The sequence below is a fragment of the Pongo abelii genome, chromosome 9, assembly GCF_028885655.2.
Source record: "Pongo abelii isolate AG06213 chromosome 9, NHGRI_mPonAbe1-v2.0_pri, whole genome shotgun sequence".
In the NCBI taxonomy this organism is placed as follows: Eukaryota; Metazoa; Chordata; class Mammalia; order Primates; family Hominidae; genus Pongo; species Pongo abelii.
Window position 1 is genome coordinate 30,550,744 of NC_071994.2, and position 144,179 is coordinate 30,694,922.

At 37.8% G+C, this 144,179-nt stretch overlaps 3 protein-coding genes across 20 annotated transcripts in view; 1 reads left to right on the top strand and 2 right to left on the bottom strand.

The window, feature by feature from the left end:
- Positions 1 to 14,533: 14,533 nt before the first annotated feature.
- IFTAP (intraflagellar transport associated protein) lies at positions 14,534 to 78,081 on the bottom strand. Of its 14 annotated transcripts, none has more exons than XM_054524484.2 (8): positions 77,783 to 77,992; positions 77,173 to 77,223; positions 74,695 to 74,781; positions 62,095 to 62,253; positions 40,957 to 41,111; positions 38,275 to 38,341; positions 25,631 to 25,770; positions 14,534 to 14,784 (listed from the first exon to the last, which is right to left on the bottom strand). In XM_054524484.2, the coding sequence occupies exons 4-8, from the start codon at positions 62,228 to 62,230 to the stop codon at positions 14,620 to 14,622; spliced, it is 663 nt and encodes a 220-aa protein (XP_054380459.1). In that variant the 5' UTR covers positions 62,231 to 62,253; positions 74,695 to 74,781; positions 77,173 to 77,223; positions 77,783 to 77,992; the 3' UTR covers positions 14,534 to 14,619. The 14 variants fall into 14 exon arrangements, with proteins under 14 accessions (XP_054380459.1, XP_054380456.1, XP_054380461.1 ...); XM_054524481.2 differs by having other exon boundaries at positions 77,509 to 77,992; XM_054524486.2 differs by lacking the exon at positions 77,173 to 77,223 and having other exon boundaries at positions 77,832 to 77,992.
- On the top strand, positions 77,843 to 80,475 carry RAG2 (recombination activating 2). Its single transcript, XM_002821867.3, has one exon. The coding sequence runs from the start codon at positions 78,254 to 78,256 to the stop codon at positions 79,835 to 79,837; it is 1,584 nt and encodes a 527-aa protein (XP_002821913.1). The 5' UTR covers positions 77,843 to 78,253; the 3' UTR covers positions 79,838 to 80,475.
- Positions 80,476 to 92,631: 12,156 nt separating this feature from the next.
- The window catches only part of RAG1 (recombination activating 1), a 64,152-nt gene continuing 12,604 nt past the window's right edge, over positions 92,632 to 144,179 (bottom strand). The window contains exons 1-4 of one of the 5 annotated variants that reach the window (XM_054524488.2): positions 130,302 to 130,413; positions 106,550 to 106,653; positions 105,877 to 105,980; positions 92,632 to 99,112 (exon numbers count right to left, since the gene is read on the bottom strand). In XM_054524488.2, the coding sequence (XP_054380463.1) occupies positions 95,967 to 99,112; positions 105,877 to 105,973 (3,243 nt within the window). In that variant the 5' untranslated portion in view covers positions 105,974 to 105,980; positions 106,550 to 106,653; positions 130,302 to 130,413 and the 3' untranslated portion in view covers positions 92,632 to 95,966. Of the gene's footprint in view, positions 99,113 to 99,243; positions 99,315 to 105,876; positions 106,654 to 130,301; positions 130,414 to 144,179 lie in introns of those variants that run through there. The other 4 variants (XM_054524489.2, XM_054524487.2, XM_054524490.2 and 1 more) reach the window with 4 other exon arrangements.

A 144,179-nucleotide genomic window follows, 5' to 3' on the forward strand; every position in this document is an offset into this window, starting at 1 on the left:
GGGATATAATCTCCCAGTGTGCCATCTGCTAAGACCATTGGAAAAGCCCAGTATTAGGGTGGAAGTGTCCCAGTTGTCCGGGTACTGTCTGTCATGGCTTCCCTTGGCTAGGAAAGGGAATTCCCCAACCCTTTGCACTTCCTGGGTGAGGCAGTGTCCCACCCTGCTTCAGCTCACACTCCGTGGGCTGCACCCACTGTCCGACAAGCCCCAGTGAGATGAACCCAATACCTGAGTTGGAAATGCAGAAATCACCCATCTTCTGTGTCGCTCACGCTGGGAGCTGTAGACTGGAGCTGTTCCTATTCAGCCATCTTGGAACCTCTAGAAATAATTTCTTAATAATTCCTGTATTATTTCCCCCCTCTACAGACATAAACTTAACTGCTGTTAGGGGGTGTTGGATGATGATTCTTTCTGGCTACTTACTGCTAAAAAGGGGCATCTTGTTGAGGGACAGTGTTTGGGCCTCCTCTTGAGGTTGATCTAAGTGTTCTTGGAAGAATGATGTGTCCATGTGTGGCTCTATCTGCAGCACCATTTGGGGTTTGATTGCTTCTAGGTGAAAAGAGATAAATTTTACAAGGAGGTTTAAAATATAGGATTAGAATATGAGTATTGAGATTACCGCTGTTAATGGAGGTCGTATGATACCTGTTAGTTACACCAATGGATTGTAATACCGACTTGCCTCCATTAGATGTCGCTGTACATAATCAGAAACATTCATATAAAAGCAACATTCCTTTTAGGAAGAGTGGCATTGGATTGGGTGGCTAGAATAACTTTAGTGTTAACCTTGGCTACATTTTTCCTGCAATTATCAATCCTTTCATGACTTCCACAGAATATCTCTTTCCTTTATAACCTTTGCATAATCAGGATGTGACATATTACCAAACCCAATAAGAAGTTCTAGCAAACTCAGTGATAGTAAAACTTTCATGCTTCCCTTTTATTGGCAGCTATCATCCTTGCTATAAGGATAATAATTAAGCAAAATATTACAGCAATGGAAACTCTCTGTCCAATATTTCAATTAAAAGGTGCTACCAGCCGGGTGCGGTGGCTCATGCCTGTAATCCCAGCACTTTAGGAGGCTGAGGTGGGCTGATCACCTGAGGTTGGGAGTTTGAGACCAGCCTGACCAACATGGGGAAACCTCGTCTCTACTAAAAATAAAAAAATAGTCGGGTGTGATGGCGCATGCCTGTAATCCCAGCTACCAGGGAGGCTGTGGCAAGAGAGAATCGCTTCAACCCGGGAGGTGGAGGTTGCAGTGAGCCGAGATCGCACCATTGCACTCCAGCCTGGGCAACAAGAGCGAAACTAGCCTCAAAAAAACCAAAACAAAACAAAACAAAAAACAGTGCTACCGTGTATAGCTCTACTACAAATAGTAGAGTGAGTAGAGCAATTCCTGCAAGTGTGGTTGGTGTAAGTAGATAATTTCCATCTAAAATTTTACTTGCTAAGATATAGAATTTCCCTTTGGGGATCTATGAAGTTCCTTGGTTCTATTTCCCTAAACAAAGAAACCTCTGGGTTATGGGCACCGTATTCACTCTCATTACCTGGCAGAATTTACAGGATAATTGCCAAGAAGTAGCATATTGATCTAGATTTTCACATTACCTATCCCTTTTTGTTTCTTCCAAGCTGCAGGAGATCACCACTTGATTCACAGGAATAAGCAGGGTTAGTCTAAAATGTAGGCAAAAAGCTGAAAAACAATTAATGAGACTATGATTTAATGACAAATGTATGATAAGCTTTGGAGCATAATGATAAGCTTTAGAGCATAGTTTCTCTCTCTAGTCCTCATTTTTGGTAAAAGCAAATTATGATAGTATTGTGTTGTTTGTAGAATAAACTTTAGTTTTATATTTTGCCTGATTATTTGCATAAAGTACAGTAAGAATAATTATTTCTATATAAGCCTTTTGGATTGGCTTTGATGGCACTCTGTTTCAAAAGGAATCTCTGATAAGACCTCTTAAAGCCAAGCCCAGCCATGAGTTTGTATCCTGTGAGTCCCAAGATAAACTTGGAGCTCCTGGACCTGTTAGAAAGTGACAGTCTTTACTGACCACAGATTAGGAACCCTGTGCGGGGACTGTGTAGACAAGGGATGAGGCTAGTTCTCCCCAAGAGGCTTTTATCGGCGCTGCACGTAAAGATAGACTCTTAAAGGGAAGCATACCCTTTTGGTCAAAGCCTTGGTAAAATAACTAGCTTTTCCAGTTGTGTGCCGTTGAAAAAGAAAAATGGATTCTTATTGCACTGATGCAAACAACCATATTTCCATAAGTTAAGAGTACTCACAGGCAGTTTCCAACTTCTAGAGGAACCAGGCAGACAGAAACAAACATGCTCCAAATTTTGTTTGCAGGAGTATACTTTGCTCAATTATTAAACGCCATAAATAGTTTAAAATAAGTTTTCTTAACTCTGAAAAACAAAACAAGGATCAGCAATATTCCAAGTAAAAGTCAAAAAGGTTGCTTTAACTTTCTCAGTGCAGTCCATTTAGTTAACTCTGGTACTGCTTCACATTAGTGAACATTTCAGTTCTTCATGAGTCCCACACATTCTTTCTCTATTCCAATGTTACAATCTTCAAGGCTATTAAAAACTCACATTTGAGAACACCTGTTCAAGTTTTATAGCTTGATTATAATCCATCTTTTAAGAAGGAACAAAGCAAGACAAAATGGTCTTTGAATGACAAAATTTCCAGGATAGTTACAGTTAAAAACATGACTGACAGTCTGGGCATGGTGGCTTATGCCTGTAATCCCAGCACTTTTGGAGGCCAAGGCAGGCTAATCACGAGGTGAGGAGATCGAGACCATCCTGGCTAACACGATGAAACCCCGTCTCTACCAAAAATACAAAAAATTAGCCAGGCACGGTGGTGGGTGCTGGTAGTCTCAGCTACTCAGGAGGCTGAGACAGCAGAATGGCGTGAACACGGGAGGCGGAGCTTGCAGTGAGCCAAGATCGCGACACTGCACTCCAGCCTGGGCGACAGTGTGAGACTCCATCTCAAAAAAAAAAAAAAATGAGTGACAAAGAAATTTAGTTATCTCCATGGCTTATAAATTTACCCTTAATTACTATTGATAGCATATATTTAGACATTAAAATTTTAGAAATCCCATACAATTTTGTAACATATATTAGTATTATTCATCAAAATATAACTTAAAGAAGATTGGACGTCGTTTTGGCAATTTCATGTGACAAAACATGTCAAATAATCCTGTTCACCTCTTTTCTGAATGTTTCGGGGGCCCTCTGAACCATCCAGAAAGCCAGGCATCAGGAAAGACAATTTTGAAACTTAAAGTTTGATTTTAGGGTGCCTGTTAAATGTTAGAGGTTTAAAACACTTGATGTTACGAAATAGAATTCCAAATTGCCATAAATTATTTATTTTGCCAAAATGATGACTCAAAAAGCAAAAATTTTTATTAGTCTTTACTATTACATGAAAATCCTGTTCAAAGCCAAATTTTACCCTTGCATTAATTTATTAATATCAATCCCAATTTCTTTAAATGAAAGCTTATAGACAATTCCATCTAATCTTAACCAATTTGACCATGACGTGAAATCTTCACAAGCCCTTTATAACCTCTTTTACTAAAGGGCAGATTAGTGTCTTAAGACACCCTTGTTGTGCTTTTATTTCAATGCTCAATTTATGAAAAGACCATGTAATATGCTTTTGAATTTAGTTAGGTTTACACATTTTTGCAAGATCAATTTTTACAATCTTTCCACAACTTACTTAAACATTTAGCTTTATCTTATTAAATGTAAGATAACCTCTTATCCCTGGGCAAAATTTGCATTTCCATGCTTTCTTATAATCTTTTACTAAAGAACACATTTCACTGTTTTTATATGCCTTGAATGTGAAACTGTTTAATGATCTCAAATACATGTTGCACTCTTAACTCTTAGCAACTTTTATTTTTGGTGAAAAACCTGGTTAGTAAGTGTTTTTATTTGTTGTTGTGTTTCTTGAGACAGAGTCTTGCTCTGTCGCCCAGGCTGGAGCACAGTGGCATGATCTCCACTCACTGCAACCTCCACCTCCTGGGTTCAAGCAATTCTCCTGCCTCAGCCTCCCTAGTAGCTGGGATCACAAGCACCCACTACCATGCCCAGCTAATTTTTGTATTTTAGTAGAGACAGAAACCTCACCACGTTGGCCAGGCTGGTCTCGAACTCCTGACCTCAAGCAATCCACCCCCCCTAGGCCTCCCAAGTGCTGGAATTACAGTCATGAGCCACTGCGCCCAGCCAGTAAGTGATTTTAGTTATGTACCAGCTTAAATATTAAAGTCACATGAACTAAAAAATATTTAAGTGCTTATTTTTTCTTTAAGCCAATTAATCTGAGCTCTTTTTATAGACATCACACAAAACACATACACAGTGACACAGACAGAAGATTCAGCACTTATAAGATTTTTATTTGACACTTTCATAACTGGATTACTGGCTTCAGGGTGGAGCCCTTGGAGGAATAGGGTCAGGATGGCATGCATCTTTAGGGACTAATAAGCAAGCACAGCTAAAGGTAAAGACAGATCCAGAAAATTAAGGATGCCTTTTTATGCTGGATTTTGGATCTGGATTTAAAGCCATCTTTTAAAGTGTGTATTTCTTACCTAATTATTACACACCAAAGCTCTCTCCTAATGTGAAGTAATTTGATACCCCCAAAACTCAAAATGGCCAGATAACACATGGCAAAACAGAACAGAGCCTTTGATTTTGAGAGGGAACTGTCTGCTTTTAATTCCTGGGGTTTCATGAGGAAAACAGAGGTTTTTTTCCCCAAAACAATGTCTGTGGCACCTCCTCTGTTTTCCCACAGAGTCCCACGCTACTAGAAGTTATCTTAGGGCCTCTCATGTATGCATTAAGAGTGGCAAGACAAAAAATAGAGAAAAATAATTCAGTAGACTGAGAAGAAAAAAACCTTTTTCCAGAAAAACAAGATCCAAGAAGAGAAAACCATAAAGACCTTTTAAATATACCTATAACTTGAATATCCACTTTTAATTAAGCTGAGTGCTCTTTAAGAAAATCCTTTTAAATCCCTTGTTACTCTACTTTAGCCACGCCAAGCAGTTAAGATTTTTCAGCTTTTGAACTTTACAAAAAGTGACCTCACAGGTGAAACCAACAAACCTTAATTAGGTTATGATTAACCACAGGTGTACAAGATATTTTCAAAGTGGGTGATAGGCAATTTTTGAAACCATCATTGCAAAATTGTCACTGAGACAGTGAAAGAGATTCAACCCAACCAACTCCATTTTGTTTCCAGCCCCTAAGTCGTCCTTGCCCATCCCTGGGCGTGGGCTGAACCAATTTTGGGAGGAGCCTGACTTACAGTTTATAGTCTAAAACAAAGATGATAACAGCCACTTCATCAGATATACTTCCTTCTTGCCTGGGGACCAGACCAAGAAACTAGCCACAAGATTAAAAACCATGGCCCAGGAGCCAAGCAGCTGGAGGCTACAAAACTCCAATCCTCCCTCAGCTGCTCTCAAGATCAGTGCTTAAGATATTTTGTAAGCCCTACCCTTGAGCTGGCACCACCCAAATCGATAAAGTGGCTTATCGGATTTTGTGGCCTTAACCCAAGAACTGACTTAGCACAAGAAGACAGCCACCATTTAAAATGGCAGAGGGTAAAACAAAGAATTCCTATGTGGTTACAGGTCATGTTCCAAAGGACTTGAAACAAGATGGAGGCCTGTAGCCAAGTTAGTTACTATTTTGTTGAGCTGGCATGAACAGCAGCAGCCTTATGGGGTCCTGGGCCTGCATCCTAACCTAAGATACCCTTTCTTTTGACAGAACCATACAGAAAGACACACAAAGCACACCAGATTGGCTACAGCTTAAGACCAACCTCACAAATCCTTTTTCATTATTTTTATGATCTTTTTTACCAGTTTGCACAGGAGAGGGAAGCCAAAAGCTCGACTGGTAAATTTTTTTTTTTTTTTTTTTTTGAGACAGTCTCGCTCTGTCGCCAAGGCTGGAGTGCAATGGTGCGATCTCGGCTCACTGCAACCTCTGCCTCCCGGATTAAAACGATACTCCTGCCTCAGCCTCCTGAGTAGCTGGAATTACAGGTGCCTGCTACCACACCCAGCTAATTTTTGTATTTTTAGTAGAGATGGGGTTTCACCATGTTAGTCAGGCTGGTCTCAGACTCCTGACCTCGTGATCCACCAGACTCAGCCTCCCAAAGTGCTGGGATTACGGGTGTGAGCCACTGTGCTCAGCCTCGACTCGTAAATTTTTACTCTTTTTCCAGTATGTCAGGCTTCTGGATTCAATTCCCCCCAGCTCAACTCTAAGCCAAGTGTTTTAAGGTTTGGAAAATTAACATTTCTCAGGTTGGAAGAACACTATAAAAAATCCATTTTAAACTGTGAAAGAAGGAAAAACACCATAGACCTGAGTTAAATTGTGGAAAGTTTCTATATACTTAACAGGGTCATCAGAAAACTGGCCTAAGTTTCCTTTTATTTGCCTTAGGTCCTGTAATGAGAAGGGAACTTGAAGGGGTCCCAAATAAGGGGGATCCTCAGATGGTTCCCCTGGAACTTGCTTCTCTAATTTTGGGGAATTATTCTCATTGGGCCTGCCTGATATGATTGCTAAAAGAGCTGGGTTGATTCTGCAGTGCTTGCAAAGGTCTAGTAAAAGGGCCATGCCCTTATGCAAAAGAAAATGAGCTGCTTTTTCTTTAAAGTCTCAGGGTGAAAGATGCCCCCAGCACTTCAGAATGCACTTCAGGGGATTGCAGGCTGAAGATAGTACCCATCTAGAAAGAGAAGCAAGAATAAAAGCATCCTTTTAGTCTCCTTCCTTTCTTTGTGACCCAGGATGGAGGGGAAGACGGTGGGAGCATCCCCACGACTGTTTTCTCTTTTCGGTTCCCAAGTCCGGGCACCACAATAAATGTGCCACCCATGATTGCAGGCATGACCCTCCAAGCCACGGCACCAGAGGAACTAAGCTTTTGGGCCTAGTTGTGCTCCTCCAAGCATCTGTAGTCCTCTGCCTATGATTTCCCCTTGACTTCCTAGACCTGTGCAACCTGTGTGCCTCCCTAAAAAAAAATGAATCTCAAGAAAAACTAAGTAATTGGGCAAGGCCCCTTTAATGGGGGGTGTGCTAGATTGAACTCTATATTCTGCTATTATGGCCCATGCTAAAGCATTTACTCTTAGAAAAATGGTTCCGTTAACCTCTGAACCTAAAATCCTCTTATTAATTAAGTACTGTTCTAATTGGAAACAGACTAGGTTTCTTAAAAGAAGGTAGGGACTGAATGGCCATTTTCCTGCTGTTGGGACAGCATCAGAACTAAAATTTGGCTGTGGAGTACATTTTACTCCTAACTGCTGAAGGCAGAACTTTCCTGTTCACAGAGGGGGCTTAGAGCCTGATTTCTGGTGGCGCAAAAGGAAGGTGCACTGTAAGGCAAAAGAAGGACCCGCAACATGCCTCATGAAGAGGATTTCTATTTCCACTAGGAGGAGCTTTTGTCTTAGAAATACCATGTGCTCACCAGAGAAATGGTAGAGAGAGATGCTTACTAAGTTACTGCCTGCCACGTTTGCCGATCTTTTCTAACAGACCTGTTTCCCTGAACTGTAAAAATTTCCACACATCACATACACAGAGAATAGATGTAGCAACCACGGATAGAAAAGAAAGGAAAATTTAGCAACAGGATAGCTGGAAGAGAGCCTTGAGATTAAAGGATGGATTTGAGGTTCGTTCCATATTCACCACTCCAATGTGTCTATCTTCTGTTCTGATCCAGATCCTGGGCAAGAACTCAAAATGAAACAGCTTCATTGTCTGGGGTATATACCCTGGCTCTTGGTCTCAGTCAAGAAAGAATTCAGGACACAGACACACATGAGGATTGGGTTCAGGAGTGGCAAGTTTAATAGAAAAACAAAAGAGAGAGAAAATGCTTCCTCATGTTGAGAAAGCAGGTGGAAGAGGGCCTCCTTTGTGGCAGAACGCAACTGGTTTGTACAGAAAGTTGAGGGGGCGGTGACTGATTTACATAGGCCTCAGGGGATTGGGTTGACCAGGTGTGCCATTTACATAGCCCGTGAAAAGACTGGCCTTCCCACCCTAGTCTTTTATTATACAAATGCAGCCTCCATCTGGTGGCGGCCATGATGCCAGTATACATGGTTTTATCTGGAGGCTGCCATGACACCTGGCACACATGGTAACAAGGAAAAGAGGGTAGGAGATGCCATATTGGGTGGACCTGGCGTTCAGCTGCTGGCATTGGCATATCAATGCTTGTAGGTCTGGTTTTTCAAGCCACTTTTTGTTAGAAAATAAATGTTTTGGGGGTCACTTTTTATTAAAAAAAAAAATCCACTGAGAACTTTCACCCTTTCTAGCTGCCTAAAAATAATTTCTTAATAATGCCTGCATTAATATCAGTATTACATCACAGGAATTGCTCCTGAATAGGATTTTCAATTTAAGACATCATAACAAAGTTTCAAAAGAGCAATTGAGGAGTGGGTAAAGTTCCCATGAGAACGAACTTTCTCTCAATTCTCTATGGGATTCTGATGAATAAAAGAAAGAAACTTGTTGAACATGGAACAGTTCTGTACAACAGGCCAGGCTTCCCAAATTTGCATTGGCCATCAGATTTTTATCAGTCTAGGAAGTAAAAAACTTAGGTATGCCTTGAATACAAAAAGTGCTCAATATACATCTAACCAAATTGAATTGTGAAATGGACCTCCAAGTTCTTCAAGCTACTAAGCTTATATTTTTAGGTTTGATTCATTTAGTAAATATTTATTGAACTCCTACTTTACTGCAGGGCCTTTTCAGGGGTTGGGGCAGCTGCAATGTAAAGGCAGGCTGGGTTCATGCCTTCTTGTAGCTCATGTTCTAAAGGGAGAGTCAGATAATAAACAAAAGGGTGCACAGTGATAGGGATGGAGGCTTGTGGGAAAAAGATTAAACAGGGCTGTCGGAGAGAGATTCTGGGAAGATATATTTCACCTAAGGCCTGAATAATAACAAGGATCCAGCCAAATGAAGACCAGGGAAGACCAATGAGAAGGAAAAACAACAATGAAAGCCCTAAGGTGGAAAAAAGGCAGAGTGTTTGAAAAACAAAACAAAAAAAAATACGAACTGGCCAGAACACAGTAAAAAATGAGGAAGATGGTGCTAGATGAGATTGGAGAGTCATGTAAGGGCCATATTACATAAAGCTGGGTAAGCCATGGTGAGGAGGATGGATTGCTTTTTTACATATGGAGAAATATTTTTCTAGAAAATTCTCAGTAAGATTGTCTCTTTCACATCATTTCACATGCTACTGTGTTCACTTACCATCAACTTCCAAGAAGCAAGCAAATGAAATGAAAATTTGTTTTTCCTTAAATTTTTTTGTAGGTTAATTCAACCACAGTAACTTAACACATAGGGAAAAGTTCTTTTTTAAAAAGAACTTCAAAGAACTTTTAAAAAAAGAGGATATTGTCCAGGAGCAGTAGCTTACACCTATAATCCCAGTGCTCTGGGGGGGCCAAAGTGGGAGGATCACTTGAGCCCAGGAGTTCAAGACCAGTCTGGGCAACATAGTGAGACCCCATCTCTATAAAAACATTAAAAATTAGCTCGATATGGTGGCATGAACCTGTGGTACCACCTACTCAGGAGCCTGAAATGGGAGGATCGCTTGAGGCCAGAAGTTCAAGGCTACAGTGAGTTATAATCATGCCACTGCAGTCTAATCTGGGTGACAGAGGGAGATTTGTGTCTAAATAAATAAATAAACAAAATGAGAATATAGTTGTATGTGTTTGGAGGAAAATAAAAGAGAATTCTTGACAAAGGGAGTAGAGGAAATTCAATATTGGAGCAGAATTTTTCTTCTTCTTCTTGTGCTATGCCACACAAGATGGATCCTGAAAGTAGTAAGATCTCTCAGTGTGTCACCATGCTGAACAAGCCAGGACTGGTGCTACAGGCTTGAAGTGATATTTACTCTCCTTCGATTTAGTTCATGTTGCAATGGTCACATTATTTAAAGGTACTTTTAAAATTTTCGTGTTCTTCCCTCCCATTTTGGTGTATACACCCAGATGCTTCTCCTTATATTCTACTCTTTATTAATCTTATTTTCGTTGCCACAGCCTAATCCAGGTAAACATTTTCCATCCTTACAAGTGCAGGATTACTTGGTTAGGGTTTGCCAACCAGTGTAAAACATACCATTTCCATCAATTTAAGGGACTGCTAAGACTGAATGGCAGTCATGAAGAAGTATTTGCTAGTTAGGGCAAGGGTAATGGTACAATGGAGACAAAACAATTTCATTTGAAGGCTTTAAGGGACTCATTTTCCACTGTCACTTTTGCCATAATACACAATTTCTTCTCAAATAATTCAGGGATCAAAAATTGTCAAGAGGAATGAAGCCAAGATATAGTATACCAACCCTACAGATAGAAATGTTCCACCTGCCATCTTCTCTGCCTAGTTGAGTAATGAAATACTTCACTGAAATGTAGTTCTTTGTAAACACTTAAAAAGGTGGTTTTATTTCTTCTATTATAAAACTATTTAAGTCCATAAAATGGAGATATTGTAAAAATGATGAAGTCTTGGCCGGGTGCAGTGGTTCAAGCCTGTAATCCCAGCACTTTGGGAGGCCAAAACAGGAGGATCACTTGAGGCCAGGAGTTAGAGACTAGCCTGGGAAACATAGGGAGACCCTGTCTCTATGAAAAAAAAAAAAAAATTTTAAAAAATAGCCAGACATGATGGCTCACACCTGTAGTCCTAGCTATTCAGCAGGCTGAGGTGGGAAGATTGCTTGAGGTCAGGAGTTCGAGGCTGCTATGATTGTGCCACGGCACACCAGCCTGAGTGACAGAACTTTTGTCTCTTAAAAAAAAGTAAAGTCTTTTTATTGAAACTACCAAAATGCTATATATAGAGAGCCAAAAGAGTATCCAATCCTGTGAACAATTATATAACAAGGTTATCTCAAGTCAAAGAGTACATAGATTGCACACTAAAATCTTGTCTTAACCCCACAATTGCTCTTTCATTTCCACAATGCACTAGTCAAAAATCCTCGCTGCTTCTGCTCCCAAATCTCATCCAATCTATGCCCTCCACTTTTACCCACACAGATTATCCTTCGAACTTGTCTCCCTGATTGACCTATATTCATTTTACCTCTCACATTGATGCTGAAGTTATCTTTCTGAAATACATTTTTGATCGTGTTATTCCTCTGCATGAAAACATTAAATAGTTCCCTATCAACTAGAGAATAAAGTCTACAGCACACAAGTCCTGCAGAATCTGGCCCCAAGCTACATTTCCAACTTCCTCTCCTGCAGTTATCCCGTTTATCCCATACACTAGAAAACTATGGTTTTACTTTAACCAAGCAATAGTTTGTCACACTCCATTACACCTCTGTGCATTATTCCCTTGGACTGTAATGTTTTTCCCCCTTTTCTGTCTCAAAAACTCCTACTAATTTTTTACAGCCAAGCTTAAACATCAGTTTCTCTGTGAGGAGTCCCTAGTTCTCCAAAGCATAATTTAAAAACTCCAATGTGCTTTGTCCCAGTAGCTTCTGGTATACACCAGTCTCACAACTAAGGTTATCCTCGACTAAAGTGCTGTCAAATACAAATATGCATGCCACATGTGTAATTTCAAATTTCCTAGTAGTCTCACGAAAAAGGCAAAGAGAAATTGGTGGATTTTAATAATATATTTTAACTATTTAATCAAAAATAGTACCATTTCAACATATACTAATACAAAAATATAACAAGAAATTCACATTTTCTCACTACTAATTCTTTGAAATCCAATACATATTTTATACTTGCAGCATATTTTAAATTCAGACACTAAGCTGTGATGGTTAATATTGTCAACTTGATTGAAGGATGCAAAGTATCGTTCCTGGGTGTGTCTGTGAGGGTGTCGCCAAAGGAGATTCACATTTGAGTCAGTGAACTGGGAGAGACAGACCCATCCTCAATCTAAATGGGCACCATCTAATCAGCTGCCAGCGTGGCTAGAATAAAGCAGGCAAGAGATGGACGAGCAGACTTGCTGAGTCATCTGGCCTTCATCTTTCTCCTGTGCTGGATGCTTCCTGCCCTCAAACGCTGGACTCCAAGTTCTTCAGCTTTTGGACTCTTGGACTTACACTAGTGATTTGCCAAGGGCTCTCAGGCCTTCAGCCACAGACTGAAGGCTGTACTGCCGGCTTCCCTACTTTTGAGGTACTGGGACTCTGACTGGCTTCCTTTCTCCTCAGCTTGCAGACGGCCTATTGTGGGACTTCACCTTGTGATCGTAAGAGTCAATGCTCCTAATAAGCTTCCCTTCATATATATATATGTATATATATATATGTATATACATATATATATATGTGTATATATATATATATATATGTATCTTATTAGTTCTGTCCCTCTAGAGAATCCTAATACACTAAGCTGTTTTCCAAAATAACTGATCTGCATTTACATTTCATAAAATGTGTAATTGAAAAAGTAGATTCACATACCCAAATTGTTCTAAATGTACTTGAAAGTTTTCTAATAACTGAATCAAATATCAGTTTTCTATTTTAAATTGAAATAAAAATTAAATAACAGCTGAAACTTTCTCAGTCACTATATTTCAAGTACTATAGTATACTAGAATGCAGCTAGTGGCTATTATATTGGACAATATAGCTCTATTGTAATTATTTGTGTATACATCTCTGTTCCCTACTTAATTGGACCATGTCTAACTTGCCTGTATCCTCCCCACTGCCTAGCATAAAGCTTGAACACACAAATGGAGCTTTATGAAAGTTTGTTGAATAAGTGAAAATAAATGTGGCAGTCACTTGACTCTACAGCGACATGAAATCAAGAGCATTCTTTTGTAAAAAATATAAATGGCGTTTTTATGAATACATATACACACTCAAACACACACACACACAATTCCTCACACACACACAAGCACAAGTACGTGCATACAAGCAGAGGCCTGCAGCATTATTCGCAATACCCAAGATATGGAAACAACCTAAAGCTCATTGAGAGATGGATAAAGAAAGTGTAGTATATACATAAAATGGAATACTACTCAGTCTTAAAAAAAGCAGGAAATCCTGCTATATTCGACAACATGGGCAAACCTGAAGGGCATTATGCTAAGTGAAATAAGCCAATCACAGAAGGACAAATACCGCATGTCCACTTATATGAGTTATCTATAAAAGTCAAACTCCTAGAAGCAGAAAGTAGGATGGAGGTTGCCAGGGTTTAGGGGAAGGGGGAAATGGAGAGTTGCTGTTCAGTGGGTATAGTTTCAGTTATACATGAATACATTCCAGAGATCTGCTGCACAACACGGGGCATATAGGTAACAAGATTGTATTGTACACTTAAACATTTAAGAGAATAGAGCTCATGTGAAGTTCTTACCACACATACACACACACACAAAGAAAACTAATCGTGAAAAACAAAACAACAAAAAAGAGAACTCTGGTGTGGGATATTGATAGTAAGGGAGTCTATGTCAGGGAGACGCAGGGGGTGCATAAAAATGATGCTGTCTTCCTCAATTTTTCTGTGAACATAAAACTGCTCTGAAAAACAAAGTGTACTTAAAAGAAAGAGAAAAGAAAATCACTTAAGTTTAAGTACATTCAATTTGTTACTAATTCCTTCAATAATAAAAATTAATTGAAACATATTACTCCCCCTTCCTCCGGGCCTTCTTCCCTCTTTTCTCCTTGCCTTAATGCATGTATGGGTATGCTACATAATTAGCACTTCATCATGTGTTTTTATATTCTCTAGTTGTTTTGCCTTCTCAAGTTGTATTTTAAGCTTCTGGAGATAGAGATCATTCCTTGTATTTTGTAACCGTTATCACACATGGTTTAATGGTAATAATGAAATGCAAGAATTTAATATGTGACATATCATCAATTCTCAGATGACTTTTTTAAGTAAAGCCTTTCCCAATCAATTCCAGAAGCCTAATCTCTCAACAACACTCACATTCATAGCACTATCTCTGGACAGCTAGGACCCAGACCTACTCATATTGGCAATTTTTCTCTAATGTGCTACAATGTGTTTTCATCTGCAATTGTCCTTTACTCTCAAGAAAGTGGGATCATGTTTCTGACCTTTGATACAGCACCCCACATCACTTAGTGCAATGCTTTCATCAAAATGGATCCTTCCATAGATGCTGATTCCTGTTCCCATTTCCCACTCCCATCTCCTCCAACCAGCCACAAGATGCAACAATGACATGGCGAAAGAGAATTCTGTATGGGCAGCAATCTCCTTGGCCTTGTTGCTCTAGATCCCTAGTAACAGGTAACTCTAATAAATAAGTGCACACATGTAAATTTCCACAAAGGGAATTATAGTAGGTTTATCTTTTATTCTAATATTGCTTGAATAAGAACAAGATTAAAATAAGCACACACACACAGAATGCCTCTGTGAATCAGTCACAGGATTCCTCTAAGTCTGGGCTGGTGTCCTTTCTCTTCTGCTTGCATAGCTCTTTGATGGTCTCTATCTCTGCAGGACTAAACTTGGAGGTTAGTGTCACATTGTCATAATCAAATTCTTCATCAAGTGAAAAGGGCTGAACTTCATCTCCAAGTATCTATAAAAGGTAACAAAGGAGGAAAAAACATACACAATCATTGTAAATGAAGATAAAGTTGAAAAATTAACTCCCTATTAATATTTAATTAAACCTTTTTTCAGACTTCAGCACTCTCAGCTGATTAAGCTGTTTTTAAGTAAAGGAATAAATTCAATTATTCAATTTGACCTAATTTAAGCCTCTTAATATGCTCCATTTGTACCATGCTGTATCTGAATGAATATCATTAACTAATGCTGCCCAAGGCAAGACTCAGAAAGTCTCCCTTGCATATACTCATTATACATTTTACTACTTGTAGTGTCAGGACTACAGAAGCATACAGAAAAACCAACAGTTATATTAAAATGTAAGAAAAATATACACTAAGATTTTTTATCAACCTTTAATAGATTTTCACCATTTGCTAAAAAAGATCTATATTAATAAAATTTACTTTTTAAAGATAAAAATACCCTACATTGAATATACTTCTTCAGATAATACCTATAACTCTTGGCTAATAACAGTAAAACTTGAAACATATTTTAAATTTAAAAGTCCAGGATCTCTTTTTTTCTACCAAGAATTTTAAAATATTACAGTTTATCTATAAGTAAAGTAGTTACAAAGAGATGTAATAATTTTGCATCTATTCATAATTTGTGAGTTTTAAAGACTTCCTAAAGGAAGGCAGATAAAAAAGCATATTTTCCAATAAAACAAGAGTATGCCTTAAATCTCTTGTATCGCCCCCTCTAAAGCCTCTCCAAAAACAAATGGTGTGTGATACAATGAAATCATCCAGTACTTCTATGTAGCTCCACAATATGCATAGTGATGCTGAAATAATTGAAAACTACGGTTTATGCAAGAATGAAAAAATGTCCCAAAGCTATAATCAGCTTTAAATATTCTTGCATGGAAGATGATCTCATTGAGTGGCTTATGCAATGTTGGTAAAAATGTAGCATCTAGCTCAGAAACTATCTGCCGTTACTAAAGGTGAAAGAAGAAATAATGAGTAGTTATCTCCTATCTGTTCCACAAGTTATGTTTTGAAGTTAGGTGTGCAGTGCTAATAGCAAACGCTCAGCCATTTATCATCCTTTCTTAGTAAGATCAGCAGGAGAACAACTTCTGGAGATGCGTTCATTGCCTCTTTATTAGAAAGGACCTTAGTGCTTTCCTGGCAAAACTGCCACTGAGTTTCCATGGTGAGTTTGCCGTGGTGAGTTTCCACCATGTGTCAGCCCTGATACTAAGAACCACGTGGCATGAGCAGTGATATTCAAACAACCCTGCTGGTAGTCACTGTTACCCCTACCTTATAAAGCTCTGAAAGGTTAAGTAACTTGCCCAAAATACACAGTTAGTAAGGGAGAGAAGCAATATTTGGATCCAGGGTAATCCGCTTCAAATAAAGCCTCACCTGCTCAACAGAAACACCAGCAAGAATCAACCTTGAAGTTTTCACTAATCCAAGTCATAGCTCTTTGGAGAGAAGACCTTTTCTAAATAAGATGATCCATTCTCACAGCCTACCATTAGAAAACTGTACTCAAGGCTACATGTAATACCATGACTATCTTAAAACCCAGCTGTACACAAAAAGCAAATCAGCCTGCAAGGCTGATCAGTCCATTTTGATCACTTTCTGAGATCAAATTTATCATCAACACAGCCAAAGTGACAGTGGGACAATCTTGCTTAGATGGCAAATGCAGAAACACACACACACAATGACACAAGATGTTCATTTCCTGAATGTTAAGTGTTCTTGCTGTCTCCAGCTCTACTCAGCAGTAAGTACTGAGGCCTGCTGGCTTGGCCACAACCCCATCCGGAGCCAATTCTAGCTGATCCTGGCAAAACATAAGGAGGAGACCCTGTTTCCACCAATATATTCAGTCTGATGGGAATTTTGCTGCCCTTTCATGCCTGGGTAAAGGCCTTTCATCACACGTCTATTAAGCTTCAAGCTGCCTATACCTGCGTGTGTCCCCTATACTAGGTCTTCAAATTCTACCTTCAAGCCTCTAAAACCTGCCTACACCTTACTAGCCATCCTCACTAGATGCAGTCACTTTGTCTTCACCCACCTCTCACTTAGGGGTTAGAATACAATTTCAAATTAGACAAATCAGTTTGCCGTGTTAAAATCTCAGTGACACCATACCATGCCCCCGACTCCCTCTACAGAACACAAATAACCTCAGTCCCCACCTCCCTTCCCTTTACCTGTTCACTCAATAAACATTTATTATATAGCAGATTCTGGGAACATAAAGTGATTATAGCAAAATCTGTGTCTACAAGGTTTCATAACTTCAAGGAGAAGACAGAAGTATAGGAATGATTTCAGTATCACGTACTTTGCTCTCCAATAGAGGAATGCAAAAAAGGGAAACAGAAGCATAGAGAGGAAAGTGCAGAGGCTTCACTTACTCTTCTATTTTTTTTGAGACAGAAATTCCCTCTGTCACCCAGGCAGGAGTGCAGTGGCATGATCTCAGCTCACTGCAACCTCTGCCTCCCAGGTTCAAGCAATTCTCCTGCCTCAGCCTCCTGAGTAGCTGGGACAACTGGTGCATACCACCAGGCCTGGCTAATTTTTGTACTTTTAGTAGAGACAGGGTTTCACCATGTCGGCCAGGCTGGTTTCAAACTCCTGGCCTCAAGTGATCCACCCACTGCAGCCTCCCACAGTGCTGGGATTACAGGCATGAGCCACTGCACCTGGCCTCTTACTCTTGATTGAGTTTTGCCACTCTCCAGAAAATCCTACTAGCCTCCGCACACATCACTTCACTTATTACCTACCTCATCCCAGCAACCCAGATAAAGTAAGGCCTGCATTTCGGACTTACTTCTAAACTCTGATCAGGGCTCCCACGGCCAAGTTGGTTCTAGATACGGCCCAACCCATTGCCTTCCTAAGATTCTCCCTTCCCTGAGGTCTCAAACTACCTTGTGGCTATAATATCCAAACTTATGGTACTAGAGATGTAGAAATTTATTCTTAAATGGAAACATCTTATTTTCCTTTAAGTTTTTTTTTAATACATTTACATTCTTCTGTCATGGAGGATGATTTTCTTCATCAGTCACTTGGTACTAACCATAACAATAACATGGAATAAAGTTTTCAGCAAGTCAGTAAAGATAATGTTAACACAAAGATTATTCATTTATAATATCCTTCAATGTATAAAAATATAATTAAAGATAAAAATTTCTTCACTAAGAAATTAAGGGTTATCAACAGCAGCTATTAGATTTTCTAGGCAATCAGTTAGATACTGAGATATTAAAGCAAGAAATAAAGAATAGTAATAATGTCACATTTGCAATGCCAAAACATGACATTCAGGACACTCTAAACCATTTTGGGGATATACTGTAATGTGGCCAGTACATCCCTGAGTCAAAATGTCAGAGGAATAGCCTCCTGCAGTCATTCAGATATTTTACATTCTTTCCACAAACTCTACATTCCTATTAAATTCTAGTCACTGTGTTAGGTGCTGGGGATACAAAGATGAAGACCTATATGAAATCACAAACAATGAGATAAACACATAAACAAATCATTAGAGTAAAATGTGGTAAGAACAGGGTGATGGGAACACAGAAGGAATACCTGACCCAGACTAAGTTGGAGGGGATTGGGAAGGAATCAGAGGAGGCGTCTTGGAACAGGTGATATCTGAGCTGACTCTTAAAGGGCAAACATTAGTTTACAAGTTGACAAAGGAGAGCTTTGCTGACAGGGGGAGTTTCCATGAGCAGACCATGGAAATAAGATGCAGAATTTCACATTTGTGAGTCTGAAAGTAGGTGAGCATTGTCAGAGCACAAAGTGTAAGTTGGAGAGTAGCAAGAGACAAATATGGTGCCAAATCATTCTAGAGATGATGAAAAGTCACTGAAGAATTTTTTGAAGGCAGGGAAAACACTTGGTCATCTATGCATTTCAGATGAATTCCTTCATCCATTAAATTTTTAAGTACCTACAATGAGACAGGTGCTGGAGTAAAAAAAAAAGGAAAAAAAATGCCCTGCCCTGTTGGAAATTATATGAGACAGATCACTATGAAGGTTAAACAGAAGGTAGATTTGAGTGGGATAAGCCTGGAGCCAGAAGAGTACTCAGGAACCTGCTAAAGCAGTTCAGTAAGAGATCATGAGAACAGGAGACTGGTAGCAGAGATTTGAAAAATCCGTAGAAAGTGAAATTGGCAGCACTCGATAAGTGACTGGATATGGAAATGTATAAAAAGGAAGAATGCAGAAAGGGAAGCAGGTAAAGATAAGCACAGTTCAATTTGAATGTACCCGAAGGAATCTAGATGAATTGAATATACAAACTTGAAACTGAAAAAAAAGGTGTGAAGCTAGAGATACCAATTTGGAGATGAAGATGGATTCAAGTATGTAGGCTGGGAAGAACTATAGGTTAAGCACAGAACGCTAAGGAACACCAACTCATAAGGGATGGGTGGAGAGAAAACCCAAAGGAGTCGGGGAAAACTCAATTTGAGAAATACATAAAGAATCACAGGAGATCATTGATGGACATTTGGGCTCCTGTGCAGCACACCTACATGGCACATGTACACATATGTAACAAACCTGCACGTTGTGCACGTGTACCCTAGAACTTAAAGTATAATAAAAAATAAAATAAATAAAATAAAATAATCACAGGAGAAAAGTGAAGTGAGAACCAATGAAGCAAGAGTGCCAGAGGAAGGTCAATGGTGTCAAACACGGTAGACAGATCCATTAAAAGGAAGACTGGAAAGTGTCCGCTGGATTTGGCAATCATAAAGCAACTGACGCCTTCATTATGAAAACATCCAGGCAGGCAATTGGAGCCAAGGATATTTTACAATATATTGAAGAGTCTAATAGCTTTTCAATTCTGGATGAAAAGAGAGAAATAAGAACAGACAGTAGCCAAAGAGGGGTCCAAGATGAAGGGAAGCTTGTTTTCCTTGTTTTGTTTCATTTTGTTAAGGATAGGAAAGACTTAAACATGTTTACATGTTGATGGGAATGAACAAATAGAAAAGAGAGAATGACCCCAACCACGTTATTACTGTATACCAGAAAATCACTCCCATTTAGTGGTGAGGTTTATTGTTTATTTATGTGTTCATTTAATAAATGTTTACTGTATGCCTACTATATGCATGGCACTGAGCTCGGCACTAGTTCTGACTTTGCATGTTAATTACGTAAGCTTATGATGACATGCATGAGTGAATTTAGTCTTCCAAGACAGGAGACACATAAGTAATTCAAAGTGAGCCCAGGTAGGTGCACACCACAATTCAGAAGATATCACTGCAGTCTTCTAAATGACAGCTTTTCAAATACTGAAAGGTTGCATCTCTATGTATATATTTCAGTTATTGGCTGTTGTGGCATACTTTGGAAATTCTCTTCTTTCAAGCTCAGTTCGTGTTAGAGTTCAAAGCTATAAGATGCCAAGGTTTTTAGATTACAAACTGAAATTATGATTTATTTCAGTAAAGACTTTGTGCAATGGAACACTAAGTCCCCTGCTGCTAAACAAAAACAACCATGAATTAAGTTATTAATTTGTTATTTTTGCCTAAGGAGCTGAAAGAAATATGTGGATTTCAGGTGTCTAATTTCAAATCTAATTGAAATCTTTTTGTAGCCTCTCAGGGAATAAAATTTGTACACTATTGGAAAACTTTGAGTCCCCTTAAAATTGCTCATGTGACTTATTCTAACAGAGACACTGTTGATGGAGAGATTGTTTTCATTCATAGTACCACATAGGCAAATTAAAGAAAATAGAACTAATGCTTAAATCAATAATGGCGGCATTTAGTTGTAGGCTACTATACAAAGTAATATGGTAAATAAACTGTCTTTATAGGTGAAAATTTTTAGAGTCCTATTATGAATTGGAAAAACAGGAGAGCTCCTATTAAAATACCACACAAGTTTCTTCTATGACCTCTTCTACAGTTTTCACGGGGAGACGGTAGATGTCACAATTTTTCATCCTCCTAATAACAACTCTCTTTGTTCTGTCTACAGAACAAAGTAGCTTGAAGCAGCTTCAAACTTCCAAAGTTCATCAAAATAAAGTAACTAAGGCAAGGTAATTCTATACACATTATTCTATACACAATTACGTATGCGTGTGGAACCAGTGGTAAAATCATGATTATCTCAATAGATGCAGAAAAGGCCTTTGACAAAATTCAACAGCCTTTCATGCTAAAAACTCTCAATAAATTAAGTATTGATGGGACGTATCTCAAAATAATAAGAGCTATTTATGACAAACCCATAGCCAATATCATACTGAATGGGCAAAAACTGGAAGCATTCCCTTTGAAAACTGGCACAAGATAGGGATGCCCTCTCTCACCACTCGTATTCAACATAGTGTTGGAAGTTCTGGCCAGGGCAATCGGGCAGGAGAAAGAAATAAAAGGTCCTCAATTAGGAAAAGAGGAAGTCAAATTGTCCCTGTTTGCAGATGATGTGACTGTCTATCTAGAAAACCCCATCGTCTCAGCCCAAAATCTCCTTAAGCTGATAAGCAACTTCAGCAAAGTCTCAGGATACAAAATCAATGTGCAAAAATCACAAGCATTCTTATACACCAATAACAGACAAACAGAGAGCAAAATCGTGAGTGAACTCCCATTCACAATTGCTTCAAAGAGAATAAAATACCTAGGAATCCAACTTACAAGGGATGTGAAGGACCTCTTCAAGGAGAACTACAAACCACTGCTCAATGAAATAAAAGAGAACACAAACAAATGGAAGAACATTCCATGCTCACAGATAGGAAGAATCAATATCGTGAAAATGGCCATACTGCCCAAGGTAACTTATAGATTCAATGCCATCCCCATCAAGCTACCAATAACTTTCTTCATATAATTGGAAGAAACTACTTTAAAGTTCATATGGAACCAAAAAAGACCCCGCATTGCCAAGACAATCCTAAGCCAAAGAACAAATCTGGAGGCATCACGCTACCTGACTTCAAACTATACTACAAGGCTACAGTAAACAAAACAGCATGGTACTGGTACCAAAACAGAGATATAGACCAATGGAAAAGAACAGAGCCCTCAGAAATAATACCACACATCTACAACCATCTGATCTTTGACAAACCTGACAAAAACAAGAGATGGGGAAAGGATTCCCTATTTAATAAATGGTGCTGGGAAAACTGGCTAGCTATAGGTAGAAAGCTGAAACTGGATCCCTTCCTTACACCTTATACAAAAATTAAGTCAAGATGGATTAAAGACTTAAATATTAGACTTAAAACCATAAAAACCCCAGAAGAAAACCTAGGCAATACCATTCAGAACATAGGCATGGGCAAGGACTTCATGACTAAAACACCAAAAGCAATGGCAACAAAAGCCAAAACTGACAAATGGGATCTAATTAAACTAAAGAGCTTCTGCACAGCAAAAGAAACTACCCTCAGAGTGAACAGGCAACCTATAGAATGGGAGAAAATTTTTGCGATCTACTCATCTGACAAAGGGCTAATATCCACAATCTACAAAGAACTTAAACAAATTTACAAGAAAAAAACAACCACATCAACAAGTGGGTGAAGGATATGAACAGACACTTCAGAAAAGAAGACATTTATGCAGCCAACAGACACATGAAAAAATGCTCATCATCACTGGCCATCAGAGAAATGCAAATCAAAACTACAATGAGATACCATCCTACACCAGTTAGAACGGCAATCATTAAGAAGTCAGGAAACAACAGATGCTGGAGAGGATGTGGAAAAATAGGAACACTTTTACACTGTTGGTGGGACTGTAAACTAGTTCAACCATTGCGGAAGACAATGTGGCGACTCCTCAGTGATCTAGAACTAGAAATACCATTTGACCCAGCCATCCCATTACTGGGTATATACCCAAAGGATTATAAATCATGCTGCTATAAAGACACATGCACATGTATGTTTATTGCGGCATTATTCACAATAGCAAAGAGTTGGAACCAGTCCAAATGTCCATCAATGATAGACTGGATTAAGAAATGAGGCACATATACACCATGCAATTCTATGCAGCCATAAAAAAGGATGAGTTCATGTCCTTTGTAGGACATGGATGAAGTTGGAAACCATCATTCTCAGCAAACTATCGTAAGGACAAAAAACCAAACACTGCATGTTTTCACTCATACATAGGAATTGAACAATGAGAACACTTGGACACAGGAAGGGGAACATCACACACTGGGGCCTGTTGTGGGGTGGGGAAAGGGGGGAGGGATAGCATTAGGAGATATACCTAATGTAAATGACAAGTTAATGGGTGCAGCACACCAACATGGCACATGTATACATATGTAACAAACCTGCACGTTGTGCACATGTACCCTAGAACTTAAAGTATAATAAAAACATATATATTTAAAAAAAAAAAAAAAAGAACCAGTGGTAAAATTAGGGAAAAAATCTGAACCAAATAAATGTTAAATGTTTGAAGTGATGGATATGCTAATTACCCTGATTTGATTATACACATATATGTACCAAAATGTCACACTATACCCCATAAATATATACAATTATTATATGTTAATTTAAAAATAAACAAAATTAGGTAAAACATTGAGTTGGTCCAATTCATATCAGAAAGTTGATGGATTCTTAATGGGCAATTAAGAGAAAGTTAGGAAGGACATCCAGAATACATTTTCAGCTTTTCAGATTGAAATCACAGAAAGAAACCATCATCTCTAATCCCAAAATGGCCTTTCAGTAAGCCCTTCAGGACCCATTTGCTATAAATTAATGATTATGTTCTTTTACTAGCACTGGGTGCTTTAAAACAAGAATAATGTTATCAAACCAAGGCAGTGTTGGTACAGTACAGGTTGAGTATCTCTTCCCAAAATGCTTGGGATGAAGTGTTTTGGATTCCAGATTTTGGAAGGGTTGCAGAATATATACGAGTTGAGCACCCCTAATCCCCAAATCTGAAATCCATAATGCTCCAATGAGCATTGCCTTTGAGCATCATGTCAGCCCTCAAAAAGTTTCAAATTTTGGAGCATTTTGGATTTTTCCATTAGGAAAGTTCAACCTGTATTGTGATTCTAGACGGTTGTGAAAAGTTACTCTAAAAAATAGTAATTAGAAATAAAAATTCCCAACCAAGATGTTACTTCAGATATTCAAAAAATAGCAAAAGTTGTTAATCTGTGGCTTGTATCATTTTGATTCCAACATTTTAAAATGTCCACATTTCTGGTAAGAAATTTATATTCCTCTTAAATATACCACCATATATGGGGTCTCAACTTGATTTATACTGCTATTTGATAGATTCCAGAAATCATTCAGTTTTTTCAGTCCATTAATTAAAACCACTTTGTAACAATTTCTATAATTGTACTAGATTATATATATTCTCAAATAGTACTGAAATAAAATTGTGTTTCTATAAAAGTACTAGGTGCCATGTCTACTGGCTAGTCCAATAACTTTTATGGCCACAAGTGAAGTCAACAGCATGAACAAATCTTAAAAAAGAAATTGAGTCCTTCTAGAAATAGCCTTATAATTTTAGCTTTTTACAACTCAGAGAAAGCAATCTATAATTCAAAAAGCATATTAAAAAGTGGCTGTCCCTACCAGTTTAGCCGGTAATCAATTTGGGAGTTTAATATAAGTCTGCACGCATCCTGGATATACTTTCATGATGTCAGTGAACAAAAGTACTTATTAGAAAGTGGCAATTTAAAACTGAAATGTGTGGATTATTTCTGACTGAATGGCTAATTCTATAACAGAATATCTTTTAGTAACAAGACTAGTACCTCATGATTAAATAATCCAGAAAGACCCTAAGGATTTTGTTAGAAAGCAATAATAAAGAGCCCTTAACAACTTCTTGTGCCTGATCCTGCTTTGTGTTCCAGTAAGGAGGGTGAGAAAGGTCATTACCAGTGCTAGCAACAGCCTCTATTGATGCATGTTTATTAAGCATATGTAGAAGAGCTGCAAAATGATAGCTAAAGATGACTTTCAAGTTGCACATTTGCAAGAGTAAGTATATGGCATAGATTCCATTTTCATGGCTAGGTGACATTTCTCAGCCTCCCCTGTGGCCAGTATGAACATGTGGCTAAGTGGTCACCAATGGAATGTGAGCCGAAATTAAGGACCCTGAGTCCTAAGCCTTGGGGAAACATGCTGCCCCCATGCTCTTCTCTCCTCCCCTCCAGGTACGATGATGACCTGACCTGGAACACACAGGTGAGGACAATGTCTTAAAATAGAATGGACATCCAGAAAGAAGGAACCTGGGTCCCTGATGACTCCCCAAAAAGGAGCCACCTGCTCATTTTAAGGGCTCTATATAGGCTGTAAATAAGAGAAATAAACATCTATCTCTTTTCAACCATTGAATTATTATTAGGATTCTCTGTTATAGCAGCCTGGCCTTACCTCAACTAATTCAAAAGTTTATAGAACCTTATCAATAATAATAAAAACAGCCAGTTCAGACTAAAAAGGGCAAGAAAACTGTCCATCCTTTCTATTGTGTAGTCCTTGGGTAGCACTGATCTGTAGCATGGCATACACTGTAAAACAAAAATGGTTTCCACATAAAAACATAATTGCTTTATGTGTTTAAAAAGAAATATATGCATTTGAGATAGATGGCTGTGAGAGGGACCAATTAAGCAACTTGAATTTTATATTTTCCCAAATCTTAGAAAAATACAGAAGCATACAGCATTTCTTTGAAGGGATGAATTACAAAATCAAGGCAGTGTGGAGAATGAATTCCCTGTGGAGTACCTCTTCCGTCTGTTTGTCCATTCTTTTTACAGTGGGCTTTGGCTTCACTTCACAGGTAGGAGGCTGGGCCACAAAAGGGATACAGGAAGGAATGCTGGTGCTTACATCCTGCTCCACCTCTCCTGGAAGCAGCAGCAAATCTGTTGGATACGAAACATTTCAATTGAGCCTTTCGCAAAGTTCACAATTTACCTAAATCATTTAAATGCCCAGAAGTCGAAGAAAATGAAGCAAATATGCTCACGTAAAGTAGGTCCATTTCACAATGCCTGTCCTCCTTTGGGAACTGGACTCAAGGGATTGCCCTTTCCTCATAACAGAAGCCATTAGTGCATTTATTTTTATTTTATCCTTGCAAACGTAAGAGTCCCTCCAAAATGTCTGGAGGATTACTGGTTTTGGAGTAACCTGACTGTCCCTTTTATCCTCAACTCAATTTCTACTCTTGTACGAAAATAAGGTGATAAGATGTTACTTTTGCTTCATTTTCCCATATTTTCCTGGAGGGATAAAGAGAAAGAAAATGGAGTACTGATTTCATTCTGTAACAATATGGCAATATTTCAAAAATATATATTAAAAAACAGTAATGCCAGAAGGAAAGTACTTTAACTTTCAGCAGAAAAATGAAATACTCTGTCGTATTCAGAATGCATGGTCTAATTTTCAACACTTGCAAAGAACAACAGCAACGTGTTTCCTGCTTGTTAAGCACAATCTCAAGAATTCAATAACTAATCTTGGTTTTCTGATTGATCCATTATAAGCAGATATGTCTCCTGATTTTTGCATGTATGATAGTACATGGATGAATCAGACAACTGATGATCTTCCACAGCTTTCTTTAAGGAGGACAAAAAAACAAACAGAAGCACAACAGGTTTCCTCCTCAGTCTGTTTTCATAGGACCAGAAGGGCTTGCTAGAGCTAGCCAATAACTTGGAACTGACTCTGGATGATGCTGCCTACTTCTCAAAGATGATCCTAATTAAGGCACTAATTAACTTCTCAGTGGAAGTGATTAATTAATAACAGGCATGACTTGACTGCTGCAAATGGCAGTATGTAAAGGGAGATAATTGAGCAGGTATTGATATTCAAAAACTGAAACTTATTTGTAATGAATCCGTCAACAGTACAGATATCCCCTTCACAAAAAAATATAATTACAAAATTCTTATGACTCCAGCAACAGAGAACACAGACAGCCTGGAAACAGAATTGTGGAGGGGAAATGGCAAAGAAGGTAATTCTGCTATGACTAATTACTGAAATCTTAGACTATGATTTCATTAATTAGCAGAAATAAAAACAGTAATAATAGCCAACACTTACATACTCATCATTTTATATGCTTTAGCTTAGCTAATACTCCCAAAGCTCTATTATTTCTCGTTTTACAGACAATGAGCTAACAGACAGTAGCCTCACTCAATATCCCACAGCTAAAAAGGGCAGAGCTGGGCAGTCTATCTGCAGAGCCCATGCTCTTATCCTACAATGTCACATTACGAACTTTCTTTAAATAAGCATTTTGTTACATATTTTATTTTACTGGATCAAATTAAACACTCAAACTTAGAACCAACAAATGTCACTACTATAACACATTAGCATGGTTAGGCAACATTAAGTACATTTCCCAAACATTTCATACCCAGAGAAACAACATTTTAAAATTCAATGAGGTTGGTGGGAAGACTGGTTTTCTAATGCACCTATTTATGAGTTCAAAGCCAAACTCCCTCACTGAGCGTCCTTGTGTAACAGCCTAGGACTGGTATAAATCTGGTGAGGGACCCACCAACAAGGAAAGCAGCAAGAGACAGGCTTGGGCCTTTCGACATGAAAACTGTTATCTACCTGACCCATTGGCCGACAGCGCAAACGTCAGTTCAAATGTGAAATCAAAATCAATTCTGCTTTCAGGGCTATTTAAAATCATCGTTCTGGCTGACAGTATTGTGCAGTGAGGAGGATAACTCTGCAATTTCTTTACTGAAACTTCACTTCTCTAATCTACTTGCCAAGAAGGTAGGATTTTCAACAAAAATGGTTTCTTTCATAATAATTCTACTGCCATGGGAACAAGTCTTTCAAAATAACAAGACTCAGTATTCTCCACATCTTAAATTCTTGTCATTTGTTTCTTCAGAGTAAAAGTGAAATGCACCAATGCATATCTATTAGTGCCTAACATAGCACCTTATACATAGTGAATTCTCAACAAATACTTGGAGATAGAAAATGAATTTTGTACATCTCAACTTTTAAACTCAACAGCAAGTATCAAGAGTCTGCCTGCCAATAAGATGTTGCGGATTATGTAAAATAACTATAGCCCTTACCCTCAAAAACTAAACGTTACAGGAATAAGACTTTCATATATAAAATCAATCAAAGAATAATCAAGAAAAAGTTGAATGGCTCTAACTCTAAAGATGACAGATTTATAAAAGGGCAAAAACAGTATGAATGAGAAGAGCCTGGCAAGGCATATATTATAAAGAAAACTACTGCAATCATTTAGCCATTTTACAAATGTGGGTGGGTTATATATACTCATATTCTCTCAGGAGAAAAAAAGTACTGTATTCACTCATGGTAGGAAATGAAATTTCTGAAGTTCTCTGTATAACTTTCTGAAACAGAAATGCTTTAAGAGACTTAATCTGATCATGTAGGTGTTGTTTCTAAAACAATCAAAGGCTTTGTTTTCATCTTAATAAAATGCGACCATCTTGGCATTATAGAGTCAGGGCCACTTTCAAGAATGAATCTTGAGGTTGGACGGCAAGACTGGTTGAAGTATTTTAATCTCTTCTTTCTCAACCACATGTTTAGAAATTCTATTATTTAAAAAGTAGCTATTCATGCCATTTGTCTCTGTATTTTGTCAATGATCAGCAAGTCAAAGACTACAGCCATGTAATCTAATACAGTGTTACAAAGTGAGCAATCTACTTGACATCTGAAAATTTATATACAATAATATTTAATCTACCTGGCATATTTATGAAATTAACCAGTCTGTTCATTTGTTACCACATAAAATGGCCAACATTTCCTCAAAGTTTGGGCATCCTAATACAAAAGGGATATAGATAAAAAACACTTCAGCCATCCAGGCCACTTCTTTATTATTATTATTATTATTATTATACTTTAAATTCTAGGGTACATGTGCACAATGTGCAGGTTTGTTACATATGTATACATGTGCCATGTTGTTGTGCTGCACCCATTAACTTGTCATTTACATTAGGTATGTCTCCTAATGCTATCCCTCCCCCTCCCCCGACCCCACGACAGATCCCGGTGTGTGATGTTCCCCTTCCTGTGTCCAAGTGTTCTCATTGTTCAATTCCCACCTATGAGTGAGAACATGCAGTGTTTGGTTTTTTGTCCTTAGGATAGTTTGCTGAGAATGATGGTTTCCAGCTTCATCCATGTCCCTACAAAGGACATGAACTCATCTTTTTTTATGGCTGCATAGTATTCCATGGTGTATATGTGCCACATTTTCTTAATCCAGTCTATCATTGTTGGACATTTGGGTTGGCTCCAAGTCTTTGCTATTGTGAATAGTGCCACAATGAACATACATGTGCATGTGTCTTTATAGCAGCATGATTTATAATCCTTTGGGTATATACCCATGTAATAGGATGGCTGGGTCAAATGGTATTTCTAGTTCTAGATCCTTGAGGAATCGCCACACTGTCTTCCGCAATGACTGAACTAGTTTACAGTCCCACCAGCAGTGTAAAAGCGCTCCTATTTCTCCACATCCTCTCCAGCACCTGTTGTTTCCTGACTTTTTAATGATCACCATTCTAACTGGTGTGAGATGGTATCTCATTGTGGTTTTGATTTGCATTTCTCTGGTGGCCAGTGAGGATGGGCATTTTTTCATGTGTCCATTGGCTGCATAAATGTCTTCTTTTCAGAAGTGTCTGTTCATATCCTTTGCTCACTTTTTGATGGGGTTGTTTGTTTTTTTCTTGTAAATTTGTTTGAGTTCTTTGTAGATTGTGGATATTAGCCCTTTGTCAGATGAGTAGATTGCAAAAATTTTCTCTCATTCTGTAGGTTGCCTGTTCACTCTGATGGTAGTTTCTTTTGCTGTGCAGAAGCTCTTTAGTTTAATTAGATCCCATTTGTCAATTTTGGCTTTGTTGCCATTGCTTTTGGTGTTTTAGACATGAAGTCCTTGCCCATGCCTATGTTCTGAATGGTATTGCCTAGGTTTTCTTCTAGGGTTTTTATGGTTTTAGGTCTAATATTTAAGTCTTTAATCCATCTTGAATTAATTTTTGTATAAGGTGTAAGGAAGGGATCCAGTTTCAGCTTTCTACCTATAGCTAGCCAGTTTTCCCAGCACCATTTATTAAATAGGGAATCCTTTCCCCATCTCTTGTTTTAGTTAAGTTTGTCAAAGATCAGATGGTTGTAGATGTGTGGTATTATTTCTGAGGGCTCTGTTCTTTTCCATCGGTCTATATCTCTGTTTTGGTACCAGTACCATGCTGTTTTGGTTACTGTAGCCTTGTAGTATAGTTTGAAGTCAGGTAGCATGATGCCTCCAGCTTTGTTCTTTTGGCTTAGGATTGTCTTGGCAATGCGGGCTCTTTTTTGGTTCCATATGAACTTTAAAGTAGTTTTTCCAATTATATGAAGAAAGTTATTGGTAGCTTGATGGGGATGGCATTGAATCTATAAATTACCTTGAGCAGTATGGCCATTTTCATGATACTGATTCTTCCTATCTGTGAGCATGGAATGTTCTTCCATTTGTTTGTGTCCTCTTTTATTTCAGTGAGCAGTTGGTTTGTAGTTCTCCTTGAAGAGGTCCTTCACATCCCTTGTAAGTTGGATTCCTAGGTATTTTATTCTCTTTGAAGCAATTGTGAATGGAAGTTCACTCTTGATTTGGCTCTCAGTTTGTCAGTTATTGGTGTATAAGAATGCTTGTGATTTTTGCACATTGATTTTGTATCCTGAGACTTTGCTGTAGTTGCCTATCAGCTTAAGGAGATTTTGGGCTGAGATGATGGGGTTTTCTAAATATACAATCATATCATCTGCAAACAGGGACAATTTGACTTCCTCTTTTCCTAATTGAATACTCTTTATTTCTTCCTCCTGCCTGATTGTCCTGGCCAGAACTTCCAACACTATGTTGAATAGGAGTGGTGAGAAAGGGCATCCTTGTCTTGTGCCAGTTTTCAAAGGGAATGCTTCCAGTTTTTGCCCATTCAGTATGATATTGGCTGTGGGTTTGTCATAAATAGCTCTTATTATTTTGAGATATGTCCCATCAATACCTAATTTATTGAGAGTTTTTAGCACGAATGGCTGTTGAATTTTGCCAAAGGCCTTTTCTGCATCTATTGAGATAACCATGTGGTTTTTGTCTTTGGTTCTGTTCATATGCTGGATTTTGTTTATTGATTTGCATATGTTGAACCAGCCTTGCATCCCAGGGATGAAGCCCACTTGATCATGGTGGATAAGCTTTTTGATGTGCTGCTGGATTTGGTTTGCCAGTATTTTATTGAGGATTTTTGCATCGATGTTCATCAGGGATATTGGTCTAAAATTCTCTTTTTTTGTTGTGTCTCTGCCAGGCTTTGGTATCAGGATGATGCTGGTCTCATAAAATGAGTTAGGGAGGATTCCCTTTTTTTCTGTTGATTGGAATAGTTTCAGAAGGAATGGTACCAGCTCCTCCTTGTACCTCTGGTAGAATTCGGCTGTGAATCCGTCTGGTCTTGGGCTTTTTTTGGTTGGTAGGCTATTAATTATTGCCTCAATTTCAGAGCCTGTTATTGGTCTATTCAGGGATTCAACTTCTTCCTGGTTTAGTCTCGGGAGGGTGTATGTGTCCAGGAATTTATCCATTTCTTCTAGATTTTCTAGTTTATTTACGTAGAGGTGTTTATAGTATTCTCTGATGGTAGTTTGTATTTCTGTGGGATTGGTGGTGATATCCCCTTTATCATTTTTTATTGCATCTATTTGATTCATCTCTCTTTTCTTCTTTATTAGTCTTGCTAGCGGTCTATCAATTTTATCCTAGTCTCTGATAAAACAGACTTTAAACCAACAAGATCAAAAGAGACAAAGAAGGCCATTATATAATGGTAAAGGGATCAATTCAACAACAAGAGCTAACTATCTTAAATATATATGCACCCAATACAGGAGCACCCAGATTCATAAAGCAAGTCCTTAGAGACCTACAAAGAGACTTAGACTCCCACACAATAACAGTGGGAGACTTTAACACTCCACTGTCGACAATAGACAGATCAATGAGACAGGAAGTTAAAAAAGACATCCAGGAATTGAACTCAGCTCTGCACCAAGCGGACCTAATAGACATCTACAGAACTCTCCACCCCAAATCAACAGAGCATACATTCTTCTCAGCACCACACCACACCTATTCCAAAATTGACCACATAGTTGGAAGTAAAGCACTCCTCAGCAAATGTAAAAGAACAGAAATTATAACAAACTGTCTCTCTGACCACAGTGCAATCAAACTACAACTCAGAATTAAGAAACTCACTCAAAACCGCTCAACTACATGGAAACTGAACAACCTGCTCCTGAATGACTACTGGGTAGTTAATGAAATGAAGGCAGAAATAAAGATGTTCTTTCAAACCAATGAGAACAGGCGACTTCTAAATAGAGCTTCCAGCTATGATAGTCTTGTTCAGTAGTTCTGATTCTTAAAAATGATTGAAGATCTCAAAGAGCTTTTGTTTATATGGGTTATGTCTATCAACACTCACCATATCAGGAATTAAAACTGACAAGTGTTCCAATATTTGTATATTGGAATCATTACAAATAATCAAATTACATATTAAAATAAGTATTTTTATTAAAAATCTATTTTCTAAAAACAGAAAATATTGAGAAGCATTATTTTACATTTTTTTGAATCTGTTGTAATATCTGGCTGAACAGAAGAAAGTTGGATTCCCTATTTGTTTCTGCATTCAATTTTTGAAATACGCTGTTTTAGTTGAAGTAAAGAAAATCCAGACTCATACAGATAGGTAGTTGGAAAGGGGAAGAGTATTTTAATAGTCTTTTTATATAGTTGTGGATATTTTTCTTTGATACTACACTACGATCTGAAAAATGATAAAGTTTTTAAAGGTTATTTTCCATGAGCATTCTGAAAACTTGTCAGTGAACTTTTTGTACTGCTACATTAAAATCCATTGGTCTATCTTGCACACTGAATGGATCTTTCCCCTATGTATAATTTTGTACACATTATTAATTGGTCATTTGGAAAATATTGGTTCACTGTGTTATGTAAATCTTCCAAATGTTAACATATTTCATTATGCAGTATAAAAATCACATTAGTTAATATCACCAATTTTGCCAGAAAAGCCTTTAAATATTGAGAAGCTGTCAAGCTCACAGTACTAGATACGAGTTCTCTAAAAATCTAATTTTCGCTTGATCAATTGCCAATTTTATCATTGGCAACGAATACTATTAGTTATTAGCCTTGAAGAGACAGGCTCACTTTATTCATTCTTGAGAAATATAGTCTGTCAGTCACTCTTTCAAATAAAAATGGTGATTCATGAGAGAGAAAAATAAACCAGTTCAGCACACCACTCAATCACCCAAGTGTTTTTCCACAACCACTGTATTTCAGTATGTAATACAAGTGCCTTATGAACACTTACTATTTTGACACAAAAATCATTAAAAAGAGGTATACTTAAGAATCAAGATGTAATAAAATTAATAATTTTTACTACTTCAAGAAATTTTCAGTGGAAACTGGCATTTGTTTTTGATTATAAATTTATGACAGTGAAGATGACAACTGCTAGTATAATTTGGTGCCACAAACTTGATTCATACTAAGGTGCCAGCATCTTCACCCAGCATTGCTTTTCCAACTTCACTGCAAACATCAACACATGACCTGCCAACCTCAGGGTTTCTGAGGGGTTCCTAGACCACATCTTCAGGAGTCTGCTGGTCTAGCTAATGTCAGTCCAACCCTCCCACCATCAACAACTAGAAAAGCTAGATAAATTACAAAAATCAACTATTTAAAGGTGTTGGAGAACTACCAGGGTAGCCTAAGACTTGAGGAACCAGGATTTCAGCCACAGTTCTTAAACATTTGTTGAATAAGAGTCCCTAGTTGTTCAGGGGTGGCCTAAAGCTGCTTAAAAGTGCAAATTAGGGAAGAACTTTTTTTCAAAAAAGAGGTAACCGATGTCATCATTTGTATGCACTTGCTCATTAACGGACTAAAAATGACTGGACATTGCTATGGTTAGGATATGGTTTGTTTGGCCTCAGCAAGTCTTATGTTGAAATTTGATCCCCAGTGTTGGAGGTAGGGACTGGAGGGAGGTGCTTGGTTTGAGAGTGGATCCCTCAGGAATGGCTTGGTGCCATTCTCTCCACAGTGAGTGAGTTTTCGCTGAGTTCTCACTCTTAGTTCCCAAAATAACTGATTGTTGAAAAGAGCCTGGCACCTCTTTCCCTCTCTCTCGGTTCCTCTCTCATCATGCAGTTTCTGCACGTGTGGTTCCCCTTTGGCTTCCCCAGAAGCACACGCTGGCTCCATGCTTCTTGCACAGCCTGCAGAACCACGAGCCAAATAAACCTCTTTTCTTTACCCAGCCTCAGGTATTATTTTACAGCAACATAAATGGACTAAGGCAGAAGTACAGTACTGGAGAACCTGAAAATGAAAATCAAACAAGGCTGCCAACCTTTGAGCAGGAATCAGTACCCATTCTCAGTCAATACAATCAGCCACAGCATAAGTACACCCGCTGACCGAGAGATGTGTGTAAGACAGGATGAATCTCAGAAGTAGATTTAAAAAAAAAAAAAAAAAGTTTCTTGAGCTACTTGCACTAGACCAGAAGAGAGGTTGGGCTGGGCCCACCGAGGAAGCATAAAAATAAAGATGAACAGAAAATCTTCCTATTCTAATGGCCTCAGTACAATAACTAATAACTGATACAAACAATAATTGTGCTGAGTAAAAGTTTGGGCCAGTTTGTCTGAGGCATGACAGTCACCAGGTTAACTACCTTATCTCAAATTCAAAAAAGGAAGAATAGGTTAACTTGATGTCAAATAAACACAGTGCACCAAACTCTGTGGCAGAGGCTACCCTCAGAAAAATGCTTAATACCATTGCTTAATAAAATTGGCTCCACTGAAAAACCATCTCCAATCTTTCCACCTGGGCTGCCAAATGATAAAACAAATATTAGAAAAGAATCATGCTCCTAAATCTTGGAGAATATTTATGAGAGTGAATGGGGTGAACAAATAAAGTCAATGGTAGAAAAACAATATGCAAGCCACTTCCTTGTTGCCCCAGGCAAATCTGTTGCTTAAACAATAACAACAGAATCTAATCAGTAAACCTCCCAGCTGCCAAAATTATATAAGCAACTTTACTATTTAAAATGTCACATTTCCCATCTGATATAAATATTTGCCTTCTGCTCACATTTCTGAAGTGTAAAACAAATTAGACCCAAACTAAAATTCACCTTGGCACAAACTATTTAATTTCTTTTTCATTTAAATGACCCAGATTGTGCATTATGAAAATTGTAAAGCCCTGGTGGCCTTTTCAGTAATTAGAATAGATTGCTGAAGCCTAGGTTGATTTTCAGCATAGGCTTCGCACATCATCCTATGTGTGGGAAGGTCTTGACTAGTTCATTCAAGTCTTGGTTCAGCCTCAGTAATCTTTTATACACAAATACAAGAAGGCTTGTTATCTGATTTCTGGAAAAATCATACTAGTAAGATTTTTTTATCAATATTTTAAAATAAATCTGGTAATTGAAAAATGTAACTTGAAAAACATATTTGAAGGAAACAATGTGAAAATACCGGAGAAGGTAAAAAGGCAATTTTAAAAATTGATGGAAGTCAGTGTGGCGATTCCTCAGGGATCTAGAACTAGAAATACCATTTGACCCAGCCATCCCATTTCTGGGTATATACCCAAAGGACTATAAATCATGCTGCTATAAAGACACATGCACACGTATGTTTATTGCGGCACTATTCACAATAGCAAAGACTTGGAACCAACCCAAATGTCCAACAATGATAGACTGGATTAAGAAAATGTGGCACATATACACCATGGAATACTATGCAGCCATAAAAAATGATGAGTTCCTGTCCTTTGTAGGGACATGGATGAAATTGGAAATCATCATTCTCAGTAAACTATCACAAGGACAAAAAACCAAACACCGCATGTTCTCACTCATAGGTGGGAATTGAACAGTGACAACACATGGACACAGGAAGGGGAACATCCCACTCTGGAGACTGTTGTGGGGTGGGGGGAGGGGGGAGGGATAGCATTAGGAGATACACCTAATGCTAAATTATGAGTTAATGGGTGCAGCACACCAGCATGGCACATGTATACATATGTAACTAACCTGCACATTGTGCATATGTACCCTAAAACTTAAAGTATAATAATAATAAAATTAAATTTAAAAAAAATTGATGGGCTGGGTGAGGGGGCTCACACCTGTAATCCTAGCACTCAGGCGGGGGGTGGGGCGTGGTGTGGCCGAGGCAGGTGGATTGCTTGAGCTCAGGAGTTCGAGACCAGCCTGGGCAACACAGTGAAACCCTGTCTCTACTAAAATACAAAAAAAATTAGCCAGGCGTGGCAGTATGCACCTGTAATCCCAGCTACTTGGGAGGCTGAGGCAGGAGAATTGCTTGAGCCTGAGAGGCAGAGGCTGCAGTGAGCTGAGATCGTGCTATGCACTCCAGCCTGGGCAACAGAGTGAGACTCCATCTCAAAAAAAAAAAAAGATTGACATAACAAAAATCAGAACTGTTGGCTATGTTGGTTTATGTCAATATACAGAGTTCTCATACTGACAAGAAGTGAAAAATTTAAACCATCACAAAAGCACCCAAAACATGTACTTTTGTGCCCTCTTATGAAATTTATTTTATATTGCTTATGTATTACATGCAGACTAGAACCATTTGTCTCCACGTGTTATCCTCAAATTAATTATATTAGAATCGTCTGGGGTGTTGGTTAAAATGCAGATCACCAGATGCCATCAAAGACCTTCTGAATTAGATTCTCTATTGGGAGGGAGATCCAGAAATCTGCATTTTTAACAAGGTTCCCTCCCCCAAATCACCCAAAACCCAAAACAGTGTGCTTCATCTACAAATGTAGCTTCCTGACAAGTCCTTAGCTCTCCCTTCTAATCCAACTGGAGTCCCTATGTTGCTCTCATTATAGAAATTCAGAGCCACTCAGGGTATTAAAGTTAGAGAACCTCTCCCTGGAGGATGTGATCCCTCTAGACCTCTGATCTCACTTAAACCAAATAAGTAATTAAAGAATCTGCAACATCTACTGGTTAATAGTGTGCTCGAGAAGCAATCCCTTCATGGAGTAGTGTGATGTTTGAAAGCAGAATAAAAATGTTCATTTCTTCCAATTACCAAAGCCTCTCAAATTCAAGCAGCTGAAGAAGCTAGAGTAGAGGTTTATACAACCAATGTACAGACAGTCACCATCCCTAAACCAACTTTACCTAGTCACTTTAACTTCTGTCTGATTATAAATAAGCCATCCTCCCCCAACACTAATGACCATAAAACATGTTTATGACTACCTAAAGACAGTAAACAATAGTTAAACATCAACAACCAAACCTCCGTAGAAACTGCCCCTTCTGTAAAACTAGGCATTGACTTTGATATATTCTTGCATGTTAAATCAGGAATGAGTGTTTAAAAAAAAAAAAAAAAAAACCTCCTGATTTTGAACATATTTCAAACATCCTTCGAGAAACAAAGAATACCCATGCCTATCCAGAGATGTTAACTAGAAAGAAAAAAGTTTTCCTCTAAACAAACATCAACAGACTAGCATGAAGCCTTTTTCAATCCAGCCCATGTGGAAAAATGCCTCAGAAGAAACATTTACAATATATCTTTAGTATTAAGGGTTTAATTTACATAATAAATATTTTTAAAAGCAAAAAAATGGATTTTCTTTTATTTTCTTTAGCTCACTGTAGCCTGCGTAGATTTTCAGCCTAGGCTTTGCATGTTATTCTACATGTGGGACGGTCTTGACATTAGTTCACTCAAGTCCACTGAAACTTGGTTCAGCCTCAGTAACCTTTAATACCAGGCAAGACAGCCTTATTTTTGTGATCAATTCTGATATTTTTATGATTTTTATGATTAATAGGTATTTTATGTGTCCCTCAAAAATAATCTCAGTTTACAAGACTGTAGCTCTAGGAAACAAAGGGTTGACTTACAATGGCTCCACTCGAGGCAATTACTTAAGAATCAATCCTGTGATGAATTGTTAAGGGGGAGAGCACACCTTTATTTCATTTAAGACCAAAGGTTTCACAATCTTCAAAAAGCTTTGACCTTTCAGGTGAAATTTTTGTTACTGAAAAAAATAGCTCACAACTTTAGTTTTTCCTATCTTAGGAGAGACAGAGGTAAGAATTGCCAAAAACAGGAAAGCTGTCTAAAGCCTTATTTGTAGTTTCTAGAAAGAGGTCAGGTAGTATGGAAAGGAAATAGCATACCCTCACTCATTTGGGGTTTAATCTCTTCATCCATGTCCAAATCTTCTAAATCTAGGAAATTATCTACCTAGAAAAAAAGAATTAACATAATTTTTAAGCAGAATAGACCTAAAGAAAAACTGCAGTGAAAAGTCAATGAATCCACTTCCACAACACCTAACTGAGCAGCTGAATCCACTTTTCTCATTAACTCTTGAGTCCCAGCTCAAGGCTTTTGTAGTCACTGTGCTTTCCCAAGAGACATCTGAAAGAAGCAGTAAATTTGAAAGCTGGCCTGGATTTTGTAGGCACCATAGTCAGGCCTCTGCACTGAAAGGAAAAAAAGCAGTCTGAGAGTTTTTTAAAAGGGACTTTGTTCCAGATTCTATCCCAGAATATATACCACCACCATGACAGTTGAAAACAGTGTTTCTGGGTTTTGTTTTCATTTTATTGCTTTTGCCTGTCAAGCAAATGGTGGCGGTGGCTCTGGCTACTGTCATAACACCGTGCTTTCTTATAGCACTCTGAGGAGCCAGAGAGAAGAAACCAAAGAAAGCAGGAGAGAAAAGTTCATTCAAAACAAAATCACAAGAGAGGTGAGCAGGGCAAAAACTCAAATGTTCTCTCTTTCAAGCAAATAAAACTGAAAATTACTTCAAAGGTAAAAAGCAGGGCAAACGACCTTTACAGACACAAGAGCAGCATTTCAATGAAAAACTATTCCACATGGAATACTGCTTTCCACTGCAAGCTGACAATGAGGCATTTTAGATTAACAAAATGGTAACATTTAGACATGAACTAATTCATCTCAAGTGAATATCAAAGAGTGTAAATAAGAAAATGATCTCACCACTGGCACAAATAAGACCTAGTAAAGGAATAAGGTTGCAATTCCTTTTGTGCTCATGACCCAAACATGTGCATAACAAAATACCATAAAATTACAAATTTACATTTCATAATTGGAATTCAAAAGACAGGCTGGGTCTTTCTTCCCCCAGCTCCACTTGCAAGACCATAGCTATTACATAGGAATTTTAAATGGTACTGCCATTGCTTTTAAGTACATACCTGCAGTTATTATCTGGCATCCAAGTGAAGGCAAAAATTTATCTTCCACATAATGGTTTCACTACTAAATTTTGAAATTCTCTCATATTATATTGTTATTTACTTAGTGGTGTATGCTAAGGGGGACTAGAGTCATGTTTCTCTATCAAAGCACCCCTTTCATTTATTAAGCTCTAAGGAAAAAAGATCCAGAACCCAGCTGACCAAGAATAGTTTAAGATATTCAAACATCAATTAATAAAAAAAAATTGTAAGGACAAAATCTGCTGAATTCTCCAACTTTGTATAAGGGACAGTAAATGAGTCCTGTGTTTTTAGTTTGTTTGTTGTGTTTTTGGTTTTTGCCAAGAAAATTGAAACATGCCTTACCTTCACCTTTTCTGCCCAATTCAGATCACCTTGAAAAGAACTGCAAATTTTTTGGCCTTCATCCATCATTATCTGAAAAAATACTTTTTGGCCTTCATCCATCACATATTGATGGAAAAATGAAACAACTGAAAATAAAGAAGCTGATCTTGTAGCCCTTCACATGACAAAACTCCCCTTCCCGTTTTTGTTAATTAGCTGAGCATAACAGACCAAATTCAGTAAGCCATAGCGGAGGTCAGGGAATAGGTTTCAGGAGCTCTGATTCTACTTCTGTCCTGTAGACTCATCCACAGTGTAACCTATAATAGACTACTTAACCTCGGTCTTCTCATGAGTAAAATAGGAATACTGCCCACTCCTATCCCATCCCAATGAACCTCTGATGAACAAATCAGAGAATGCTAACACAACATTTTCAAGTTATTAGAAAACAATGTCATTCAACCATTCTTTGTTTCTCAAATGCTGGTTAAAGACTCTCTATGTAATATAATCCCAATGGTCAGTCATCGCCAGTAAAGAGTGAAAAAAGTTCATATCCCACAATTATCTCTCTGGAAGCAAGTTCAGGAAATAAAGAATTATAGGCATCTGCTGTATATAAACATATTTCTAACACAGAGATTTTTGTTCCCTTGTTAAAAAAAAACACAATGTACAATTCTGTCGACAATAATATTGCAAGAAGACATGATGAAGCAGAAATTAGAAACTTAAATGACTTAAAAAGCAGAACAGTTTCCACTATAATTCCTTGATAATTAAAAACCATAGCTGAGGAGAATGTGAGAGTCTATAAAGTCTTCAAGATTAGAAAAAGAGTATCTAACATTTATTGACCAAATCTTAGAGAAAAACAAGATAACCGATTCCACCTTGAGTTTGAAAGAGATGAATCTAGGACAGTTGAAAGAAAGTCCCATTTTACACAGATAATTACAGAAAGGAACTCTTTTGTCCCAAATAGAAGACAAGCTAAAAGAAATAATTTCAATAATTTATAGATGGTAGATCCTTAAGAACTTTTGAACAAAAATTGGGAATAACCAGTTATCATCATAAACAATAGCTGTCAACATTATGAAATACATGTAATGATGACTTTCAATAAAGTGCCCCAATGGCACTCCTTCTAGAATTAGGAATTACAGATGTAATAACTGTCTAGTGTTTAGTAGGATCTCCCTTTTTTTGATTCATGAAGAATTCTTTTCTTCTCAGATTGTTTCTATACATGTACTATGTTGGTATTACCTGTTCTTCCAAACATTGTGATGAAGTACGAAGAAAGATGGTTTTATTTCTAAGATGGTAGTCATTTGCTTCATTTTTATGAGTAACTTTTGCTGAGGTAAAAATGTTTTCTGAAGAATCAGTTCCAAACACTTCCCTTTTGGACACATGATCCTCTGAAATAAGAAGTTATGAACTATTAGAAAACATCCACAACACCAAGTCTGGTTTATTTTGTGTATATTGAGAAAGTTTCTTCCAACGAAAAAGAATACTTTTCAAAGAACTCTACAAACCAAACCCTTGAGGCATTAAGCACTCTGAACTGTTAAAAGTGATTTTTAAAATTGGATAGAAAGATAACATTATGTCACTCAACATATATTTATTGAGTGCCTATTACATATCCAGCACTGTTCTTGGTCGCTGTTAAAAAGTTAATAAAATACAGTATTTGTGAGACTCTTAGACATGACCTATCCCATCTTTTTCTAAATTTGAGGGATTTTTTCTTTATATGAAAGCAATGTATGGATGATTTTAGAAAACTTATGAGGGGAAAAAGTAAAATATGAAAATCACTCATAATCCTACAAGCCAGAAAGGCCACAACAAAGTTTTTCAGTGGCTATCTAATATGTTTTATGTATCCATGCACTTCTAAAAATCCAAATGGAATCATACTGTACATAACTCAACTTGCCAGCAGTATCTCTTTTCAGGTTATTGAATATTCCACGTAATTTTAATAGTTATCAAGAACTCCTTTATATAAATGTAAGATAGTTTATTTAACCAATTCCTTATTCTTGACTTTAAAATTATAAACAATGAATATCTTTGTACTAAATCCATGTACATTCATGATTATCTACTTAAGCTGAGGAAAGCATCTAAGAGTAATCCTAAATTAAGAGACTAAGACAATTATATCATGATGCTATTAAAAGAAATGTGGGGGAAATAAAATGAAATAATTTTGATAAAAGATAATGAATCTAGCTTTGGCCATATTGCATTTGAAGTGCCAGTTGAAATTGTAGTGGAAATGACCCAAAGGCAGCTGCAAATGTAGGTTAAAATCTGGGAGAGATTTCACAGGAGGTAAATATCTGTGTTCATCAATTACACTGAGGTAATAGTTTAAGCCATAACATTATTTTTAATATTAGTAGTAATATTAAAATTAATAATCAGGGTTAACATTCATTGAGTGGCACTCTTTTGTGAGCATCTCATGAATCATTTCATTTAATCCTCAGAATACCACTAAAAGTAGACACTGTTACTATCCTTACTTTACAGATTAGAGAACCAAGGCCTACAGAGAGAGAAAGCAACTTGCTCAAGGCTATACAGATGGTTAAGTAGCAGAGTGGGGATCTGAACACTGCCTTCTGACTCTAGAACCTATCCTCCTAACCACTGTGCCTTGCTTCCTGCATTAATGCAGTAAATGAAAAGAAAAGGTCTTTAGAGAATAGAAGAAAAAAGAAGCAGAAAGGTGGGGGCGGGGAGCCAGAAAGGAGACAAAGAAGAATGGCTTACAATAGTCAAAGAAGAACTAAGGGTGCAGGGTACATTCCAAAACTAAAACTTGCTTCTTCTGACAACAGCAAATAGAGGAACCTACATCAATGATCACTAAAAGAGTGATAAAGGAATTCAAAAAAAGTCAAGTGGCAGAAATCAAGCCATTGTTGGGTTGGAGAATCCTACTGGAGTCTCCCCTTACTAGCCTCTACTATAAAAATGTTCCAGAGACTCAGCAATTGTTTTATCTGTGAGTTCCTTAGGAACATCCCTAACTGAAGGGGTTACAGATAGCCTAACCCAGCACAGTGCCCATGTTTGTTTCTCTTGACCTGTCAGTACATGGCATCAAAATCAGTGAGATTCATGTTGTTGTAATGATCACAGCCTGGTACAAATCCAGTTAACATCATTTGTTTGCTTCTGAATACCCTATCATTGGTAGAAATTAAGACTTGTGAGGGTATCTTTAGGACATAACACAGATACACTGATGGGAAACAGAAATAAGGTGACCTAATCTATAATACATCATTAATAAGCCAGAGAGGGAAAACACAAGTATGAAATGCATCACGTTCTCTTTAAAAACGTCATATCCATAAATAACACCAGCTCAGGCCAGCTCTCTACTACTGCCTACTGCACCAGCACCAGTGACTTCTAACTAGCTACTAGTGGGAGAGGTGGCCGTTGCCTTTTGCCTCAATAAATCCTTGGAAATTCTGGTGCAAAGCACCCAACCTTGGCTTCTGTGGGTGGAGGGCTGGAGGGTGCTGGGCAAAGTGTGAGGAGGGTTGCTAAGAATATGCTAGAGTAGCCAGCCCTATACAAGATGAGATAAATGAGGAAGAAATGGTCTTAGGACTTAGTCTCCCTGATTTCTTCCACTTTTACAGCCACAGAGATGTCCTGAATCAGTCCTAGGGCAAAAAGCATCGGTAGCAGAGTAGAACAAGATAGGCATGGAGACACTTGGAAATAGGAGTTAACTGAAGGATGAAAGGGTTCCTCAAACTTCATCAATGTTCAAAGGAAAGCAGACTTCCTGTGGCTACTGCCATGCCTCAGTGCTCTATTCTAATAAAAGGTGAAACAGTTTCAGTTTTTCCTGCTCATCCTTTAAATGAAGTATAACCTAAACCTAGTAATTACTAAGAAAATACTATGTACCCAGCACAACACTATTGTAATAATCTATTGACTTAAATAGTTGAAAAGCACAGCAATGTCTGAAAATCAAAGATGTTCTACAAGGAGGAGTTCTATTTGTTCTCACAATCACTCAGTGTACTCTCTACTATTTCCAATAAAACACCCAGGTTATGTGACAGGTAACCAGACGAAACTCCTTTGAAATAAAGAGCAAAATATAATGAAGCCTCAGCTTCTGATCCTGATGTTGAACTGTTGTTGGGATCTCAGATCTAACAAAAATTCTCATCCACTCTTTTTAAAATTCTCCTTTTATAAACACAAAGTTTTCATTTTAAAAGACAGACTGGATGATGTAGAAAAGAACTTGTTCACTCTCTGACAGAAGCTACAGTTTAAGGCTCCTTTCTAAACTTCAGAATTGGTTTCACAAGAATATATGCTATATCCCTCCTAAGACCCAGAAGTGCTCCTTCTAAAGGCTTTTATCGTTGTTTTTAAAATCCAGCAAATAATAAATATCTTGGCACAATGAGATAGGGAAAAAAGTTATTTTTCAATATGATAATGTCAAAATGGCAGATGCTGGCACAGCCCAGAATCTGAAGTGGCTGAAAGCCTGATTAGAGAGCCAGATGCTGCTTCCTATAGTAATCCTGGTGAAATCCAAATGTGCCACCCAAGTGTTCGTCTCATCTTCTTCTGTTTCTGTTTTTCATCAGGGTCCTCTTCCACCCTTTCATCTTATCCCTAATGTTTCTTGCTTTGAAATAAGTGTCAGACATAATACGGTTTAGAAATCTAACAGCAATATTTCAGAGAACAAGTAGGTTACTGAGACCTGAAAAAGCGTTTCTTTGGGCATTTCTGAGTCAAAACTTCAATACAGATGAGACGAAAGTTTTTTTCTAAAGGTTTTTCGAGGTTTCATTATTCTGAAGCAATGGAATTTCAATTTCCTTTTGATACCAAACAGACAAGCTTCCAACAGATCACCCTTACAAGGCCCCCACTACACCTATAGGGTCTAATTTCAGACCAAAGAAAAAGGTTACACACCTTGAAAAGGTTGAAACTTTTGATGTCTTGATAAATTAAACACTAACCACATATTGATTATACATCTTCCAGATAAAAGTGATTATTTTTAAAGAACTCAATTTTGAAAGAAACTTGTTTAAAAATTCAAATTAATCTGTACAAAAGCCAGACTAGTGCCCATGCAATGAGAAGCATTATCACACTTGCAGGAGAATTTTCACAGATCAGCACAACCAACATTAGAATTCACAACCAAATCTGCCAGCAACCTCAGAGTGTCTGTTCTTCCATACTCTGGTCAACAGCAATATAAATCAAGAGCATGTTCTCAGTTGAGAGGAGATATTGAATATATTGCTAGAAGGAAAAATTCATAGGGGGACAATTCTGTGCAACACTAGGCAATTGCAAAAATCCTTCTGCAAAGAGAACAGGGGATAAGCAATCATGCTTATAACAAGGTTGGGTACTCTGAAAGTCAGGGCGTGATTTTTGCATTATACTCCTTGCCTAGAGCAATGTTTCTCTGGACAATAATATTTGCTCTTGATTTGTCTAGCCAAACTACTTCACTCCACTGCTTCTTGATCACATGCTCCTTGGTATCTGGCCTCCCCTGGAGCGATAGTCATTCGAACTAAATAAGCAATTTAAAAACCAATCAATCATAAATCAAAATAAATCCAAAGAAGCTAAATTTGGCAGACAAATGCTTTGTCTAAATTCCCTTTGCAGTGCTCTGAATTCCAACTGTTTTATGTTCCTCATTTGAAAGGGCACAGGGAGGAGAGGATTACCTCAGTCTGGCCAGTCAGGAATAACTGTGCTTTCCCTGAAGCTGGATGATAATTGACTCATTATTCACAGTCATAGCCATCAACATGCCAAGGCACAAATGCACAACCCTGGCCCGGAAAAATGTGTGTGAAAAGCCCCAGATGAGGGACACAATAGCAGTAAGTTGAAACTTTTGAAATGTCCAGTGTTAGGCACTTACAGAGAGAAAAATATGAAGAGAGTGTAATGTTTCTGAAAGCTTATTTTCAGACAGAAAAAAATTCTGTGTGGTGGCTGAGTTACGGAGCTCATTCAATCCAAAAGTTATATTCTGGTCATCAACTATGTGCAAGGTGACAAAGACGGTTAAGACTCAGTCCTTGTTGTCCTTACAGAGTTTACAAACTAGGAAGTTAAGCCATATATGCAAACCATCAAAACAGAAGGCACCGATGGCAGATGATATAAGAGAGATACAAAGACAAAGAATGGTAAAATCATAATTGGTTTGGGAGAATCACAAAAGGCTTCACATAGGACTAAGGCATCTGAGCTGGGCTTTGAAAGATAGCTACAATTTCAACAGGTGAGCACTGTGAAGAGGTCATTTTACAAAGGGAAAATTCCATGAGCAAAGCCCTCAAGGTGGGAACACACAAGGCCTGAGTAAGAATCGCCGATTATTCCAGGAAGATTTGGGGACACATGGACGGGGTATATTTGGAGGGCCTGACAAAAACTCTGTACTTGACCTACATCCTGGGGAGTCACAATTAGAGCTGTGCTCTAAGAAGACAAATGGATAGAATGGATCAAAGTGGTTCAGGTACTAGAGACAAGAAAGTGTGGAGCTACCATAGTAACCCAGGTGAGAAGTAAGGGCAGCTTCAGCTATGGTGGCCTGAAGAGATTTAGAAAAAAAAAAAAAAGAGTTAGCAAGTGAGTTCTCTTTTGTTTTTAAAACAAAAATGAAGGCACTATCTCCAACTGGTTATGTTTCCTCTCCAGATATCACAGAATCATCACGTTATCTTTCCACTGCAATCTGTACTACACTTTTACATATAATTTGGCATGCCCTAGATAACTTTTTTTTAAACAATCTCTGTGATGGTGGGTGCAAATACAGCATGATAGCAACCTGTCAAGTAGATAACAGTTTGGTGCTAACAGGCCACACATACCTATCCCATAAAATGAGCTTACCTTCCCAAATGAATTAGTCAAGACCACAAAAGAGGTAGCCCACACTGGGAACAGATGCAGCATATTTGAGCATAGCCTCCTACGGCTCCAGAATTCCTAACAGAGAAACAGCTGCTGGTGACAATGTCAACACAAGGTAGAATCTGTTACATCCAAGTTTGTTTCTTTTTTGCACCACAGCCCTTTTCTACGTTAAACTTACAAGTCTATGCACAATTGATTTATTTTCTTAATAGGTAATATTTACAGACAAGCAGGATCCTCCTAGTTCTTGAGCCAAACCCAGGATCACAAGGACACATGCTTATCTGGTGAAGAACCCAGGGAGGATCTAAGTATCCATGAACAATACCTCCACTTCCCCACAGCTTTACTGAGGTGTAATTTACACATGACAAAGCTCACTCATTTTAAGTGTACAATTCAATGATTTTTAGGAAGTATACAAAGTTGTACCACCATCACCACGATTCCATTTTTAGGTCATTCCATCACCCCAAAAAGGTGCCTGGAGCCCATTTGCAGTCACTCCCTGTTCCTACTCCCAACCACAGGCAACCACTAATCTATTTTTTGTTGCTATGTATTTGTCTCTTCTAGATATTCCATACCAGTGGAATCATATGATATGTGGTCTTTTGAGCCTGACTTCTTTCCCTTAGCATAACCTTATTGAAGTTTGTCTGTTGGAGTACGCACTTCCCTTCTTATTGTCAAATAATAGTCTATTGTATGAATAGTACCACATTTTATTTTTCCATTCACCAGTTGATAAACATTTGGAGTATTTCCACATTCTGTACCCCCTTAATTATGATACTGAGTTTGACCTAAGGACTGTCATCACTAATCCAATTCCATGCTGCCCCACATGACGAAATAAAACTACAGGGTAACTATGCAGTTTAACTTCCCTCCACACCCAATGGTAGAAATGCTGATGCTCATTGAGGCTATAATTCTCTAATCACCTTATCTCCACTGTACCATCAGAGTCCTAGGATCAGGTCACTCTATCACATGGCCTGTTTTCTTCAAATTTATATGAAACAATCTGAAATTACCTTCCTAAATTGTTCATTGCTTGTCTATTCCCACTAAAATGTATCCCTAAGGAGAGCAGGGATCTCACTGTCAGGAACTTACTCACAGTTCCTGTAAAGTAAAATATTCATTCTCCACTCTAAAAGATGGGTAACAATTAAGATTGAAACATAGATTTATATTCAGCCCTTCAACCAGGAAGTTCTACACTGAGAGTTCACTATGTGCTTAACACTCTGCTACGCTGGAAGAAGAGTTAAGAAAATTATATGACATGGTCTCTGCTTATAAGAAACATATAATCTAGTCCCTTAAAATTTTTACTCACTCAAAGACATAACATTTTACATATCTTTCAGCTCACATTTCCATGTTTAAGAATGTATCCAACAGAAATGATTAAGTACATGGGTGAAGATTTCACTGCAAAGCCAAAAATGTCTGATCTATTCCCTTGAACATTTGTATTTAATCGAGGACATATATTTTTGCAGATCTTTGAACCAGCATTTCCATGGGTGAAAATGTATCCAAATGCCATAAATAAGAAGGGTGCAAAGACGCTGGTACTAAAATCAATCAACAAATAAACAAAGGCCAGAACCTTCGCAAGGACCTACAAAGCTATCCATGCCCGATCTTTCCCTACCTCCATGCCCTCTAACCTCAGCTTCCACTCCTTTCACCTTTGCTCATGCAACTCCAGCCACACTGGCCTCCTTGCTGGTCCTCAGCTGGGCAGGTGCTGCTATGACCTGGCCTTTGCACTCACTGTTCCCTGGGCCTCAAGTATCTTCAGACTCACCTCATTCCAACTTTATTCAAATTTTACCTTCCCAGATCATACTATATAAAATTGCAACCCTAAATCCTCCTGCCAGCGCTCATGATTCCCTATACCGTGCTCTGGTTGTTTTCCCCCTTTCTAGAATACAAATTTCAGTTTCTCCCTTCTAGAATACAATTTCTCTGAAGGCGATGATCTTTGTGTCTTTTGTTCACTTCTGTGAGTAACATTTAGCACACAGTAGATATTCAACAAACATTTACCAAATGAATGAGGGCATGCAATGTAGCATCATTTGTAATAGCCAAAAATTAGAAATAATTCAAATGTCCAGCAAAAAGAGAATGGCTAAACAAATATCCATACAACTGAATACCAGGAAGTCATCAAAACACTGGTAAATAATATTTATTGCTATGAGGTGTTCATAACATAATGTTACATGAAAAAGCAAGTTACTTCTTATCTGTAGAGTGGTGAGGGGAAAAAAGCGATTTACAAAAACTATGTGTAGCAGTAGCCCACTTTTATAAAATAATTATAATAAATTTGCTGAATATATAAATGAATGAAAATATTAGGTTGAGCCTTTACAATAATTCAGGTACTATAAATATAAACACATTTACGTGCATTTTATATATTTTTTATTTAATCCTAATAACAACTTAATGAGGTAGAAGTTATTATATCTATTTTACACATGATAAAACTGAAGCTCAGAAATGTTAAGTAAGTTTCCCAAGACCACCTAGTTAGAAAGTAACAGAGTTTAGATTCAAATCTCAGTTGTCTCCAACTTCCATGTTCTTAACTAATAACTGAATACATATATACATATTAATAAACATAAAAAATTTCAGAAAGGATGCATACAACAATGGTTTATCTACAGGACAATAGACTATGACTTTATTAGTTAACTGCATATAAGTTTGCCTACATAAAAAGACACCTAAAGTAACAACAGCTTAAACAAAATGGAAGTTTATTTCTTGCTCATGCAACAGTAAGAGATACAGATAATCCGAGGATAATATGATTGTTCTGCTCCACAAAGTCATCTGACCCAGGCTTCTATCTTTCTACTCTGCCATGACTACAGCACCAACCTTCTCCACATGGTCCAGGATGACAACCCCCCACACCCTTGTTCCAAGCAAGAGGATGAAGAAAAGGAAAAAGAAAGCACACACCTCACTTCTCTGTAATTAGCTAAGGCTTATTTCAGCTACCATATCAAGGAAGCACAAAAAATGGAGCAGCTGAAACAAGAATTTGATTTCTCTCTCATGTAACAGTTTAGGAAACGTGGGTAGGCTTTGTTCCATGAAATGACCCAGGGATTCAGGCTGCTGGAGTTTTCTGTCATCCTAAGCACATGGCCTCCATGTCTGGGTCTAAAGGAGTTGTTGTAATGATTCCCAATTTCCAGCCAGGAGGAAAAGGATAAAAAGAAATAGCGGCACGTGTCTTAAGGATATGACCCAGAAGTTGCATATACCAGTGCCCTTCACATCTCATTGACACAAACTTAGTCAAATGACTATACCCAGCTTCAAGGAAGACTAGGATGTAATCTTTATTTTGGCTGGCCATACAGTAGATAAAAATTCTACTGCTATAGAAAGAGTATGTTTATTGTTTTACTGTGTCTGTGTGGGTACGAGTGTGTGCATGGGTGTGTGGGTGTTGGTGCCTCTGAGTATTTTCTAATTTTTCTACTACGAATAAAAAAACTAAAAACTATACTTTTATTTGTAGAGGCAAAAAAGCATTTCTTCCAACGAAGTTTCTAATCCTCAATCTAGGGAGAATACCTACATGCATCTTCTTCCTTCTTAAAATGGTTTTCCTGGAAATAATGAAGAAGGAGGAAAAAATATATATATATACACACATATATATACACACATATATATAATTTTACATTTTTTTCTATTGTAGGTCAAGATTCTCTTAATATTTAACTTTGATGTCCCTCTTTTAAATCACAAATAATTACCCTAATCATAAAATTCTACTCTTGTGTACGTCTTTAAAACTACCAAGGACCTTCGTGTATGAAATATACAACAGAAAAGTTACCAGAAACAGCAAAATGATTGGAGGGGCATTTCCTAAAAGTACAGGCAATGAGATGCCTCCACAGCCTGTGTGGTCTCCCTAGTCTCTTGTCTGTGAACTTGCTAAAGGCAAAACACTCACAAAGATCACAGTTCTGGCAGCAATAGACAAAAGTAGCAAGGACATTTCCCTGTGATGGAGTAGCTTTGACCTACAGACACATGCACTATAATCCTTCAGACTTGGGACAGAACGTGTGCCAAACTAAAGCCCACCCTAAAATTCTGTAAGCTATAATATCCTAGCCTCTGTATTAGCGATCAGCAAGATCACAGTAAAATTATTCCTATAACCCATCATCCTTTTCCACTGTCAAAATGCCTTTTAAATAATATCCAATGGTGACATTCAACAAAAATGTCATATTTAAAGTAAAATAATTGTTCTTATGCTTTGAGTGGGGGGGGCAGTGTCACAATTTCATGAAAGCTACAGACCTTATTCATAGAAAAAATATAATACATACAAAAATGGACAGAAAGTGTTGAAAAATTCATTTATCTCCCTAAACTCCTCCCTGATTTCATTTAGAGTATTTTCTCAAAGCTGGTCTGAAAGTCAAAGTTTCTGATCTGCACACTAGTAGAACTACTGAATCTTGGGGCAAGATCCCTAGGAATCTGCTTTTCAATAAGTACCTTCCAGGTGATTCGTACATAAGGTAAAATTCCCAAGTAAAGATTCCATGAAGTAAAATCTAACAATGATAATTAAAAAGAAGAATCTGATACTTTATCTTTGGTCAAAGCACGTAAATACATTTGCCTGATGATTATGTGTAGACACAGTATTGCATCCATCCACCAGAGGCCAGTGTAGGATCATTCCCTGAATTGTACTCTTACACCATACAATATACTATGTACATGTACACAATACAATATGTACTATACATAGTTGGTTTTAACTACTTCAAGAAATGGGGTATAAACAACTAACACTGTAGACAATATTTTACATTTTTTATATTTACATTCAAGATTCCTTTCATATTTAACCTTGATGTTTTTCTCTTTCATATTAGAGAAATAGAACCCCAATCATAAAACTTTATACATGAGTAAGTCTTTAAAATTTACCAAATACTTTCATGTGTATTTCATCTGATTCTCACCACAGCCATTTGAGACATACCAAACAGGCAGAATTAGCCCTGATTTACAGATTCAGAGAGTAAGTGACAGGTCTGTGGTCTTAAGAAATTCATATATGCCTAGACTAGTACCCAGGTCTTCTGAATCCAAGAAGTGTCCCTTCCCATTACACTGGCCCTGCCAGTAACAAAATGAGAAATATAAAAGCAATATAGTAAATTATTCATAAAACTAAATATCTGCAACCTAAAAGATTTTCCTTTACCCTAAGATCATGTCCTATTGCCTACCCGCACAAAGTTGCATTTACTTAAGGCAACTTCTTTAACTCACCTACATTGGAGAAAGTTAGGAGGAGTAATTTTTCTCTCTTTTTTAAAAAGTAAACACTTCTTAGAAGAAGTTTTCAAACTTTCTAAAGTAGAATAACATCTGCTGAACACATTTGCAATAATATAGGACTCAAACATTGGCATGTTGCATTAGAGCAGTTCAAGAGGAGACTTAAATTATACATGTCTTTCACATTCTCTCATTTTTTCAGGAAATTCCAGGACAGCCTTCACGCACACACACAAAAAAAATAGAATAAGAGCTTAAAGTAAAATAAGAAGGAAAAAGTCTGAAAATCCACTGTTCTAATCATTCTTATTGTTATTTTATTAACTCATAGACTGTTTATTCAATCTAAAACTGAGACCCCAAAACCAATGGCAATATTCTGGATATGATGTTAATCAATACTATGAAAATAGTTAATATTGCCTTACCAAATCAACCTCTAACTATACAATCTACAAACATATAGATTGCTATTCTGCCTTCACACATTTAGAGCATTTGGGAATCACACCATCCCGTATAAGCAGATTGCAATAGGAATGACATATCAGCTGATGAACTCTTCTAGGGTAGGGATCCTGTTTTGTTCATCTGAGTATTCCCAGATTCTAGCTCAATGCTTAAAACACAGAAGGAACCGTCAATACTAAAATGACCTCAACATTAGCAAGAAGACCTGGATTGACACTATAATTACGGACTAAACTCAACACTCAGAATTAGATGACTCCCTACAACCCACATCTTCTAAACAGTAGTTCATATACAACAAAATCGAATGCAAAAGGCAAGTTAAGTCTGGAAAACACATGAAAATGGTATAATGATTCCTCTCTGTGCTAAGGATGCAATGAACTGCAAGAAGAGTGAGCTGATGGGCATCACTTAAATCTACCTCCTCTGGAATGAATCCAAATTAAGGGAAAAAAAAGACACTAAAAATCACATACTAGACAGATTGTGGTTTGATTTTCATATAAGGGTTTGGTTAAAATAAAGTTTCCTGTTTGTATCCCTTTGTGTTTAGCTGACCATTTCAAAGAAAATATTATTGTTTCACAGCTAAAAGAACATTTTGCTAAAACCATTCAGATCTGAAACATGCCCATTCAATTGAATCAAAGGACACAGTCTTATGACCACCTCAGTTTCGAGTGGAACAATTTACCCTTTCCCTGCAAGTAATGATACACTTAGCAACGAATAAAAATAATGTCTCAAGTTAAAGAGAAATGCATATAAAACAAATATGCACCCACTTAAATATTGTTCAAATTGGCTAAAGATTGATAATGACCACCTTAAAAGTTTATTTAGCTATTAGTAGTTCTCCTTCATTCTGTAAAAGTTTAAAATCCCATTTGTCTACAAAAGTTCAACTCTCTAATTTATATGTACACATAAAATATATCAAATATAAATAAATTGAAAAGATGTGTATCTTTTCAAGTAAATCAAACAATTTTATTCTTTTCAAAGAATCAAAGAAAATGATTCTTTTATATGTATGAAAAATAAATATTTTTAATTCCCATGTCTTCACTGAGAAAGCATATTAGAAAAAGTATTTATTGGAACAAAATACTATGCATTAAAAACACTGCCAAAAATAAATTTAATGATTATAATTCAAAATGTCATGCACATTTAAATACATTTTCTTTCCTTATCCAATTACATGTAAACTACAGCAGTCACAAAAAACAAATGATTATCTATGAACCAAATATTCATGTTGAAATGAATATGAATTATAACAACTTCAGCTGAAGGTTTATGCTAATATATCTAAAACAAAATGGCTTGATCAGCTCAAAATCTGTCATAATTTGAAACGGGAAATTTCCTTCTGCAACTGAACCAGCAATTTTTGTGTGTTTCATAATTTGTCAATTTGTTCCCTAAGTGTAGTGATTTAGTGATGACAAAAGAAATAGGGAAACAAATGAAAATTGCTTAATTACAGCTTGCAGATGTTCCCCGAAAGAGAAAAAACAGGTTAATGCTGCTGATGCTGTTTCCTCCACAGGACTCTGCTATAAATTAGTTCACTTCATTCAATATTTTTTTCCTTCAGTGTTCTATGTAATGTTTGATGTTATGTTGTGATAAAGAGATTACATACACATAGTTACTGAATTTATGATCAATATAAAACTATCAACATTTTTTCTTATCCTTTTATTCTTTTTGGCAATACTAAAAAACACATCAATAAAAAGCTTTCAAATAACACCGCTTCCTTACTCGCTCCCTTGGGATGCAAGATTAATTAATTTTTTTAATTGCCTAGTTACTTTTATCAGCCAATCCTTATATGACGTCTTATGCAAATTTCTCTGGAGGTAACACTATCCCCATGGCCTACGTCCCGTGGCCTATGTCTTCAGTTAAAGTAAGTTTATTGCTATTTGCCATGATATTTTCAATTATCTTCTCTTTACTGTTAAATTCACATTTGCAAAAGCGCTTCCCGAGTTGCCTTTTTTTTTTTCTTAATGTGGCTAACGTTAAAAAGGAAACAGAAAGGCACTGCAAATGGCCTGTGAACTAAAAACACCACTCAATATTCAGTAGGGAATTAAATGACTGATAACAACGGCACTGAAAATGTGGCTTCAGTGCCACCTGGAAGCATAAAGCTGGTCAGTTCGTTTCCAACTTCCTCTGACAGGCAATCTGCCAGATGCAAGGGTATCAAAACAACGTTAAGCCCTCTGGTCTCTATCTAACACACGACAGAAAATAACTGCAAAAGGCTACACAGCAAGGATTATTTTTCTTGTTGCATTTTCTTTTATGAGAGAAAGCTGTTTTTATGCTCTACTGAAATTCCTTTCCTGCTCTGAAATTGGTAAGAGGGCCAGCTGCTTTCTATATTTTTCTCTGTGGTATTTTTTTACAGCAGATTTTAAATTCATTCTTCAGATTGGGAAAAGCCTCTCTTTGTACCCTCATGGAAGTTTAAAGATGCATTGCTAATGTTCAAATTCAAAATAGCTTTGGGGACCAAGATGATATGTCAACTTCGGAAATGTGTTGTTTTATGTGCTGTCACCGGTTTCATTTTTAATTATATTTTTTAGAAGCTGTCAAGTATGAGTAGTGATATTCTTTTGGCTGAAATGACAACTCAAAATTTATCAGTCCAGAAGTGTAAACCAAATCCCAACCCAAGATTCTAAGCTCTTGACAGAACCAGCGCTCAATAAAGAAAAAAAAAAAATTAAACGACTCCTGAAATGAGAACTGTGTAACTTTGAAGAAGTCACTTGGCCTCTGTGGGCCTCAGTATCTCCCAGGCAAAATACTTGTGACTCTTCCTTGACTCTTTCTTCTCCTTAATCCTCTGCCAGTACCCTGTTACTAAGTGCTGTCAGTCATTCTTTCACTGGCAGCATCTCCTAGGCCCTTTTGCTTTCCATTTTCTCCCCCACTACCCTAGTCCAGACCTCCAGCGATGTACTTCTGCTTAGCCCCCAGCTAGTCTCCCTGACTCCTGATGTTTCTCTACTTCTTCTTTGCTCTATCTTTCAAAATCACAAGCAATGTGTATTATTGGGTTTTGTTTGTTTGTTTTAAAATTCTACTATGGTTCCCAATTACATAGTATATCAAAATCCAAACTTGAGCATCATTACGCAGCCTCCTTCTCAGGCTCTCCCTTCTGTGCCATCCACTAAATGTGAGTGTTCCTCAGGCTTGTACCTAAGGCCCTTCTGTCTGCCAGCCTGTCATTCTGTATTCTCTTCTTTTCACTGCATTTATTCAACCAATATTTAAGCATCTACACATTCTGCCTCACCAGGCACTGCTTTAGACACTAGTGTAATAGTGGGGAAAACCCACAAGACATCAGCTGCATGGAGCTGATGCTCTAGAGAAGACAGGGTAAGTGTATTTTGAGGTAGCACATCCATTCCTGTTGGCATATATTATCTACACACCAGTGACCCCAGGTCTTGAGAACTGCCCGATGCCCTACGAAGGCAGAGAACAAAGTGGTTCAGGGTGTGGGCTTTGAAATCTGACTAGGACTATAGTCTAACTCCATCTCTTCTTATGAGGACACCAGTCATACTGGGTTAGGGCCCACCCTTATGACCTCATTTAACCCTAATTATCTCTTTAAAGGCCTTATCTCCAAATATAGTCCACGTTGGGGGTTAGGGCTCCAACATGTAAATTTGGGAGGCACACAATTCAGTCCATAATAGCAAGTTACCTAACTTTATGCCTTGGTTTCCTCATCTGTAAGTTAAAAATAATAAAATGATAAAAATTAAAATGTAAGAAAAACTCACTAGGTCATTATAATGATTAATTGAGATGATACATGTGAAGAGCTAAGCACTAATCCCTAGAACTTAATAAATGTCAGCTTCTATCAGTAGTAATATTAGACTTGTTTTTTAACAATCTCTCACTCCCAGATGTTTCCATGAGAGAGGTATAATTGTACAGAGGAGGGTCAGATGTCTGGAGTTTGAATCCTTGATCTGACCTCAGGCAAATTATTTAATCTACAATGACTTTCAGTTCCCTGAGCTATAAAAAGGAAGAATAATAGCTAATTCTTTGCATCATTGTGGCAATTAAATAAGTTACTTGAGACAAATACTTAGTAATGTATCCATAAATGAATCTAAAATAAAGAGCACTAGACAGTCTCTGCCAATTCTACAATTTAAACAGAAACACACTTTAAGCAATCATCTGGTATTTTAAAGCAGTACAGACAGCTCTGCTTTTTAACAGACTGCCTTATGAGAATCTGTAGCCTAAATCAGTGGTTCTCAAAACTAGTGGTACATCAGAATCACCTAGAGAGCCTTGAGAATATAAAAATTTTAGACCCCTTGCTATAGTTTCATTTAATAAGCCAAAAGTTTACAAAGTTTATATAAAAGTTTATAGTTTCATTTAATAAGCCAAAAGCCTGGAAACCTATACTTTTATAAAAGTCTGCCATCACAAAAGTCTTCCTGATATTCAGCCAAGTTTGAGAACTACTTGTCTATAGTAGAGCTGCTTACATATGTGGTTTTAAGTTTTCAAGTAGACATGTTAAAAATAAATATACAAATAAATATACAAAAAAATAAATATACAAATAAATATATATACAAATAAATATATATACAAATAAAAAGTAATGTCATTTTTAATAATATATTTTATTTAAATCAATTTTCTAAAATATTATCATTTCAAATATAGTCAATATAAAAATATTGAGATATTTTACATTCTATTTTTATACAAGTCTCCAAAATCCAGTGTATGTTTTATGCTTATGGCATGTCTCAATTCAGATAGTAAATTTTCATCAGAAATACTTGATTTAGATTTCATAAAATTTACATTTTAAAAAAACAGATTCACCTACCTAAGTTGTCCCAAACACCTTTTAAAGTTTTCTAATAAATGAATTGAATATCAGTTTTTTATTTAAATTTAAATTAATTTAAAGTAATTAAAATTTCAAACTCTGTTCCTGGGTAGCACTAGCCATGTTTCAATACTCAATAGTTGCATGTTGCTAGTAGCTACTGTGTTGGACAGTGCAGGCCTGTATGATCACAAATCATACAGTTACTACACCATTCATGAAATTTGTAATGCTGGAAAAGTACTGGCATCGCTCCTTAAATAACTCAATGTGAATTAAGTAAATATAGATTAATCTCATGATTATACAATATTATTAAAATCTGAGAAAAACTGAAACCTATTCAATGGTGTTGAAACTCCAAGAGTTTGGAACTATCAAAGGCCAGCCCTCCACCAATTTATAAAGCCACAGGCATAGCCATTTGTCCTGAACATTCAGACACACAATGTTCTACCTAATAGGAAAATCAATTCAAATATTTACAAGTATGAAGAGAAAAAGGGAGGTTGAGTTGACAGGAATTTTTTTCAAAGATATGTTAAAAGAACAATAAAATGCTAAAAGCACAAAGTATTGCAAGTGAAATGAGAATAGCATAAAGAAAACTAGGAACGAAATTACACATCAAAATCTGAAATAAAATCTTTGATCTACACAGAAGAAAACAGGTTAAAATAGACAACTATGGCAGTGAATAGAAAGCTGTTATTATGTGGCAATATAAAAACTCTAGAATCACTTGGAAAGCTGGATCCTAGGCATGTAAGGGAGAGAAAGAGAGATTTGGAAATAACTACTGTAACTCCCGACAGTTACCATATGTGACAAAATGGAGTTGAAAAGATTTAATGTCAATTTCTAAGTCATTGGCTTCTTAAGTATACAATTTCTGTGTGACAGCAACACGAGCAGTAATTACCACTCTAAAAGGTGGGAGCAAATGCTTCCAAAATGGGATCATGTGGTAATCCTGGTGTGGAAGGCAATTAAAAGAAATTGCCTTTTTCTTTCAGCAGTTTAGAAGTAACTCTAAACTTTACTAAAACAAGGCTACATATTCGCTTTGAAGACATATTTTTTAAAGGAGATAGAGATATATCAATACTAAAATCAATGCAACCGTGACCCAAACAACCATCACCAACGGAGACATTTTAACATCTTTCAGTTTCAGCTCTTTTCTGTCAAACTTTCCTGGTTCTACTTAATGTCTTGAAGCCCAAGGCAAGTTTGGGTTCAGTAGTTATCCTAGACTCATCTCAAGCGGCCCCTCTGATGACTAGACTTTATTGCCCTCCCTCCAACCACAGGTTGGGTGGCCTTCCTATAAGCTCTCAGTCTCCACTGTGATACTTATCATGCATTAGTCTAATTTCCTGCTTGCTTATTTATCTCTACCACTGGATTATGAGTGCTTGAGAACACAAACTATATTTTATTTACTTTTTAATCTTCAGCACCTAAAATGATATCTGGACCATAACAAGACACTCACAGAATTAATTAATGAATTAATTAAATAAAAAATCAAATATAAGTATTCACATCAGTGTTTCTATAACCTAGAAAACATGATAGCAATATGACAGGCAAGAAGAAAGAAGCCTTTTTTTCCTTTTAAACAGATATTCTAGAAAGTCCTATAAATTAGTTACATTCACAGAGAAACTGAGATACAAAAGATTGAAACTTAGCTGCTTATCTTTGTCCACAATGTCAACAACATAACGATGTCTTTACCAATTATTTAAAAAATCTGCATGCTAATTTTCTAATACATATCTTAGAATTTGATTTACCCTCCTGAACTGAAGATGCTATTGAGAATTCACTTATAATTGGCCATTTAAAACTAACAATTAATGTCTCTAAACATTTTGATAGAACATTGTCTTTACTATCAAACATGTACCATGGTTTAAAAACTTAGCTGCTCTAAAAAAGAAAAAACCACAAAAAGTAATCAACATAAATGTACTGTAGTGAGAATTATGCTATAATATTAACAGTTTCCAAATGTTTTCCAAGAGTCTGAGGCAGTAATGAGAATTTCTTTCAACAAGGCTATAATTTAATTTTTTCCAGAGGATTACTGACCCTTTTAACACTCTTAGAAAGAAAATGAATCCCATAAGCATTCTGGTGTATAACTATTATAAAAATAAATAGAACAGTCAATCAGTGGAAATGGTAATGGACTTGACAAACTAAACTTACTAAAGAAATGTACATAAGTATGCATGGTGATAACCACTTTAACAGAGAAAAGGCTCAGTGTGTATCAACAAAACAACTAAACACATTGAGACAAATGAAGGGCCTGGAAAGAAACAGGGAAAATAGGAATTTTGGAAATACAGCTTCAATGCCTTTCTTAAACAGAACTAACCACATTTACCTTGATCAATTCTGCTGGCTATCACTCAACTCTTAGGCCTGTCCCTAAGTCCTGGTTTCTCAGAAGGTATTTAAATGTTTCAAGGGAAAAAAGGACACTTACTGATTTAAGACACATTTTTACACTCATAACTCTTTGTGCTTTAAGAGGAATTTTTTCAGGTCATTAGTTTATAATGTGCACTGGTGCCTAGGGATATTTTGAAGAAAAAAAAAACAATTAGTGTGCTTGAAGATGCAGTTTATGTGACTTGCATCATCATTTATTTCAGATCAATTTGGAGTCCAAAACTGAACCCAAAATGAAGTTATCACATCTGCAACAGTTTCTTTCTCAGCATGCAATGATCATACGGGAATTTGAAAACAGAATAAGACTCCTTTTCACAAAAGTAAATGTATTATAACCCCTTAAATATATCAAAGTCCTTGCAAAAAGTTTTTATTCTTCTAGGGTACAAAAATAAAGTCAGTCTTACAAATTATTTCCAAAATAATATGAATTATCAAAATGTCATTAGCATACCAAAATTCATTAATTCTTCCAATTTTACCCTTGTCTCCACCACCCCACCACAGCCATTCATACTGCTGTTTGGGTCCAGAAAACACAAACTAAATCATTAGTCTCGAACAAAGCAGGTATCTTCCTAAACCCAGGTTCACAGACTAAAAGATAATTTGGTCATTATCAAGATTAATTTGATCTACATGTTATGTCCAAACAGATCATTCACAGTCAGCCCCAAAGTTAACTAGCTAGTTCCTAAATTTTTCATTTCCATTAAGTATAAACAAAAACCACCACATCTGTTTTTTGTTTAAGTGTAAACAAAACAGATATCAACTATATTATATCTTGCCTGATAAAAGAAACAGGTTAGAATCACATTTTCTTTTCATTATAACTACTACTCTTCTTTTACATTTATACATTATAACTATAATTTCCTTATAACTACTACTCTTGTTTTACATTTCTTTGGGACACATGAATCATTACTCAAATCATGAAGTCAGGTATCTTAAGAGTGTCATGACCTCAGAGATTATGGAACTCCCTGTTCTCACCCTTGAGTACATATTAGAAGCACCAGAAGAGGTTTTTTTTTTATAAAATACGAATCCCTTGATCCTAGCTGAGTTTTAGAGTGGGCTCTGATGTCAATACATTCTAAAAGCAAGTCAGGTGAGTCTAATGTATAGCTAGGTAGAGAACCAATGGTCTCAAAAGTGTGGATCAATGACCCAGAAAGGATCAAGATTGAGAACAAGCTGATGGCAATCTGAAGCAGAACCCAGAAGGAAGATAACAACTCAAATGCCTAGGGGACCACTTGAATGAATGAAGCAGACAATGTAAGCTCACATTTTTAGACTGTGTGAGTGCCAGAGAGCATGACAAACTAAGGAGCTCACTGGGCAGGGGCTCCAGGGCTCTAGCTGATATTGCCATGAGGAAGTAACAGATCTTCTCACTGGATCCCCCCCAAAAAAAAACACAAATCAAGATTTTCGTGTAAAATTACCCAACTTTCAAATGTTGGCTCAATTAATAAGCAATAACACTAGATGAGGGAAACAAAACGAATAATGAAAAACACAACATGGGTTTGGCCTCATCACATCCAGTCTAAAGGGTTGTTTCCATTCTACAGAAACCACAACAGCAGCAGCAGCAGCATCACAACAGCAATACCAATACCTAACATTCAGTAAGTACTTACTATGTATTAGTCACTACACTAAGAGTTTCACATGGATTATCTCAATTAACCTTTCTCAACGTTTGAGAGAAGTACAATTATTATTCCTCTTTTACTCAAAAACTACCCCCGCCCATGATCACATGGCCAGTAAGTTGTGATCCCAGGATCCACAAGTGTGCAGTGTAATCCCATAGTCTATACTATACTATTTCTCTTTGAAATTTTTTAAAGTAGGCTTTTAACAATCTCTACTCTTTGCATTTGGCTTTCTTAAAAAATAAAAGGATTATATTAAATGATTTCTCAAGTCATTTTTAGTTATCAAATTCTGTGGCTCTGACACCATCACACAACTCTTGGATGTATGAAGACTGGTATTTATATCATCAGTAACATTAGGGCATCAGTCACGAGTGCCCTAGTAAGAATTACCTGATAAACGAATGGAATGAATGTTCACTAAATAGTCTTTCTTAAGAGGAAGCAAAAACATACACTTATAATAAAATTATTTATCTCCATTGCTGCAGAAAGTTTACTTCTCCATTTTACCTTGTGAAAGATGAGTAAAAGTGTTCAGAAATTCTTCATCACATGTTTGCTCATGACAATTAAGGAATTTATCCAAGACTTCTTTGATTAATTGATCTTCATCCATTATTTCCAATCCTGACATATGGGCAGACATTCCTATTCATGAGGCCACAGTATCTGCAAGACAGAAAAATACCAGCTAGAGAGAATCAGGCAATATCAGCCCATTTGAAAATATTCTGGATGGGTAGGTTGAAAAATTCCAAGGCTCCAAAACAAAGATCAAGATAGTTACTAGAGCAATGACCTCTAGTTCAAGAGACTAGAGTTTTATTCATATCTTTGCTGCTGAATTATTAACTATCACAATTTTATTTTTTGCTTCAGTCTGCTCATTACTATCTTCTTAATTCATAAGAATATTGTCATATATTCATATGAATATTGTCATCCAATTACACAATTAGAAACTCAAAGTCTTTCAAGGTAGGAGGAACTTTAAAGAGTACTCGACTAACGACCCATCCAATGACAATAGCTTAGTGACTTATTTAGCAGTTACAGTGTACCAGGTGCTGTTCTGAGCAATTCTTTTGTTAGTTATCATAACAGTCCTAGATAAGGTCACAGAGTCAGTATGGAGAAAGGCCAGCTCAAGAAGTCTGATCCTAGAAACCATGCCTTTAAACACTTCACTATCTGTCACTCTATTCATCGGGTGACCCCGCCCCCCCTTCCCTACTATTACTGACAAACAGTTGACTTGCCTTTGCATCAACACATCCAGGGACTGGTAACTGAGCATTCCAAAAAAGCCTTTGGACAGCTCTGTTAAAAACTTTTAAAATTAAGCCTAAATCTGTCTTCCTGTACTCTACCCCAACTGGTTTCTGAGCCCCTAAGGTTGTACTGAAAAATTTCAGTCTTTCTTATACATGACATCTTTTCAAATATTTGAACAAGGTTATGCCATCCTTTGTCAATCTTCTCATTTCATTCACTGAAACAAATTTATTTTTCAAAACCCAGCTCAGAATTCCATTTCTCTCTGAAGACTTTATCCTCCCATCTCCCACTACTGCAGGAAGAGTTAATCTTAATTTATCTGTGCTGCTTCTGTACTAGGATCTACTGTTAAATTTATCATGCTGTATTGGAAACAGTTGTGTACATTTCTGTGTTCTCTACTAGACTCGAGACATAAAAGGCAGAGTCCACATCTCTTCATCTTTGTATCCCAAATGCTTGATAGCTCAGGATGTGGCATAGAGCTGGCAGTCAATCAATACTAAGCTAACATTACTCATTTGAGCAAGTACAACAGTCAAGTATTGCTAGAAGCTGGCAAAACACTAAACTATACTTGCTCAATTATTTCACCTGTGCCCTATATGACATGGTTTCAAGTCCTTAAATCCTCTTGATCAATCTATCTGGAAAAAATTTCACATTGACTGCATCCCTTTATATATACCATCCACAACTGAACACAAGACTCCAGAAACGATGAGATTAGACTAACTCACATTCTCAATATTCCACTCATGCTATACAGCTAGAGCTCACATTCACACTGGTAGTGGCCATTCCACATTGTCATTCATTTAGCACAGTGCTAACTGAACACCTGTCAGCTAAGACACAATGCCTCAATCCAAGCACAGTTTGGACTTCATTTTCACTTATGATATTTCACCTTGTTAAACTCCATTCATTCTGTATAAAGTATTCTTCTTACATAGCTTTGATAAAATTATCTACAGAAAGCAGACATGTAATTACTGCCTAAGTAGCCAGTATACTACATGGGGGACCATAAAAAGTAGGGGTTTCTCCAATAATGTAAGGAAGGGAGAGCACCAAGCTTCCTTCTATCTGAAAAAAGAGTAAACATCTGTTAACTTTTTCTCCCACTTTTCCTTTATACATTTATCATTTTAAAAATACAAATAGCATGTGTATTATATAAAATTATAAAAACCTTTAAGTATCTCCTGACTCTTCCAGTTCCCAACCATCAGAGGTAAATGCTGTCAAGAGTCTAAAGAATGTACTTCTAAATCTTTTCCTATAATGTTTATAGAGAATAATAGATATTTTTCTAAAAATGGAACCATATTATATGTTATTCTTTACAGCTTTAATTTAATAAGTTATCATAGACATATCACCACTTTAGTATATGCAGATCTAGCCTATTCTGTCACAGCCCAGCTGTATAGTCACAGCCCAGCTCTGCCACTCACTGTGTAGCACTGGGCAAGTTACTTGACCTCTCTGTGTCTCTGTTTCCCCATATCTATAAAAAGGGATTACATCCCAGCACTTTGGGAGGCCAAGGCAGGTGGATCACCTGAGGTTGGAAGTTTGAGACCAGCTTGAATAACATGGAGAAACCCCGTCTCCACTAAAAATACAAAATTAGCCAGGCATGGTGGCACATGCCTGTAATCCCAGCTACTTGGGAGGCTGAGGCAGAAGAATCACTTGAACCTGGGAGGCAGAGGTTGCGATGAGCCCAGATCACACCATTGCCCTCCATCCTAGGCAACAAGAGCAAAACTCTGTCTCAAAAAAAATAAAAAGAAAAGGGGGGGATTACAACTGTACAGGTCTGTATTTCCTTAACCTCAATTCCAAAATACCAAAAAGCTCAGGAAAAAAAAAAATTTCATAAGATAATGCCCAAATGCATTTGGGGACAAGACCTGATTGAATTAACATGAGAGTACTTATGCCTTTTATTCTACTCAGCGTTACTATTCATATATTTTCCTGTAGAAATACCAATGTGCTTGCATATAAGGTGCTTTCCCAGAACCAGCCTAGAGATTTTGTATAATATATGGCACATGCACTGATTACCTTTCTAAACTCCAAAAAGTTCTGAATTCTCAAGCACATCTGACCCTGAGAGTTTAAATAATCGTGAAACTACACATGCCTCACAAGATTACTATGAAAATTAAATGAGTACGCATGGCATCTCAAAAAATGTTAGCCATGATGATGATGATGATGGATCAGTCTTGCTATTCTGTCCTTTGCCTACACAAAGACATGTTACAACTGTGCCCACTCAACTTTGAAGGCAGCAATGTTACCTAAAGGTAAATCAAGATAATTCCTCATGTATTACAACCCCAGATAAAGCGTGGAGTTGTAGAGGACTGAGTGAAAATTAAAAGTGTAGCCGGATACCAACTCAAAACAAAAGAAACTGTTTCAAGCTATTTGTACCTCAAAAAATTAGATACATGAAAAAGCATCGGTTATGGCTTATGCACATTTACTTGTAACACCGCCAGGCTTTAGCAATGCAAAGCTGAATAAACTGTGTTTGCAGTAGCTAGACAGTAAATAATGATAAGTAAACTCAAAGGTGGCTATTATTTCACTACAGTAGGATGTATACTTTATTACAAGAATTTCAGCGTCAATCTGCTTTTCCAGAATTGGAGCCTAGAAAAATTTCAACAGTTTATTTTATCAATCTCTTCTTTAAAATCATCTTTGGTAAGTTACTTCAGCAAACAAATACCAAACAGATGCAGCCAGGTTGTGGTTTCCATTCCTGTAAATGTCTTCTCATAGTGCTTTAAGAGTATTAATAGAAATTCCTTTAAACTTCTTTTCCACTTCTGAAACTGGCATATTTTGAGCATTATCCAACACATCTCAGTAGTACTGAAAGCAAACAATTAACAGATTGTGCCAGCACAAATTCAAAATCCTTCTAGGCCTTTAATTTTATTTGTGTGGTTATCCCAATATAGAGATGACATGTTTTTATTGCCTATTTATTTATTTATTTAGAGACAGAGTATCGCTGTTGATGTGATCTCGGCTCACTGCAACCTCTGCCTCCCGGGTTCAAGCAATTCTCCTGCCTCAGCCTCCCGAGTAGCTGGGATTACAGGCACCTGCCACTATGCCTGGCTAATTTTTTTTGTATTTTTAGTAGAGACATGGTTTCGCCATGTTGGACAGACTGGTCTCAAACTCCTGACCTCAGGTGATCCGCCTGCCTTGGCCTCCCAAAGTCCTGGGATTACAGGCGTGCACCACTGCGCCTGGCCTTATTGACTTTTTAAAGGACTTTTGGAACATGCAGTTTCACAAACTGTCATTATTTGAAGAGTTTAACAATACCCATCTTCAAATTTAGAACTTGCCTTTTCTATAAAAATATAAACCTAATATTAAAAGTCCCCAGGGACTGACAGAACAGATAATGACTTATCAGACAGCCAAGTGGTTTATGCAAATCCTACTGGGTTTCTAAAAGGAAGCAATGCTTTTTCAATTACCATTCACATACTTTTGTGTTTTTATCATGAAGTATTTTTCTAAAAGAAAAAGAGGGGGAGAGAGAGAGAGACACTTGCCTGGGTAACAGAATTCTTTGTTTTGGTTTGGTTTTTATGTTTTAAGGCTTTGAGCTCCACATGAAAGACTCAAAACGTCTTGTGATAAGTAAATGTGTATAAATATCTGCTGGCAAATCACAAGCAACACTTTCACAATCACGGCCCCCAGAAGGAAATACAGGGAGCATGCACTGCTCCTTGGACTACTACACTTCACTTGAAGACCACAGGCCTGGTTAGGAATAGGGTTCACTTTTTACCAAGTCACTGAGAGATAGAAAAATCATATAACCTCCCTAAAGTCTTGTTTTCTGCTATCAAATAATGAAGCTAACAACCACCTAAGCTAGTTAATGTTATGTGCTCTCTGAAAGAACATTATTATGAAATATGGTACATGAAATTGTCACCACTGATTCAGCACACCTTTGATGTTTACCTTCAGATCCCTGCTTAATGAACTTACTCAAACAAAATGCAACTTTCAGACACAAGAGTAGTAGACCTAAAAAAGCAAATCACCACAAGCTTGCTTCTCTGAAAGTGCACAGCGTACTTTTTAACAGCACTAGGGTTATATGTCTGCAAAAAAAAAAAAAAAAAAAAAAAAAGGGCGGGGGGGAGGTGGTTAAAAACTCTGAGAGTTGTGCAGGTCTATCAAAGCCCACTTAGTCAAAATTGTATTCTTCTGCTCAGTAAGAATCTACTGCTATACTGAAAGGTAAGATGGGATATTATCAAAATATTATGTCTTCGCCTAAGGAAATAAAACCATCAACATTTGTACTTCAACAATTGCACAAGGTGTGTGTCCTTTTATATTTGTGTAAATGGTCAAATCTCCAAAAGACCAAACTGCACTCTAACTGCAGAGATTTAATAAGGCTGCACAGATGTGATTAGAACCGACCTAATATGAACTGATTTCTTCCTCCTTGACTGAACTACAACAATTTTGCATCCTCTAATTTTTTTGTCTTTCAGATAATATCAAGAAGAAAGAAAAACATCCAGTGGGAAATTCAGATTCTGTGACTTGAGAGAAACCTGAAGGTTAACTAGTCCAATCATAGAGAATAAATGAGTATGGGAAAGAAACTTCATATGGGGTTTCTGTCAACTAATGACTCTATTGATGAGCAGTAATGGGTGGTTCTCTCATCATAAATAGTCATGGGATGCTCATGATTATGAACTTTAAGGTATATCTGAAGCCGTCAGGAAATTAAGCACAAAGCAGCAATCTCACCCTGGCACGTATATTCATGCCTCCATTTATGCTCCATACCCCAATGACATTCAAAAGGCCACAGGCTGAGCACATGTTACATCATTATATATTAGAGACCTACCAATACAAATGAGAAAACAAAAGAAGAAACAAAAGGAATAAAGGGAAAGCAGAATATAAAACAAAACATCTCTTACAAAACAGAAAAGAACCTACACTCCTTTATTGTTTTTCATCAGGATGAAATAAAAAACATACAATTCTAGCATCAAAGTATACACTGCACTTCAAGTTATGAGCTTTTATCAACAGCCTTTTCTAACATGTAAAAGGCATAGAACTCTTCATTATCACCAAAAAAGTTGATAGTATAAGCATCTAGACTTCCATATATTATTAAATTCCCCTAGGTATAGCCCTTTGCTGTGAATATTAAAGGAAGTATTTGGAAGGAGGTAGGAAAGGTTTGGGGATTATTGTTGACTACAAAGCTTCAAGAGAGAGATAAATTGCATTCCATGCAGCAGTAATAGAAGTATGTCTTAATAGCTATACATTTCTCCTTGACAAATTCTCACCTAAAGGAAAAGAGAGCACATCCATCCTAAAAACTGCATATAATTTTTAAAATGTGGGTTCAGATTATAAACAAAGATAGCAAAAAGGATGCCTTAACAAAAACAGATCTAGGTCCTTCCCTAAAGAGACTTATAATTTACATATTGACTTTTTTTTTTTTTTTTTTTGAGACTGAGTTTTGCTCTTGTCACCCAGGCTTGAGTGCAGTGGCACAATCTCTACTCACTGCAGCCTCTACCTCCTGGGTTCAAGTGATTCTCCTACCTCAGACTCCTGAGTAGCCAGGATTACAGGCACACACCACCACGCCTGACTAATTTTTGTATTCTGAGTAGAGACGGGATTTCACCATGTTGGCCAGGCTGGTCTCAAACACCTAACCTCAAGTGATCTGCCCACCTCGGCCTCCCAAAGTGCTGGGATTACAGGCATAAGCCACTGTGCCTGGCTGTAATTTACATATTCTATACAATACTCCATTTTTGTAATAGCAATAACTCAGATTTTTATGTTATGCTAAACTTATGCATGATGTTAACATTGAAGAAGCCTGGACCAAGGCTGCATGGGACCTCCCTATATACCTCTTTGGAACCTCCTGGGAATTCATCTTGTGAATCTACAATTTTTTTTAGCTTAAAAATGGGGGACAGAAACAGAAAAGAAGGATAAGTCAATTAAAACAAAAGGTATTTAGGAAAAGAAAATTATCACTAAAAGTTTACCAAGAATGTTGGAACCAGGTGTGTTGTTTTCCCCCTACAGAAAGCTCTGGGAGAGAGACTAATACTAATCTATAAAATTACATGCATAAACAGAAACTTTCCTCTTGAAAAATTTGCTTCCTTTTCCTATTCATTCACCCAAGCTACTTTAATGAGGTTTCTTGAGGCTATCATTCATTAGGCCCTTCTTATAATACCCATTTTATTTCCCCAAGTATACTCTTCCTCCTAGCTGTTTAAGTCAATCTAGAAATGTCTGCATTGACTCACTGAGGCAGGTCAACTAAGTATTAGATTGTTTTCAATTACACAGTTATTAATTCTATTAAACAAAGAAAAATGCAAACCAATTAAGCATTTGAACTCTCCCCACTCACTCCCTATCATTTTTTAAAAACAGATTAACTGTGTACATGGAATCTGTAGGATATACTCATAAGACAAATCTCAGGAAATCCATTGTTTTTGAAATCAAAAAGAATGCCTTTTCAGTACCATTTTTGTTTCTTTGGTTTTTTTTTTTTAATCATTTAGAGTTATGTGGAATTACAAGTAAACACCCTACCTTCACCCCCTAACAAAACTCCTATAAGCACACTAACTGACTTCTAGACATTCATCAACAAAAATTTGCCATACACATATTTCAACCATGTCCAAAACTGATCTCCTAGCCTCAGAAATGCTATCAACTATATCAATGAGTTATGGGTAGTAACGGCAAGTAATTCAGTGAACACTTTTTTCAAGACTCCTGATAAAACTGTGAATCCATAAAGCAGTAGGGTTTCTGAGTCAACTTTATAGCTCTATAATCACACAATATTTCAATCATAAAAGATTTATTAGCTCAAACCTAATCCCACCCTCACATAAGATACAATGTCCCACTAATGGTTACTTTATCTATACTGCATACTATGACACAAAGGCATCCACTCTTAATTAAAATTGTCCCCTTCTCTCCAACTTCCTGAGCCTGTTAGCCACCTGCACAGTGCACAGGACTTTAAACAATACCAAGAAGCCTACTCTAAAGCAAAACCCACACATCTGGTTAGGAGCAGGTGTAGACTAACTGAACTAAATCACCTAAGAGTTCATTTCTAAGTGTTTCAAAATACCAGATCTTACAAATAAAATCAAACTTTATTTCACTTGGCATTCTCTTAAAAGAAGTAAGATTTTAGATTTGTTTCCCAGCTATTTTGAATTATAAATTCCTAAGACTGTGGAATAATAAATGGGCTGTAAGAGGTAATACAATGCTTCCCCAGTTTCCAATTTCACTCAATACTTTATTTGCAATTTTGCCTCAAGGTACAAAACTTAACACACACATGCACATACATATATAAATAATTTCTTTTTGCCAATATGGTTTCTATACTTAAAGACAGAAATTAAGAATCAGGCCAGGTGCATAGCTCTTGCCTGTAACCCCAGCACTTGGGAAGGACAACATAGGGGGATCACTTTAGCCCAGCAGTTCAGGACCACCTGGCCAGTATAGTGAGACCTCATCTCTACAAAAAATTAAATAATTAGCTGAGCATGATGGTGTCCACCTGTGGTCCCAGCTACCTGAGAGACTGAGATGGGAGGATCACTTGAGCCCAGAAGGTGGTGGCTGAGTTGAGCCAAGATTATGCCACTGCACTCCAGCCTGGGCAACAGAGCAACACCCTGTCTCCAAAAAAGTCAATAAATAAATAAAATAAAAAGAATCACAAACTCCTAACTCCTTTCCTTCTCTAAAAATAAAGTATTTCGGTAAATATTTTCTAGCAAGAAAATTTTTCTAGCAAAACTCCTCTGAAATGTTTTCTCTATTTTGTTCTCAAGAAAAGAATCCACCTTAAATCAGAGATCATGAAATTTTTTAAGACGATACCAGTCATTCTGGTCAGGTGGCCATATCTAACTAATTGCTTTAAATAAAAAATGTCAAGTCACTTGTCATGTTCTTCTCTTGACAACCCATCATAGTAACTGTAAATTGCTTCCTTCTATACATTTCCTCTTCCTTCCTCTTTTCTTTGTCAGTTTCAGTTGTGGCTCCTATTGTGGAATTCATTCAACAAGCCAAACATCTCCCTTTCCAACACAATTTATCTTATTTCCTCAAAAATCTCCCACTTAGTAAAACACTAATCATTGTCTAGGCTTATCCTAAAGCTATGAAAAGCTGCCACTGACCTTATTCCAAACACTTGTTAACTCACTGAGAGACAATGAAGTTTAAGCTGTTTCTCCATTTATAAAATGGGGATGGAAACGCTTGAGAGATGTACTACATTTCTTGAAATGCACTGTCATGAGTTCACAGAACAGTGTTTCTCCTCTGCCTCCCTCCAACCCACCATATCCACAGACCACTGCAGCTGTGTTACCTTTGTCAAGTTATGTAAACTTTTCTGATCCTGAGTAGTTTGAATGTAAAAATAAAGGGATTGGGCTTGAGGTTGGCTTCCATCTTTTTTTTCCAATTATGTTTCCTTTTTTGTCCAATTACTAGGCCAGGATATCTCATTACTAAGTTTTTATTTTTCCCATAAGATAAAGGTTGTTTTACTCTGTAATTTCACTGACCTGTATACTTTGATGGTGTACTGTTTTTTTTTTTTTTTTTTTTTTGAAATGTAAGGAAGGATAAATCAATATGTCCTTGTAGGAGTTTGAATTTGATTTTGCCTCAAGGCTTAAAAATGGGCTGAGGAACTTATAATTGTGATTTCTTAATGAACTTCTAAGAACTTTTAAGAAAAGCTGAATGTGGGAAGAATGTAAGGCATGTTCATCTGCAACCAAAAGTTGCTTCATTCTACTATTGTATATGTTCTTTAAGGCAGTAGTTCCCAACCGTTTTCGCACCAGAGACTAGTTTCATGGAAGATAATTTTTCCATGGACCAGAGTGAGGGGGACCGTTTCAGGATGAAACTGTTCCACCTCAGATCATCAGGCATTAGATTCTCATAAGGAACGCACAACCTAGCTCCCTCGCATGCGCAGCTTACAACAGGGTTCACGCTCCTGTGAATCTAATGCCACATAGCAGATCTGACAGGAGGCGGAGTTCAGGCAGTAAGGCTTGCTGGCCTGTGGCTCACCTCCTGCTGTGAAGCCCTGTTCCTAACAGACTGCTGACTGTACCTGTCCATGGCCCAGGGATTGGCAACCCCTGCTTTAAGGGGTTTTTTTTGTGTCTGATTTTTTTGTGTCTGATTTTTTTTCTAATTCTCCACATGGCTTTGTACATAGTAGATGCTCAATAAATATAGTTTACTATTTTATATTTAGTTTCAATGCTGAGGACTTTTGGAGATCAGGAACCTTGTATGACATCACTGTAAGTCTAACGCTCTCCTAATGGTATAGCAAGGACTTGGAGTCTTAGAACCTATTTTCAAATGTGCTACTAATTTCTAGTCTTGTCAAGAGACAACTAACCCATTCAGCAACTAATTGTTATGCTAAAAATTGCCTGTTTTTTGATGTTAGTAAAATCCAAAGGGAATCTATCCATGGTTTCTATTTTTGCATTTCTTATTTTGTATTTACAGTGAAGACATCCAATATATCAACTTTATGACAGTTGTCCTTATAGTTGCTATAATTTCAAGTATCTTAATCATTATACAGCAGTTTATATAACACATCAATAGGTTAGGGAAATAACCCAATATCCTTTTGCAGATTAAAAAAATCATCACGGAAGGAACTAGAAGAGATGATGATGCTTTTTAAAGGATGGATCGACATTTCAAATGATGGGAATCAACCAATGAATTGAGCTACACACATCTGTTTAAAAAAAAGAAAAAAGACCCTGAAAATATACACTAAAATTTTGCAAAAAATTAGTCACTTATGCAAATATATTTACAGCATCTTCTTCATTAGTTAAGATTTACTATATGTACATTCTATAGACATTTTAATCCGTTAATTCTTACAATAGGTAGTTATTATTCCCATTTTAGAGATAAGAAAACTGACACTCAAAAAGGTCACAGAACTGAAACTCAAACCCATATTTGCCTAGCTCTGATCATTACATTTTATCATCTAAGCCATATGGAAACTGATCAAATGACCAACAATAGTGGAAGGTTAGGTAAATTAGGTTGCATTTAGAAATTATGCTACTATTAGAAATTACAGGCTGGGCGAGGTGGCTCACTCCTGTAATCCCAGCACTTTGGGAGGCCAAGGCAGATGGGTCACCCAAGGTCAGGAGTTTGAGACCAGCCTGGCCAACATGGCAAAACCCGATCTCTACTAAAAATACAAAAATTAGCTGGGTGTGGTGGCGTGTGCCTGTAATCCCAGCTATTCGGGAGGCTGAGGTAGGAGAATCGCTTGAACCTGGGTAGCAGAGGTTGCAGTGAGCTAAGATCGTACCACTGCACTCCAGCCTGGGAGACAGAGCAGGACTCCATCTCAAAAAAAAGAAAAGAAAAGAAATTATAAAGGTAGTTTTTGCTATCAAGATCACTATGGAATATTAAACTCTTCCTTGGCTGAACACTTTACATACATTATCTCATTTAATCTTTTCCCAACAACTTTTTGAAGTAAATATTTCTATTATCCTCATTTCAGAGACAGAGAAACAGAGGCTTAAGGATTAAGATGACTCTACTACCAAAAAAATGGCAGAGCTGGCAAAGAAAACCAGGTGAGCCTGACCCCAAAAGCCCATTTGCTTAATCATTACACTGTATTATTACTCAGCAGCTGCCTGATATAAAGTTGGTAGAGGGCCTCGAATAATTACAACTCCTTCCTTCTGAGCCTTGCATTAAAGAAAATGAGACCACAAAAGAGCACCTCAAAGTTAAAACGAATGGCATTGGTATTAGTGGTCTCTGCTTTATGACAAATACTTTCTCATTTGATTCAAAATAGTGTTTATTTAAACCATAGAAACTATATGTATTTCTTCTGTGTTTTTCTAAAATGTTCTTAATTTTTAAAAATCAAGTTTTGACCAGATTTCTTTTTATCTTTACAAATAGTGAATTGTGTTGCCATTGTTGCTAGTAGTGAAAGAGTTAAATCCTGAGGGTACACCCTGGTGGGTATCTCCCTCAACCATCTAAAGAAAGAAAGAAAAAAAAAAGGTCACAGTCAGTTACTCCCATTAGATCAGTGTTCATAAGAACATCTGTAGGCACACATACACACTCTCTTTATAGTCAGCCTTCTGCTTGCCACACTCACGGTGGGCAGTCAGTGAATCTTCCCCAAGTGCTGACAATTAATACCTGGTTTAGCGGCAAAGATTCAGAGAGGCGTGAGCAGCCCCTCTGGCCTTCAGGTAGGTCTGATACCTTCATTTCTACCAAAGCTAAAAAAATGGGAGCCTATGTTAGTAAACTTTAAGGGAATGAAGATGCCACACTTCGGCAGTGTGTTAGTTACAAGTGGATTTGGTGTCTAGATAGGGAAGGGATGAGTAGAATTTGGAAAATGTGGGGTTTTCTGTTCTCTGGCTGCTTCAGGGATTTAACTATTAGGCCTTTAGAGCACTATTATTAATATTCGTACATAAATCGTTCTCTGGCCTAAGTATAGGAAGGAAGACCTAATCCCGGTTTTACTGCCAGCAGAAATAAAATAATAAATAATAAAATAATATATGCCTCAAACCTGATTAACAGTGCAAGATAGTGTTATTCACACATTAAATGCCTGAAGTTACTTACATGAGGTTACTTGCTACTCTGGAGCAATCAGGAAAACATGACCAGCACGGATCAGCAAGATTTAATGTTTCAGAGTACAGTATCTTTCTTTGGAAAAGAAAAAGTCAGTTCAGATATTGGGAACTATAAACCCAGACCTCATACTATGAGTCCTTTTATTATACTCAACTATGCCCTAGCATCAGAGAGAATAAATGAAAATCTTCCTGCTGAAGAATGTTAGCATGGGGTTGGGAAAATTGTATATATTTATTGGTCCTATATTTCTGTCCTTTACAAAGAATCTTTAATGTGTTGACCTTGAAGCCTCCCTCAGCTGAAGAACAGGATCTTATTCTTTTAAATCTGCCTGTTTTTACGTAGCCTATTAAAAGGAAAAGACTTCAGTAGGTTATTTTAGATATAGTATAATCATTTAAAAACTCTTTTTAAAAACCAAGGTGTGACTAATACAGTCATATTGAAACTATGGAAGAGATACAATAGTCTACTCCAGTGAAAAATATATTCAAGTCAATAAAGCAAAATTTCAAAAACTAAATGTGGCAAAATAATGTGAAAACACTTTCAATGTTCCTGTTTATTCTTTAAATGCATACATCATCTGGTTAAAGTGAGTAATCTAAAAATTAATTACTCACACTTGAACTGTGTTACAAGAGGAGGTAATTCATCTTAGCAATAAGAAACTTTACCATTGTTTTTAGGGCCTTGAAATTATGAAATGAGCCAAAGGCAGAGCATCAAAGGGAAAACAGGTCAAAAGCCCTGTTTCAAAAATCTCTAGGGGCCTAGACTAAGCTACAAAAATGGACAATCCTCCTTACGTCTTGCCCAAGAAAATGTTTCTGTGTAATCTACAATAATCATGTTTTCACTTACGAGAAGCCAAAATTCCTAAAGCAACCTTAAAATGAAACCCAGGGGTGACAATGAAAACTTGTTTTAAAACAAGTGTTCTTGAAAAATCCCTTTGGATCTGGAATCCATTACCACTGTATGGCTTGCCTTGTATCTCAATAACAGTCATCACAGGTGTTTGAAACAAGCAGGCCTTGGCTTTGGTGTTCCCCCCACCCAAAATGGGACAACTCTCTGATCATAATCACTCAGGCTGAGTGTAATCACCTACAGTTTTCTGAAGTGAGGGTCAATAATGTCTCCTTTTAGTTTCTATGAATAGCATTTTTCATAGTTGCTCAGATGCCTTCTCTCATGTAGGCTTGGGTAGGCCATGATATAAATAAAACACTGCCCAGATTATTTTATAAGCAGGGCAGGTTGCTGAATGTACAACTCAGGGAGACAGGCTTGTTTTCATAACTTTGATAATAATCCTTCTCAGACACCATTTCCTCACCTGCTTTAATAACCCACCAGATAATTGTTGAAAGATCACCCCCTTACGAGTCTCCCAAGTAGACTAAAAATAATAACAAGAGATTATTTAGCAGTAAATTACAGCTGATCTACAGAAGTTCTTTAAAGCAAAAAAAAAAAAAAAAAAAAAAAAAAAACTACCATCTCATTAGAGTGACCAGAGATTCTAAATAGTCCAAGGAATCTTTGCAGGAGGAATAAAGATAAATTAGATAAATTATAGTATCAACTAACATTTATTGAGTGTTTATGTGCCAGGCACTGTTCTATGTGATTTACACGTGCTATCCCATTTATTTCTCAAAACAGCCCAGTGAATAGATACCAAGATTATTCCCAGTTAGACAAAGGGTGACAAGAAAAATAAAATACTAACTATCCTCTGTTAATAAATTAACTACTACCAGCATCCTCATCATATATGTTTATCCAATTCTTTTAGTTCAAATGTTTATCTATCTATAACCACTGACCTGATTCCCATATCCTAAAGCCCCTTCTCATCCTCTCCAACCTTATCAACTGCCATTACTGGCAGGTGTGTATGCACTAGACCTTATTTTTGGTAAATTTTAAAATAATCATAATTATCATCTACTATATGCAAATCCCTGTTCTAAGTACTTTACGTATATTCAACTATTAATCATAACTGACATCAATATATGAGGTTGGTAAAATTATTATCTCAGTTTTCAGATGAGGAAACTGAGGCACACAGGGGTTAAATAACTTGCCCAAAGTCATGTAGTTAGTGGCAGAGCCAGGATTTGAATCCAGCCAGTAAGCATTCAGAGTCCATACTCTTAGCCATTGTTTATACTGCTTTTGAAGCATATTAAGAATTAACTCTTAAAAGTCAAGGAATCTGTGCTATATTTTGTTTCCTTTAACATTTGGTGCACAGGACTTCACACTGCAAACACGGAGTGTATTCCACAACTCTCTAAGGTAAACAATAATAAAATAGAAATTTATCAAGCTTCCTTCATCTAGTAAATATTCTTTTTGTTGTAACAGAAGTATGAAATCCTGAATAATTCAAACTCTTCTATGCTTAGTCCCTGCTTACTTACTACAGAATTATTAAAGAATTACCTAAAAGTTCTTGGACTGGAAAGATGTGAAAAAGCCACTAACTCTATTTTCCTAGAATGAAGGTGAAAAGGAGATGTGTTTAGGAACCTTCTCTGCTTCCCTAAAAGAACCCTAAAAACAGTAGTAAAAACAGTGAAGAAAACAAAGGGCCTTTAAAGTGCACTCGTTAAAACCTAATAACTGTATTTCTATTACTAAACGTAGAAGTGGTAAAAATCATTAACAGGCAATGTCTCCCCTGCACTCTAGGGATTCAAAGATCCATCTTTCGGTTCTGTAAGACAGTCACGGCTTTTGTAACCTCGGTGCCCCCCTTCAACCTCCCGCCCCAAGCACCTCCAGGGTCGTCAGGGGTGTAATTTTGAGTCGCGCTCCTAAGCATCCAGACAGGCAGGACACCGTAACGACATCTCTGCCAGGAGTCCCTTCAGACTGCGGTCTCCAGGTAACCGCACTCCAACAGAAGCAGTTGTGCTTCCTACCGGGTCACCTGTTCAAAAGTCCCCAGGAGAGGCTCCAGCAATACCAGGGTAGCGGTTTGCCCGACACCGCTCCGGGCGCTGCAGCCTTCCGGCAACCCGGACGTTGGGTCGGTGTCAGCCACTCTCACCTCCCATTCCCTAGTTTTCCTCCTTTGCTCCCATCTAGTCACTTCGCACCTTCGGCTAGTCTTTATTCAGAGACACATTCCAGGAGTCCCCTCTCCCAGAGCAACAACGACAGATTTCCAAAGCGACACATCCCAGTCAGAACGGATTCTTGGGAAATGTGGTTCTTTCAGCTGACGCGTGGTGACTCTTTAAGGAAAAGGACTACAATTCCCAGAAATCCTAAGGAGCATAGTCCGTGGCTAAAACATGTCCCAGCTCCTTGGATGGAATGGCAGTAAAGGTTCTGTGGCTCTTTACTGACCTAACTCCTTGGATTTTCCTCATTCAGTCCCACTGCAAGCGTGCGGGAGGACTTAAAAAAATGCCATTCACATGTGAAGGAATCTAAATATGGTGATTATATGAAGCGATCTCTAAGTCATTTTATTTTATAATTCTTTCAGACAAAAATCTACGTGCCATAAGAAAATATGTCTCTGCAGATGGTAACAGTCAGTAATAACATAGCCTTAATTCAACCAGGCTTCTCGCTGATGAATTTTGATGGACAAGTTTTCTTCTTTGGCCAGAAAGGCTGGCCCAAAAGATCCTGCCCCACTGGAGTTTTCCATTTGGATGTAAATCATAACCATGTCAAACTGAAGCCTACAATTTTCTCTAAGGATTCCTGCTACCTCCCTCCTCTTCGCTACCCAGCCACTTGCACATTCAAAGGCAGCTTGGAGTCTGAAAAGCATCAATACATCATCCATGGAGGGAAAACACCAAACAATGAGGTTTCAGATAAGATTTACATCATGTCTGTTGTTTGCAAGAGCAACAAAAAGGTTACTTTTCGCTGCACAGAGAAAGACTTGGTAGGAGATGTTCCTGAAGCCAGATATGGTCATTCCATTAATGTGGTGTATAGCCGAGGGAAAAGTATGGGTGTTCTCTTTGGAGGACGCTCATACATGCCTTCTACCCACAGAACCACAGAAAAATGGAATAGTGTAGCTGACTGCCTGCCCCATGTTTTCCTGGTGGATTTTGAATTTGGATGTGCTACATCATACATTCTTCCAGAACTTCAGGATGGGCTATCTTTTCATGTCTCTATTGCCAAAAATGACACCATCTATATTTTAGGAGGACATTCACTTGCCAATAATATCCGGCCTGCCAACCTGTACAGAATAAGGGTTGATCTTCCCCTGGGTAGCCCAGCTGTGAATTGCACAGTCTTGCCAGGAGGAATCTCTGTCTCCAGTGCAATCCTGACTCAAACTAACAATGATGAATTTGTTATTGTTGGTGGCTATCAGCTTGAAAATCAAAAAAGAATGATCTGCAACATCATTTCTTTAGAGGACAACAAGATAGAAATTCGTGAGATGGAGACCCCAGATTGGACCCCAGACATTAAGCACAGCAAGATATGGTTTGGAAGCAACATGGGAAATGGAACTGTTTTTCTTGGCATACCAGGAGACAGTAAACAAGTTGTTTCAGAAGCATTCTATTTCTATACGTTGAAATGTGCTGAAGATGATACGAATGAAGAGCAGACAACATTTACAAACAGTCAAACATCAACGGAAGATCCAGGGGATTCCACTCCCTTTGAAGACTCCGAAGAATTTTGTTTCAGTGCAGAAGCAAATAGTTTTGATGGTGATGATGAATTTGACACCTATAATGAAGATGATGAAGAAGATGAGTCTGAGACAGGCTACTGGATTACATGCTGCCCTACTTGTGATGTGGATATCAACACTTGGGTACCATTCTATTCAACTGAGCTCAACAAACCCGCCATGATCTACTGCTCTCATGGGGATGGGCACTGGGTCCATGCTCAGTGCATGGATCTAGCAGAACGCACACTCATCCATCTGTCAGCAGGAAGCAACAAGTATTACTGCAATGAGCATGTGGAGATAGCAAGAGCTCTACACACTCCCCAAAGAGTCCTACCCTTAAAAAAGCCTCCAATGAAATCCCTCCGTAAAAAAGGTTCTGGAAAAATCTCGACTCCTGCCAAGAAATCCTTTCTTAGAAGGTTGTTTGATTAGTTTTGCAAAAGCCTTTCAGATTCAGGTGTATGGAATTTTTGAACCTATTTTTAAAATCATAACATTGATTTTAAAAATATGTTTTTGTTTATTTAAAATGCCTATGTTTTCTTTTAGTTACATGAATTAAGGGCCAGAAAAATATGTTTATAATGCAATGATAAATAAAGTTGTTCTAGAACCTATACATTTTGAAAATATTTTACCCAAATAGTCAATTTACTAATTTATTTTTCACTGAGAATTTCTGATCTGATTTTTTATTCAACAAACCTTAAACATCCAGAAGCAGTAATCATCATCAAGGTATGTTTATATTTATTATATGAGTCTAGGTAACAAATAACCTATAGAGTGGTTATGACAAATTTAGCCAATAAAGAAATTAACACCCAAAAGAATTAAATTGATTATTTTGTGCAACATAACAATTCAGCAGTTGGCCAAAACTTAAAAGCAAGATCTACTACATCCCACATTAGTGTTCTTTATATACCTTCAAGCAATCCCTTGGATTATGCCCATGAACAAGTTAGTTTCTCATAGCTTTACAGATGTAGATATAAATATAAATATACGTATACATATAGATAATGTTCTCCACTGACACGAAAGAAGAAATAAATAATCTACATCAAGTTTGACATGTTTTCCTGAATTATTTGTATGCATTTTCTTTAAGGATTTCCCCTCCCCATTATATGATGCATGAATGATGTGCCAAAGTCAGTCATTTGAACTAATTATTTGTGAGAGTTTTCATGGAAAACTAGAGCCCATTGCTACTTACTATTCTGGAAAAAGGAAGTGAGTAAGAATACAATAAGAAAGGACCACCAAACAAATCTCATGGAGAAGAATAATATTATTTCCCAAAATAATGTAAGTTTAGAGAATGTCATGACATTTACAGGCAGAAGATTTAAATGGAGGAAAAGAAATGTATTTGTGTGCGTGTGTGTGTGTGTGTGTAGTTAACATGTGGAGATTGCTGCCAGTGAATATTATAAAATCAGTGATCTTGCCAAGGTTTAATTAGACACTCGCTAGGATGAAACTAGTTAAAATGACTATTAATTTTAAGGGTTCAAGACATCGGTTGATAACTAGATGACCTTAGAAACAAGTGTCTTTCCTCCTGAAATATTTTCCGGAAAAAAAAAATTTCTGGAAAAACCTTATCTTAAGAGCTTCAGCCACAGTTACAGTGAAGACTCTTACTCTTCACTGAAAGTCTACAGTGTGTAAGGTACAACTAGCAAATTTATGGGAAACATGAATTATACAAGAGATGAAACGCTGGAGCACAAGTTCTTCTGCTGAAAGTTCCATGTCCCCAGATACTGAAGTTAACTTTGATAAACTGAATCATGTTCACTCTGTTTCAATAATATTGCTTGCTGAATATTCCTGTTGAACAATTGTTGCACATTGATTTGATCTTTTGTTGTTTCCATCACCTATATAAAAATAGTAAAATATAAAAATCTTCTGTTTATATTGATTTACTGTAATTATTAAGATATGTTACCTAAATAACGGCAAAATTAAACTAATTTTTTCAGGATCACTCCACTTTGATTTTTTTTTCTATTTGTTAGTAGAAAATGGCACAAGTTGGAGCGAAAATATACTTTACAGAGTCCAAAAGTGAAATTTCCCCAAGGAGTAGGTATATTCTCTCTTCTTGATTTGTCTGCAGTGATTTGGTGGCTAAAGAATTATTACCACATATTTATTTTGTAGCCAGTGAAATCCAGATATGGTAATCTAAGTGATTCAGTTGTGAACTCACTGAGTTTCATAGTCAAACTCAGATCTCACCAGTATAGCTGCTTTTGGGGGAGGGTGTGTGTGTGTGTGTGTGTGTGTGTGTGTGTGTGTTTCAAGAGTGTGCAGATTGGTTATACAGATTATATATTTGAGTACAATTAAGTCTTTTTTATGTCATCTCAGCAATCAGTTTATTCGATGTGACTTTAAGATAATGGTCACTGCTTTTCTAATAAGCTAATGCAAACGTTCAAATGAGCCATGTTAGAAGAGCAGACACCTTTTTCAACAATATTGCCTTTGCCTAAAATGTTTCAGGGACTCACATTTCAATCAATCACCTTCAGAATCCATGATTCATTCCCTTGAAGATGTTCAACAGCTGTACCTCTTTCTTCATTAAAGATGGATTTAATTTCTGGAAACAGACAAGTGTCATTTGAAATCTAGCAGAGTGAGATTTTCAGTATTACACTACCACTTTAGGTCAAAAACAAAGTGTGAATACAAGCTAACAAAATGGATTTTCTGATATGGCTTATGAATGGGTTTTAAAGGAAAGTCTCAAAATTGTTTGCACAAGACTACAGGAGTAGTATCAAGAAATAAGTATATGGCTTCCCAAGGTAATCATTTTAGGGGGCTATACACATCTGTAAGTACAGGTGAGTTCAATGTGTTAGGGGAAAGGGAAAGTGTAAAGAAAAAGAAATTGTTATTCCAAAGGCTCTGGGGAGAGATGAAGCTTGTTACATTTGAAGAACTGAAAGGTCAGCCTGGTTACAACACAGTAAACAAGTAGGGGTGGAATGGCATGAGCCCAGAGAGGCAGGCAGGGGCCAGGGATCCAATTTTTCATCAGTAAAATAAAATCATATTCTGCTCTGCCCATATAGTAAGCAGTTATAAGGGCCAAGAACATTATTATAAACTGAAAAATAACGTATACTCTTGTTATATTTGTGTTCAAAAACATAGTTTCATTATTCTCTATCATTGTGAAATAAATCCAGACACTCTGAGTAAAAATTATTTAAGAGGGTATTTGCCAGAGATTTTACCATAATAAACATACATAATACACATTCCAACTGACAAATACAAAATCTAGACGACACATCATCAAGGACTACATAAAAATATTTTAGGTAGCCTGAAGGGAGGAAGACTAATGGTCTTGAATTATGGTTAATAAGAGGATTAATAAAACAATCCAGATTAGAAGATATAATTGATGGTATGTGATCTCATCTTGCATTGAAAGTCAAATTATAAGATCAGATTTGTCAGAAATAATACTCTTTTTGGTAGACCAGAAATTGATAAAACGAAGAACATGAAGTTTGGTAAAGAGATAAATCACTCATTTAGCATAGTATGAATGGTCCATTGACCTGTTCCCTCCTGGCTTATTTCTTAGCCCCACTACTCACTTCACACTTTATGACCAATTTCCAAAATGCCAAACTGATAACACTCCTAGTGAGTACCCCTGGTTGTTTTAAACCCCAAGGCCTTTGAGCAAGCTGTTCCTTCTGCAGAGAATACTTTCCCTCTTGCACTTTGCAGCTCCTGCTAATGCCCTGGTCCATCTGGCCCAGTTCTATTCACTCTTTACATCCTAGTTTAGATACCTCCTCCCTCTAGAAGCGTTCTCTGAACCCACTATCTTTTACAGCTTACATACTCGGGGTGCAAGAAATAAACCTGGCTGCATTTTTCTCTAACTCAGCTTACATTGTATTATGCATCTCTTTGACTGTACACTGGAAATACAATTTCAACAATTTTAGAGTTCTACCTATTTTCACCCAACTTTTCATCCAAGTTACAGGGAGGAATATAATGCTGAGTTGTCAGGAGAGGAGTGAGGAAGGGTGAAGTATCTGGTCCTTAGGGTCATCATTCCTCCTCATTAACTTCAGCTACAACATCCATCGCCATTATCAGACTTGGAGGATGATCCTGAATTGCAGCCCAGTCTTCACTGCAAGTCGTCCTTATGTCTAGCCCTCTCTAGACTGCTTTCTGGGTCTCTGGTGGGCTCACATGATGACAAGGAGATCATTCGGCCTCTTCCTTTCCCAGCATGGACAAATGGTCTCTTTGGGACCATCTAGGAAATTGTCTATTTCTGTACCTTTCTTGGGCACATCTTACTACTCTTGCAGCTTGCTGGACCACAGATTCTCGTCCGAACTATCACTGGCTAAACACACATCACTACCATTTCACCTCTGGATGTTACTGGTTTCCTGGGCCCTATCACGGAAGTAAGATGCACATCCTCACTGCTCCCGACTCCCAGAAACTAATCTGGGATTCCTATTGCTCTCCCCAACTCCACAGCTCAGCCCAAGGTATATTGTACAAAGAGTTCTTTTCCCTGGGACCCACATTGTCTACTCACTCCATCTTTGTCTCAAATTCACTTCTCAAAAATCTTTATCTAGGTATGGAAACAGTTTCTTGTCATCATGCTTACCAAATGCATGTTTATTGCATGAAAGAATGAATACTGAATGACTGAGGGCATGACAGAATAGCTTTTACTCATCAGATACTCTTCAAAACATAATGCTAATATTTTCCATTTTTTCCATTTCCCCATGAAGCATAGACTATTTTTTCTTTTTCTTTTTTTTCTGTTTCTTTCTTTTTTTTAGATTTCTTTTTTTTTAGAGATGGAGTATCACTCTGTCACACAAGGCTAGAGTTCAGTGGCACCATCATGGCTTTCTGCAACCTCTAACTCCTGGGCTCAAGAAATCCTCCTACCTCAGCTCCCGAGTAGCTAGAGCTTCAGGTGCATACCACCACACCCAGCTAATAGTTTTATTTTTTGCAGAGATGGGGTCTCCATCTCTTCCCTAGGCTAATCTTGAACTCGTGGCCTCAAGCAATCTTCCTGTCTCAGACTCCCAAAGTACTAGGGTTATGGGAATAAGCCAATGCACCAGCTCCCAAAGCGTAGACTTTTCACACTCAAATCTTGAATAAAAAGATCTAGGAGGAAAACTAGTCAAGTACTATCTCACAGTATTATACAACACAGGGTCCATCACATCCTCCCTGGTACTGCTTCAACACCTTGTAATTATTTCTGTTGTTACACCTAAATGAGTAAAAAAGTACTACTTGGTAAGTATTCTAAGTGTCTGACTCTTCTAACCAACTATGCATTTCATGAGGACTAGAACAATGTTTTTTATAATTTTTATGTCAAGTACTTAATATAATGCCTGATATACCTTAGGCAAAGTGTTGTTAAGCTGAATTGAATTAAATACATTACTGAGTTGCATCTGCCTTTTATTGTGAGTAACCAAAGTGACGTATCCTTTATCTAGCAGAACACTAATTATACTTTGTTACATTTGTTATAATTACTTATAACTTCTCTTTTCCTCCTCTTATCTCTTAATTCCATCACGACAGATATCTTAATTGTTTATTATTATTGAATCTCCAGCATCCAGCAGAGTGCCTAGTGCTAAATATACATGTGTTTATATAGATATTGCATAGATATGTATACACACACACACACACACACACATATATATATATATATACACAGAGAGAGAGAGAGAGAGAGAGAGAGTAAAAGCTTAAAGCAACTAAAGAAGCAAGGGATATGAGCTTAAATGAAACCAACAAATTTCTGGCTGACGGCAAAGGCAAGAATAGGAAAATATGTATTAGGGTAATTAACACTAGCTACTGTAACAAAAACTCTGAAACACTTCAGTAAGTCATTTAAAGTTTATTTGTTGTTCATGGAAAATCCAGTGCAGGTGTTCTTATCAGGTTATTCACCTGAGTGACTCTCCTCCAAGGTTTGTCTCAGGGATCCAGGCTTTTTCTGTTTGGCAACTCTACCATCTTTATCTCCATCATGTGTCCCCCAAGACTTCAGATACAAAAGAAAAAAAGAAAGAAAGAGAAAGAGAAAATGTGGGGAAGGCACACTCACTTGTAAATGTTTCAGCCTGCAAATGATAAAATCATTTTCTCTGACTTTCATTGGCAAAAGCTAGTCACATGGCCCCACCTAGATGCAAGGAGGCTGGGAAATGTAGTTTAACTATGTGTCTATAAAAGGGAACTGTAAATGGCAAGCATTTAGCCAGCATCTGACACAGTATATATTTTAAACATCCCAACTGCAATAGCCCCATTTACCCTGAAATAGTAATGAAAGGTACCAGAATAGCTCTTGTAAGCTAAAAGAAAAGTACATGCTGTGTGATATGGTTTGGCTGTGTCTGCACCCAAATCTCATCTTGAATCCCCATATGTTATAGGAGGAACTGGTGGGAGGTAACTGAATCACAGGACCAGGTCTTTCCCTTGCTTTTCTCATGATAGTGAATAAGTCTCATGAGATCTGATGGCTCTATAAGGTGGAGTTTCCTTGTACAGGCTCTCTCTTTGCTGCTGCCGTCCATGTAAGACATGAATTGCTCCTGCTTGCCTTTCGCCTTGATTGTGAGGCCTCCCCAGCCACGTGGAACTGTAAGTCCATTAAATTCTTTTTCCTGTATAAATTATCCAGTCTCAGGTATGTCTTTATCAGCAGTGTCAAAATGGACTAATACACACACTGTGTATATTCATTGCCACTGCTTTTATTACCTTTTGCCTTTACTATTTAAACAATCTCCTAACTGCCTTCACCTTGTCTCCTTCCAATCCTCTAACTGTGCTGAGACCACAATGAACATTCAAAAATAAAAATCTGATGTTTCACTGATGAAAACTCTTCAGTGCTTTCTCATCTTCCACGAGAAAAAAAAATCCAAATATCTCACTAAGGCAAAATATGATTCTGTAGGCCCATCCTTCCCTCTACACACACACCCCTAGTACTTATTCTCTATCAATGCTGGAAATCCTCCACCTGGAAAGTCCTTCTCCCTGGTTAATAACTATCATCTTTCAAGATTTAGTTCTTCTCTGTAAAGCCTTTCGTTTAAAAAGTGTGGAATGCTCACCTCTCTATCCAAACCATCTCTTTTTATAGCACCTGTCAACTTATAAACATTTATGTATATGCCTGATCTTCAAATAGAGAAGCTATTTGACAATGGGCTCCTTAAAAGAAAGGAAAGTTTCTTTCTCAGTTGCATGTTCTTAACAGAAGGCATAGCTTCTCATACATTATAGTTGCTCAATGAATGTTCATTGAATTGAATTAAGTTCACTCTATAGGGACTGAAATTTATTCACTTCTGCAGCTATTGTCTTACTATCTTTCTGATTCTTTAATACATGAAGGAGGAGCTGTGGAAATAAATTATGTGTTCCAAATATCTTGATCAATTAAAATATCTCACAGAACTTGGAAATCAAAAGTACAGCAAAATTCACAGAAGGAGATGAGCTCTTAGGTTATATTTATTCTCCTTTCTGGTGAAAAGAGTTCACACAGGATTAAAATAGATATCATGGTAAATTTTAATAGAATAGACAGCCGTAGTAATACACAGTGACAAGAATTCCAAATTACTTACATGCCACAAAACTCCACTCTAGCATAGAATACTGCTTTTTGACTTGGACTTTACCATAGATGATAGCACATTTTTCAAACCTAATTCTGTCAAGAAACATCTAACATTGCACACTTATTTCTAAGAAAAGCAATTCTTCATCCTGTCTCCAGATATCAATCCAAAAAATGTGTGTATTCACTTAAATCACAATTTGTGAGAATAGAAAAGAAAAGTTATCAATACCAGTCCTTTTAAGAGGCTGGTTAAGGATAAAAATCCCCTGAATCCATGGCTCAATTCCTCTACCAGTAGGCTCATTCAGGGTATCCATCAGTAAGCATTTATTGAAAATCCAAGATTCACATTAAATATTATGAGACCTGCAAAAGAAATATAAAACATAAGACTCACCTTTAGTGAACCAATACTCTCATTATAGAATGGGGAAAAGGGGTAGGACAAGAGAGTTGTGGACAATAAAATAATAAACTCATAGCAATGGGTGACAAATTTGAAACTGTGTAGTCCAGGCTGTCTGAGCAATAACAGTTCATTTTTCCTTTAACTTGGGATATACTGGGAAAATTAAGAAATTGGGCTAAAATATTTCTAAGTTTCCTTTGTTTTCTTTTGCCCTACTGAAGAGATGTTGTGACCAAGGTAACTGGAAATGTAGAAAAGACTATTTGAAATGCTATGCAAAATGTACAGTGATAATGCAAAAGAGGTAGGGTTTGTGTGTGTGCAAAAGATGGATAATCATCAATTTTCTATTATGAAAATGTATTAGTTTCTTGAGGAAAAAGATGAAAAAAATCTATGTGAGATTAGGTATTTATTTAAACCTTGATCAGACCTTAGTATAAAAATAATTTGCAGGTCTTGGCCTCCAAGTAAGTTGGTATGTATTTTGCAATGGCACAAATATGTTGTCATCATCAAAAAGAAGAAAAAGATTATATAAAGGCCAAAAGGGGGAAAAAAGAAAATTTCCAAAGAAACAAGGAAAAAAGCCAGAGAAAGAAACGCTGACTTCATTTTTAAAAATGAGGCTATCAAGGACTGCAGAACCTTCCTTCATCTCCTCCTGCCTCGAGTTGGGCGCAGTCATCTAAAGAAGCGAGACATGTGAATTAGGAGGCAGTGTATCATTGAAAAGAAAAAAAATGCTTGAAATTGCTACTCCATCATTTAGATTTATATGCATAACCCTTCTTAAACTTGGATCAATTCCCTCACACTTTATAGCTTCCAAAAGCATTTCACTTGTACCCCACTGCTGGTGTGGTATGGATTGACTCATGGCCTGCCCCAAACTCTTCAGTGGTTTTTCCCTTTGCACTTCTGGTGGGACTCAAGTCCATTGGGTCCTGCATGATAAAACCTCTGCCTGGTTCTCCAGTGCAGCACCTCCCTCAGGCTGCTCCTATGCACTTACCTTCCTTCAGTTCCTAAACACTGACAATTGCTCTCTCCTCACAGAGTCTTTCCACAGACTAAGTTTACTCCAGGTCTCTCACTCCAGGTAACCTACCTGACCTCACCCACTCATTCTCCCAGTCTCCACTGAAAAGTTCCTTCTTCCTAGATGCTTTCTCTGATACCGCAGGTTAAATTCTATTGTCCTATCATACTTCATACTGCACCTATTGTGCTCTGATCACATGTAGTGTTTTTCCTTCATAACACCTACTAGAGTGTGTGGCTATGCATTTAGAGTCCTACTGTTGATTTGAAGTCTGTCTCTCCCTAGCTGTTTGTGAGCAGAAACTATGTTCTTCACCACTGTATCTCCTGTGCCAAGCCCACACTGCCCACAGAAGGCATCTTACAAATATGTATTTAATATATAGCCTGAAGTAACTAGAAAGGGTGAGAAGGATGCAGACCTTACCTGGGTCTTAAAAGGTAAAAAGGTGCTACATTCTGAAAGGTAGAGATAGCACTCAAATATTCAAATATTTAAAAACCCAGGTCCAGAGGCCTCCAGCAGTGCTGCGAGTTACTTGCTGGATTGTGGAGTGATCCACAGTTCCTGAAAGATGGAGTAGGGCTGCGAGAGTAGCATAAGGGCACTTGGGTCTTGGGCCACAGGCTATTTACCTACAAATACAAACATGTTTCAATATTTTTTTAAAAATGGTATAGCTGTAGAGAGACAGCCAGACTGAATCTCAGCCCTGACTGGAAGGGAGCTGGGAAGCCTCCAGCTAAAATGGGTCTATGGTACTTAAAAATGTGTGGATGTGGCTCTGCCATTTTCTAGCTGAGATAAGCTTCAGTTATTTCCAGCGTAACATGGAGATAACAGGAGTATCCACTTCAAAAGGATCAAATAAGAAAATGTATGCAAAGTGTTTAGCAAAAAAAAGTTTGGAAAATGGTAGCTATTATTACTATTATTTATTATTATTATTAAAAGCACTGACTAAAAGCACTTGGACTGTAGCCAGTTCTGCCATTTTCTGAGTGATCCTGGAAAAGTCAACAACTCTGACCAAAATTTTGAGTGTATAAGCAATATTGTTCAGATGTTTGTTCCTCCAAATCTCACCTTGAAATGTAATCCCCAAGTGTTGGAAGTGGAACCTGGTGAAAGGTGATTGGATCACAGGGACAGATCCCTTATGAATGGCTTGGTGCTGTCCTCATGATAATGAGCAAGTTCTTGCTCTAAAAGTTCATGCAAGATCTGGTTGTTTAAAGTGTGGAGCACCTTACTCCCACCCCTTGCTCCCACTTTCAGTATGTGACACCAGTGTCATGCTTTCTTTACAACCTGTAGAACTGTAAGCCAAATAAACCTCTTTTCTGTATAAGTTATCAAGTCTCAGATATTTCTTTATAGCAATGCAAGAATGGCCACATACAGAAAATTGGTACCAAGGGGTGGGACATTGCTATAAAGATACCTGAAAATGTGGAAGTGGCTTTGGAACTGGGTAACGGGCAGAGGTTAAAATTGGAAGAGTACGGAGGGCTCAGAGGAAGACAGTAAAATGAGGAAAAGTTTGTAACATATTAGAGACTGGTTAAATGGTTATGATCAAAATACTGATAGAGATATGGACAGTGAAGGCCAGGGCTAATGAGGTCTCAGATGGAAATGAAGAAGTTACTAGGAACTGGAGTAAAGGTCACCTGTGTTATTCCTTAGCAAAGAGCTTGGCTGCATTGTGTCCACATCCTAGGGATCTGTGAAGGTTGAACTTAAGAGTGATGACTTAGGGTATCTAGTAGAAGAAATTTCTATGCAGCAAAGTATTTAAGATGTAGCCTGGCTGCTTATAACAGCCTAAGATCAAATACAGGAGCAAAGGAATGACTTAAATTTGGAATTTATATTTAAAATGATAGCAGAATGTGAAAGTTTGGAAAATTTGCAACTTGGCTTTGTGATAGAGGAGGAATTCAAGCAGCTACAGAGCAACCACTGGCTAAAGAGATTAGCATGACTAAAAGGGAGGCAAGTGCTATTATCCAAGACAATGGGAAGGTCTTGAAGGCATTTCAGAGATCTTTGAGGCAACCCCTCCCATCACAGGCCCAGAGGCCTAGGAGGAAAGAATGGTTTCAGGGGCCAGCCCCAGGGCCCTGCTAACTTGCACAGCCTTTAGACACTGCTCTCTGCATTCAGGCCATTCAACTCCAGCTTTGGCTCAAAGGGCCCCAGATACAGTTCAGGCTGCAGCTCCAGAGGGCACAGCCATAAGCCTTGGCAGCTTCCACATGGTTTTAAGCCTGCAGGTGCTCAGAATGCAGAAGAGAAGAAGGCTTGGCAGCTTCACCCTGGATTTCAGAGGATGTATGAGAAAACCTGGGTGCTAAAGCAAAAGCCTACTCTATGGGTGAGCACTTGCAGAGAGCCTCTGCTAGGAAAATGCAGAGGGGAAATGTGGGGTTGGAGGCCCCATACAAAGTCCCTACCAGGTTATTGCCTGGTGGAGCTATGGGATGGGACCGCAACCCTCTAGCCCCGAGAGTGGTATGGCTACCTGCAACTTGCAACCTCAGCAGGGAAAAGCTGCAGTCACTCGACTCCAACCCTTGAGAGCAGCTGTCGGGGCTGCACCTTGTGCAGCCATAGGGGTGGAGCTGCCCAAGGCATTGGAAGTCCACCGCTTGCAGAAACATGCCTTGGATGTGGGACATGGTGTCAACAGACACTATTTTGGAGCTTTAAGGTTTAATGTATGCCCTTCTGGGTTTTGTGTGGGGCCTATTACCCCTTTCTTTTGGCCAATTTCTACCTTTTGGAATAAGAGTATCAATCCATCCCTGTACCACCATTGTATCTTGGAAGTCAATAACTTGTTTTTTATTTTACAGGGTCAGGAAGAAATTTGCCTTGGGTCTCCAATGATGAGACTCTAGACTTAGGACTTTGGGACTTTTAAGTTGATACTTCGAATGAGTAAAGACTTTGGGGGACTGTTGGGAAGGGATGATTGTATTTTGCAATATGAGGAGAACATGAGATTTGGAAGGCCAGGGGCAGAATGCTATGCTTTGGATATTTGTCCCCTCCAATACCCATGTTGAAATGTAACCTCAATGTTGGAGGTCAGGACTGATGGGAGGTGACTGGATTATGGTGGCAGATCCCTTATGGATGGCTTGGTACTATTCTCATGATAATGAGCAAGTTTTTGCTCAGCAAGTTTACATGAGATCTGGTTGTGTAAAATTGTGTGGCACCTCCTCACCCATGTTCCCATTCTCGCCGTGTGATGCTGCTGCTCTCCTTTCCCTTTATGCCATGATTGTAGCTTTCTGAGGCCATACCAGAAGGTGAATTAGATGCTAGTGCCATACTTACTGAAGAACTGTGAACCAATTAAATCTCTTTTCTTTATAAATTACCCAGTCTGATGTATTTATTTATAGTAATGCAAGAATGGCCTAACATAAGCTGGGTGTGGTGGCTCAGGCCTGTAATCCCAGCACTTTGGGAGGCTGAGGCGGGTGGATCATGAGGTCAGGAGATCGAGACCATCCTGGCTAACACGGTGAAACCCCATCTCTACTAAAAAATACAAACAATTAGCCGGGCATGGTGGCGGGCGCCTGTAGTACCAGCTACTTGGGAGGCTGAGGCAGGAGAATGGCCTGAACCCAGGAGGTGGAGTTTGCAATGAGCCGAGATCGCACTTCTGCACTCCAGCCTGGGCGACAAAGCGAGACTCCATCTCAAAAAAGAAAAAAGAAAACAAAAACAAAGAAAAAGAATGGCCTAATATAATAAGTATGTGAATTTTCTGGAGAATAAGTCTGTATTTTCACCGGTCTCAAAAAAGTGAAAAAACAAACAAAAAGATTTACTGTTTATTCTATGTATCTGGGGGAAAAAACTGTCTCATCCTACATTAGGATAAATTTTACACATAATCATTATTCTATTGTCCTTTAATCCAAAGACCACCAAATTTATTCTGTATTTCTCTCAAAGTAAAAGATGTTAATTTTTAAATGCTGCACTCAATATTATTATTAATATTTGAATAGAAATTATAATACATACCATTTTCAAATCTTAAACTTTTATTTCAAATATTCAAACATAAAATTGCTGACAATAACCATAATATTAATGAATGGAAATATTAAAATATAAAAAGTATTGAAACTTATATTTCATTTTATTTGAAAACATTTGACATGGAAATACAGGTCCCCTGCATCAAATAAATCCATTGCATCCTGGTACCTGAATTTTCTCTGAAATAGAAAAAAAAAAAAAGGCTCTTGGAAGCCATTAAACAAAATGTAAGGTTATTTGTAAGAAAATAAACTGAAGTGCAATTCTACAAAACAAAAAATAATCACCAAAAATGATTTCTGAGGTATATTTATGTAGATTACCGTAGTTAAAATAAGAAAATGTAAAATGGGTACAATGTATCTACTGTTACTTAAAATCTTTAAACATCAAAAGAATACATCATCTGTCATACAATCACTGAAGACACACACATATCTGCAATCAAAAACCACCTGCATCCAAATAATGGTTTATTCCTCCCAACTACCACTGGCGCTTATATATCCTGCCTCTTATCTGTGTGGAATTTGAACTCTGTTTGATGTAATGCAAGACCCACACTCTCAATCAAAAAAATCTTTATCTTCTTCTATATCTTGTGGGAAAAAAATCTGAGGCAAAACTAAATTCCAGTTCACCTGGAAGAAAAAGACATCTTTTTCTCCTCCTCTTGCTTCTCAATGCATGTTTATTAATCCCAAGGCTCCTTTTGACCTCACCGACCAATCATCAATTTTCATCAGCCATTATCACTGGTCCCTGCAATGCACCTGAGTGGCTTGGCAGGAAAACTTGTAGAATCAGGTTTCACAGGAGAAAAATACATTGCACTTCTGAAGTCCCAGTATATACTTCACACACACACACACAAATGCTCGATTCAGTGTGGCGAATTTCCCTGGAGTACGTAATTGCACTTGCAATAGGCATTGTTAAAAATAAAACTCTAGTATAAAACTAGGGTCTAGGATATTGCAATCTCAACAATAATGGCAAAAAACCATAGGCAGTGTTTCTACATATTGAAATTCCTGCAGCCAGATGTTCCCAGGGTTTATCAAAATGTGATCTGATTAAGGGATTATTGGAAAGGTTGCGCTATAAATCATGCTCTTAGTCACATGCATTCAAAACAGTTCCTACAGTGTTAGAAAAGGATAATTTAATACAGGAAAGTATTTACAGTGCCACCAATAGAATAAAAGAGTAGAAATGGGTAAAAAAATCTATAAACCAGCATGACCATGCTTCAGGGAATAGGATGATTATGTGAATTTAGCTGTTTATTAGTGCAGAGACATGCTGCAAGGATTAAGCAGGATGAAGGGAAAGGGTGGCTTAGTAGCCCATTCATTTCCAAAAAAACAAAACCAAGAGTTTTCAAAAAAACTAATGTTAAAATATGTATATGTTTTTGACAACTAAATTAGAAATGACTTTGATATTCTGCATATAAAAAGCAAGGAAAACTGCTGTATTTTTTAATGAAAGATACTGAGTTCAATCCCTGCAGAAGCACCAAATACATACCATTTAAGATAATGTCACTGATGCACTTTTGACAACTAAATTATCAAGCTCTTTGATATACTGTGTATGAAGAGTAGCAATTATGGCCAATAAAATCAAAGGAAGAAAAACTAATTAACACTAACATATCATTATGACTCACTAGCATATAAAATTCCATGCCTGCTCTACATTGCCAGCAACTGGCAAATCCCAAATTCCTTAGGATGCAGATAATAGTTTCCAAATAACTGGAGCCACAAGAGGGTTAGGGGGCCCTTTGGAGCTTTTGTGTTGCTTTCTTCTATCAAAAGGGCCAGAGCACACAAATGACTTAAAAACTTGCTTACCCCTGCCCCATAAAAATGTAATCCCAAGATCATGTGCTATAGTGATTAGTTGTGAATCCTAAACAAATTCTGATACTACCTTATAAACACAGTGATTAATTTGTGGTGGAAAGAAGAAGGGCTTTGGGGACAAAAGGACTATGTTCAATTTCCAAGGCAAGTATTTATTACCCCTAAATAACTTTGAGCAAATCATTTAAACCCCCATGAAATGGAGATAATAACAACATCTACTCCTCAGAATTGTCGTAAGGAAAAATGAGTGTGAAAACATTCCACAGTGGTAAAAAGCACTGTGTAAATGTTAACTCTTCTGCTGTACTGCATTTGGACTCCATCTAAACTTAGCAGATGGAAAAATACAAGGTTATCCTGCTACACAATTCTGAATCCACTGAAAGTTAACTGATCATTATAGAAAGAATAACACACTGCAGAGGAGAGGACTCTATGAAACCTAGATTTAGAAAAATTGATTCAGGTTTCATTTGGAGAAAGTCTGGCAAAATGTTTCAGTAAGACATGAAATATATTTTTAGACATCAAGCTAACATATATTTTTACAAGCCTCTGTGGCTTCAAGATTGTAAGCAGAAGCTCTAAATTTGGAAACTCTAAATTACTTGAAATTAAAAAGTAAAAATAAAGAATCATACTTGGCTTCTGATAGCTAAGTAAACGTATATTATCAGAAGATTTAATAACTAACTGTAGCTAACAGGTGTATTCTAAATTCATTATTGAAAAATCCGTGACAGCAGATGACCTCCTAAACTCTGAAGGTTACAATAGATACATAATTTAAACATAAAAAAGGACTGATTTTCTCAAAGTTGTCCTGATGTAAGGTATTTCTGCATAAATATAACAAATGGGTAAATGCACTGAGAGCACTTTGTAAAGGTCATCATGCTGTACAAATGTAAGATATTATCAGAAAAATTTAAAAAGTTCTTTTGAATCTTATAGAACAAGCCAAGATATGTAAAATTACAAAAATGAAGAATTATTCAAAAATGAAATAGAAGGCACTTATCATATCTCAATACAAAATATAATAAATCGAAGGGGAAAAAAATGAAAACCACAAGACCAGTTTCTTTCCTGGCCTCACTGGCTGTTCTTTGACAACCTTGGCTTTGATTTTCATGACAGCTCCCCAACACACACAGATATTTGCTCATCTCTGGTCCCCTGCAGTTACTCCTGTTCTGAGTTATTGAGCTTTCAGATAACTGATTTTTCCTGTTGCTTTTCGGAACTCACTAAAAGGCTCAAGTAATCAGCTCATCAGTTTCCATTCCTGACTTGAGAGCATCTGTAGCATCTTACTCCAACCTACCACCTCTTGGATGGTGAAGCCCCATACACAGCAGTAAAGGGTGCTAGGAGAAGCCCTCAATGCAACCCAGAGGGAAACTCAATTCCAAAAACCAACTCATAAGTGGTTGCCCTACTTAAAATTCCATTGAATCTTGGCTTTCTAGAGAGTCCTCTATGCCTAATGGGTCCCCTAAGCTTGCCTGAGAGTTCATGGTAAACCCAGAGGTTTTTAATGAATTATGAGCATTCATAAACTTCTGGAGGTATTTGGAGGTGTACAACCAGTGGTGTTTCAGGACATCTTCCATCTCGTAGCATTTGGACTGCCTGGCATTCATTTTCCGGAAGCGCCTAAACAGTTTGTTACCAGACTCATTTCCCTCACTTGCCCATGCCCCAATGGAGCCATCCCTCTCAATAATTTCAGGAACATGTGCCAGGGTTTTGTGAAAATAATTGGTGATTTTTCCCTCATACCTATACTTGAACTTGGTAGAAAGGAGTTCAGCAAAACGCTGTGAATTGAAACTGTACTGGCAGAGGGATTCTGGGCACTCTTTAGCAGGGCATGATGACCGCCATACTGGTTTCATCTTCAGGTAAAGATCCATCAGCTCCCTCAGAGCCTCATGCCTCCCCTCGGAAGGAATTAACTCACAAACTGCATCCACAGTCTCTTTGGTCATGAGCTTCCTGGCAAAGTTGCCATTCATCCTCATGATTGGTTTGAGGTTCATCTTCTTCCGGAGATGTTTGTCCAGTGTGGCCTGCCATCTTTTCCTTTCCTCTTTGGAAGCATTGGGATTCTTATACACTTCCCCTATCTCTAGCTGGAAGATCTTGTAAAACTCAGCTGCATTGCCAATGTCACAGTGGAGTGCGTCTATGGAAGGGACTGTCTCAATGAAAGGTTTAGCTGAGACCCCTTTCACCCGATCCCGCAGTTCTTCCACAGACTCATGGTAAGGGTTGGAACGCCAGACCTCATAACGTTCCAGGTTCTCAGCATGGCTTCTGGTTATAGAGTGGAAGACAAGATTTTGAGAGGCTTCCAGACGGGTGGCATCACAAAGAGTACAAATGTAGACTGAGCCAGAAGCCTCGAGGCCTTCCACTTCCCGCACAAGTTTTTCATCATAGCCAGTGCCCCTGAAGATGAATTTGAAAGTCCGGAGAATGCCTCCCAGCTCAAGCTTTAATTCACTGCTCTTCATGGCCTCCCTCTCAGCAATGAGAGGGCTCAGGATGGCAGTCAGGGTCTCATGGTCAGACTCATCTGCCAGCATAAGGCACAATGGCTTGCAACACAGTTCAGAGTTAGGTTTGGCTTCTTCAAATACCTTCAAATTCTGAGAGCTGTGGGCAATAGTAATTTTCATGATTGTGAATGAAAAACGGACTGCCTTTTCTGGAACTACTGGCCCACTCCCATGCTTCTCACTCACATCTCCCATTCCATCACAAGACTCCTTCACCACCACAGTGAAGGGGCCATTCAGGTAATCATCAAGGTCTTGGGATCTTATGCCTTCCAAGATGTCTTCTTCCATGTCCATCAAAGCAGACACCAAAGCTGAATCATAGCGGAACCTCTTTGCAATGGTGTCCACTGGGTAATCATCCACAGAGGATGACAGTCCAGACAGCCCATCAATAATGCCAACATCAGTGCTGGAAGACACATTCTTCAGAGGTGGCTGCCACTCAAAGTGGTGGTAGCCCGGCAGAAGTATCTTCTCAGCATTCCGAAGGGCATGCAAAGGCTGAAAAATCTGTCTCCCTGTGATGGCTTTCACAGTCCTGTACATCTTGTGGTACTGACTGCAGCTGAGGAAGGTGTTGACACGGATGGCCAAGCAAACAGCTGGCTGCAGGCCAGAGCCCTTTCCCTGCATGATGGCCTCCAGCTCATCAGCTTGCCTGTGCTCATTCCTCGCCCTCAGAGCCAGCAGGAACAAGGTCATGCACACGGACTTCACATCTCCACCTTCTTCTTTGTCAGCAAAGGCTTTGACTTGCAGCTTGAGCTCCCTCAGCCGGTGCTTCTGAGCTCTCCGAGTCAGCGACAGAAGATGTTGGCGGGGCCGGCCCCCTTTATTAATGTGCACAAAAGTCTCTTTTGATTCCTTGTGACTTGAGATGTGGTGATTATATTTTTCCAAACTGACCTCCTCATTGCACTCTTTTGCTGGACATTTCACCATCAGGGAATTCAAGACGTTCAGAAAGGACTTCACTGGACTCTCCAGGTCAGTAGGGAAGCATGGATATCGGCAAGAGGGACAATAGCTGCCCATGACTTTGAGGCATCTGAGAATGCAGACCCGGCAAAAGACATGCTTACAGTTGGTCTCCACAGGGTCAGCCAGAATGTGTTCACAGATCTGGCAGGAGATGGATTTCACAAAGTGCTCCGGGAAGTCCACTGCAAGGAGCTTGGTACTAAGATGTATCTTACTGCAGTTGGCGATCTTCTTCATGACATCCTTGCTGCTGATCCTTGCCTGAGCTCTTCTCTTGCGCTGACTGGCTTGTCTCGCTTGGTCAAGCACAGTTTTGAGTTTTTTGCTGAGCTGCAAGTTTGGCTGAAGACTCTTCCTCTTGAGTCCCCGACGGGCAGTGTTGCAGATGTCACAGGATGGTGTGTGGGGGTGCCACTCCATGGTCACGTTCCTTGGGAAGTAAACCTCACATGGGGCACTGCTAAACTTCCTGTGCATGATGCTCCAGCAGTTATGGCAGAACTCAGTGGGGTGGATCGAGTCAACATCTGCCTTCACATCGATCCGGAAAACCTTGGCAATGAGGTCCGGCCAAGAAGTAGCTCTCTTTTCCTTCTTTCGTAAAAGGCCTAGGGTTTTACCATCCACAGGACCATGGACTGGATATCTCCTGTTGTGCTCATCAGTTCTAAAAGAATTCCCACAGATGCGGCAGAGATGTCGAAGGTTGGCTTGATGGATCGCTTTGCCTCTTGCTTTCCCGTTGTCATGAAATTTCTTTGAAAACTTAGGGTGGGCTTTTAACAATGGCTGAGTTGGGACTGGCTTCTGACCATCAGCCTTGTCCAGGACTGCTGGAGATTGCTCCAGAGAGGGTTTCCCCTCAAAGGAATCCTTCTTTTCCTTTTGAGCTTCTTCAGGTGTCTTTTCAAAGGATCTCACCCGGAACAGCTTAAATTTCCATTCTGAAAATTTAATATGTGGGTGCTGAATTTCATCTGGGGCAGAACTGAGTCCCAAGGTGGGTGGGAAAGAGGCTGCCATGCTGGCTGAGGTGCCTGAGAACAATGAAAACAAGTCATATTAAGACCAATATCAATATCCCACTGATGTATCTTATAAATAATAAAAATAAATACATTCAATTATTTATTCATGTATTCCAAAAGATATGTATTAAATCTTCTACCTTAATATATCATGTTAGGTGCTGATCATAGAGTTATTTCCTCTTCTGACAGTGTTTATGGTTACTTATACCTGTTAGACACATATAAATGTTTAAATATATACATGTAAAGTTGTATTTCCTTCCACAAAAACCTTAAGGTCTTTAAGGACAGAATCTTTGATTCATCTTTGCCTCCCCAAGGGTCCCAGTATACATTAGGTGCTCAATAGTTATTTGTTCAGTAAATGTAAAGATAAACAGGCTACTAAAATCAAAGAAAAGTAATATTTTCCACATTGTATTAGCCTCATTGCACTAGCTGGACAATATATTTCCAGCTTTTTAAAGCAGTCTTCCAGGAGGTTGGTTGTTTATTTCTTCCAAATGGGTCATAAAAGGATGATAAAGCTGCAAACCCAAAGAAACTAATTATTCACTACTTGAAAGGATGAAGTGAATTTTGAGCTTTATGAATGCAAACTAATAATAAGTATCATGGATAGTAATTATGCTTACAATTTTAATTAGTGAATGCTGTTGTAAATTATAAGGCTGTGTCTACATTAGAAACAAAAAACACGAACTCTAAACCTGCAACAAACCAGAGTGTACATAGACTGAGATTCTAAGGGACTTTTAAGATGAAAAATTCACATGGTTTCAGATAAAACTCACACAGGTCATCCTGAAAGTCATTGTCAGTCGATGGTCATTAGCACTATAGTTTGTAACATAATAAGAAGAGGTTGGAGTAATGTTTCTCTTCTGGTAAAAAACATTGGCAATTACATATGCCAGGAAACCCTACTGATTTGAGTTGTAGTGCACAGATCGCTAGCGATGCAGAAAAAAAGTCTAACAATGCCACGTGAGGTGTACTCTCTAGACCCAATTAGATCAATCTTTCCCAAATTACTTAGTACATAATTGGAAAAAGAGCAAATGTATTTTCAATCCATCATCCCATCCACCTATCAAATTTGCGTGGGTTAATTATTTTGACCCACCAGTTATATCAAGTAACATATGTTTTTCCCTCAATTGATCAACTAACAAAATCGATGACAATTTTTATGGTCACATAGTTATGGAGACAAATTCTCAGACGAATATACTTTGAGCAGGGGTGGGATTAGGAGGCACAGAGGGGCAAGAGTTAATGCTGACAGCTGCTACAAAAGCCTCTTTTCAAGTCCCTGCTTTACTGAAGTTTGTTCCATCTTCTATGCATTACACATCAGAAATTGGTGTTTTGGGGCACAGGCACAGTGGCTCATGCCTGTAATCCCAACACTCTGGGAGGCCAAGGCGGGTGAATCACTTGAGGTCAGGAGTTCGAGACCAGCCTGGCCAACATGGTGAAATTCCATCTCTACCAAAAATACAAAAAAATTTAGCCGGGCATGGTAGCAGGCACTCGAAATCCTAGCTACTCAGGAGGCTGAGACACGAGAATCGCCTGAACCCAGGAGGCAGAGATTGCAGTGGGCCAAGATCACACCACTGCACCGCAGCCTGGATGACAGAGCAGAACTCTGTCTCAAAAACAAAGAAATGGGTGTTTTTCATAAAAATTAAAAGCAAATTTCTAAGACTTGATTCACAGAGAAATCCTATTAGATTGTTCCCTATGCAGGACTATGCAAGAGTTAAACAATACACAGCCATTTCAAATGTCTCATTAACCTCAAAAAATATTTCAACTGCAGCCCAACGAACACCTCAAAATTGCTTATAGTTCAATTCTGCTTCCTAATTCTCTTCTGTGGCAGGTGCTAGGTCTTTCCCTGTGGCTCCCCTGCCTCTTAGGTTGAACTCAACCCCAAATGCCTTCTCATTCCTTTAGCATTTTACTTCCCAGCCTATACTTAAAGCACTTGCTCTCTGGTATTCCAAGACAATATTTTGAGTAATTCTTTTTAAAATGCATGACCGTCTCTAGAGCTCATCAAGTTTAATATTGACTTTCACATTGAGTAAGTCAATCATCAGGCATGTTTGTAGGATCCTTAGAACTATCTCATTTCCCTACACATTTCTCCCCTGACTCCCACTGGCCTGCATTACTATACCAAAATCTACCAAACTACATTTATTTAAATACTCCTGTGGAAGGCAACCAAAGCAAAAGTGGACAAATGGGATTGTATCAAGTTAAAAGCTTCCGCACAGCAAAGTAAACAATCCACAAAGTGAAGACACAATCCACATGATGGGCGAAAATATTTGTAAGCTATGCATCTGACAAGAGATTAATAACCAGAATATACAAGGAGCTCAAACAACTCTATAGGAAACAATCTAATAATCTGATTTTAAAATAGGCAAAATATCTGAATAGACATTTCTCAAAGGAAGACATACAAATGGCAAAACAGGTATATGAAAAGGTGCTCAACACCACTGATCATCAGAGAAATGCAAATCAAAACTACAATGAGATGTCATCTCACCCCAGTTAAAATAGATTGTATCCAAACGACAAGCAATAATGAATGCTGGCAAGGATGTAGAGAAAAGGGAACCTTCATACACAGTTGGTAGGAATGTAAATTAGTACAGCCACTATGAAGAATAGTATGGAGGTCCTCAAAAAAACTAAAGATAGAATTATTATATGATCCAGCAGTCCTACTATTGGGTATTTATCCAAAGGAAATCAAATCAGTATGTTCAGAGACATCTACACTCCTGTGTTTATTGCTGCACTATTTTTTATCCTTACTTGTGATTTTTACTCCCTAAAATAGACGTGTATTACTTTTGGTAGAAGATAAAACTTTAAAGAACTAGACTTAGATTAGATATTTTTTATCTATTCAATTAGCAAAAATTAAAACTACTTATATGGTTCAGCATTAATAAAGGCATGGAGAAATTAAGATATCTCCATACATTCTTGGGAGAAGTATAAATTGGTATAAAATGCCTACTAGACAATTGAGCAATGTCTTTAAAATTTTTGAATATATTATCTTTGGTGCAATAAATCTCCTTTTGGGAAGTTATCCAAAAGAAACATTTCCACAGGAATGCAACAATATTTATACAAAGACAGAGAGAGAGATTTGTTTCCAAAACTGTTACTTTGAAAAAGCAGGAAACAATATAAATAATTACCCAAAGGGCATTTTTAAATAAACTATGGTCCAGACATACAGTGGAAAACCATGCAGAAAATTTAATTTTCTGTATGCACTGATGCATATGTGCAATTTCTGTATGCATCAGTGACATGGAAAGATGCTCACATGAAAAAGTAGAGAATAGAATGACAATAGCAAGTATAGTAGGATTCTCTTTATGTAGATATGTTTGTATTTATACATATATGAAATCACAGGAATTATGAAAGGATATACACTAAAATCTTAACAGTGTTTAATTTCTGAAAAAAATAGAATTGGCATTGTTAAGAGGGCCTTTTGCACTTTTTATTTTATTCATTTTTGTATCATTTGAATTATTCAAAACAAGCAAGTAACTATTTTTATTAATTTTGTGATACCTTTATTTTGGATAAAACTGTTTTAAAGACTAGATGTATATGTGCTCATAGTCACTTTTCCATATTTTCTTCTAAATTTCCCCCAGAAAAACTTAAGATCTGGCTAATTTCAAATCTGACCACCACCCTTAGTTTTTCTTTCTTTTCGGATGAACATGGAGAAAGCAGGCTAAAATATGGACCTGTAGACAGCACGAAGTTAGGACTGTGAAAGAGTTATCTTGGATTCATATTTTTTGACACTCAGAAACCTTGCAAATGCTTGATCTCCTCTCTTCTAACAAAAGATCTCAGCAGCAGACCAGCCTCAGGATGTCAAAGGCCGAGTGGTTGGTGCTGGCTCAGCCCTGTCCTCACCGGCCACTGCCATCTCGACATTGCCATCTGACATCAGAGCTACAGGGGTGCCTCCCTCCACACAGCACAGATTCATTTTGACAGACTAGTTTGGGGTGGCTTGGACAGTGCAGGAACAGTAGTTTCTGGTGAGTGATATCATTAGTTCAGGAGACCAGGGCACAGCAGCAGCAGCAGCCCCCCATTTCCATCCCAGCTGCCCACCCTACACACACACACATACACCCCGTTACTTGGCCCACAATCTTCCCTCCTAACGTCTTCAACTTAGTCTGTACACAATTTCCAAGTAATAACTGTGTGCTCAAGTGTGACCTCTCATTATCACACCTGTTCCACTTATTCATTCACTCTGCAAATACTATCGTCTGTTTTTTGCCAAACATCATGTATCAAAAACGTGACAAAATAAAAAGCCTTTTTATAAGTCTCAAGTATCCACAAAATAACACTACAATTCTTGCTCTTCCTTCAGACAACCTCTTGCATGAACCACTTCAGAAAGAGAAATATATCATCACAATCCCTGGCCAGGAATCCTGACTCAAGAACATAACCTCAAAGCAGGGTCTCTACCGTGGCAATTCTCAAAATTAATACAAATCAGAATCATGAGCGAGTTTGTTTTTAAAAAGAAATGCAGTTCATCAGGTCCCAAAGAGTCTGGCTGTTTGGGAAGGAATCCAGAAATTGCATTTTTAAACATTCAGTGATTCTAAAATGAGTGAATATTTTGAGAAACACTGGTCTCCTACTTAGGCCAACCTAGTTCAGGAAATGCCTGGCAATACTTGTTAATACCTGGGAAACCATACATTTCCTCCCACCCTAGAATTTATGTTCCTGATTATTTTTCTCGCCTAAACTAACAGTATTTATTTCCAAGAGTCTCACACCTTACCTTCTGCTGATTTGTACACATTCATTCAAGAAGCACTCCTTAAACCTTTCTTCTGACAATAGCATTCATTTATAGTAATTCAGATATTTTGCATCTTTCTATGAAACTTCAGTGGCCCTAAACTTGGCCTCTTGTACCTTTTTTATTTTCATACATTAAAAAAAAATTGACGTAGCTTTGCTCATTCCATCCCCTCATCACCTGGAAGGAAAAAAAGCTCAAGCACTTCTAGTTAGAAACATAAAAATGTAATAAATATTTTGGCTCAAGGCATGAAAAGTATGAGTGTTACCTTGCTCAGCAGGCTGCCTGGCCAAAGTGTTGAGATGTCTGCAATTTGGTTGATATTACTCAATACCAAAGAAAAGGCAAAGTGTGTTCTCTGCTCTCTCCTTGCTCTCTTGTTTCTCAGAACATACTGCTGAGCTGTTTATCAGCTTCCACTGTCCTTCCCAGCCTCCCCCACCATGGAGGGCTAACCACAAATGATGGCAGCCAATCATGGGCCAGGAGACCCCAGCTCCAGCTGCCACCTGGCTCTTTAGGAAGCTTAGCTCAGGGGGGCCTGAGTGTAGAACCATGTGCAAGTGTTTGCTGGGGCACTGGCTGCCAGTTCCCTCCCTGAGAATGTTTGGGTTGGAAATGGTCTTGTCAGTCAGTATAAGCCCCAGCTTTTGCCAGGGTTCTGTATCTCTGTGCCTCGGTTCCACATCTGTAAAAAGGAAATGCTAGTAGTATATACCTCAAAGAGTCAATAATGCTATACAATGAGAGTTATTATAGGAAAATACTTGAAACGATGTCTGCCTCTTTGCAGATGTTCATCAGATATTAACACCACTATGGAATTTTTTTATTATTATCTTGAAATGTTATCCAAACAATCTCAGAACCTTTCAACCTGGTCAAATCTTGCTGAGGAACGTTGATGCTCCTTGTAACTACTCTCAGTTTAAACATTACTCGAGTATGGACGTCAACAGACCTGGATTTAAATCTTGACTCAGGCCTTTGATTCATTGCTTAAACTTTATGAACTTGAATCTCATCACCTGCAACCTAAGATTAATAATATTAGCCCCCATTATTGAGAGCAATGGGCTAGGCTTGTAAGTGTTTTATGTGCCATTTAATTTTCACAACAATCATACGCATCTGATAGTATTATGTCTAAAAAGAAACGACAGAAGTTCAGAGCAATGGAATGACTTGCCCATGGTCACACAGCCACTACTTAGTGAAGGTGGGGTGGAATTCCAAAGCTCATGTTCTTAATCACTCCATTATACCACGAAAGGAGAATAATGAAAGCCACTTTGTAGTAATAGTCTAAGGATAATTCAAGAATGAATAGGTGTATACACACCTCTGTCTCTGTTTCAAAACCCCTTTATAATTCTCAGACCAGCTTTATCCCCAAAGTCTTTCTGTGTTCAGCTAATAAGTGAGAGATTCTTTGCTTGTCTGATTCTCAGCAAAAACTGTCAAGGAGGCAGTTGCAAGGATTTCACTGTTCTGTGCTGCCCTCATTCGAGGCTCCTCTTACATCTCCCACTCTTTCGCATTTGGACCTATTTAACCACACAACAGCCCTGGGGCCACAGCTGCTCACTAAAGACGAGGCAGAAGCCACTGCAGTTACACTGGGGGAGAGGAGAAACTGGTCTGTGGCTTCTAGGAGCTTCAGTGTGTTTTTCCCCAAGGAGATGCAGCCTTTACCTGAGGGTCATATTTGAGGCAACATGGTGAGAAAAGGCAGGTGAGAGCTAAGAATTTCCTGAAGACAGTGTTCATGTTCAACAGGACCATCAGGAAGCAAGCTTTGTGGCCCTGGGCCCTCCTTACACAATGAGGTCAAGTAGAGAGGAGTCATAACATGACTTACATGCAAGAGGGTGTCCTTCCCCCCCATCCTCCTGCTCCTTAAAATCTTGCATCTCCAATGGACTTAAAGAAAGAAAAAGAAAAGGCCAGATGTTCATGCTTCCCCTTGAAGGAAAGAGCAAAATAATAATATCCCACAGTATTAGAACAAAGCAGCAAGTTCAAGCATCAGGCTTCAGTTCTGTAGGTTCACTTGGAAGTTACATGAAATTAAGTGACAAAATGCACTGGTTTGTTTTGGACTTTCCTTGGTTTAGCACCGAGAGTCTAAGGTGAACAGAGTTTGTTTGTTGCCCATAACCTCCAAAGCAGAGTTAGAAAATTTCTCTGAGCTCAAAAATTTATAAATGGAATCCTTTTCAATTTTTCTTGGACAAGTAAGCTGGTCAAACGGACTCATCAAAGAATGGTGGGGGTGTGAGGTTCAGACCAGATAATGGAGGAGCTTTCTCTCTCTCCCTCTCTCTCTCTCTTTAAAACATATTTAACATAGATTTCTGTATTGCTCAATTTTTCATCAGTCATGTATACTTTTATAATTAGGAAAAATCACAATATTTACAAATGAAGTACTCAATGAATTTTAAATGAGACATAACAAAATATTGGGTGCATATGAAGATACAGTTTTCTAATTGCTCTGTTTGATAAAAGTCTGGATTTGTATACATCACCAGTATTTCCATGTTTGTCCCAATTTCACCTCCCAATTTCTCCCATCCGTGTTGAAATCAAGCCGCTTGTCTCCTATTGAGAAGTGAGACCTCCCTTGGATCACCTGGAAAAAACAAGTTAAACAATGGCCCATTGTCCCTCCGGACACTAACATTTTATTCACTGTCTTTATTTCAAATCTTTCCCACATGACAAGCAAACCTTAACTTGCATCATAAAATAGCAAAGTCAGAGATGCCTAGGATCCATGTTGTTCCCAGCAAATTAAAAATAAAACACTGCCGACATGTATTGGCCAATTGTTGCAAGAGACAAAGAATGAAAAGGGTGAACTAGAGCCTGGACAATTTGATGCCAAGCTCCAGCCTTGAGCGCAGACCTCCCAGACTAGTGATTAGCTGTGGTTAGTCCTGGAAGAGCCGACAGGCCCTTCACTGGCTCTGCTCCTCCAGGCAATGTGCTCCCTGCATCCCTGCTTTCACCTGCCTCTCCATCCAAGCCCCAACCCCCCTTAGCAGGTTGCCTACACTTATTCCCCTTGGCTCCCAAAGGCCCTTTTAAGAGACCTTTTCAAATTCAATTTCTTCCCAGACAGCAATGAGTTCCAATTGCTGATAACAATCAAAATCTACTCCTGCAGCCATGGTCTGAGTGTGTGAACGCTGCATTTTGAGCTCTTATCATAATTCAGCAGATGCTGTTTACGGACATTGAGATTACATACATAAGCATGTGTCTTATACATCTCTAACTAGCAAAACTCTTGTCTTCTAACATCACCAATTTGAAAGCCAGAACTAGAAGGGAACTTAGAGGTTACTTGCCCCAACGCATGTATTTTATTTATTCCTGAAGGGCAGAGTGTTCCTGTTCCATATCACAGAAGGAAATTAGTAGCAGAAATAGCATTACAAATCCGATCTCCCAGCTCCCAGGACAACGTTCTTTCCACTACACTGAAAAGGGAACATCCCTCCCTAACCCATCCAAGATGCATCTTAGACGGTAAAGAAACTCAAGCTGGCAATGGAGCAGAACCTTAACAGGTCGTCGCTAGATCGGAGCCCTGGGTGAGCATGCAAACTCGCCACCCTGCACTGGTGGTGGAGAGACAGTGTCTCCACACACTCATTTCTCCCCGACTTTCTCTGTCTTAAAATTTTTTTCTAATTAACTCAATGTGAATTACCCCTGTTAGTAAAATCTCTAATGTGTTATTAATTGCTCTAAACGTCGGCTGCAGCTTACTCTCCATGCTTTCAGGAGTGCTGCCGCGGGCTTTCTGATTTTAGCTACACTGTTTTCTAAGCAGCTAGTGCCACCGTGTGGGCAAAGAAAAGTCTATATTCTTGACTATCAGAAAAAGCCATAAGAAAAAGTCTCAGAAGTTGTTGAATCCATGAACTGGTTAAGAAGAAATCATGTATTTGCTTCTCTTCTCTTCCCTCTTCCCCTTATCCCAATCTCTATTCTCCCTACCCCCTCTTCCACCATCACTTACCTTTGTAGAAATCCCCCATAATTCCTATAGACTAGGAAACAGAGCCAAAAGCTTAAAAGGTCAAAGTAACTTGCACAAGACCCCACATTTCATTAACTCCAGTCTTCCACAAAGGTCAAGAGACAACACAGGACTCCATTCTCATTGTCTTGCTAATCCTGACCAGTCCCAGAAATGTGTAATAAATGCCTTCTTCTTATTTCTCAAACAAGAGAAGACATGAGGACCAGGTATTCATGAGAAAATCTGAAGAGCTGAGAGTAAAGGCCGGTGCATAAGATTGCTAAATATCCTTTCTAATCAGGAGACATCTGTTCCATTTCCAAACCTTACAAAATAGTGAGGCATTGTTTTGCCTCCTCATCCTACTTACCTGCATAAGATCACAGATTGAGTTCAAACATTGACATAGGAGGAACATGACCTAAATTTCTCAGAGCTAGTATACAGGTTTGGGGAATAAGCTTTCTCAACTCTACAGTAAACATAATGGCCTGAATGCCTAATTGCAGGATACCAATAAATGTCTTTACAAAAAGCCAAACTGGGCAACTGCCCAGTTTGCCTCAGTGAGGGCTTTCAAATTTCACAATATTTTTTTGAGGATAAGAAAGGGTTAGTTTTTAAGACAAAGGAGCTTTAGCTTTAATTTAATTCAATTATGTTTAAACTATAATAACTATGTGGCTTTGTTTTATATCTAATGAGAACAATTGCTAAATTTTTCATAAATTTTAATTAAAAACTATATTCACTTTCAACTTATGAACAGTTAGTGCTTCTGGAGAGAGATGGAAAAGGAGCATCATTTTCTGATTATTTTTGTACAAAAATCTGCTATGAGAGAGAGAGATTATTACAGGAATTGGCTCGCACAATTATGGAGGTCAAGAAGTCCCACAATCTGCTGTCTTCAAGCTGGAGAACCAGGAAAACCAGTAGTGTAATTCAGTCCAAGCCCGAAGTCCTGAGATCCAGGAGCACGGTTGTCTGAGGGCAGGAGAAGACGGACATCCCAGCTTAGAGAGAGCAAATTAGGCCTTCCTCCACTTTTTTGTTCTATCTGGGCCTTAAACACATTAGGTGATGCCCATCCACATTGGTGCTAATCTCTTCTGGAAATATGAACACAGACATACCCAGAATCATTTTAGTAGCTATATGGGTATCTCTTCGCCCAGTCAAGCTGACACATAAGATTAACATCACAAGCCCTAAACGGGTTGATTAAGTTAAGATGGGGTCATTAGAGTGGGTTCTAATCCAATCTTACTGGTATCCTTATAAGAAAAGGAAATTTGGACATACACACAGAGACACCAGAAGTGTGTGTGTACAAAGGAATGACCAGGCGAAGACACAGTAAGAAGGCAGTTGTCTGGAAGCCAAGGACAGAAGCCTCCCGAGAAATCAAACCTGCCTTATGGGAATTGGATCACACAATTATGGAGATTGAGAAGTCCCACAATCTGCTGGCTTCAAGTTGGAGAACCAGGAAAACCACTGGTATAAATCAATAAATCAAACTTTGATCTTCTACTTCAAGCCTCCATACTATGAAAATACATATTTTCTGATGTTTAAGCTACCCAGTCCATAGTATTTTGTTATGGTAGCCCAAGCCAACTAGCACAGTGGAGATCACGTCCCTCATCTTGGGCATTTCCTTCATCCACCCACCCAAGGAGGAAGAAGAAGAGGTCAAATTGGAAGATACTCATTGGGCTTCATTCTTAATGAGCGAGTATGATTATCATGGCCATTATTATCCATCTAATGTTGAGCTGTGGTGTGGGATACTGGTTAAAAACCCAGGGGTTGGAGTGCCGTAACATTGCTTTAAATTCTAGCCCCAACTCTTGCAACCTGTGTGATTTGGGGCACATTTCATAACCTCTCTGACTCCATTTTCTCATTTGAAGATGAGAATAATAATATGAAGCTGGTAATGTTCTTGGCAGAATTAAGTGAGTTAAAACATTTGAGGTGCTTCGCACACTGTTAAATACAATGTTATCTCAAGAACTCACAATCCTCCTCCAAAACCCACTCCTCTTACAGTCTTTCTCAGCTTGCTTAATGGCAACTCTACACTTCAAGGCAAACTCTTAGAATTATCTTTCATTTATCTCTTCCTCTAAATCCTCATGCCCAATCAGTTAACAAATTCTAATCTTGTTAAAACTATAAGTCAAATCACTTTACTTCTCTAATCAAAACCCTCCTATGGTTCCTATGGTTCCCCATCATGGTTAGAATAAAAGCCAAAGGCCTCTCAAGGGCCAACAGGGAACATGACTTTCCCTGCCTTTTCCATCTTTTCTTCCACTTACCCGCAGCCACAGTAGCCTCCTTGCCGGTCCTCAAAATGTCCAGATACGCTGACATTGGCCATTCTCTCTGCTTAAAATATTACCTTAGACACATTAGACACTGCTGTATAGTCAGGGGTCTTCAGAAAAACGGAGCCAATAAAATAGAGAGAGATGAGGAATTGGCTCACACAATTATGAAGGCTATTACACTCTGCCATCCACAAGCTAGAGACTAAGGAAAGTCAGTGTTATAGTTTCAGTACCAAGCCAAAAGTCTGAAGAGCAGGAACAAATCTTAGTCCAAGGCTAGGAAAACAATAATTTCCCAGCTCCAGCTTCAGCAGTCAGGTAGAAAGAGAAAAAAATTTACCCTTCCTCCTCCTGTTTGTTCTATTTGATTCTTCCATGAATTGCATGATGCCCACCTCATAGGGGAGGGCTTTACTCAGTCAAATAGTTTAAATGTTAATATAATTCAGAAAAACACTAATAGACACACCAAGGAATAATGTTTAGCCAAATATCTCAGCACTCTGTGATCCAGCCATATTGACACAAAAAAATGAATAAACAAACCTGGGGTAATTGGTAGGGCAGAAAGAGCTAATGAGATTGTGAATCAAGAGTGATGAAATTTGCATCAAAGGCTGAAGAGTAGGTCATCCAAAGACCTCACCTCACCCTCAGTTCCCTCTGTGGAATTCTGGGGAAAAGGAAGCTGTAGGAGACCATGCTCACCCATCTGCCTACAAGGCCTGGAGAACCAAGCACCTTGTATAGTGTGGTAAGGAAGGTGTAAAGAAGCCCCAAGAAAATCCGTCTTTTCCTTCCTCAGCCCCACATTGTGCTCCAAGTGAATGAGCCATTTGGACTGCATCACCAGAGTGCCCTCAACCTCCAGCTTCCAGTTTAATCCAGACATTGGGCAACACCATAAGTACCTGAGTATGGCAGGAGGGAGACAGTATAATTGTGCCTAAGGAAGGCACATGGAAGATGTTGTCAACAAGATGGCTGCCTAGAAGTGTCAAAGCTCACCTTCTCCACAAAGAAGGACAAAACAACAAACAAATAACTACACTTTGAGTACAGCGTCTAATGCAGAACACTGGAATTCAGCAAGGAAGTGACGAAACCCTCTGAATCATGGAGATTCAAGACGGCAGTATAGAGAAGGAAATGAAGCACACAGCCAAGATCAGCTCGGAGCCAAGAGGGATTCCCTATAGTGGGGAAAAGGGGGAAAGTAGTCAGGAGATCCCTAGCAGCCCTCATTACCACTGCAGATGCCTGAAATCCTAGGTACAAAAGACCCCCACAGTCCCCACAGTCCTCACAGTCCCTAAGCCCAGTATACAAAAGCTGCCTGGAGTCCACACAGCTCCATTGCTCCAGAGTAGGAAATCATGGTGGGTTCTTCCCTCCCCAGGACCCAAACTACTATGGAACTGCATCATGCTGAGAGCAGAGCCACCAATAAAGTGAATTCTGTTCTGGAAGCCAGTGTCCTGGCATATCCACATACGTGGAGCCCTGCCATCATTCCACCAGACAAAAGACTACAAAGCCAGGAATCCAAGAATCCAGCTAGATTCAGTGGTTCAGCTGTAAACCCCGAACCTAAGCTCACACAGTGCCCTGCACCCCGGGAAACAGGCAGTCTAGAATAGAAAATAAACCTCCCCCAAGACCAGGGGCACTGCCATGCATGCCCCCATTGCCCAAGGACTGATCACCCAATGCTTGCCACCACTGGCAATACTGTACTGATGACCAGCAGAGCTACCATGCCCAACACATACCCTACCAGGGCCTGAGAACCAGTCCACCTATCATTCCCCAACCCCAGCAAAGCCTTATCACTGTCTCTACAAACACCATTGATATTGATTACAGCCAAAGAAATCACATGGATACTACACTACTGCAGCCACCGGTAACCAAATCCAAACCACTTTACCCAATCGACACTATAGGACAGACTCACAGGAAAAAGTCTTTCTCTACAAAAGCTAGTCTGTAAAATTAGAAGAGGCAACTGCTCCAGCAGATGCACAGATGCTAATAAAGGAACACAAGAAACATGAAAAAGCAGGGAAATATAACACCTCCAAAGGAATTCTCCTGTAACAGACCCTAAAGAAGAAACTCTATGAAATGCTTGAAAAGAAATTCAAAACAATGAGTATAAGAAAACTCAGCAAGATACAAGCAAATACAGATAGACAGTTTAACAAAATCAGAAAAACAATTCAAGATCTTAGTGAGAAATTCAACAAAGAGATAGATACCATTAAAAAACAGAAATCTTGGAGGTGAAGAATTATATAAGTTGAATAAAAAATATAATCAACAGCTTCAACAACAGACTAGGATCAAGCAAAAGAAAGAACTTCTGAACTTGAAAACAAGTCTTTTGAAATAACCCAAACAGACAAAAAGAGAGAGAGAGAGAGTAAGAAAAATAAAAAAGAATGAAGAAAGCCTATGGACTTTATAAAATACCATTATGTGAACTAATGTTTAATTATGGGAGTTTGAGAAGAAGAGAGGGAAAAGGCAGAGAAACTCTAATAAAATATTAGCTGGAAACTTTTCAAGTATTAGGAAATATGTACACATATGAATTCAAGAACCTCAAATGTCCCTGAACAGATTCAACTTCAAAAGGTTCTCTCTGAAGCACTTCATAGTCAAACTGTCAAAATTCAAGGACAAAGAGAGAAGTGTAAAAACAGCAAGAGAGAAGTGTAAAAACAGCAAGAGAAGAGTGTCAACTCAAATATAAGGGAATCTTCATTATACTAACAGCATATTTATCAGCAGAAATCTTGTGGGCAAGGAAACAACGTGATAATATAGTCAAAGTGCTAAAAGAAAATTAAAAAACTGTCAATCAAGAATACTACACCCAGCAAAACTATCCCTCAGAAATGAAGGAGAAACAAAGTCTTTCCCAGAGAAGCAAAAACTGAGGAAATTTATCACCACTAGACTGGTCTTACAAGAAATGATTAAGGAAGCCCTATATCTGGAAGCCAAAGGGCAATAACTACCATCAGGAGAACAAACAAAACTATAGAACTCACTAGTAGAGCAGATACACAGATGAAAAAGAGAAAGTAACTAAACTTTGTCACCAAGCAAACCACACAAAGATAAACAGTAAGAGATAAAGAAACAAGGAAGAGAAATGCAAAACAACCAGAAAACAATAAAACGACAGAAGTAAGTCTTCACCTATCAATAATAACATTGAAAGTGAATGAATGAAGTTCCTCAATTAAGAGATATAGACTGTTGAATGGACAAAAACAAACAGGACATAAGCATGTGCTATCTACAGGAAACTCATTTCAACTACAAAGACACACATAGACGAAAAGTGAAGGGGTGGAAAAAGATATTCCATGCAAATGGAAACCAAAAGTAAGCAGGAGTAACTACGCTTATATTAGATAAAATAGACTTTTAAATCCAAAACTGTAAAAAGAGATGGCACCATTATATAATGACAAATGAATCAATTCAGTAAGAGGATACAACAATTGTAAATTTACATGCACCCAACACCAGAGAACTCAGATATGTAAAGCAAGTATTGGATCTAAAGGGAGAGACAGACTCCAATACAGTAATAGTTGGAAACACCAGCAGCCTACTGTATCAACATTTAACAGATTATCACAATAGAAAATCAACCAAAAATGGATTTAAACTGTAATATAGACCAAATGGACCTAACAGACACTTATAGAATGTTTTATCCAATACCTCCAGAATACACATCCTTCTCATCAGCACACGAAACATTCTCCAGGATAGATTATATGTTATGCCACAAAACAAGTCTCAACAAATTTTTTAAAACTGAAATCATATCAAGTATCTTTTCTGACCACAATGGAATAAAACTGGAAATTAGTAATAAGAGAAATTTGGAAACTGAAAATTTAAAATGTTATTGAAAGAAATGAAAATAGAAACACAATATACCAAAGCCTCTGGGCTTTGTAGGTATTTAATAAACATTAAGTGTTACATGGGAGTAATGAAAAGGTACCCTTCCCTAAAAATATTGGAATTAAGTTCACCTCCTGAGACTTACACTATAAGATCAATATACTATAAAGTTTGATCCATAATAGATCAGAACAGACACATGAAAGGTCATATTAAAAAGACAAAATGCAGTGGTCTCCAACTTGGACAAAACTTGAGGATACATATTAAAATATGAAACAAAGATATTAACAAAAGTGAGAGGGTTCATTATTGTTAAGGGTTGAATTGTATCCCCTTCCTGTAAATTCATATGTTGAATTTCTAACCACCAGTACCTCAGAATGTGACTGCATTTGAACTCTTTAAAGAAGTAATTAAGTTAAAATGAGGTCATTATGTGAGCCCTAATTCAATATGACTGGTGATCTTAGAAAAAGAGATTAGAACACAGACACACACAGAGGGAAGACAATGTGAAAACAAAGAGAAAATATGACCATCTACAAGCCAAGGAGAGACCTCAGAGAAACCAATTCCACTAGCACCTTAATCTCAAACTTCTAGCCTCCAAAGTTGTGAGGAAATAAACGTTGGTTGTTTAAGCTACCTACTCTATGATACTTTGTTATGGTAGCCCTAGAAAACTAATATAGCCATTAGTGGAAACTTAGAAAATTATAATCAGAAAGACCTATGATACACACATACACATGCCAAAGGAAGGGAGTCATAAACCCAAAAACTGCCACTTTCTTATCATTGAGGCACATACAGCTAGAAGAATACCTAAAACTATCATTGTCTGAATTTACTACACTTTTTAATCATCCAGCTAAATCCTTTTGCTTTGACTACATTCTCACCAAGCAACATTCTGACTACAATTTGATATTCTGTAGGAGAGTTGCTATCAGTTACTTTCCCATCTGTCCAATACTTTTGCCAACTGAGAACAACCTCTTCTTTCATAGTAAACCTGACATTGCTATCAGTCATCTGGCCCTGCCTCCTTCACTGAACCAAGGCCAGCCAATCAAAAGTTCCCAATTCCTTAGATAAAGTGATGGATCCAGGGTTAGTCACATGACCCAACTAGGCAGAGTACTTCTGTGGGATTGATATGAACAATAGAGAGAAAGGACACTTTTTTCTCTTAGTCTGTGATACCAAAGGATCCCATATGCTTGGAGCTGCCAAAGTCCATCATGCTATCTTATGAGAAAAACCTACATGAGAATGAAGTCCAACTAGGCAAGAGAAGGAAAAAGGCACTGAGAAAAGACTGATGACATCATTTAAACTCTTGGACGCAGCTATGCCTGAAATAAACTTCAACTTCACAGGCTTCTCTGTAATAAGAGTCAAGCAATTCCATTTCCCGTTTAACCCAAGTTGAATTTGGGTCATCTAACCCTCAAAACCATAAGTCCTAACTAATATATGTGAAGATCTTTTCTTCTGCCATTGTGAATAGTCCTTAGAAACTATGCCTTTCTAAAAATGCGGGGTCACCTCATAAGGAAAAGTTCAGGTCAATCCACAGTATGTTTGGAATTTTAGAGCCTCTTTGATGTTCTAAATAAGTCTCTTTTTTTCTCTTAGGGTAGGTCAAATTTGGAGTCCTGATTAAAGCAATTACCTGCCATCTTTTGATTTGGTATACAATTCTTAATCGGAAAACCAAAAACCTTTTTTTATTATTATTATACTTTTAAGTTCTGGGATACATGTGCAAGACGTCCAAGTTTGTTACATAGGTATATGCTTGCCATGGTGGTTTGCTGCACCCATCAAGCCATCATCTGCATTAGGTATTTCTCCTAATGCTATCCCTCCCCAGCTCTCCAGTCCCCAGCAGGCTCCATTATGTGATGTTCCCCTCCCTGTGTCCATGTGTTCTCATTGTTCAACTCCCACTTATGAATGAGAACAAGTAGTGTTTGGTTTGCATTCCTGTGTTAGTTTGCTAAGAATGATGGTTTCCAGCTTTATCTATGTCTCTGCAAATGACATGAACTCATCCTTTTCTGTGGCTGCATAGTATTCCATGGTGTATATGTGCCACATTTTCTTTATCCAGTCTATCATTGATGGGCTTTTGGGTTGGTTCCAAGTCTTTGCTATTGTGAACAGTGCTGCAATAAACATACATGTGCATGTGTCTTTATAGTAGCATGATTTATAAATCCTTTGGGCATATACTCAGTAACGAGATTGCTAGGTCAAATGGTATTTCTGGTTCTAGATCCTTGAGGAATCACCACACTGTCTTCCACAATGGTTGAACTAATTTACACTGCCACCAACCACGTAAAAGAGTTCCTATTCTCCACATCCTCTCCAGCATCTGTTGTTTCCTGACGTTTTAATGATCACCATTCTAACTGGTGTGAGATGGTATCTCATTGTGGTTTTCATTTGCATTTCTCTAATGATAGTGATGATGAGCTTTTGTTTGTTGGCTGCATAAATGTCTTCTTTTGAGAAATGTCTGTTCATATCCTTAACCCACTTTTTGACAGGGTTGTTTGTATTTTTCTTATAAAGTTGTTTAAGTTCTTTGTAGCTTCTGGATATTTGCCCTTTGTCAGATAGATAGATTGCAAACACTTTCCCCCATTCTGTAGGTTGCCTGTTCACTCTGATGATAGTTTCTTTTGCTGTGCAGAAGCTCTCCAGTTTAATTAGATCCCATTTGTCAATTTTGGCTTTTGTTGCCATTGCTTTTGGTGTTTTAGTCATGAAGTCTTTGCCCATGCCTATATCCTGAATGGTATTGCCTAGGTTTTCTTCTAGGGTTTTTATGGTTTTCAGTCTTACATTTAAGTCTTTAATCCATCTTGAGTTAATTTTTGTATAAGGTGTAAGGAAGGGGTCCAGGTTCAGTTTTCTGCATATGGCTAGCCAGTTTTTCTGACACCATTTATTAAATAGGGAATCCTTTCCCCATTGCTTGTTTTTATCAGGTTTGTCAAAGATCAGATGGTTGTAGATCTGTGGCATTATTTCTAATGCCTCCGTTTGGTTCCATGGGTCTATATACCTGTTTTGGTATCAGTACCATGCTGTTTTGGTTACTGTAGCCTTGTAGTATAGTTTGAAGTCAGGTAGCGTGATGCCTCCAGCTTTATTCTTTTTGCTTAGAATTGTCTTGACCATATGGGCTCTTTTTTGGTTCCATATGAAATTTAAAGTAGTTTTTTCCAATTCTGTGAAGAAAGTCAGTGGTAGCTTGATGGGGATAGCATTGAATCTATAAATTATTTTGGGCTGTATGGCCATTTTCACGATATTGATTCTTCCTATCCATGAGCATGGAATGTTTTGCCATTTGTTTGTGTCCTCTTTTATTTCCTTGAGCAGTGGTTTGTAGTTCTCCTTGAAGAGGTCCTTCACATCTCTTGTAAGTTGGATTCCTAGGTATTTTATTTTTTTTGTAGCAATTGTGAATGGGAGTTCACTCATGATTTGGCTGTTTGTCTATTATTGCTGTATAGGAATGCTTCTGATTTTTGCACATCGATTTTGTATCCCGAGACTTTGCTGAAGTTGCTTATCAGCTGAAGGAGATATGGGCTGAGACAGAGTTTTCTAAATGTACAATCATGTCATCTGCAAACAGAGACAATTTGACTTCCTCCCTTCCCATTTGAATACACTTTATTTCTTTCTCTTGCCTGATTGCCTTGGCCAGAACTTCCAATACTATGTTGAATAGGAGTGGTGAGAGAGGGCATCCTTGTCTTGTGCCAGTTTTCAAAGGAAATGCTTCTAGCTTTTGTCCATTCAGTATGATATTGGCTGTGAGTTTGTCATAAATAGCTCTTATTATTTTGAGATACATTCCATCAATACCTAGTTTATTGAGAGTTTTTAGCATGAAGGGGTGTTGAATTTTATGAAAGGCCTTTTCTGCATCTATTGATATAATCATGTAGTTTTTGTCATTGGTTCTGTTTATGTGATGGATTACATTTATTGATTTGTGTATGTTGAACCAGCCTTGCATCCCAGGGATGAAGCTGACTTGATCATGGTGAATAAGCTTTTTGATGTGCTGCTGTATTAGGTTTGCCAGTATTTTATTGAGGATTTTCACATCGACGTTCATCAGGGGTATTGGCCTGAAATTTTCTTTTTTTGTTGAGTCTTTGTTGGGTTTTGGTATCAGGATGATGCTAGCCTCATAAAATGAGTTATGGGCAATTTTATCTTTTTCTATTGTTTGGAATATTTTCAGAAGGAATGACACCAGCTCCTCTTTGTACCTCTGGTAGAATTTGGCTGTGAATCCATCTGGTCCTGGACTTTTTTTGGTTGGTAGGCTATAAATTACTGCCTCAATTTCAGAATTTGTTATTGGTCTACTCAGGGATTTGGCTTCTTCCTGGTTTAGTCTTGGGAGGGTATATGTGTCCATGAATTTATCCATTTCTTCTAGATTTTCTAGTTTATTTGCATAGAGGTGTTTATAGTATTCTCTGATGGTAGTTGTATTTCTGTGGGATCAGTGGTGATATCCACTTTATCATTTTTTATTGTGTCTATTTGATTCTTCTATCTTTTCTTCTTTATTAGTCTGGCTAGCAGTCTATCTATTTTGTTGATCTTTTCAAAAAACCAGCTCCTGGATTCATTGATTTTTTGAAGAGTTTGTGTGCCTCTATCTCTGTCAGTTCTGCTCTGATCTTAGTTATTTCTTGTCTTCTGCTAACTTTTGAATTTGTTTGTTTTTGCTTCTCTAGTTCTTTTTATTGTGATGCTAGGGTGTCAATTTTAGATCTTCCCCACTTTCTCCTGTGGGCATTTAGTGTTATAAATTTCTGTCTAAACACTGCTTTAGCTCCAACCTAGCATGACAGGCCAACATTCAAATTCAGGAACTACGGAGAACACCACAAAGATACCCCTTGAGAAGAGCAACCCCAGGACACATAATTGTCAGATTCACCAAGGTTGAAATGAAAGAAAAAATGTTAAGGGCAGCCAGAGATAAAGGTCGGATTACCCACAAAGGGGAAGGCCATCAGACTAAGAGTGGATCTCTCTACAGAAACCCTGCAAGCCAGAAGAGAGTAGGGGCCAATATTCAACATTCTTAAAGAAAAGAATTTTCAACTTGGCCAAACTAAGCTTCATACGTGAAGGAGAAATAAAATCCTTTACAGTCAAGCAAATGCTGAGAGATTTTGTCACCACCAGGCCTGCCTTACAAGAGCTCCTGAAGGAAGCACTAGATATGGAAAGGAAAAACCAGTACCAGCCACTGCAAAAACATACCAAATTGTAAAGTCCATCGACACTATGAAGAAACTGCATCAACAAATGGGCAAAATAACCAGCTAGCATCAAAATGACAGGATCAAATTCACACATTACAATATTAACCTTAAATATAAACAGGCTAAATGCCCCCAATTAAAAGACACAGACTGGCAAATTGGATAAAGAGTAAACACCCATCGATGTGCCATATTCAGGAGACCCATCTCATGTGCAAAGACACACATAGAATCAAAATAAAGGGATGGAGGAAGATTTACCAAGCAAATGGAAAGCAAAAAGAAAGCAGGGGTTGCAATCCTAGTCTCTAACAAAACAGACTTTAAACCGACGAAGATAAAAAAATACAAAGAAGAGCATTACATTATGGTAAGGGGATCAATGAAACAAGAAGAGCTAACTATCCTAAATATATATGCAGCCAATACAGGAGCACCCAGATTCATAAGCGAGTTCTTAGATAACTACAAAGAGGCTTAGAATCCCACACAATAATAGTGGGAGACTTTAACACCCCAGTCAATATTAGATCAACAAGACAGAAAATTAACAAGGATATTCACGATTTGAACTCAGCTCCGGACCAAGTGGACCTAATAGACATCTACAGAACTCTCCACCCCAAATCAACAGAATATACATTCTTCTTAGCACCTATTCTAAAATTGACCACATAATTGGTAGTAAAACTGTCCTCAGCAAATGCAAAAGAATGGAAATCACAAGTCTCTCAGACCACAGTGCAATCAAATTAGAACTCAGGATTAAGAAACTCATTCAAAACTGCACAACTACATGGAAACTGAACAACCTGCTTCTGAATGACTACTGGATAAATAATGAAATTAAGACATAAGTTCTTTGAAACCAATGAGAACAAAGACACAACATACCAGAATCTCTCAGACACAGCTTAAACTTTATTTTTTTTAAGTTTATAATGTTAGTTGCAGCATGGTTTGTTACAATCTGTTGAAAATGGCCTAAATGTCTGCCAATAGAAGAACAGAAGCTGGAAAAAGTACAAAGTGATCCAACTTGTATAGACAGCAATTTGGCAATAATTGTCAAAATTACATATGCACTGTTTGTCTTCTAGGGCTTTTGTGACAAAATATCACAGTCTGGGTGGCCTAAATAACAGAAATTTATTTTCTCACAGTTCTGGAGGTCAAGGTGTCAGGAGAATTGGTTTCTGGTGAGATCTCTCTCCTTGGCTTGCTGACGACCATCTTGCCGTGCCCTCATATGGTCTTTTCTCTATGACTCACTTTCTTGGTGTCTCTTTCTCTTCTTACAAATGTGACACCAGTCACATTGAATTCAAGCCCACCCTTATGACTTCCCTTAATCTTAACTCCTTCTTCATAGATCCTATCTTTAAACACAGACACATTGAAGGTTAGAGCTTTAACTTGTGAATTTTGGGGGGACACAATTCAGCCCATGCACTCACTGTTTGATCTACAAATTCCACATCTATTTAATTTATCCCAAGAATATTCAGATACACTTTAATGCAAAAAAAGATATGTGTAAAAATTATTTATTGAAGTTCGGTTTGTAATAATAAAATATTGAGAACAGCTAAAGTTGTCACTGGATAAATAAATTCTAATATATCTTTTCAACGGAATGTAATGCAACCATTGTATTAGTCCATTCTCACACTGCTACAAAGAACTACCTGAGACTGGGTAATTTACAAAGAGAAGAGGTTTAATTGACTCACAGTTCCACATGGCTGAAGAGGCCTCAGGAAGCTTACAATCATGGCAGAAGGCAAAGGGGAAGCATGGTTGCAGAAAAGAGAGAACGAGGGGGGATCTGCCACACACTTTTAGACCATCAGATCTCGTGAGAACTCATTCACAATCATGAGAACAGAATGAGGGAAGCCCCGCCATGATCCAATCACCTCCCACAGGGTCCCTCCCTCGACACATGAGGATTACAATTCTAGATGAGATTTGGGTGAGGACACACAGCCAGACCACATCAACCATTAAAAAGAAAAAGAAAACTACTTAAATGCAATGGTCTTCAAGAGTTATTGTTAGTGGGAAAAAGCAGGATACAGAACAATGTACATGACATCATTTGGGTGAAAAGAGAGGGAAAATATATAAACATATATTTTGCTTATATATGCATCAGATATCTCTGGAAAGATGCACAAGGACCTGTTAACACTGGCTGTCTTCAGAAGGGGGAACTAGACTAGAGAGAAATTCTTAGATTCCTCTGGTACCATTTCAGTTTTGAAAGGTTCCAGGGTGGAATTCGTTCCTTATCTCCAGCCCCTAGAGCTGCTTTCTTTGTGTTCTATCAGAGTGGCCACATCATTCCAATCTCTGCCTCAGTGGTCTCCTTGTCAGCCCTTCTATGTTAATAATTCCCCCTTCTTCTCTGATAAGAACACTTAGGATTGTATTTGGGGTCCATCTGGATGATGCAGGACAACCTCCTTAACTTAAAATCTTTTTCACTTGATCACATCTGCAGTCTCTGCCACGTTTATAGGTCCCAGGGACTAAGCCCTGATATCTCTGAGGGCCATTATTCAGCCAATTGTACCTACCCTAAAGAAATGGCTAAAGGAAGTTTACTGGTTCATGAATTGTGGAAAATGTTCCATATGAATATGATTTGTTAATAAAGGAAACCAGGTAGGGCTATGAGAGAATTCTCTGTACTATCTTCTCAATTTCTCTGTATCTTTGAAACTCTTTTTTAATGTCTATTAAATTGGAAAACACCAAACATGCAACACCATAAAACCAAGGAATTGTGCTTCTGGCCATTTATCCCAGAGAAATGAATACTATGTCCGCATAAAAACTTGTCCACAAATCTTTATAGCATCTTCTAATTAGTCTGTTGACACTCATTACACAGAAAAGAAGAAGTTCCCCCAAAAAAGGTTGATTTGCCTTAACCTAGGCCTTCTGAATTTAGTGTATTCCACAAATAATAAATTTGGACCAAGAGGTAAGTTGTTTTATTCCTGTATGTGATCAATATTTCTTGAGCTAGAGAAGGAGGTTGGAAGGAGAGGTGGAAGGGAGAGGCCAAACAAGAGAGAGGCTGGTAAGAGCCTCCAAGAAGGGCCCCTGTGCCCAAGCTGCACTTCTAACTCAGTCAAGAGCAGGGTAAGTGCCACAACAGAACCACCTCCCAATGAGTTTTGGGATCTGAGGGCAGGGAGGGTCTGACTTCTTGGGTAGAGCCTGGAAAAGTGAGCAAACCCCACAGTTCTGCTATGGCATGCCGGCATGTGGCCTGGCAGCAGCAGAGGCAGTAAAGCCGTGTGGGGTACAGGGCATCAGAGGGATGAGGCAAGCATATTGTGGGTTCTCTGATGCTGGACTGGTGAAAAGCACACAGAAGTAGTTGAGAGGCAACCTCACACTTCCAAAGAGGAGGAGGAGGCAGAGGTACAGTTCAGATGACCAGGGTGACGTCCACAGAGACTGGGGTCTAATCAAGGCTATACCTAAGAACCTGAGAGGGTCAGCCAGGGTCTGAGACCCTGAGAGGATGTTAGCCAGTTCCCTATCTGCCATCCCTGAGCCATAATGTCAGAAATGTAGGAGTCACCAAGGAAGAAGAAGATGGGGGAAGAAGAAAGATCCAGTAGTGACTAGTTCAAATCAGAAGTGACAGAGAAAACGAGGCATTGATTAGATTAATTTTTCCTGCCTTTGAGTTGATGGGGATTCCTAATGGAGATTCAGCTGGCTTAGGAAAATAAAGAAATGGACTTATTTGCACAACTGAGATCTGTAAATATTTTGCATGTGAATTTTATGTATAAGGTTTTTTTCTATTTTTTTTTACACTGGAGGTATATAACATATAGAGCAATAATTATGTGATTGATTAAAAGGAAAAAATTCAAAACATGGTTTATGGCCCCAAGCTCAACAACCATTGACACCAAGCTTCATTGCCTTCATGTGGCACTGCTAGTTCATATGACTGAAAGTCCCCTGTTTTCTGTACCATTCAATGCCACAGAGGCCACACTCCCAATTCTCCTCTCACTGTTCTTCTCCCTGTCTTCTGGGAACAAGCAAAGGAGTGGCTGGTCAGAGACCTTTTCTGTACAGCAGGCATGATCCGGATCCATAGAGGTGCCAACCTCTGGTTACTTCTGGGGCAGCCCCTCTTCCTCTTGGGCATCTTGGTCATAACAGATGCCACTAGTTCACTGTCTATCCCAACTTTCCCAACTCAGACTCTCAGCAAAACATTCCAAAAGAGGCCTCAGTTTCTTTGTGTGTAGAAGGAAAGGGGAGGGGATAGAGGTCGATAATAAACTATGCCAGCATCTCTATGTTACCCTGTGTACCACCTTCACAATCATTCCCTTATCCAGATATCACCTGCAGCGTTATGTGTTTAATATTTGTCTTTAAAGAGACTCACTTTGTTCAGTTAAATTAATTTATATAAAGAAGGACTTTTATATGATATCAAATGGTAGTAGTAGAAATACAATGTAGGAGAGAGAATGCTCTCTAATAAAGAGAGGGAAGATAGTGAATGTGAGAAACAAACTCACCTGTCCAAACCCAAACAATGAACTCAGAAAGAACAGTGAAAGTGAGACTTTTAATGACAGTCTTGCAAGATCGGGTGTCTGATAGGCAGGCACACCCAGCACAGTTTCAACAAGCAATTTATCCCCTAGTGCGCAGGTCCATCCCACTGTTCCTCATAGGCTGAGTACTATGGGGTCACAATCTTCCCAGATGTTGCCTATTGATTTTTGGGTAGGGTTGGTAGGTGGTTTTTTTTTTAGGGTTGTCTTGCTGCATTTTGTTGCAGCCCACAATGCATTGCAATCCTAGTTACCTCAGAAGCTCTTAAAGTATTTGACTTATGACCTAAGTAGCTGGACAGGCTGATTAACAGCAGACGGAACGAGCTACTTTGCAGGCTAGTACGCTTTTATATTAGACTAAACTTTTGGTTCTGGTGAGGGCAACTAAGAGTGGGGGGCAAGAGGGAGAAGGGAGAGGCCAACAAGCAGGCATCGGCTATCCAAGCAGGGGCCTAGCATTTCCTGTTTCTTATGTCGTTTGCTGACCTAAGCCAATTCAAGGCACTTTGTCTTGGATATGGACCACTGTATACATTATTTCGTTTAGTGAATATAAACAGAAGTGTCAAAAGGCCTACCAGCACTAAACAGATACTTTCTCCATCCCAAAACTAAAAAGATGGAAAGAATATTGGAAATGCAATTCAGTGTTAATGTGTGTTCAACATTAATATGTGTCCATGTAAAATCATCTTGTGCACCATCTGAAATCATTTCATGTGCCACAATAAGACTTTGTGAAGCACCAAAGAATATGACGTCTAAGAATCCTCCCAATGTGACCTGTGTGTGTAACGAGTCATTTCACATCTGTCACTGATCAGCTGACAATGGAAAGTCAATTCAGGAGTATGCCCAGTGGGTGGCAAGATTGAACCGAATGCTGCAGATGCAGGACTTTCTTAATATAGCTTCATTGTTTACAGCCCGCAGCTGCTGTTTACAGCTCAGCACCACCCTTCCTCCTCACCTGCTATTTGTCTACATCTGCCTCTAGGTCCCTGAGGAAAACAACAGACCAGCATATCATGTCATGTGGAAACCGGAACTGGGGACTCCTAAATACTCATGTTTGTTGGGAGAAGGCCCCAGCCCCTCTTCCCTCACACCTTGTGGAATCTGAATTCACGTTTAAACCTAGGTAGGAAACAGAAAGGATCAAGATCACTGTGCCCCTGAGTCCAATTTGAGGATTTAAACCAATGAACTGTCGAAGTCAAAATAAAAAATGGAGAGACGAATCTCTGAAATGTAAGATTTTATTTGGGAAGAAAGAACTGCAGTTCGGACCATACACGGAGACTGGGCAGTCTTTGGTATGGCCAAAGAACAAAGAGAAGATTGGAGGTTTCATTTTAAAAAATGAAGAAAAGAGGCCGGAGGCTTTGGCTCACGCCTGTAATCCCAGCACTTTGGGAGACCAAGGAGGGCAGATCACGAGGTCAGAAGATCAAGACCATCCTGGCTAATACGGTGAAACCCCGTCTCTACTAAAAATACAAAAAAAAAAAAATAGCCATGTGTGGTGGCGGGCGCCTGTAGTCCCAGCCACTCGGGAGGCTGAGGCAGGAGAATGGCGTGAACCCGGGAGGCGGAGCTTGCAGTGAGCCAAGATCACGCCACTGCACTCCAGACTGGGCGACAGAGCAAGGCTCCGTATCAAAAATAAATAAATAAATAAAATAAAGAAAAGAAATGTTAAGTATTGTTCTTTGAAAAGTTCACTGGCACTAGTAAGGCTCTGGGGGGCTGGCAAGCTTCAATTGGCGAGTGACATCGGTGAGTAAAATTAATCTTAGAGCCGTAGCAGGTTGTCTCAGAAACCATTAGACAAAACTGGTTGAAGATTACAGCAGGCAATTTCAGTAAGCAGGTTTGCAGAGAATTACATTCTTGGAGCAATGTTATGTGTTCTGACTACTTCTCCCCCAGCTTCTCGACTCTGTTTTAGTTAGGTATAACAAGAATGACTCAATTCGTAGGATCAATGTTCACACGACCAGCCCTCCAGCACTTTTAAGCATAAACATTGTGCTAGACAGGAATTATAGAACACAATAACCTGCTGCTTGAAAGCTACAGGTTAATTGGGCAGATGATATTAAAGCTATTGCTATTAATGGATGGAACAAAATAGAACATAACTGCTAAGTGACATGACAGAAACTAAAAGAAATGTTTCAGAGGAGATTCATAGAAGACCAAACGAATTCTTCTTTCCCAAATGTCCCTTTAAAATACCTGTGATTTACATTCAAAAAGAGAGAAAATTTCAGCAGTACTTGATATTAGTAATAAAAACTGGGGCTGGGTGCAATGGCTTATGCCTGTAACCCCAATATTTTGGGAGGCCGAGGTGGGCAGATCACCTGAGGTTAGGAGTTCAAGGCCAGCCTGGCCAATGTAGTGAAACCCTGTCTCTACTAAAAATATCAAAATTCTCCAGGCGTGGTGGCAGGTGCCTATAGTCCCAGCCACTCTGGAGGCTGAGGCAGGAGAATCACTTGAACCTGGGAGGCAGAGGTTTCAGTGAGCTGAGATAGCGCCACTGCACTCCAGCCTGGGCAACAGAGCAAGACTCTGTCTCGAAAAAAATAAAAACAAAAAAACTGGACATATGCAAGATCCCCAGAAGAAGTCTCTAAAGATTAGCAGATGATGGGTAGACAGAGTCTATATTAGTCACCTAGGGCTGCCATAACAAAACACCACAGACTGGATGGCTTAAACAAGCATTTATTTCTGACACTTCCAGAGGCTAGAAGACAAAGACCAAAGTGTCAGCAGGCCTGGTTTCTCTTGAGGCCTCTCCCGTTGGGTTGCAGATGACTGCCTTCTCGCTGCGTTCTTCCATAGCCCTTCCTCTGTGCATGCATCCCTGGTGGTGTCTCTCTTTCCTTATAAAGATACCAGTCTTATTGGGTTAAGACCCCACCCTTACGACCGCCTTTAATCTTAATTACCTTCTAAAAGCCTGATCTCTAAATACAATAACACTGGGGTTGGGCTTCAACCTACAAATGTGGGGGGTACACAATTCAATCCACAAGAGTCTCAATCCATTCATCAATTTTTTCAGAGAAAATTGCCTGGAAGAAAAACAGAAGAAAAAGACTGAGAAGTAAGGGGAGGGAGAAAGAGAAAGTGCATTAATGATTGAATTGAGGCCTCTTCCTGAGCGACAGGACAGCCCCGTGGACAGGTTCCAGCTTGGAGATGGGTGGGAAAGGAGGTGACCCTGATGAACTGGGCAGCCCAGAGCAAACAGGCTTTGAAGCATGAAGCTGAATTGAAAATCCGCCTCAGATAAGAAGCTGTCACAAGTATTTGAGAAGCAGACTTCAAAGGCAAGAATAAAAATTTACTTCAGCCACGCATCACTGCACTAACCAAGAAATCAGCCAAAGGAAAAAAGGTTAAAGACCCCCTCAAAAAACCGCTCTAAAACTTCACTGTGCCTTTTTGCAAATGCAGCTTTAGACGCATGTAAGATTTATGCTGAGTTCAATGAACATGTATTTGTTTTACTATCTAAAAGAAAATGCGTGAAACTAAAAGCAACCTGCAAAATGTACAACAAACCAAAAACCTGCCCCATTTGCTCTTATTCTTCCAAATAATTACCTATTGAATAGAGCAAGAACAATTTCAATGTGAGTTTGTTTGCCTTTGCATTTGGAAAGAAAGCTAGCATTGCCTTTTCTATATGTGGTAGATTCGGACTTTACACCCAAGCAGGAGCTGCAGCTAGCATTTGGGACTGCAGCTGGCCCCTGGACAGCACCCTGAATGGTGATAGGAGAAATAGGCAGCATACTGTTCTTTAACACTACTAGCTCTACATAGAATTCTCTTCTTTCAAGGATCAATAATAGAACAAAATCAATGTGATATCTATGAAGAAATTCTACAGTACAATGAAACACATTTTTAATGACCAAATACTTTAGTAGAAAAGGCTTTTTCTAAAACAGAAGAAAAATTGCAACATTTTTACTTTTGTTCCTATAAGGACTTGCCTCCATTGAACAAGTAAGGGCCTTGGTAAGAAGATCAGCCAAGAAGAAAGTACAATGAAACTAACACCCAAGTAGAAGGGGTAAAATAAATTTATGCTTTAAAAGACAATTTTACAGCTTGGTAATGCAGAAGACAAACTGGAGGAACAATCCAGGATCGCATAAGAAATGAATAAAGAGATGAAAATAATCAGGGAAAAAAATGGAGATAGATAGATACTATAGGATAAGTGAAATGGTAAGTGGGTGTTCCCCCAAAGATAACTGAATCAAATCAAATGAAATGGAATGCAATCATTATTCAAGATGTAATTAAAGTCAGTTTTCCAGAGCTGAAACAAAGCTTTAGCTTTTTAGGGCTTATCATCATACTCTCATAAAGATAATGAACAGAGATCTCCTCAAGGCATAAGTTATTAAAATTTTAAAATTTAAAGAATAACAAAGGATCTGGAAAAAATCTTTTTCAAAGAAAAATACTTACCCTTGAAGCACAAAGATAAGGAAGTATGATAAAATAAAATGACTTTTTCTATGCTATTTGGTATTTTATTTGATTTTTTCTGTTTAAGTTTTACTGAGGTATAATTGATAGATTAAAAATATATAAATTGACGCACAAAAATGTACACATTTGATGAGTTTTGACATGTATATACACCCATGATACCATCACCACAATCAAGACCCTAAATATGTTTATCACCTCCGAAAATTTTCTTATGTTCTTTTACATTTTGTTTTGTTTTGCTTTTGTGTGAAGAACACTTAACACGAAGCCTAAACATATTTATTTAAACATATTTTAAAGTGCACAATACCATATTGTTAACTATAGATACTAGGTTGTACAACAGATCTCTAGAACTTACTCATCTTACATAACTGAGGCTCAATAGGTATAAAGATTTTTTATTTCTATTAAAGTTAGGAAAATGATTTCTGCCTCTGAATTGTTTTATTGTTGTTGTTTGTTTTGTATTTAAAATAAATACATTGGCTGGGCACGGTGGCTGACTCCTGTAATCCCAGCACTTTGGGAGGCCGAGGCAGGTGGATCACAAGGTCAGGAGATCGAGACCATCCTGGCTAACACGGTGAAACCCCATCTCTACTAAAAATACAAAAAATTAGCCAGGTGTGGTGGCGGGCGCCTGTAGTCCCAGCTACTCGGGAGGTTGAGGCAGAAGAATGGGGTGAACCCGGGAGGTGGAGCTTGCAGTGAGCTAAGATCGTGCCACTGCACTCCAGCCTGGGCAACTGAGAGAGACTCCATCTCAAAAAATAAATAAATACATAAATAAATTTACTTTATATATGTAGTATAAATATAAAATTTTTATTTACTTTATAAAATATAAATATTTTATTTACTTTATATATCCTCATCCTTTCACCTACCTATGCTATTTTTCTTAATTTGTCTTTTTAAAAAACTTTGAAATATATTACACATACAAAATGTTTTTATGCACAGTACGATGAATGTTTATAAAGCAAATACCCATAGAACTACCAAACAAATCAAGAAATAGTATCTTACCAGCATCTTAGATGCTCCTTTTTACTCACATCTTAGAGTAAATGCTTCTTGGTTTTATTTTAGACTTTTAATACCTAGAAATACCTCCCTAAGAGCAAGATTTTTGAAGTTTGTGTAAATAAAAGAGCAATAAACTTTTTTCTGGCTTCTTTCATTCAACATGATGGTTAAGATTCAGCCCATTTGTTGTGTATGGGTCTATTTTAGTTGGTTTCATTGCCATATTCTATTGTATAATATATCGAAACTTACTTAAGCATTTTACAGTGGGTAGCCATTTGAATTGTTTCCAGTTTTAACTAATAGTACTTCATTTCATTAGGTTTTTTGTAAGTTGTTTACAATTGGATTTGATGTTTTAATCCTATCCTTCCCTTGTAATAGGTGACTTCCATCCATTTATATTTATTATTACAAATGATTCACTTGTTTCTATTTTTTATTACTTTAGCTTCCCTAAGAAGTGGAAGACTCACCTAGTTAACTCTGTAGGAGAGAAAGAGAACTTGATAGATATCCACCTGGTCTAGCAGATCTGAAAGAGATGAATACCTGATAAGGACCAGAAATTAAATTATACATAATCTACAATGATGAGCTAACAATAATTATCTTTCATGGGTTAATGATATAGCATTGAAATATTTAAAACAAAAAAAAGACTATAGACAGAAATTCACTTGTAACAAGAAAACACACTACTATGTAATAAATTATATGTGTGTATCTATTTATTTTATTTATTTATTTATTTATTTGAGAGGGAGTCTTGCTCTGTTGCCCAGGCTAGAGTACAGTGGCTCTATCTTGGCTCATTGCAACATCCGCCTCCCAGGTTCAAGTGAATTCTTCTGCCTCAGCCTCCTGAGTAGCTGGGATTACAGGCACACGCCACCATGCCTGGCTAATTTGTGAATTTTTAGTAAAGACAAGGTTTCACCATGTTGGCCAGGCTGGTCTCGAACTCCTGAGCTCAGGTGATTTGCCCACCTCGGCCACCCAAAGTGCTGGGATTATCACATCTGGCCTATATGTGTGTATAGATTTAAACAATGCATATATTATAGTTAACGTGTTGAACTTGAAATAGATATATCTCAGACTTTACATCCTATTTTTAAAAAATGCTGACAACTTCTTTCAGGAATCCATAGAATTGTTGAACTTGAAATAGATATATTTCAGACTTTACACCCTATTTTTAAAAAATGCCAACAACTTCTTTCAGGAATCCATGGAATATTTACAAAAATTGATCACATGATAGACCTTGATGCATTCCAAAATGACAGAATTTTACGGAACAATCCTTCAGTCAAAATGTAATATAATGTAGTCAAAGGTAAAGAGAAAATTGTGATGATCTGAATGTTTTAAAACATAACCCTAATGGCTATTAGATCAAAGAAAGAAGTAAAATTACAATTTTAGTTCATTTACAGGGCAACACTACCACGTTAGAACTGGTAGGATACCCCAAAAGCCTTACTAAAATGTACATTGATAGACCTAAATGTATAAGTTTTTAAAATATAAATGAAATCGGCATGCAACTGAAAATTTTTAAAGGCTTAAAAATTAAATAAATTTTAAAAAGGAAAGAAAAATGAAAGGAGAAAATAATTGTGGTAGACACATTGATTGCAAAACAGTCACAATTCTTCACCCTTCCCTACATCTTTTGCAATGTAACTTTGCACGTCCTCTCAACAAGAAGTAGAATCTATTTCTCCACTCCTTGATTCTAGATTGGCCTTCTGACATGCTTTGGTCAATAAAATGTGGCAGAAGTGAGGATTGCCATGGCAATGGAAAATATCCAGTATGGCAAATTGTACATCCTAAAGTGACACATGTGACTTCTGCTCACATTTCACTGGGAAAACAAGTCATGTGACCACACCTAACTCCAAGGGGGCAGGACAGTACAGCCTCCCCATGGCCAGAAGGAAAACTAGAAACATTTGGTGAGCAAAACAGTGTTTATTATTGTATGAAACAATCTTTGTTTGTTTCTTGTTGCTTTTTTTTTCTCTTTCTCCACTAGAGCGTACTTTTCATGAAAGCAAGGATCTTGCCTGTTCCTGCTGTATCATACAAAATTATTTGGTAATGAATCTGAAAATTTTATTAATGTAGAAAAATTTCTAAGACTATAATTTGAATTGCTTATAATTTAAATTGGTTAAGAAGTAGCCTATCTGAAGAGAGCAATTATGGAATAATTATAAATATGAAATAGATATAAATATTTTAAAATTACCTCCAAAAAGTCTTCAGGGATCAATATTTTTTTTTAACCAATGAGTTTCTCAAAATTCTTAGGAAAAGCTAATTATAATGCTACATTCATTTGATTTAGGTTATTTAAAGAGCTAAAAATACCAGGAATCAAGTGTAAGCCTTTACCAAAACCTGAAAAAAGTAGTATTACTTAAAAAAGTGGAAATTTTATCTGGATGCTTGGATGGATATTAGGACATCTGTTAGTAACTAATAAATAGTTAAATATAATTAATATCATACATATGATCACCTTAATCAAAAGTGAAGGATGCTTATCTCAATATCAATAATAATGATTACTATCACAAATCAAACATCAGCCAGAATACTACTTAACAAGGAAAGAATAGAGGCATCCCCATTTAAAAAACGGAGATAAGGGAAACAAAACACATTCACCATTATTCAACATTGTCTAAACATTTTAGCTGAGATCATGACATGAAACAGAACTAAAAAATAATCCATGAAAAGGAAGAGACAAAATTATCATTATTCTTCTTCCATATGGTTGCCTACTTAGACATTTTATGAATAAACTGATCAGTCTTTGAATTCATAAAAGTTTAGTAAAGTGCATATAAAATTAATGCCCCTGAATGTTAAGTAGGTGCACTGTGCACTGCTTATCAATATGCCTCAGTCCAATTCGACAGAACACAGGCACACACCCGTTACATGAATTGGGTTTATTACTTACAGATGGGCAACAAGGGCAACATAAGCTGAAGATTCATTGTAAGCTGATCTCTCAAGGCTCAGGAAAGTTGCCCAGGGCAAATGGAATCTTATTTACGCGTACTCAACTAGCACAGCAGCTGAGGGACCCCAGAAAGTAGCACCCCCTCCTCTGGTTTTATACCATGGGGTCATATCACATGCTGGGCCTACGTGTTGAAAGACATCCTGTTTCTATGGGGAACCAGAACAGAACCGAGGTTGTTCTGGCTAGTTCCCTCTTATCTCAGGATGTTGCATTCCTAGCACATTCTGCAGCTATTCTTGAGAACTACAAGTGAAAAAAAGGGAACAATTCAGCTGGTCTGACCTCCCAGAAAACCGTTCTGCAACTATAATAGCTTCTTGCATATGCAACAGAATATATACAGCAGTTTTACCCTATACATTTATACCTATGATAAAGTTTATACATTAGGCATAGTAAGAAATTAACAATAAACTAATAATAAAATAGAACTATAACAACGTACTGTAATAAAAGTTAATGTAAATGTGCTGTCTGTCTCTCTTTCTCTCTCTCTCTCTCTCAAAATATCTTATTGTACTGTACCTACTTTTCTTCTTGAGATCTTTTAAACTCATAACACAGATGGCTGGCTAAGTGACTAAAGGGCAGGCAGCATATACAGCAGCAAATAAGCTGAGCAAAGGGACCAGGTAAGATTTCATCACACTTCTCAGAACAGTGTGCAATTTAAAATTTATAAATTATTTCTGGAATTTTCTATTTAATATTTTTGGGCCATGGTTAATCATGGATAACTGAAACCACAGAAAGCAAAACCACAGACAAGGTGGATTTCTGTACTAGAGACAAATTTCTGGAAAGCATCGGTCATAGATGAAGTTATTAAAATTATGCTATTGAATGAAATAGAAAAGTGTTTATAATATATTGCTAGATGAAAAGAGTATATCATATACTAATGTGGTACCATTTTTGTAAAATATAAATATAGATATTTAAAAATGATCAACATAAAATTAACATATATAATACTTCCCACAAAACACATAAAAATATTCCAGACAGACTGGAATGACAGACATAAAATATTAACACATAAAATATTAACACATAGTATCTCTAGTTTAGAATATTAAAAATAACTTTCAGTTTTTTCTCCATATCTTTCTTTTTTCCCAATATTTCTAGTGATTTTCTATTCAAAATAATATATTTAAAGGAAATTAAAAAGGATATATATTTGGGGAGTATATCTCATTAATAAATGCAATAAAAACATGAAATATCTAGAAATAATCTTAAAAAGAAATATATATAACTGCCCTAGAAATCACATTACTTTCCCGAGAGATAAATGGAGAATTAAGAAATGAGAAGGTATTTTGTGGATAAAAATATATAAGCATTCCTCAATCTAAAACTCAACATCATGCTAAATGGAAAAAAACCATTACAAGCATTCCATTAAAGTCAGAAGGAAGAAGCAAGACTTCCATTTGCATTGCAATAAAGTATATAATATTTTCAAAGTTTCTAGTTCACATCATTTGATAAGAAAAAAGGTTATTGAATGGCCACAGGAAGTTCTTTAAACAGAAAGGAAATGGCAAAGTATCTTGGACCATCAGAAAAAAACACATGGTAACTAAAATATCAGTAAATACAATAGACTTCCCTTCTCCTCTTGCGTTTTCTAAATTATGTTTGATGGCGAAAGCATCACCAAAATTATGTTTGATAGTGAAATGTAAAGGAGGTACGTTTTCTACATTATGCTCATATTAGTAAAATGATACCAGTAGACTGTATAGACTGTTTATATAAATCATATGTATACATATATATAATGTAATGCCTAGAGCAAAAATGTTAAAAATCTGTACAAAAAGACATACCACTATATAAAAAATCAAAATGGAATTCTAACGAATGTTTAAGCAATTCACAGAAAAAAGAAAACAGAGAAATGAAACACAGAGATAAAACAACTAATAAAACAGCAGACTTAAGCCACAACATACCAATAATTACATTAAGCAAATGGCCTTAATATACCAATTACAAGACAGAGATTGACAGAATGGATTAAAAAACATTCAACTATATGTTGTCCATATGAAACCCATTTCAAATATAATAATAAGGACGGGTGGAAAGTAAAATAATGGGAAAATTTTCATGTAAACATTAACCAAAAGAAAGCAAGAGTAGGTAGCTATATTAATAGCAGATAAAATAGATGCAAAGTAAAGAAAATTACCAAACACAAAGAGGGAGCTTATATAATGCAAAAAATAACCCCTTAATCTATCAAGAAGATGTAACAATTCTAAATGTGTATGCACCAAACAAATGTGTATGCATCAGACAATGTGTTGAAAAATAAGTGAAACAAAAACTGAAACAACTGAAAGGAGAAATAGACAAATCCACAGTTATGGTTGGAGACTGTAACACCCTTCTCTGAGCAGTTGATGTAACACCTAGACAGAAAATTGGCAAGGATATAAGAACTCAACAACACCATCAACAAGTAGGAGCTAAACAACATTTACAGAGCACTCCATCCAACAACAGCAGAATACACATTCTTTTGAAGGCCCTAAGGAAAATATATCAAGAAAAACCATAAAGAAACTCAACAAATTTCAAAGAATCAAAACATATCAAGTGCGTTCTCTGACTAAAATGAAGTTAAACTAGAAATCAACAATAAAAAGTTAGAAAAAAAATATCCAAACACTTTGAAAGCAAACAACATACTCCTAAGTAACCAGTGGGTCAAAGAAAAAACCTCAAAGAAATTTTAAAAATACATTAGACTGAATGAAAATGAGAATACAACTTATAACTCATAGGACACAACTAAAACAGTGGTAAGAGGGAAATCTGTAGCTCTAAATGCATATATTAGAAGAGAGAAAAAGTCTCAAATCAAAAATGTAAGCTCTTACTTCAAGAACCTACGGCTAGCTAGAAGAGAAAAATAAAGTCAAAGCAAGCAGAAGGAAAGAAGTAATAAAAAGAGGAGCAGAAATCAATGAAATTGAAAAGGCATACCTATATAGAAAATCAACAAAACAAAGACTCATTATTTGAAAATGTCAATAAAATGGACACAATTTGCAAAACATCTTGCAAGATGAACAAAGGAAAAACAGAAGTAATAAGTTATCAATGTCAGGAATGAAACCGGGATATCAGTATAGACCCTGCAGATTTAAAAAGTAAAATAAGGGAATAACAACAAAAAACTCTGCACATATAAATTTAACAATTAAGGTGAAAATGGACTAATTCCTCAAAAAACATAAACAGCCACTGTTAACCCAAAATGAAATAATTTAAGTAGTTGCATAGTTATTAAGGAAACTGAATTTGCAATTTTAAAGAACTTTAAGAAAGGTAATCTCCAGAACTAATGGTTTCACTGAAGAATTCAACCAAATAGTGAATAAGGAATTGATATCAATTGTACACAATCTTTTCCAGAAAATAAGAGAAAAAAAAACCGTTCCCAATTCATTCTGTAAAGCCAATATTAACCTTATACCAAAATGAAATGAAGATATTACATAAAGAAAATTCTAAATCAATATCCTTCCTGAATACAGATAAAAAATTCTTAAATATACAATCATGTCATCTGCAAACAGAGACAATTTGACTTCCTCTTTTCCTAATTGAATGCTCTTTATTTCTTTCTCTTGCCTGATCGCCATGGCCAGAACTTCCAATACTATATTGAATAGGAGTGGTGAGAGAGGGCATCCTTGTCTTGTGCCAGTTTTCAAAGGGAATGCTCCCAGTTTTTGCCCATTCAGTATGATATTGGCTGTGGGTTTGTCATAAGTAGCTCTTATTATTTTGAGATACGTTCCATCAATACCTAGTTTATTGAGAATTTTTAGCACGAAGTGCTGTTGAATTTTGTTGAAGACCTTTTCTGAACCTATTGAGATAATCGTGGTTTTTGTCGTTGGTTCTGTTTATGTGAGGGATTATGTTTACTGATTTGCATATGTTGAACCAGCCTTGCATCCCAGGGATGAAGCTGACTTGATCATGCTGGATAAAGCTTTTTGATATGCTGCTGGATGCGGTTTGCCAGTATTTTATTGAGGATTTTCGCATCAACATTCTTCAGGAATATTGGCCTTAAATTTTCTTTTTTTATTGTGTCTCTGCCAGGTTTTGGTATCAGGATGATGCTGGCCTCATAAAACGAGTTAGGGAGGATTCTCTCTTTTTCTATTGATTGGAATAGTTTCAGAAGGAATGGTACCAGCTCCTCTATGTACCTCTGGTAGAATTTGGCTGTGAAATCCGTCTGGTCCTGGACTTTTTTTCGTTGATAGGATATCAATTATTGCCCCAATTTCAGAACCTGTTATTGGGCTATACAGAGATTCGACTTCTCCTGGTTTAGTCCTGGGAGGGTACATGTGTCTGGGAATTTATCCATTTCTTCTAGATTTTCTAGTTTACTTGCGCAGAGGTGGTTATAGTATTCTCTGATGGTAGTTTGTATTTCTGTGGGATTGGTGGTGATATCCCCTTTATCATTTTTTATTGTGTCTATTTGATTCTTTTCTCTTTTCTTCTTTATTAGTCTTGCTAGTGGTCTATTTTATTGATCTTTTCAAAAAAACAGCTCCTGGATTCATTGATTTTTTTGAAAGTTTTTTTGTGTCTCTATCTCCTTGAGTTTTGCTCTGATCTTAGTTATTTCTTGTCTTCTGCTAGCTTTTGAATTGGTTTTCTCTTGCTTCTCTAGTTCTTTTAATTGTGATTATGTTAGGGTGTCGATTTTAGATCATTCCTGGTTTCTCTAGTGGCCACTTAATGCTATAAATTTCCCTCTACACACTTCTTTAAACGTATCCCAGAGATTCTGGTATGTTGTGTCTTTGTTCTTATTAGTTTCAAAGAACATCTTCATCTCTGCCTTCATTTCGTTATGTACCCAGTAGTCATTCAGGAGAAGGTTGTTCAGTTTCCATGTAGTTGAGAGGTTTTGAGAGAGTTTCTTAATCCTGAGTTCTAATTTGATTGCATTGTGGTCTGAGAGACAGTTTGTTATGATTTCTTTTCTTTTACATTTGCTGAGGAGTGTTTTACTTCCAACCATACGGTCAATTTTAGAATAAGTGTGATGTGATGCTGAGAAGAATGTATATTCTGTTGATTTGGGGTGGAGAGTTCTGTAGATGTCTATGAGGTCCACTTGGTGTGGAGCTGAGTTCAAGTCCTGAATATCGTTGTTAATTTTTTGTCTCATTTATCTGTCTAATATTGACAGTGGGGTGTTAAAGTCTCCCACTATTATTGTGTGGGAGTCTAAGTCTCTTTGTAGATGACATGATTGTATATTTAGAAAACCCCATTGTCTCAGTCCAAAATCTCCTTAAGCTGATAAGCAACTTCAGCAAAGTCTCAGGATACAAAATCAATGTGCAAAAATTATGAGCATCCCTATACACCAATAACAGAGAGACAAATCATGAGCGAACTCCCATTCACAATTGCCACAAAGAAAAAAAATACCTAGGAATCCAACTTACAAAGGATGTGAAGGACCTCTTTAAGGAGAACTTGAAGGAAATAAAAGAGGACACAAACAAATGGCAAAACATTCCATGCTCATGGAATGGATAGGAAGAATCAATATTGTGAAAATGGCCATACTGCCCAAAGTAATTTATAGATTCAATGCTATCCCCACCAACCTACCACTGGCTTTCTTCACAGAATTGGAAAAAACTACTTTAAAGTTCATATGGAACCAAAAAAGAGCCGGCATAGCCAATAGAATCCTCAGCAAAAAGAACAAAGCTGGAGGCATCATGCTACCTGACTTCAAACTATACTACAAGGCTACAGTAACCAAAACAGCATGGTACTGGTACCAAAACAGAGATATAGACCAATGGAAAAGAACAGAGGCCTCAGAAATAACACTGCATAGCTACAACAATCTGATCTTTGACAAACCTGACAAAAACAAGCAATGGGGAAGGGATTCCCTATTTAATAAGTAGTGCTGGGAAAACTGGCTAGCCATATGCAGAAAGCTGAAACTGGATCACTTCCTTACACCTTATACAAAAATTAACTCAAGATGGATTAAAGACTTAAATATAAGGCCTAAAACATAAAAACCCTAGAAGAAAACCTAGACAATATCATTCAGGACATAGGCATGGGCAAAGACTTCATGACTAAAACACCAAAAGCAATGGTAACAAAAGCCAAAATTAACAAATGGGATCTAATTAAACTAAAGAGATTCTGCACACCAAAAGAAACTATCATCGGAGTGAACAGGCAACCTACAGAACTGGAGAAAATGTTTGCAATCTATCCATCTGACAAAGGGCTAATATCCAGAATCTACAAAGAACTTAAACAAATTTACAAGAAAAAAAACAAACAACTCCATCAAAAAGTGAGCAAAGGATATGAAAAGACTTCTCAAAAGAAGATATTTATGCAGCCAACAGACATATGAAAAAATGCTCGTCATCACTGGTCATTAGAGAAATGCAAATCAAAACCACAATGAGATACCATCTCACACCAGTTAGAATGGCAATCATTAAACAGTCAGGAAACAACAGATGCTGGAGAGGATTTGGAGAAATAGGACTGCTTTTACACTGTTGGTGGGAGTGTGTAAATTAGTTCAACCACTAAGGAAGACAGTGTGGCAATTCCTCAAGGATCTAGAACTAGAAATACCATTTGACCTAGCAATCCCATTACTGGATATATACCCAAAGGATTATAAATCATGCTACTATGAAGACACATGCACACGTATGTTTATTGTGGCACTATTCACAATAGCAAAGACTCGTAACCAACCCAAATGTCCATCAGTGATACACTGGATAAAGAAAATGTGGCATATATACCATGGAATACTATGCAGCCATAAAAAAAGGATGAGTTCATGTCCTTTGCAGGGATATGGATGAAGCTGGAAACCATCATTCTCAGCAAACTACCTCAAGGACAGAAAACCAAACACCACATGTTCTCACTCATAATTGGCAGTTGGATAATGAGAACACATGGACACAGGGAGGGGAACATCACACACTGGGGCCTATCGGGGGTGGGGGGAGGGGGGAGGGATAGCATTAGGAGAAATACCTAATGTAATTGATGAGTTGATGGGTGCAGCAAACCAACATGGCACATGTATACCTATGTAACAAACCTGCATGTTGTGCACATGTACCCTAGAACTTAAAAAAAATTCTTAACAAAATACTTGCAAACAGAATTCAACAATATATGAAAAGAATTTTGCAACATTTATCTCAAGGATGCAAGACTAGTTCAATATTCAAAACCCAGTTAATGTAATCGACCATTCTAACAACTCTGACAAGAAAAGTCACAATTACAGTGTTCTTATATAACATAGTGGTAGAAGTTCTAGCCAGTTCAATAGGCAAGAAAAGGAAATGAAAAGCATACAAAACACAAAGAAATGAAACCGTTTCTGTTTGCAGATGACATGATTGTCTGTGTAGACAATCTGATAGAATTCACAAAAAAAAACCCTCCTAGAATTTAAAAAGTGAGTTTAGCAAAGCAACATAAGATAACCACTAAAAATATAAATTGTATTTCAATATACTAGCAATGAAAATGTGCACACTGGAAAATGATTTATTTATTTTTGTAATATCATTTAAATTGCTCAAAAAAAGCTTAGCTATAAATCTAACAAAACATATACAAAACATGTAAAGGACTTGCATTCTGAAAACAACAAAATGATGATGAAAGAAGTCATAGAAGATCTAAATGAATTGAGACATACCATGTTCATTGACTGAAATATTCATATATAGTAAAAGTATGAATTCGCTTGCAAATTAATACACAAATCTAACACAATTCTTATCAAAATACTGGCAAGAATTTTTTAAGATTGACAATATTATTCTAAAATTTATATGGAAGGTAAACGACTAAAAGAGCTTAGGGAATTTTAAAAATCTAAAGTAGGAAGAATTTATCTACTTGACTTCAAGGCTTATTATATAGCTACAGTAATCACAACTTTGTAGCATTGGTGGAGGGATAGACATAAAAATCAATAAAAAAAATTGAGAAACCAGAAATCGACCCACATAAGTACACCCAATTTTTTTTGACAATGGCGCAAAAACAATTCAATAGACAAAAAATAGCCTTTTAAACAAATGGTACTAGAGCAATTGGATATCACAAAGAAAAGAAGGAAAAAGAGAAGAAAGAGGGGAAGGGATGTAGGGAGAAAGGAAAGAAAGGAAAAAAAGAACAAGGAAGGAAAGAGAGGGAAGGAAGGAAGAAAAGAAAGAAGGAAGGAAGAAAAAGACTTGACCTAAGTCTCATCTCTTAATACAGAAACTCAAAATGAATCACAGTAAAAAAGACTAACAATCCAATTAGAAAACGGGCAAATGATATGAAAAGACATTTTTGACAAATAGAATATATGGATGGCAAATAAGTAAATGAAAAGATGTTACACATTTTTAGCCATTAGGAAAATGCAAATTAAAACTACATTGAGGCCAGGTGCGGTGGGTCATGCCTGTAATCCTCAGCACTTTGGAAGGCCGAGGTGCGTGGATCACTTGAATCCAGGAGTTTGAGGCCAACTCTGGCAACATAGTGAGACCCCTGTCTCTACAAAAATTATGGAAAATAGCCAGATGTGGTGGTGTGTGCATGTATTCCCAGCTGCTTGGGAGGCTTAGGTGGAAGGATCACCTGAGCCAGGGAAGGTGGAGCCTGCAGCGTGCACTGATTGCATCATTGCGTTCCAGCCTGGGCAAGAGAGTGAGACCTTGTCTGAAAAAAACAAAACAAAACAAAACAAAAAAAAAACAGCACACACAACATTGAGATATAAGTACATATTTATCAGATGCCTAAAATAAAGCTAAATCACTTATACATTGCTGGTGGGAATGTACCTTGGTAGAGACACTCTAAATAACTACTTTGCCATTTCTTTTCTTTTCTTTTCTTTTTATTATACTTTAAGTTCTAGGGTACATGTGCACTACATGCAGGTTTGTTACATATATATACATGTGCCATGTTGGTGTGCTGTACCCATTAACTCGTCATTTACATTAGGTATATCTCCAAATGCTATCCCTCCCCCCTCCTCCAAAGCTAAAATGCAATTACCATGACTCAGTAATTACACTCCTGGATTTAACCCAGAAAAATGAAAATTTATGTTCACACAGAAACCTGCCACAGGAATGTTCATAGCCAACCCCAGTCCAAAAATCTACACACTATATTATTCCACTCATATAAAATTCTTGAAATGATAAAAGTATAGAAATAGAGAACAGATTAGTAGTTTGGGGGGTTTAAAGGTGGATAGAGGAGGAGAGAGTGGGTGTGGTATAAAAGGGCAACATGACGGATGGATCCTGGTGATAGCAGAAATATTCTATATCTGACTGTATGAATGTCAAGATATTGTCATATTGGCCTACAGTTTTGCATGGTGTTACCATTGGTAGAAACCGAGTAAAGCATAAATGGAATTTCTTATATCTTATAATTGCATGTAAATTTACAATGATCTCAAAATTGAAAGTGTAATTTTTTTAAAAAAATTATGCAATGGCCAGCAAATGCAATTGTGAACTTGGACTGGATCCTGGATGGAAGCCCAAGCCAAACATCCATCTCTAACAGATATTTGAAGTACATTTGGAGAAATTTAAATATGGGTGTGTATTGGATAATGTTTATTATGTAAGTTAAGTTTTCAAGTGTGATAATTATATTATAGTTATGTAGAAAACTCTCCTTGTTCTTAGTTGTATTAGCCCATTTCACACTGCTGATAAAGACATACCCAAGACTGGGCAATTTATGAAAGAAAGAGGTTTACTGGACTTACAGTTCCACACGGCTGGGGAGGCCTCACGATCATGGTGGAAAGCAAGGAGGAGCAAGTCACATCTTACATGGATGGCAGCAGGCGAAGAGAGAGCTTGTGCAGGGAAACTCCCATTTTTCAAACCATCAGAACTTATGCAACCCATTCACTATTATAAGAACAGCACAAGAAAGACCCACCCCCATAATTCAATCATCTCCCACCAGGTCCTTTCCATAACATGTGGGAATTATGGGAGCTACAAGATGAGGTTTGGGTGAGGACACAGAGCCAAATCATATCATTCCACCCCTGGCCTCTCCCAAATATCATATCTTCACATTTCAAAACGAATCATGCCTTCCCAATAGTCCCCCTAAGTCTCAGCTCATTTCAGCATTAACTCAAAAGTCCACAGTCCAAAGTCTCATCTGAGACAAGGCAAGTCCCTTCACCTATGAGCCTATAAAATCAACAGCAAGTTAGTTACTTCCTAGGTACAATGGGGGTACAGGTGTTGGGTAAATACACCTGTTCCAAATGGGAGAAATTGGCCAAAACAAAAGAGCTAAAGAGCTCATGCAAATCCAAAATCCAGCAGGGCAGTTAAATCTTAAAGCTCCAAAATTATCTCCTTTGTCTCCATGTCTCAAATCCAGGTCACGCTGATACAAGAGGTGGGTACTCATGGTCTTAGGCAGCTCTGCCCCTGTGGCTTTGCAGGGTACAGCCCCTCCCAGCTGCTTTCACAGGCTGGTGTTGAATGTCTGCAGCTTTTCCAGGCAAACAGTGCAAGCTGTCAGTAGATCTACCATTCTGGGGTCCGGGGGATGGTGGCCCTCTTCTCACAGCTCCACTAGGCACAGCCCCAGTAGGAACTCTATGTGGAGGCTCCGACCCTACATTGCCTTTCCACACTTCCCTAGCAGAAGTTCTCCGTGAGGGTCCCACTCCTGCGCAAACTTCTGCCTGGGCATCCAGGCGTTTCCATACATCTTTCTGAAATTTAGGCAGAGGTTCCCCAACCTCAATTCTTGACTTCTGTGCACTCGCAGGCTCAACACCACATGGAAGTTGCCAAGGCTTGGGGCTTGCACCCTCTGAAGCGACAGCCCAAGCCATACCTTGGACCCTTTTAGTCATGGCTGGAGCAGTTGGGACACAGGGCACCAAGTCCCAACACAGCACACAGCACAGGAGCCCTGGGCCGGGCCCACAAAACCACTTTTTCCTCCTAGGCCTCTGGGCCTGTGATGGGAGGGGCTGCTGTGAAGGCCTCTGACATACCCTGGAGATATTTTTTCCATTATCTTGGAAATTAACATTCAGCTCCTCATTACTTATGCAAATTTCAGCAGCTAGCTTAAATTTCTCCTCAGAAAATGGGATTTTTTTTTCTATTTCATTGTCAGGCAGCAAATTTTCCAAACTTTTATGCTCTGCTTC

Coding starts and splice junctions, on each gene's coding strand:
- IFTAP (XM_002821872.2), bottom strand. CDS start 62,230: ATGTCTGCCCATATGTCAGGATTGGAAATAATGGATGAAGATCAATTA. Junction 25,771..38,274: donor TAAACCCCAAATGAGTGAGG/GTATGCTATTTC, acceptor CGTATCCAACAG/ATTTGCTGCTGCTTCCAGGA. Junction 14,785..25,630: donor TGGACAAACAGACGGAAGAG/GTACTCCACAGG, acceptor TACCTTTTATAG/ATACTTGGAGATGAAGTTCA.
- RAG2 (XM_002821867.3), top strand. CDS start 78,254: ATGTCTCTGCAGATGGTAACAGTCAGTAATAACATAGCCTTAATTCAA.